This window comes from Triplophysa rosa, linkage group LG4, assembly GCF_024868665.1.
Source record: "Triplophysa rosa linkage group LG4, Trosa_1v2, whole genome shotgun sequence".
NCBI classification, from domain to species: domain Eukaryota; kingdom Metazoa; phylum Chordata; class Actinopteri; order Cypriniformes; family Nemacheilidae; genus Triplophysa; species Triplophysa rosa.
In genome coordinates this window covers 13149588-13265001 of record NC_079893.1, presented here as the reverse complement: position 1 = coordinate 13265001, position 115414 = coordinate 13149588, and the positions used below count along the sequence as shown (strand labels likewise).

At 37.9% G+C, this 115414-nt stretch overlaps 2 protein-coding genes across 7 annotated transcripts; both read right to left on the bottom strand.

Moving 5' to 3' along the window:
- Positions 1-19546: 19546 nt before the first annotated feature.
- Positions 19547-91875, bottom strand: tmem131l (transmembrane 131 like). 4 transcript variants are annotated; one of them, XM_057331096.1, is made up of 34 exons: positions 91713-91875; positions 90939-91009; positions 85449-85492; positions 54927-54998; positions 46359-46482; positions 46113-46229; positions 44430-44534; positions 41318-41395; positions 40784-40937; positions 38063-38121; positions 37858-37963; positions 37666-37768; positions 37223-37373; positions 36137-36307; positions 35219-35288; positions 35002-35122; positions 33252-33321; positions 31508-31617; positions 31231-31300; positions 30975-31090; positions 30587-30729; positions 29345-29531; positions 28677-28862; positions 28418-28564; positions 27828-28326; positions 27601-27731; positions 27327-27460; positions 21208-21418; positions 21044-21139; positions 20825-20934; positions 20634-20730; positions 20437-20513; positions 20228-20352; positions 19547-20046 (listed from the first exon to the last, which is right to left on the bottom strand). In XM_057331096.1, exons 1-34 carry the CDS (start codon positions 91819-91821, stop codon positions 19741-19743), a joined length of 4470 nt encoding a protein of 1489 aa, XP_057187079.1. In that variant the 5' UTR covers positions 91822-91875; the 3' UTR covers positions 19547-19740. The 4 variants fall into 4 exon arrangements, with proteins under 4 accessions (XP_057187079.1, XP_057187082.1, XP_057187080.1 ...); XM_057331099.1 differs by having other exon boundaries at positions 21044-21122; positions 21239-21418; XM_057331097.1 differs by having other exon boundaries at positions 35219-35285.
- An 827-nt stretch (positions 91876-92702) lies between these two features.
- Positions 92703-113387, bottom strand: mnd1 (meiotic nuclear divisions 1 homolog (S. cerevisiae)). 3 transcript variants are annotated; one of them, XR_008962773.1, is made up of 9 exons: positions 113328-113387; positions 111391-111456; positions 111133-111190; positions 108758-108906; positions 108532-108606; positions 108287-108401; positions 107373-107464; positions 98213-107272; positions 93361-93435 (listed from the first exon to the last, which is right to left on the bottom strand). XR_008962773.1 is itself a non-coding variant. In XM_057331103.1 (8 exons), the coding sequence occupies exons 1-8, from the start codon at positions 113328-113330 to the stop codon at positions 93329-93331; spliced, it is 618 nt and encodes a 205-aa protein (XP_057187086.1). In that variant the 5' UTR covers positions 113331-113387; the 3' UTR covers positions 92703-93328. The 3 variants fall into 3 exon arrangements, 1 of the variants encoding a protein (XP_057187086.1); XM_057331103.1 differs by lacking the exon at positions 107373-107464 and having other exon boundaries at positions 92703-93435; positions 98213-98257; XR_008962772.1 differs by having other exon boundaries at positions 98213-107464.
- Between the last annotated feature and the right edge of the window lie 2027 nt (positions 113388-115414).

The following is a 115414-nucleotide window of genomic DNA, read 5'->3' as shown; positions in this document are numbered from 1 at the left end:
TAAGAGCACATTTAAGTGAACCCGAAGAATAGTACTTACCTTGAAATAAAAGTGTTTGAAAATTGTGGAGACAACCGTGGAGTGGAGACAACAGTGGAGGACAGTGAAAATCTAAAAAATAAAAGAGTCGATAAAATATTAAATGCAATTGTTAACATTACAGTACAGTCTTTGGCAAATGTTGCATTTGTGCTGCAAATTATAATATGATTTTTTTTATGTAATATGTGATAAAATTAAGCATTAATCTAAATGAACTAAATTTAAACGGATGTGTCTGACAGCTAGATAAGTCTGTAAAATTGAGATGTGAGCTTTAGAGGCATTCAAAATTATTATTGACATATTGTTATGAATATGCAACAGCTAAACACAATATGACACAGTTTATGATTGGCAAGGTAAAAAGCTGGCATTGTTATCCAGAATCACATCAAGATCAGAAACGAATAGGGTGTTTGCAGTTGCACATGACATCACGTGACTGAGTTTCTGTAGCGTGAAATGCAGAAGGAGGGCAGGAAGGGCTTTTCCGCATAATTCAAAATCAAAAACTCAAAATGTTGATGTAGAATGTTTAAATATAAAGAATTATGTCTATATCACTGATGACTAACAGGCTTTATAACATTGAACCCAAATACAGAGGAGGTATCTGACAGTCAAAATGTGTACTTACAAAGCCAAAGATGCTCTGGAAAGGGCTCTTAAAAGAGCCTTTGGGTCTTGTTTAGCTGCTGTTGATACAAAATAGGCAGAAAAAGAGCAAACATGACTGGGTTTGAACAGACATATCACATTTATATAGATATGTAGCAATACATCCTAAAACATGCCCTAATACATGCCCCGGAAAAATGGGATGTGAGGGCACGGTCAAAAGTTCAACGCGACGTGGGCGGTACCACACTAAGGGGCGGATACGGTCAAAGGTCAACGCAAAGTGGGCAGTCCCTCGCAACGTGGGTGGTCCGGAAGTAATTCAACACCACCAACCCCCCTCCGCAAAGGTCAATGACCCCATCAATCATACCTGTCAATCATTTTGACACTATGACCCGCATATATACTACTTTCCTCCACCTGCTCCCTGCTCTCACTACAGATCACAATATTATCCGCAAACATCATAGTCCATGGAGATTCCTGTCTGACCTCATCTGTCAGCCTGTCCATCACCACCGCAAACAAGAAATGATGAACGAGGCAAATATTAAATGCACATTGACATTTGTATTTATCACTTACAGTACAACAATCTGACACCAAGTGATGCTGGAAAAGAAGATTATAATTATTTTAACAGTATAAATTTAATAAAGGCTCCGGTTTAGTTTTTTGTTGTATTTTGCTCCAAACACTGGGTTAGTGTTAAAAACTGAAACGGGAAGTTCTTCTGGACCCGGGTTGGTTACATTTTCCAAAGTGGTCTATAGATCCCAATGAAGGATTTTTTTAGACCAGTGTGTTAAATATTTTACAGGTCTTTTAAATGATAAATATTCATATGGGGCTGTTTTCAGCAACAAACAAAAAAAGACACGTTCAGTATACACAGTGCCTGTTTGGTTTCTTAAGTTTAAACAGCATAGTTAAATGTCTATGATCTGCGTGATACACAGAAGTCTTTTTTTAAGTAAATATATGACGAAGTTATCAGTAAATCTCGCAACATATAAATATGCTTATACAGTGCTATGAAAACTGCGAAAAAACATTCTAGCCTCGAGGTGGTCATTACTTGGATGTGGCCAAATATAGACGAGTCGTGGGCGAAGAGGCACCCCCTTGTCTCGTCCGTCCTTCCGCCTGGTGCCAGTGAAGGGCCACTGAGGGATTTGCACACACACAGAACGCGGTCTGAGCGCACTCGAATATTTTAAGCGAAAATGTAATGGTTCATAATGGTATTTTGAACGGTATTCATAATTGAATTATGTTATGGTTTGTATTGTTTTTTTTCAGCAGGGGTGTGAGAAAGCAAATTAATACTGCGTGCTCACGCATTATTATAATGTAGTAATATTACCACTACACTACACTACTACTACAAAATAACCGGTTACCGAATTCATTGTTTCTTTATGGGCACACAGCTTAATGAGTTTATTCTGTCTTTCTTTCTAGGTGCACTCGTCAACGTGTCTGAGGGAGGCAGCTCGCGCGCTCATAGCCAAGTCTGTGAGTCCACCCTTTTACCAACAAAACGAGAATAATATTTATACAAAAAATATTTAAGTAACGTTAACATGTCAGGCAACACTTTGAAACAAAACGGCTTCTCGCGATCCAAGCTGACTATTTTTACTTTATTCATAATGTTAAATGTCAAATATAGCGGGCTTAAGTATTAATGAATTAAAACTTGCCGATTTTACCTCAGGATAAAGTTTGATGAGTCAGATTCCTTATGCTTTAAACATCAGTTTATGCCCTCAGTCAGGACAGGTTTCATGGGCTTGGCACTCGAGTAACGTTGAGAATTTGACTCCTCTGACAGGAGTTTAACGTTGTGTATTTTCGTTTTTTAATCAATTTACATTCATATAATGATGCCTTGTATCACTGTGTCATTACCCTTACGGCATTAAAAAATGAAAGGTGATTAAAATAATAATTGTACATCATTGGTGTATCCACTTCAAAACTTGAAAAATAACTTATTTCTCTGACTGTGTTCTTAAAGACCAACTAGATTTAAACTACTTTCTTCAAGTAAATACTTTATTTTATTTACTTTCTATTCACATTATTTTATTTACTTTCCATTCACATTCGTAGTTGGCTTTTACGTTAAGTAATTTAATGACTGGTTAAGTAAAAATTACCTCAGGAAAACTGACAGTACGCGGTCCGTCCACTCAGAATGGAATCCGGCTGTGCGCATGCAGGGCACAGACCTCAGCTTATATGACCGCAGTCAGGCTCGCGGGCCTGGCGCGCGACTATGTAACTCTTCTATATACAGTAGTCTATTTTTTTTTCTTTCAGTTTTTAAAAAAATCTATGTACATTTATATAATAAATGCCTTCGATCACCGTGTCATTAAATGCCAAAAAGTGATTAAAATAATGATTAAAATAAATTGCATTATTGGGGAACTTGTCTTGAACTGCTTCCTCTAATGTGCCCTTGTAAAATAACTAGATTTTATTAATAGTTTGAAATGACATTTACATATATCCAGTCCGCTTATAATTTAAGTAATTTACATCAGAAAAATGACAGTATGGTGTCACATCAGAATGGAATTGTTAAAATAGCAATACAAAAATTATTAAGTGTGCAGTACTGAGAGTACCTGTAAAAAGACTGGGAAACATTTTTGTGTGTGGGAGTAGGATTGTTAACACATTTTTATTGTTTTTCCTTCTTTTTTCAGAAAAGTGGATGCATGTCTCTTTGTTCAACAAGTAGTAGGCGATTCATGTGAGTCACCTAAGCCAGATGAAAGAGAAGCGCTGCACACAAATCTGTTCAATGTGTATGACAACATCTGGTATTTTGAGAGGTACGAATGACATGTTTTTATTTGTGGAAATTGTTGGTTTTATTGTAGTGTATATACACACTCACATACTTGCATATGTGGTCTCTTCATAGACATTATGATTTTTTACTGTACAAACTGTATATTCTATGTCTTAACCCTACTCCTAAACCTAACATCACAGAAAACCGTAGGCATTTTTTCTTTTAAAAAATGATCATTTAGTATGTTTTTTAAGCAATTAAGTTTGCGAGGACACAGAAACCATGTTTACGTTGTTATACACATGTCATTACACAGATATGTGTCCTCGTAAATCATGTATACAAGCACACACACATAGTTTACATACACTATATGGACAAAAGTATTAGGACAGCCCCTTCTCATGAACAGGTTTGACTGCTTTAGTCATTTCCGTGACAACAATTTTAAAGCAGCATTTTGGGATGGGTCTAGTAATGCATAGTTTAAAAAGACATCGTTCATTGAGTCAGTGTGGAACATCTTGACTGGTCTGCATAAAGCACATTTGTGTGACTTTTAATGCAACTTTGATCCAAAAACTCGTCACCCAACACCAATGACTTGTGCACAGTCAGTAGTTATTTTTGGACAGAAAAGGCTCTGAAACTTTTCAATGTGGCATTTCTACAAAAGCCATTGTATATAATTTTGTTTCCATCTCTTTTGCAACAGTTTTAGAAGCATCTTTTTCTGGTCCAAAATGGCTGTACCTTTGTGTACAAGTGACTGATGTCAAGTGATGAGTTTTTGGCTCAAAGTCTGCATTTAAAGTCACACCAAATGTGTTCAGCTGGGTTCAGGACTTGGCTTTATGCAGACCAGTCAAGTTCTTCTTCGCTGACTAAATTAATAATTTCTTTCTGAACCTTGTCTTTTATATAGGATGAATGTCATGTGGGAATAGAAAAGGCCCTTCCCAAACTGTTGTTAAAAAAATTAGAGGCACACAATTCTCTACAATATCATTATATGCTGCAGCATTAAGATTTGAAGTCACAGAAATGAAACTGTTCATTAAAAAGAAGCATCTCAATACTTTTGTTGATATAGTGAATGTTTATTAGGTTCATATGAACCTTTGAATAAAGCTCTTAGTTTAGTACTGAACATCCATGACATTCAAAATGAAATTATAATTTTGCATGTGCAAAATCACTCATATTTGCCCTGTCGTATAACTATAGTAGTATTTATATATTTATTCATTTTTAAATGTATTACCTGAAATTGTTCAATATTTTAATATATGAGATTGTAAACGTCTTACCTGTTTCCCCATTTTCTTTTCTAGTCGAATGACTCGTCCAGCTCAGCCTTCTCTTCAACAGCCTCACAACATTTTCTTGCCCAAAAATGCTGACCGACCTGTAGCACTGACCTCTACCATTCTGACAAGCAGACCCTAAGTGGTAAGAATTGGTAACCATCTCCTGCACAGCGACTGTGTCCCGGTTTCTCCCCGTGTTTGCCCCAGGACTCCATTACTCACGCTCCTCCACGCTCCCGCATCTGTTTCGTGTCTGCAATCCCCACACCTGTCAACGGTCCCCTCAACACCCATGGACTATATATATTCTGTACCTGTGTCTTCTTTCGGTGTAGCCTTTCACCTGTCAGTGACACCTCAAATTTTAGAAGAGTATTTGTGAATAGCCATGATGATAATGTTTTGGGAATTAAATGCAGCTGCCTAAAATGTCGACATTTTCATATGAATCACTGGGATGTCGGATTAATGTTAGAACATCAGTTTCATGGGGTTATTTTTAAAAGAATCGGTTCAAAAAAAATATTTGACTCATTTAAGCAATCCCTGTATGTCTTAACCCTATATTTTTGTAATTGTATACAAAATATTAAATTTAATACAGAAATCTGTGTTATTATTTGTAGCTTGACCAGCCAAAGTGCATATAATACATACAGTATATGATTTGGCTTTTGTCTTTGGCTTTTTTGTCTACCAGCTGCTGCATGTAGGGTGGGCAATCTTCCAAAAAAAGCATATCACAATCTTTATTAAAGACCATATACAATCTGTTGCTTCTTTCTGAATCTAAAATTTAGACATATCTACAGTATCTGCACAATTCATGACATTGACATTTAACCATTGTGACACTGCAAGAACATGCAGAATGCAATATTTATTTAAATATTACCTTTTATTATTACAGTATTATAGTTTTTGCATTGTTATAAAAAAAATGTCTCTTTTTCCTGGGTCAAGACAGTGGCACACAAAGTTTCACACAAAACAAAGACACATAACACTCAGTAACAAAAACTAATAACAAGTAAATCAAGATAAACACTTAAGACTTGGTTTTAAAGGAATCTTTTAAAACATGATACAAAATACATTTAAAAGTGCATGACGATAGAAAGGACACCAATTTAAATACCCTTTGCAAATCATTACATGCCCAAGGGGCATAGAACGAAAAAGCACATTTACCAAATTCTGAGGACACTTGGAAATTTTAAGTGTAAATACGATTGAGCTGGTGCAATAACTATTTATGTACAAGGTTAAAAGATTAGAAAAATAAGAGGGTTATTTGCCCAGTAGTGTCTAAGAAATAAATATATATGAACTTTCCTCCTAAAATGTAAAGATGAACATGAAACAGATTCATATAATTTACATTTACGCATTTGGCAGACGATTTTATCCAAAGCGACTTACATTGCTTTATCCTATACATTTATACATAGGCAATCCCTGGGATCGAACCCACAACCATAAGTTGTTAACGAAATGCTCTTACCACTTGAGCTACAGGAAAGATATAATACACAATGATGAGCGTGAATCTGCACCACGCAAAAAGTAATGCTGCATGGTTGATAAAATCCAATTTCCTTAATACAGAAGAGGCTGCATACATATAAACAATGTCCCCATAATCAATAGATAGGGCTGCAACGACGCGTCGACTACGTCGACTACTAAAATACGTCGACGTGCGTGAAATGCGTCGACGCTTCGTATTATTTACGTTTATCTGCTGTAATAGCAGTTTCTGTTCCCGGGCGTGTGTAAGTTAATCAGCAGAACAAGAGAAAGTATAATTCACCCGACAAAAAGCGATCGAGAGCCTCGGACGCAGTAAGTTAGTGAATGGACGGAGGAATTCCCCCTAACGTTACCCCCGGAATGCGATCATCACAGCATGGACACGCAATCACAAACGGACGGGGAGGGGAACGTAGATGTAGACTTTCATAATAAATTACTTTTTGTAATTTACTTTTTTGTAATGTAAAACTACGCTTTACATTAATGATTTACATTAACGCTATTGTACTAGTGTAAGTTAGTGTATGTGAACCTTTGCAGATTGTGACCCTGATTAAATTACTCTTAAGCTTCAAAAAGGACTGACTATCATGAAACCACCAATGCACTTTTTATGTCATTCGATAGCTTTTTATGCAAGGAATAAACCAATATAGCATCATTAAGAAACTCTGACCTCCGCTGGTGCTGTCTGTCAATCTCCAGTCAGCATGCGTGTGTACGGTGACGGTCAGGACGCTACTCTTTCCAAGATGTTCCAATGTTTTCATTATTCTTCATAATGACACGATGATAGTCTATGGCTTAGTTTAAAATGTATTTTGCTAGAGACTGTGAGTTAACGTTACTCGCTGAGTATAGCTTAGTTTATTAGAAGCACTGGAAGCGGTCTGAATATGTTGCGTCTTCATACGAAATAACTCTTTTTAAACCTCTGATTTAACTGTAAAATGTCGGATTGATGCAACGCACTATGTGTTAAACATGTAACATATCATCTCTTCTCGTTGTGTTCTAACTATTATTTACTTTGGGGAGCAAAATGATCCCCGGGACTTCAGAAGGAGTATGTGCTTTAAGCGCATCATTGTGCGTCCGGGATGCGCATAACTGTAAATAACGAAGCGAATGCATTAAGCGCATCATTCTGAGTTCCGCGTGCGCGGGCTCGCTTTAACGCCACTCTGCATTAGAGTCTTTTATACGGTGATAGTTTTGTACAATAAACAGAGACAGATAGCAGTATTTTACTTTTACTCAATTATATTATGAGACTGAAAATAGAGTCGGATATTACTTTGAGGAAAAAAATACAGAGCATATATCATGCTCTAGTATTTCATATACACATTTTTTAAAGTATTTACATTTAGTCATTTAGCAGACGCTTTTATCCAAAGTGACCTACAGATGAGGGAAACAATGGAAGCAATTGGAACAACATAAGGACAACAAAAAGCATAAGTGCAATAAAACATTTTTTTACCTTTAATACAGTACTTAAGTACATAAAAAATCAGTATTTTTTTACTTTTAAAATTAAAACTACTTAATTAAAAGAAGATGGTGATTTTAATGTAAACACGGATTAAAATGTTAAAACAACAATATTTATTTATAAAATGTAGTGGAGTAAAAGTATGATTTGCTTTATAATGTAAGAAAATACTAGAACTTATTGTTTATGTGCAAAGTTTGCCAAAGGATTAATAAAGTAATCCAAAAAATCTTTATTAGATTAATAAAAAATAATAATCGTTAGATTAGTCGACTAATCGAAAAAATAATCGTTAGATTAGTCGACAATTAAATAATCGTAAATTGCAGCCCTACAATAGACAAAAATGTACTTTCTATAAATGTCTTTCTCTCCTCATAATTAAAGCAGCTTTTCAAACGATAAAGAAACCTCAGTTTTGGTTTGAGTTTTCTCAACAAATTATCAATGTGGACATTAAAAGCCAGTTTCTTGTCCATCCATATACCTAAATATTTATAGGAGCCAACTCTTTCAATTTGGGTACCATCTAGAGTTGAGGTTACCACATCTGGTTCCTTATAGTTAGTATGGCTAAAGATCATATATTTTGTATTTTTTTAGTTTAAAACCAACTTCATCTGTAACAGTGAGCGTTGAATTACATAAAATGCATTTTGTAATTTCATTAATGCTTGGTTTACAGAAGATGCTGCTGTGTATATAACTGTATCATCAGCGTATAAATGTATATTAGCTGAATCCACTCCAAAGTCTAACACAGACATGAGATACAAATATGAGACAGACGGGTGTTTTCCCATATGTCTTGCCTGACTGCCTAATGTTTCTTTTTCAGTGAGGAGAATACAGAAATGTTCTGCCTCTTTTCCTGTGACATAGCTATTCAACTATTCTGCTGTCCAGAAATTCATGCTGTCTCATCCCGATCTGTGTACATCATACAAATGGATATTATACAGTATATTGTTTGGTCCCCACTGTGCATTACAGAGACAGGGCAGTATTTGGTACAATGTATGTACTGTTACATTTTATTCCACTCATGTTACAATCATTTGATTTAAAGGAATTTGATTCAGCACTGTAACTTTCTCAATTATTGGTAAAAACAATAAACATGTTATGCTTGCACATGTGGGTAATAAATCTTTGTGAAGTGATTTCTGTTTAAGTCCTATCCTATTTATAGTGCATGTACCTGTTTGAAACTGATTACATTCTACACATTACCTGATGATTGAGTTGGCTTCCTGAATTCAGTGTTGGATGCTTTCCAGAAAAATGGTACGTGCTCAAACAAACATTGTGTGTGAGCGCCCCCTACTGTCTGAAAACGGTAATTTGATATATTTCTCAAGTCTTGTGTAACAACGGTTCACTGTTACGGTGAATTAAAAGTAACACCATTTAAATCTTAACGCTGTACAAACACTTTATATGTGTGTGGGATAATGTGTGCACATCAAAGTCACATCAATAGATGGGTTTATTTTTGGCTGTTCCGAACTGCAACATTTGATCTGTACTGTGGCCATAGTTTTATTTCAAATTGCATAATTTTTTTTCATTAATTGCATTAATATTGAATTCCTGTATCAGCCCATGATGGTAGAGTTTTTATTATAACTACACAATTTCAAAGCAGCATACAAAAAATCATAGTGTTATGCTTTAATGCTTTTGACGTTCCCATTAGGTTCTTTTTAGGTTATTTTTATGTAACCAAAGGAGAACCTGTAGAGAACGTTCCCATTAGGTTCTTTGTAGGTTATTTTTATGTAACCAAAGGAGAACCTGTAGAGAACGTTCCCATTAGGTTCTTTGTAGGTTATTTTTATGTAACCAGAAGAGAACCTGTAGAGAACGTTCTCATTAGGTTCTTTGTATGTTATTTTTATGTAACCAAAAGAGAACCTGTAGAGAACGTTCCCATTAGATTCTTTTTAGGTTATTTTTATGTAACCAAAGGAGAACCTGTAGAGAACGTTCCCATTAGGTTCTTTGTAGGTTATTTTTATGTAACCAAAAGAGAACCTGTAGAGTTTATGTAACCAGAAGAGAACCTGTAGAGAACGTTCCCATTAGGTTCTTTTTAGGTTATTTAAATTAAACCAAAAAATAACTTGTAGGGGACGTTCTCTAAAGGTTCTCGTTCGGTTACATAAAAATAACCAAAACCATATGGGAACGTTAGGGGAACGTTCTGTGTTTGCTGGGTTACTGGGTAGGGGACTTCAGTGGAGTCTGCATCAATGCGGGCTTCGCCGAAGACCGCATCGAGGGCACAAAGGAGGCGCTCGCGAGCAGACTTCTGAGCTCTAAAATGACAAATGGGACACCCTACGGACTCGTAGACATGGTAGACATTTAAGTCCACGAGACCGCAAGTGCGGCATTTGGGACAGGGCCATAGACAAGCTCAATGAAGATGGAGACACAGATGATCACAGCATAACTAAATCTAGTAGCAGAGTTATCGCAAGGTATTTTCAATGCATATAATATATAAATACCAAATATCCTTTGTTTGTACCTCCTCGTCTCAACGGCTATCGTGGCCCATGGTTGCTTAGCAACGGCAGACGCTCTGCGTGCGCAACTGCCGGAGCGCTTTGAAAAAAAGGAGAAAGCAGCGCGTCTCGCGTTTTGCGCGCGGTTTTAGACGCAAAATGTGAATCAAGCCTAACACTGTTATCCGCTTAAATGTTACGGTTCCTACACATAATGAACACATGTGAAATCGAAAACACAGATATATACTAGACCAATGCAAAAATTTCCTCGTTTGATGTTTGTAGACTCCCCGACTTAATGTGCAGTGAAGTCACCGTGCCTCTCTCTCTCTCTCTCTCTCTCTCTCTCACTCTCTCTCTCTCTTTCTCTCTCGTGCAATAACATGGCGGATGTTGTATCTCCAATACAATTGAATAACTCCAAGAGAACGGAATTTCTTGATGGTCTCTCTTTATTTAGGATCCATCTGGGCAGCAAACAATACACATACAAGCGCCTCTACAATGAGTTCTTCTCTGCTTTTAACAGTGATTACAACCCACCACCCAATGCATCACCTCCCCCTATTGGACAAACTCCACACTTCCTTTAACATACAACATTCCTTCCCACTTAACTCAGAGGAAATTCTTCCCCCCAAAAACCCTTTAATTATTAAAATACTCTAATTTTATGTCACAAAGTCTTTAAGGTATGCTGGTGGTTTCCTCTCTCTAAAAGAAAAGTTTATGGAAATATTGATCTAATAATATTAACGCTGCAGTTTTTTGCAGCTCAGAGGTAAAATTGTGCTGTAGCAATAAAGCTCCGCGACTCACAGCCCGGAGCGGCTGTGAAGCACAGACCATTGCTCCTTCAAGTTTAAATATAGGCTAACTATACATTTTGGTGGATCATATTCTGGGTTATAGCCTATATGAATAGTCTGACTGAACACACGCACAACACATTGGAAGGATGTCTCGCGTCTTTACGTAATTTAGCCTGACACCCATATCATACGCACGCGTAAAACAGAGCGTAGGCGTATGGCAAGCCGGATAGGGTTTGGTTCAGAAATTACGCCATAGATTAAACGCGTTTATATCCGAACGCCGTTTTTGACGGCGTTTTAAACAGTATTTGCGCCGCAAAATACGGCGTCGCGATTCCAAACGCCGTAAAAAACACGCGAAAAGTCGTCCATAACGCCGTATTTAACGGCGTTCTAAGGGGCTTGAAAAGCGCTGCCTTTTGCGCCGCTGTCTTGCCATATGACGGCGTAAAAATGCCGTTTTGGTTGCACAGAGCGCACGTTATTTACGGCCTTTTGTGTGTTGTATAATGAGCCCCTCCCGCTGATTTCCGCAGCCAGTCAATTCGAACTGTTCTCACCCAATCACTGATGAACTGAGCCAGACCAGAGCAATTTACCACTGATCATTTTACAGGATTTTATTATGTGCGCAGTGTTACCTTTGCTAACATTAAACAAACCATTGCTTGCTTTCCGAAGAAGCGACTTCTCTTTGGAAATGTAAAGTTACACAACGTGGTCAGAAATTGTATAAAGGCCAACCAATCCCTTAGTAATGTATCCTGCTTATTACATATAGCGCATGGCCTATACGTATGGCCTACGTGAAAAGCAAAAAAGCAATCGGTTGAAATATTATATTAGCTAATTTACAACACCAGAAATCACTCCTGGTATAAGCGAGGTCAGCCAGAGTAAAAAGTAAACTGCATTCCCTTTAAGCAAATGCTGAGCAATGAGAGTGGTAGTTTGCTGGTTAGCGTGATAGACTCGCAATCGCTGACAGCATCAAGCGCCGGTTCGAGACCCGCTTGATCCATTAGTCAATTTTTACCTAGTTGGTCTTGTTCTGTTTATCTGTATCGCTTGGTCGTTTTTAGATTTATATTTCAGTACTTAATGCGTGGTCAGTATGAAAAGAAAGTCTGGAATGAGAGATCTTTATATAAACCGTATCTGCACTTGATTTTTGCTGCTGAACTCACACATCAGTGGACTTTCGTGCTATAAACAGGACGAACGAACAGTAATAGATTTTACATTTACGCATTTAGCAGACACTTTTATCCAAAGCGACTTACAGTGGCCTTTTAGTCTATGCATGTCTCTTATCAGTAGCCCATGTGATTTTAGTTTCCATATTACAAAAATTGATTCACTATAAGGAGACGCAATAATGTTGCGCAATGATTGTAATGTAACAAACATGAACTTATTAACTAAAATATAACACAGCCCAAGTCAATGCCAAACGCCTTGCCATTTACCTCCGTGAAGAGACTGATGCTATCGTGCGTGGTACTGCAAAGAAACTTACAATGAAATGGAAAAAAATATTATTCAGCACATAGAAATAAGTGCTGGATTCAGGCCCGGCAACCCACTCATGCAGCCTAGCCTGGCGAGAACATGGCAAAATGAGTCGGGATGCGGGCATGCTACTTATAAGCTACAGGAAAAAACTATTTTAAAAAGTTGGTTTGCACAAAGATGGTGGTTAAGCCTACTGATCCCATTGCTCCGAATAGTAGGCCTAATTAAACATAATTACATGCACTGTAAAAAAATCCAGTTAAAACAGATAAAGTACTGGCAGAAAATTACCAGTACATTTTCCTTTATTTTACGGACATTTCCGTTAATGCTAAAATGTAATTTAATTCAGTGCAAAATGTAAAATGGAGAACATGCATACTCGAGTGAGTCATGGTCATTATTTATCGTTGTTTCATATGCTTTGTCGAGTAAAATCAATCATATCTAAATGCTTGGGTGAACGTCCGTTTGCAGGCTGTTGAGGCCGGCTGCGGAGAACGCGCTCCTCCACGGCATGGGGCAGATAAATAATACAGTTTAAGGTTGCTAAGCAATCAAGCTTATTATTTTTTTAATTTTTGTAATGATTATTTTGATTAAAGTAATTTTCAACCTTTAATCTGCATTTAGACGTATGACGCCACATTCTCTCATATAATTTAATTTATATGGGATGATATCTCAGTTTCAGTTTGGGTGGAGTTTCTGATTTATGCAAAACTGCATTATAGGTAAATACTGTTTTCTGTTACGAATAAATTACTCTTCTAACTCTTGTTCTCTTACCTATTTATGTTACCTTTATTATAGGTAATAAATTAATAAAATAAAATTATATATTATGTTATTAGATTAAGGTTCGGTAAATTCCGTTAACATAGCTTAATTAGAATGACCTTGCTTGTCCTACAAACACCATGCACTGTGTTTTACCTTAAGTGTTTTTCTGTTTGTTTGTTTTTTATAGATTTTCTTCCGTAAAGCTGCTTTTGAACAATGCACATTGCGAAAAGCGCTATATAAATAAATATTTTTTTTATGCATGCAGGAAGAAAAAAGCAAAATGGTTGAGAATTACGCAACGCGTTTACATCCAAACGCCGTAAAAACCGCGCGAAATATCGAAAGCCAACAGATTCACAATTCACGTGCTTTTGGTCGCCGTATTAATATTAAAACGCCAATTTCTTAACGCCGCCAGTATATCACTATTTTCGCGTATTTCTTAGTATATCACGCATTTTAGACCGCCACTAGCCGCCATGTTAGCTCCCTGAATCTTAGTGCAGAACAAAACGTGATTGGCTGAAGTTAGAACGTGCCCTATTGGACAATGAAAGCGGAAGTTACCCGATTGGCTTGCGTAGATAGTGGGCGGAGTCCACCTATTTGTGGATTGTGTGCGCGTTTTGACGTTAGAAATGTTTCAAAATCCACAAAGAGAGCCATCCACAAATGCGTGCACTGATCCACAAATGCGCGCAGTGATTCACAAATGCACAGAAAGCGATCCACGAATGTGCAGAAAGTGATCTACAAATAAATGCAATTGAAATAAATTTGTAAATATTTTTTATTTGCAAATCTCATTGTATTTATTTGTGAATTCCATTTCTTTTTGTGGAACGTCTAACATATATTTATGGTTCGCTTTTTGTTCATATGTGGATTTAAAAAATGTTTGTGAAACTCTCTATATTTATTTGCGGATCATAGTTTATTTATTCAGAATATTGCAACAATTCTGATCCCATAAAAGCCGTCCATAACGCCGTATTTAACGGCGTTTAAGGCGCCCCGAAAAGCGCTGCCTTTTGCGCCGCTGTCTGGCCATATGACGGCGTAAAAAACGCAGTTTTGGTTGCACAGAGCGGGCGTCTTTTACTGCGTTTTGTCTGTTGTATAATGAGCCCCTCCCGCTGATTTCCACAGCCAATAAGTTTGAACTGCTCTCACCCAATCACTGATGAGCTGAGCCAGGATCTAATTCACCATGGCCTTGGTACTAAATCCTTGTAGTGGCCATTGATATTACTATGTTTTGATTAGTGGAATAAAGATTTTTATGAAAATCCTTTTTTCAAGTGAATTTTATGTAAAAAATTACTGCATCCAAGTCCAGGTAATTTGGCACACACCAACTCAAAAACCCCTATCTATAGGTAAAGTCTATGTTTTTTATTTATGTTTATCTTATTTTATTTATTTGATTGACATCGAGAGTTAAGGCCTTAAGACCTGGACGGATCAAATATTTCCCCCGGCAGTTCACCAAGCATTCACTTTAGACATAATTATGTTTGCGAGACACATACATTCTGATGTGCGCACTTTGGATGTTTCAGTCAGAGTAAGATCATTGTTGTGTCTTAACATCTTTGAATAACCCTTAACATCAATCAAGTCCTGCACTTTATTACAGTATGTTAATTCCTTTAATGCAATAGTCAGACTCGCTCTGCTTGATATGCAGATTTTGCAGTAATAATGAATGCACTTTATTTAGCTTACAATAAAGCTGTGCGTTAACATGTATATGCTTTTTAATTATGTTTTTTAAAAGTCTATTCTTTTTTTAAATGCGTCATGCAGAATCGTTCTCATCAGCAGGTGCATCAAACATCGCCTACACTAAAAAAATCCGTAAAAACAAGGCACAATATACTGTATTAATATGAAGGAATTTTCCGTATTCATTTTTTACAGTTGTTTCACTTGTATTTTACATTTTGCAACTGAATTAAATTACATTTTAGCATTAACGGAAATGTCTGTAAAATAAAGGAAAATGTACTGGTAATTTTCTGCCAGTACTTCATCTGTTTTAACAGGATTTTTTTACAGTGTATGTACAGTGGCAAGAAAAAGTATGTGAACCATTTGGAATTTCATGGTTTTCTGAATAAATTTGTCATAAAATGTGATCTGATTTTCATCTAAGTCAAGGGTATTGACAAACATAATGTGTCTAAAATAATAACACAACATTTTTTTGATCTTTCATGTCTTTATTGAGAACAACCAAAAAACCTTGTAGTGCTTGTGGAAAAAGTATGTGAAGCCTTGAGTTAATGACCTCAAAAAAGCTAATTGGAGTCAGGTTTTAGCACACCTGGATGTCTCCTCGAGACATGCATAGACTAAAAGGCCGCTGTAAGTCGCTTTGGATAAAAGTGTCTGCTAAATGCGTAAATGTAAAATCTATTACTGTTCGTTCGTCCTGTTTATAGCACGAAAGTCCACTGATGTGTGAGTTCAGCAGCAAAAATCAAGTGCAGATGTGTTGGTGTTGGAAATGAGCTAATACAATATTTCAACCGATTGCTTTTTTGCTTTTCACGTAGGCAATATGCGCTATATGTAATACGCAGGATACATTACAATGGGATTGGTTGGCCTTTATACAATTGCTGACCACGTTGTGTAACTATACATTTCCAAAGAGAAGAAGTCGCTTCTTCGGAAAGCAAGCAATGGTTTGTTTAATGTTAGCAAAGGTAACACTGCGCACATAATAAAATCCTGTAAAATGATCAGTGGTAAATTGCTCTGGTCTGGCTCAGTTCATCAGTGATTGGGTGAGAACAGTTCGAATTGACTGGCTGCGGAAATCAGCGGGAGGGGCTCATTATACAACACACAAAAGGCCGTAAATAACGTGCGCTCTGTGCAACCAAAACGGCATTTTTACTCCGTCATATGGCAAGACAGCGGTGCAAAAGGCTGCGCTTTTCAAGCTCCTTAGAACGCCGTTAAATACGGCGTTATGGACGACTTTTCGCGTGTTTTTTACGGCGTTTGGAATCGCGACGCCGTATTTTGCGGCGCAAATACTGTTTAAAACGCCGTCAAAAACGGCGTTCGGATATAAACGTGTTTAATCTATGGCGTAATTCTGACACCATCGGCTTGCCATATAGGCGGAGCGGCAGCAGCGCGTGCTCATTGTCCTTTCATACCGGCAGCGTATGCACCGTGCACCGCGCTGCCTGGGTAACTGTTACCACAGTACAACAATGCAATTTCACATTACGTTATTTACATACATCAATGAGCAAAATATCTTCCAGAACTTCATCAAAGCGCTTTTAAGTAGATTGCATAACTATGATTTGCTATATCCGCCTGTTTCATGCTCTTTTAGATCTATGTAGTACAAGTTATAAATAAAAACCCATCGTGCTTTTAAGAATACGAAGTCACTTAAGGGTTAACTCACCATAGGAGAGAGTGACTGACTTGTGATGCGATCGCTTTTCTCTCACACATACGCAGTATAAGCATATAACACGATGTCTATGTAGTTTTATCTGTTTTTTCAGAAGGTTATGATGACAGTGGGTTTCAGACAGTACACTGACAGCTCAATGCGATCGTTTCCCACTCCTTCATTTGCAATATAAGCATAACATCTAAGATATACTTGTATTATAAATCCTTTAAATGTGCTGTTGTGGTTTTGGCCAAAAAAACTCCTGGCAAAAGTCTTTTTGAAACTCATGGCGACTGTTAAAAACACATTAGACACCACTTACATGCTTTAAAGGTAAAAGTGTTACTTTTCCCTATCAATCCATGTGGATTTTGTCCGTAAAGAATGTCGCTTTAATTGAGCGTTAGCAGTGCAGCAAAAATAGACTCGGCGCCGAAACGATCGCTGCACTGCTGCTTACGCGCCGCTTCTGTTCCGCGAGCACGCGCTGCTTACGCGTGCGGTATGAATGCTCTCATCTGTTAACATGTGCGCCGAAAAAAATACGCGCTGCTCACGCTCTGCTTACGCGTGCGGTATGACGCCGGCGCGTATTTTTTTCGGCGCACATGTTAACAGATGAGAGCATTCATACAGCACGTGTAAGCAGTGCGTGCTCGCGGAGCAGAAGCGGCGCGTAAGCAGCAGTGCAGCGATCGTTTCGGCGCCGAGTCTAATATTCTGAGAAAAATTAATGTCACAAGCAAACTGCTTCAATCTGCTACCATGCAGCTCGATGTTGCTGTAGATCTCATCCATCAGACAAAAGCTTCTCTCGTGAGCTACAGATCTACTGGCTTTAATGATGCAGTCAAGAAAGCAACTGAAAGGTGTGAGGAAATGAATGTTCAAGCATTGCTTAAGGAGAAGAGGCTAAGAACCATGAAGAGACACTTCAGTTATGAAGCAGCTGATGAGCCAGAGTCCAGTGCCCTAAAAAACATGGAAGTTTCATTCTTCAATGTTGTGGTGGATTTTGCTATCCAAACACTGGAAGACCGTTTCAGCTCCATGGGTAAGGTGGACAACTTTGGAGTGTTAAATAACTTTCAAAATCTTGATACCCAGACAATAAGGTATCAATGTGAGCAGCTTGGAAGAACACTGAGCACTGGAAATTAGTCTGATCTTGATTGGAAAGACATTGTCATGGAATTAGAAAGCCTCCCAACTCTCCCTAAAGACAAAATGACAGCACTGGATCTACTTGCATTCCTGCATGATAAAGATATATGTGAGTTGTACCCAAATCTTTGGGTAGCTCTACGCATTTCATGTACTCTCCCAGTGACAGTGGCATCAGCGGAGCGAAGCTGCTCAAAACTTAAGATAATAAAAACCTACCTCAGATCCTCAATGGCACAAGAACGTTTAAATGCACTTGCCATTATTAGCATCAATCATGAGGTTGGCAGCCAGCTATCCTATGATGATGTAATAAATGACTATGCAAGCAAAAAAACAAGACGGGCAAGGATTTAGGGCTTGGCAGCAGTAGGAGCTGCCTTGATGGCAAAATTCACTTTACTCGTTTACAGTATCGGGTTAATTTGCGCTATTGTGAGATGTTGTTTTGTAAAGGTACTTAATATTTTTTTGTTAATCAGTAATTGGAATGCTGGTGTCCTTAGAATTTTATTTTAAATATTCATTTATTAATTCACGAATACAGTAAAAACTTACTGTAGTGCATGCTATTACTTTGATGTTCTGCTTGTAAGCTCTTTCTTTTGAATAAACTGATTGCACACTTTAAGCTTTCTAAATTATGTTGTATGTATTTGCAAATCAGAATTTACATTTATGCATTTGGCAGATGCTTTTATCCAAAGCGACTTAGATTAATTGCATTATACTATACATTCTGTGTATGTGCAATCCCTGGGCTCGAACTCATGATCTCAGCATTGCTAGAACCATGCTCTAACCACTGAGCTACAGGAAAACTTTAAAGGGATTATATTGTGTTGTTAATTTGACATTGTCAGATTGTCAATGTGATATAATCTGTGTAAAATTAGTATGTTGTGTACATTAGATGATGGGGGGCCTCATTTTGAAATCAGTTTAGGTCCCCCAAATGCTAGGGCCGGCCCTGAGTGTAACCACAAAACGTTTTTAGACTCACCTTTTTCTCTCGCATCACGTTTCTTAGATCATTCATTACACAGTATCATGGCAAGGATGTGCAGAGCAAGTCGGGGCTCATCATTGTGTGGGTTCATGTGTAAAACCACAGTTGAATTTATAAACGGGCAACAGTAAGCGGCTAGTCAGAGTAAGGATGATGTGAAGCGAAGGAAATCTCCTTAGACAAAGTAATCTCTGAATTGCATGAATTTAAATAGGTAACAGTTATAATATACTATAATATAAATGTGGGTGTCACAATATACTGGTATTGTCAATAACCATGATATTTTAAAAAATGATTATTTGGTCCATATTTGATTTTTACAGTCATTTTGCTATGCTGCTAAAAAAAGGCTAAATTTAAACTAATTATTGTGTTATGTTGTTTTGCAAAAAAAATTATCTTCAGCTATTTTCCAGTTATTACATTCGTGTTCCAGAATTTAAATGTATAAAGTAACAAACTAATTAGCGTGTAATTCACTACACCAAATCAAGTACAAAAACTTTTTTTTTTATTTTCAATGGTCAAACCTGCAAAACATCTAGAAAAATATACAACAAAATGCGGAACCTTACCACAACAACAAACATAAAAAAAAGAATATTCACATTTCCCCAACAGAGATAAAAGCACATTCTTTTGTTTGCCTAATTTTTTGAAAGCACCACTTCTGATCGGTTCCCTCACATATCACCACAGTAGCCGGAATCGTTGGAGAGCTGGGAGTTGGAGCTACGGTTTGAAGAGGAGTTCCATATGTCCAAATTCATGTGAGGTCCAAAGGGATTGAAGCTGGAGAACTGCTTGCCTGGGCAGGCGCCGCCTGGCTCGCGGCTGAAGGGTGTGATGGGTGACACTGGTGAGTGGGGTGAGACAGGTGCTGAACGTTCTTGGTGGAAGTGGCTTTGGTAAGGTTCACTTTGAGGTGTCCAGATAGAGCCAAATAGACTGGACATGGGTGAGAGACTTCTGGTTCCTGGGAAGTATGTCTGGAAGAAAAAACAAGTAAAAAATGGTAAACATAGCCCTAACCACATTATATTCCACTGTTAACAAAGCATCTGAACAAAATCACTAACTATTGCGGTACTGAACATTGAACAGACACACGTCACAAACAAATTGTTTCGCATAAATGTTTTCCGAAAATAAAACTAATGTAATTCTCACCTTGCTGCCAGTGTCCCAAGTGGAGTTTACGTCATGGGCTCCATTATCACCCCAGACAGGTTGGTGTCTGTGTGTCACAGTTTGGCTTTCATGGCACAAGAATGTGTTTTGGCAGTTACCGTTACCTTAAATTGCCAAAACAAAGGAAACAGTCAAGCATAATTACAAATTCTAGAAATACATTTAATTTAAAGTGACAGAAACCTCACCAGGTGGCATGTAGTTTGTCTGATCACTATAGGGATACTGGCTGGTACACTGGCTGTTCATGTTGTTCCAAGGAAAGCTTCACAGTAACAAAATAGAAGGCATTTTTAGTTTTACAGAGTTTTTAGGTGCTGGCTCATTAGTTGTATTTTGTTAAATTGTAATGGAAAAAATAAATGAAGAAGTCTAAAAAACATACCTATTATATCCAGGGACGAATGGGTATCTGAATTCATTGGTCAGAGGAACTGAGGGGGCAGACCATGTCTCTTCTATTACGTTAGAGCTCACAATGTCTGCAGAGACCAGGATGCATATTTGTTAAAAAAAAAGGCAAAGTCGACTCACAAGGCAACATGAATTATTATTCTAAAGATTTTAATCCCTCACCATGGTCCTTGTCCACACCGGCGGCTACATCAGCAAAGCTTTGGGTAAGTGAGGGGGCAGGACAGACCTCTGGGCTTTGGCATGTTTCCCTGACATATAGATTGTTCATGCTGTAGACATAAACCAACCACCGTTAACCTTCAAGACGTCTCGGTATCATTTGACTACCTTCTACTTCACAGGTCAAAACAAACCCATCTGAACTTTTGGTCATTTTACCTTTGAGTTTTGAAGGTATAATTCATGTTCAGGTAACATTCACGGTCTGTTGGATATGGGTTGTACTGGATGTTGTCTCCTAAAATAACACCACCACTATATTGATTATATATTGATATACTGAAATTGTTATATTTGGTATGATTCAAGTTTTTTTTCCATACAAGTGTGTGTGTGAGAGAGAGAAAGACATACGTTTCCTGCCAGTATGTCTATTTGGATCCTTCTCTCCCTCTATGCTGCTGGCACTGCTCCAGCTGCCCCAGGACCCTCGGCTAGCTCTCACACTGCCAGATGAACTGCTTGAATCAGAGCTGGACTCCCATTGCAGACGTCGCTCTGGACACTTACGTCTGGCTCTGACTAAACATGTACCTGAGGATAAAATATTACAAAAAGTGATTATCAGCTTTGTGATGTCTGGATGTTTTACTTTATGTTGTGGCCACATACACACTGTTGTAATGTCACTTCACCTTTTAGTGCTTAAAGGGATAGTTTACCCAAAAATAAACATTTATCATCATTAATAATTTACTCATATTCAAGTTTAAATCTGTATACATGTCTTTGTTCTGATTAATTTCTTTGTTCTTATGAGAAAGATATATTGGGAACAATGCTTATAACCAAACAGTTCTTGGACTCGATTGACTACCATAGCAGGAAAAATTACTTTATAATTTTTTTTTTCTGTTGAACACAAAGAAGATATTTTGAAGAATTTGAAGGACTGCAAACAGTTCTGGGGCACTTTTGACTACCATTGGTATTTTTCCTATTATGGTAGTCAATGGGGTCCAAGAACTGTTTGGTTACAAGCATTCATCCAAATATCTTTCTCTGTGTTCAACCAAACAAAGAAATTCATACAGATTTGGAGGAACACCTAGAGAGTGAGTAATTCATGACAAAATTTTCATTTTTGGGTGAACTATCCCTTTAATCTTGCTCTGTACATGGTAGAGACAATCACGTTCTCATGAATTAACTCCCGAAAAATACTTGTAGTGACAAACTTACAAATATGCTTCACAGTATGTAAGGAATCAAACCCAACAACTGGTTGTTTATGACGAATTAATATGCACATCCAAGATGCGTCTTCATCTGTATGTGAGGTGCAAGAAAGAAGTCTTGACTTTCGCACATTTTGAACAAGACCAAAAAAAGTCTAATATCTTAAATGACCACTATATTAACTCCTAAAGTGGCTAGCTTTATGAGCTAAAGACCAAACAAGCATAAGGCGCATTTAAATAAGTGGACATGGCAACACCACAAGAGAGCACGCTTTTAAAAGCATAAGCAAAACAGATCAGCAGCAGTTCAGTTAAAATTGTTGGACAAAACGAGTCTTTAGCTGAAAAAGAAATGCTAAACATGTTAATTTCTTATTCCCAAGACGCAAAACATTGCTGTGGTTATTCCTGTCAATCATCACAAATGCATGAGTGTTTTGCAAATAATAAAATATGTACAATTAAGATATAGCAAGAAATCGAAATAAAATTCTATTTGTTTTAATTCAAATCTGAAAGTATAAATATTTACAAAATGTGCGTGTGGAAACAGAGATCAGAATTAAGAGCAATCTGAATGAAAAAACTGAATTGAATAACATAAGTGATGGAAGTATAGGCAAGGTAAACAGAGTGTAGAAAAGTATATAGACAGAATGTTATCCTGGTTGCCCTGCATAGATTGTAACTTTTTGTGTTCCTTTTTAAAATAATATGTTTTAGAAGCACGTCAATTAAACCTGGAACATTTTGTTGCCTTAAGTCCATTGCACATCGAGTCTGAAATTTGTGTCCGAAATTTCCACACGTTAAAAAATAAATACGACTTCACGTTGTGTCAGTCACATTTACACACTGCCTCCGATATTTTCGTCCATCACAAAAAAATTCGGACTGGGTTCGATTTTCTGCATTTTTCGCATCCATAGCAAGCATTTTGAGAGGCGTTTTGACAATTCAGAGACACCGTACAAACAAGCGCCAAATACGAAAAAACGCATACGAAAATTTCGGACTGTATGTGCAAAGACCTTTAGAATGATAAGGTTCTATCTGCATTCTGAGTAGTTTTGAGATATTAAGCTTTAAAGTTTCGGCATTTCATTTAACAAAAGTGATATGGGGAACAAATCTCTTTCATACATGAGAAAGACAGAGACCCTACATGTACAATATCAACATTTTCTGAAATTTGTAAATGGGGATTTTTGGAACAGGTCAAATGCAGATAGAACCTTCTGATTATGAAAAATCAATTTCTGTTTAGAATTATAAGGTTCTATCTGCAAAACATTCATTAAAGCAATACATTTACAAGCAACACAAACAATTTACTGTTTGTTATAGAAAAGTTACATTTTCATGCTTTTATGAGATGTATTTAATATTTTAGGACGCATAACTTTTTGTTCAAGTTAAGCATAAAAGGCAGTGCTTTTAATGTTTTATCTATAGTGCAGATGGTAATTTTAGTTAGGTATATGGTGGGTTATTCAACACATTATTGCAGGAACCATTAATTTTCTGTTGGTTTAGACAGAAAGCAGCTATGGTAATCTGACCTAGACTTTATTCTACAGAAGGGTAAAATTAATTCTAGAGAGGAGTATGGCTGAAATAACATGATAATGTTTATTGTTGTAATTAAGACTGTTGACATTGTTGACTATTTGGCCGTTAGGGCTTTATATTGTAAAATTGAAGGCATTAATCGCATTATGGGGGTTCATGTAAATATAGGAATAAGGAAGCTAACAGCTAGCGCTGCTGGCTAGTGTTGTGTCTATAGCTAAATATAAAAATAATCTCCTCCTCAAAACCTAAAACAAAACAAAAAAATGAAAATAGTTTGGCCTGCTCTCCTCGACAAGAGTATCAACAAAACAGTCAACCTTGAGGTTTCTTTTAAACATTGTTTTGGGTTGCACTGTTTCTAAGATATTTACCACTGTCACTGAGGAGTCCGGTCACATGACAAAGAAAGATGATCTTGATTGGTTGTCTTTTGTGCATTCAAAGTGATGATTGGCTCGCAGATAGAACCTATTCTATTTTGTATATAGAACCTTTTTTTCCCTTAAAAAAAGTCCCAAAATGTACACATTTAAAAAACAAACATGACATAATGTAAATAAGTTGTCACAGAATAAGAATATGTGAATAACTTGACAAATTTTGCCGCCTTATAATTCTAAGGCGGCGAATTTTATGGAGTACATAAAAATGTTGAAAATTTAATGAGTAGCAAATTAGCACTGGCATACACGTTACTCACAGGCCACATACATGCTGCAAAGTTTCGGGAGTAACAACAACAGTGTTGGGGAAAGTTACTTTTAAAAGAAACTAGTTACAATATTGGGTTACTCTATAAAAAAGTAACTAAATACGTTACTTGGGTACGTTTTTGTGAAAGTAACTGAAAGTCCTTTTGCATTACTTTTTCCTCACCTAAATGATGCTCATGCTTTTCCAGACTTTGCTGTTCTTTAGTGTTTAACACTGTAATGCATTTAACAATCCTATATAGCCTATAACACACCTTTATTTTCTTTAAAAAACACATCTCAAATATTTCCTGACCAGTAGTCCTCCACTGCTAACTTCAGTGTCACTCTCCATATTTATTGTGTTTGACAGCGCGGCTAGTTGCACAAGATGGCGCCGGTGAGCTTTTGGGATGGCAAAGTAGTTTCCAGTCATATAACACTGTGTGGGAAAAGGAGGATTTTTGGCCGGCAAATATGGGTGTTTTTATTTTATTTAAAAAAGTAATATATAATCGATATGACAAATCCTCTTTGCATTGCTGAGCACTTCGTTGAGCCAAAACAACTCGATAGTGTTATACGAAATTATGATTAATCTAACATATAATATATTACTGATATTATATAATATTATTTTGAGGGGAATATGACATTTAACATACAGGTGCTGGTCATATAATTAGAATATCATCAAAAAGTTGATTTATTTCACTAATTCCATTCAAAAAGTGAAACTTGTATATTATATTCATTCATTACACACAGACTGATATATTTCAAATGTTTATTTCTTTTAATTTGATGATTATAACTGACAACTAATGAAAATCCCAAATTCGGTATCTCAGAAAATTAGAATATTACTTAAGACCAATACAAAGAAAGGATTTTTAGAAATCTTGGCCAACTGAAAAGTATGAACATGAAAAGTATGAGCATGTACAGCACTCAATACTTAGTTGGGGCTCCTTTTGCCTGAATTACTGCAGCAATGCGGCGTGGCATGGAGTCGATCAGTCTGTGGCACTGCTCAGGTGTTATGAGAGCCCAGGTTGCTCTGATAGTGGCCTTCAGCTCTTCTGCATTGTTGGGTCTGGCATATCGCATCTTCCTCTTCACAATACCCCATAGATTTTCTATGGGGTTAAGGTCAGGCGAGTTTGCTGGCCAATTAAGAACAGGGATACCATGGTCCTTAAACCAGGTACTGGTAGCTTTGGCACTGTGTGCAGGTGCCAAGTCCTGTTGGAAAATGAAATCTGCATCTCCATAAAGTTGGTCAGCAGCAGGAAGCATGAAGTGCTCTAAAACTTCCTGGTATACGGCTGCGTTGACCTTGGACCTCAGAAAACACAGTGGACCAACACCAGCAGATGACATGGCACCCCAAACCATCACTGACTGTGGAAACTTTACACTGGACCTCAAGCAACGTGGATTCTGTGCCTCTCCTCTCTTCCTCCAGACTCTGGGACCCTGATTTCCAAAGGAAATGCAAAATTTACTTTCATCAGAGAACATAACTTTGGACCACTCAGCAGCAGTCCAGTCCTTTTTGTCTTTAGCCCAGGCGAGACGCTTCTGATGCTGTCTGCTGCTGACCAACTTTATGGAGATGCAGATTTCATTTTCCAACAGGACTTGGCACCTGCACACAGTGCCAAAGCTACCAGTACCTGGTTTAAGGACCATGGTATCCCTGTTCTTAATTGGCCAGCAAACTCGCCTGACCTTAACCCCATAGAAAATCTATGGGGTATTGTGAAGAGGAAGATGCGATATGCCAGACCCAACAATGCAGAAGAGCTGAAGGCCACTATCAGAGCAACCTGGGCTCTCATAACACCTGAGCAGTGCCACAGACTGATCGACTCCATGCCACGCCGCATTGCTGCAGTAATTCAGGCAAAAGGAGCCCCAACTAAGTATTGAGTGCTGTACATGCTCATACTTTTCATGTTCATACTTTTCAGTTGGCCAAGATTTCTAAAAATCCTTTCTTTGTATTGGTCTTAAGTAATATTCTAATTTTCTGAGATACTGAATTTGGGATTTTCATTAGTTGTCAGTTATAATAATCAAATTAAAAGAAATAAACATTTGAAATATATCAGTCTGTGTGTAATGAATGAATATAATATACAAGTTTCACTTTTTGAATGGAATTAGTGAAATAAATCAACTTTTTGATGATATTCTAATTATATGACCAGCACCTGTATGTTGTATATATGCTGGTATTTGGTGAGGAGACTAACAGATGACAGTTGTTTCCTCTCTTTCTCCCGTGCTCCGCCCACTCCCCAACCCTTCTTCTAACAGTGACTATGCCCATTTAAATCTGCAGATCTGTCTGTGCGTGCAGCGCCACAAACAGTCGAACTAGAGCTTATGTTTACATTCACGAGGCATGAGACAATTGATTGCTGTTGCGACTCGTGACTCGCGCTAATGTCACGATCTGAAAGTTATCTGTTGAGCATGACCGGCATTTGCAGGCATTTTGTCCATGGTGGCGAGCGCGGCCACACTATAGCTCCGCATCTGAGCTCTGGCCTCCCATCGCTGTGTCAACGGTTGCCAGATTTGCGTAACAAAAACGAAGCCGGAACACTGCAGCACTGCAGACATGGCAACACTGCCTATGTCCGACTAGCGACTGTTTCTGCGCAAGCATGAGCGATCATGTCTACACTACTTTTAATTCAGAATTTCACTTCTGCAGTTAAAAAATGTTCATATAAATCAATGATTAGACTTAAAAGTAACTCGAGTTACTTGAAAAACAAAGTAACTTGAGTATTGATATGTACAGTACATTTATAAAGTAACTGCATTACATTACTCGTTACTTAAAAAGTACTCTTATTACGTAACGCATGTTACTTGTAACGTGTTACCACCAACACTGAACAAAAACATATAGGACACATTAAATTCTACAAACACACAGACACATGAAACAAAAACTGTTTTACATCATTTCCTCACCACTGTGTTTTGGAGGGCTGTCTGGATTGGGTCCGGTTTTGGGTAGTTCAGGTTTTGGGATACGGTTTCTAGCTACATTACGTGGAGGTTCTCTCTCACTCTCTGTAACCATGTCAATGCTGTTTTCCGGAAGTCTGTTGAAAAAAATAAAAAATGATACAGACCACTAATAGATTTGTAAGGTTTTCCAAAAAACAAGGCATGATAATGAAAGTGCACTGCATTTAAAAGCTTTTCAACATTCTTCTTTTTCCAGCACAGGTATTGTACTCACTCAGGCACGAGTTCAGCAGCCTTCCTGCGACTCCTGCCTGTGTTTTTCTTTCCTTTGGTATTAGTGGCAGACACTCCAAGTTCTGCATCTTTCTCTGGTCTTTTTTTCTGACTGCCGTCTCTCTCTGTTTTCTATGACAAACAGATCATTCATTCACATTATTACCTTTAATGGAAAACTTCATGGTATTTTAATGAAATTCAAAAAGACAAAGAGACAGCTGTTACCTCTTCTTCTGCATTTTCCCTTTTTCCAATGGTTTTTCTGTTGCACTCCTCATTCTGTATGATTTCAGCAGCAGGCTGAGGGACTTTGTTTGGTACATTTTCAGGTAATCCAGAAAGCGTTTCCATGGGAAACATATCAGATGGCAATGCATCCTCCTCCCTGGATTCTCTAAAGTGCTCTTTTTTGTCGGGAGGAAGCAGGACTGCATCTAATAGGTCGTTGTTGTTATTCCAAACCTCCGGATCCAACTCTCTCTCGGTGGGAGGACTGCAAAATGTAGCAGGAGCACTGGGGGTAGTAGGACTGCTTTTGTATCTACCGTAGAGAAACGACACTTTAGTTTGCTTTTTCGGAGGCTGAGACGATCCCCCAGAATTTTTCTTCGATGAGGACTGAGACCGAATCGTTCCATTGGCCACAGCTGGAGAGCCCCGCCCTTTGCCTTTGTCAGAGGGGTGGTTTGTGTCGGTGTAGTTCTTACAACTGCCTTTTCCTCTACTAAATAAAAGAAACAAATACTCAAGTGCATAACTATACATTTGTAACATCGACCTTCCAGGTTTATTCATCAAGATTGGTAATGTCTCACCTGACACCGTTTGAGGAGCTGTGGTTTATGCTAATATTTTCACGAGGTACAGAGTTGTGATTGGTACGGAAACTGGGTGTGGAGAAGTCGCTCAAAATGTGCTGAGCTTGATGAAAAGCCAGCAGACACACACCAGCTAAAGAGGAACTACAAAACACAACAGGATCTGTTAATTCATATAACCGCATTTGATCTATTTCAGGTTTTATGCACAGACATGCACCACTTTGTGGTGTGTGTATTTTAAAAGCTTGCTAACCAGGTAAAGACCAATGTGATGACCCAGAAGGACTCCTCCCAGCTGGGACCCGGTACCACTTGTGCACACAGGGGCAGCATGTGGTGAGGCAGCGTCACATTGAGCGTGAAGTGAAAGGAGGAGCCACGTTCTGTCACCAGAGTCAGATCTCTGATCACCCATGAAGATGTGAAATCTGGAGTAAATCTGGAGAGACAAAGAGAACAATGGTTGAGAACATAAAAAGAAGACAAAAGAAGCATGATGGGAAATGTAGTAAAATAACAGGCATGGAATAACAAGTAGTAAACATGCATTAAGAAATATAAAAGCAAAATGATAAAAGGCAGGGAGAGCAAAGATAGTCTAAAAGACTAAATATTACAAGACACTGAAATCAAATGCAAAGATGCTTTTACTATGAGTTAATGCAACATTTTTAGATGGATTAAATAACCGAAATGACTTGGAAAGAAATAACTAGAAAGAATAGGAAACCAAAATAGCTCAGAAATGGTTTTACTTGGTTTAGTGAACTGACTATATTAAAATATAAAAAAAACGGAGGGAAGAAACATGTCCTCACCCAAAAAAAAGACAATTAAAAAGGACAGACGTTGTACAGAATGCAAAGTATGGAAAATGTAGGCTGCAGGCACACATGCTGTCAAATCAGCAAACACACTTACATAATAGTGATTTCTGAGGAGGAGTTGTAATCCAGTTTGAAGGATCTGCAGTGCTGGACCTCAAAGCCATATCCCTGACATTTATAACCATTAATGTTCATTGATACTACAGTCAATGGCAACTCGCCTGCGTTCTCCACTTTAAAACTCTTTTGGATGGCAAACAAGGGCCTACTCGACCGCAAGCCTGTGACAAAAAATGCTTTTAGACTGGTATTCCCCAATGTATTCTTGATTCTTCTTTTCATAATTTTACAAATTCTATACATTTTTTTATTATATTTTTTGTTATTAACTATTTACAGTTAGGTCCATAAATATTTGGACAGAAACACATTTTTTGTTATTTTAGCTGTGTATCAAAGTGTATTTGAGTTACAGTTTTATAATGGATATTGTCTTAAAGTGCACACTCAGTTTTATTTAGAGTGTATTCACATCCAGATTATCTGAAGGCTTTAGGAATTATAGCTCTTTAATATGAAGCTCTCCCATTTTCCAAAGTTCCAAATTACCAAAAGTAATTGGACAGTTGAATCAAAAGCTGTTTTATTCACAGGTATGGGCTTTTCCTTAAAGGGGTCATATGACAGCTTTTTTATATCATATGGACGCCCAGGATTTTTATGTTGCTGAGCTCAGCTGTGTTTTTTTTTTTCTCAGAATGTACCAAATTGTTGATTTGGCTGCTCTTAATGTTCCTGGCATCTTTCTGACGGATTTGTTGTGTTTTTTAAATCTAACTATGGTCTGTTTCACTTGCATGGAGATCTCCCTGAACCCTATGATGTGGGTTCACAGCAACAGCTTCCAAATGCAAACACCTCACGTAGAATCAACTCCAAACCTTTAACATGCTTCATTTATGAAGAAATTATTTAAGGAACAGCCCATAACTGTGAATAAAACAGCTTTTGATTAAACAGTCCAATTACTTTTGGTCCCTTGAAAAAGGGGGGCGCTTCATATTAAAGAGCTATAATTCCTAAAGCCTTCAGATAATCTGGATGTGAATACACTCTAAATAAAGCTGAGTGTGCACTTTAAGACAATATCCATTATAAACTGTAACTCGAATACACTTTGATACACAGCTAAAATAACAAAAAATGTGCCTCTGTCCCTTTAATATATGGCTATTTACAAACACGATATAACATGGTTTGTGTTTATATTGTACAGATTAAAGATTCAAAAACAAGATAATCTCAAATTTGTGGGGTCGATCAGAAGCTCTCTTACCATCTCTGCACTCCATGAGGGTGGACTGGGGCACATTAAAGCGCAGTGAGGCTGCAGGCCCGGGGAGTTTTCCTCCCACCCTCAGGAGCTCTTTGGCTCCAAACCCTTTAACCAGAACCATGTCAAACACTGTCAGGTTGTTCCTGTTAAAGAACATACAGGCAGAATTACTACAGTATATGTTAAGAACTGGAACATGATACAATTTGGCAAAAAGTAAAAGCACAAAGCTTTAATAGCACAGAGGTATTTTCTTTTCACATTTCAAGTTGTGTGACATCACTAATTACATACAACATATACCTGTACTGTCACACATTTGAACCAATCACCGTAGTACTGCCTTTAGATCCAACAATAAGTAAGAGGATCCAGGTTATTAAAATACCTGATCAGAAGCAGTGAGGTAACAGGTTTGTGTTCCGTGGGTCGAAAAGCCACTGAAACTGTTCTCGACTCCCATGGTTGAAGGAGGAACCTCAGCACGCTGCCTCTCTCACTCTCCTGTTTCATACAGTACCAGAGTAACTACACATCACATTTACAATACACTATACAACACACCAGTGATCGTGCAGCTCCTATTACAGGCACAAAATCATAATTAACACATTAATAGTGTTATTCACAGTACGTGACCTCACCTTATGGTTACCAGCCAACAGAGAAAATTCTGCTGTAGTGATATTTACAGCCAGTGGGCTAATATTAAACCTGGAACAGATATGTTAGATCACATTAACCATGGGAACAAATACATGTCTAGGTATTAATGCACACTTTTATTCCACACATAACCTTATAAGTATTAATTCAAGGTGTTCATATTGTATTAGGTTTTTAATAATAAAAGGCTATGGTGACTCAAGATTACAGCATAATAAGTCTATATCATTCTAGCTAGTGAGAGTGTGTGTTTACCATTTGGTTAACATGTCGAGAGCTTCAAGTGAAGCTGGATATGAAGAGAGGGTTCTGATCTCCACAGACACCACTGAACCCGTTGGGTTTTTCAGAGTGAAATTCTTAACCTGTGCACAACAATAACTTTAGGGTATGCACAATATATCGCTATAATACAGTATATATGTGACCCTGGATCACAAAACCAGTCTTAAGTAGCACGGGAACATTTTTAGTAAAAGACAAAAATACATTGTGTTGGTCAAATTTATCGATTTTTCTTTTATGCCAAAAATCATTAGGATATTAATTAAAGATCATGTTCCATGAAGATATTTTGTAAATTTCCAACCTTAAATATATAAAAACTTTATTTTTGTGAGTGGATGGCCTGCCACAGTGCCCCTGATTAACAACTTCAAAGGCGATTTTCTCAATATTTAGATTTGTTTGCGCTCTCAGATTCCAGAGATTTAAACGGTTGTATCTCAGCCAGATATTGTCCTATTCTAACAACTCATACATCAATAGAACGTTTATTTATTCATCTTTCAGATTATGTAAAAATCTCAATTTTGAAAAATTGACCCATAAGACTGGTTATGTTGTCCAGGGTCACATATGTGCTATGTAGTAAGGTAAATACTCTAGCTTAAAACTAGCATTATATCTGTCTGACATGATTTTTTTCCAGAATTGTGCTGCCCTTAATATCATAGTACAAATAATAACAGCCCCACTTCATAAACATCTTAATTCTAAGTTTCAGTAAGTGCTTGACACAATGAAACAAGTAACAGATAAAACACCCAAACATCAAATTATCATTATTTATTCACCCTTTCATTGCTAAATTACTTGACTGGCTTTAGAGAATCTGAATTTAGGTCACAAGCAGGGTGGGCAGGGCTAAAAACTTCAGACCTTTAGCCGCGAGCGCAAAATCAAGATCCGTTTCCACTGTCACGCCAGTAACGCAGAAGTGTTACAATGAAAACACGCCTTAAATACAACTTTGAATTAAACAACACACAACCCCACCCATTTCGTGGAAAGAAGTATGTTGAGACAAGAAACTAGACTAGATCAATCCGTAATTTTTGCCTCTCTATCACCATCTTGGTTTAAAACATGCCTGTGAAAGTTTGAAACACTGATTGTTTATGTACAGTACTTGTTCAATAACTAAGTCATGAGTTGCAGCTTCAAATAATGCATCAAATCAATAAACAGTTTATTACTAAAGTTTTGACAACAATGTTTATTTATTGATGCATTAGTCATTGTCAGTCAGTCAGGGACCTTTTGTTATCAGTGAAGTCAACCTATTTACATTTTCTGAGATGCAAATAAGGACCTATTCATCAATCAGGAAGTTATTGGTTTAGACTCTAAACCTGAATAGGACCTTATTTGCATATCAGAAACAAAAGGTTTATGTCATAAAATCATTACAGAATGTGCCCATCAAGCATCAAGTTTTTTTTCTGTTGAACACCCAACAGGCATGATCAATCCCTGAAAGTGACAGTGCAAACACAAATGGTCCTGGCACACACTAGCATGCTTACTTTTTGCCCGGCAGTGGAAACGTGGCTAATTGTACAGCCTGCACAGGTGAGAATGGGCCAAGCCAAAACAAAAATGTATACGACCCCATAAAACTGTCCTCATATAAACTACTTTCATGGGGCTTTTTTATGAACAGTATGAACTACAACTTTCATCATTCATTAACAAAGATCACCTGCAACTGACATACCTTACTATCATTGACAGGTGTGGCCTCAAAGTCTAGAGGTGAAGAGTGGTCTGCAGGGAATCTGGGCCAACTGAACAAACCAAACACGCAGAAGCATAACGTAAGCTGATTTGCATATACCTGCATGTTTGACAGTATCTCTATTAGGGATGGGCATTTTTCAATAATTTCTTATTCGAATATTTGAGCTCATAAAAAACGAATATTGGTTTATTTTAATTAAGTTAATAATGACGTAATTTGTTACGTTTTTATTTAGTCACAATTTCACATCAAGCTTATAATTATCATTAAATATTCATAATGAATTAATATTATATCCTGTATATCGTTTTTTTATGTTGAAAAAATAGAAAAATACATAAAAACTGCATTTAAACCTGCGCGGAACGGTATAATACAAAAAGAAAACAGACAAAACAAAGCGAACAAAACGCAATGTATATTGACAGTCTGTGATATATGGTTATCTTGTTTATTTTGTTTTACATGTTCTTGATAAGAAAAACAAGCATATAGGTCTATTTTACTCTGGTGAAAGTCTGTTCAACAAGCCGACGGTTAACAAGCCGACAGCATAGAAAATGCGCTGCTCTTCTCTAACTCCCAGTAACAAAACCCAGATCTGACAAGAATACCTGGCTTTATTGTTTATAATGTTGATAACAAATAAAGTAAACGGGTTTGATACCTCATGCCGACTGTTAAGATCCTAAAAAATACCCCGCAACAAAGACAGAGCCATAGTGCTTGATTCCCTGATTACGTGACCGTCATCTGAGGAAGATATTCTGCTGATCAGCACGCATAAATATTGTTTTCTTTGTCGTTCACGGTCAGTGTCTGTCTTGTTTAGCTTTGCATGGATTTGCATCAATAAATAAGATAGGCCTATTTATTTCAACTAAGGTAAAGAATTACAGGTCGTTTTAAAACAAACAAAAAAAGCATCCGTGCAAATTTATTTACAGGCTGTAACTTGAAGGCAACGACCCTATTTGTACTTCTAGAAGGAAAATTCTTGCTTTTAGGTATGGAAAAATGTGCCAGTCTTATGTTAAGGCCAAATTCATTAACATTTGTTGCAGTGAAATGTACATTTTCATGTTTCAAGTTGTTGAAATTAGCATTACTTAATATATTTTTAACGAACGAATATGAATTTACTAAGAACAACCGCTGCAAACAAGTAATGGTAATAATGAATTATTGTTGTTAATCATTTAATATTACGTTGATATTTTTATACCTAATGTAAGTAATGTTAACGAATTCTGTGGCTCACCAGTTTTGAAACATTTTAATATGGTGATGTGAGCCGAGCATAAAACGCGATCCGGGCATCCAGTGTGTAAACTTAAAATATTTAAACTAGCTTGCAATCTGAGTGAACAAAGATTTAGGAACACGTACAAATTATTTTTTACATTTTCTGTACATTAAAAAATCATTACAGAAGAAGTGAAGAAGCCTTAAATAAGACCCGACTCTAAGGTCTTCTGTAACGGTAACTTAACCTTGTGGTGACGCAGTTTTATTCTTATGAAAAATATGAATATTCGAATAGCATTTTTAATATTCGAATAGTTATTGCGGATCGAATATTCGTGCACATCCCTAATCTCTCTATATAAAGACCTTCAGATTTACATTCTCTACATATTCAGCTATGCTTGAATACCGCAAACAAAATCAGTATGATGTTTACAGGTTCATGTCTACAGTTTAAATGTGTTTGTTGCATGTTTACCTGCAGGAGAGCTCTTTGCTACAGTGCCAACGGCTACACAGTGCAGAGGCCAGGCTGCTGTCCACACGCCAGAGAGAAGAGGAGGATTCTGGGAGAAGAGATTGCTGCCACTCTGCAAGTCCTACACATATGATAACTTCAACTGTGAGCAAACTCATGTAGTTGTAATGTGCAGTGTAGAACAATGCTTAAATCTGTTTGGCTGTGTGCGTCACACCTGCTCTGGACATGCGTAGAGGACAGATCCGCTCACACTCCTGGTTTGATTCAAAAATAATATCTCCCTGCTGAGAAAAGAAATAATTACGATGCAATCTCAGGTAATGTCACAATGGGAATCTTGCCTTGGATTTATTTTTAAAGTATGTTCGAAAGCCCTTTTAAAGGAGTAGTTCACCTTCAAAATGAAAATTCTGTCATCATTTACACACCCTCTTGTCATTTTAAACCTGTAGGACTTTCTTTCTTCCGCAGAACACAAAAGAAGATATTTTGAAAAATGTTGGTAACAGAACAGCACAGTCCCACGTTCACTTCTATTGTAACCAATGCAAGTGAATAGGGGGCTGTTACCAGCATTCTTCAAAATATCATCTTTTGTGTTCTGTGAAAGAAAGAAAGTCATACATTTTTCAAATGACAAGAGGGTGAATAAATGATGACCGAATTTTCATTTTGAAGGTGAACTACTCCTTTAAGGTATTTTAATGCTAAAATATGAAAAATAAAAAGATTAAGTGGAAGCTGGTCTAAAAAACAAACAGCTTTAACTACAACTTTATCATCACGTTTGAGCGAGCTGTGCAACTTATCTCTGCATTTACAAGCTATTTGTATCTTATTGCACCTGTTCTCATTGAACACAAATGGCTGTTTAAATTGTAAACCTACAATATAAACAGTTGTAAAATCTAGACTGTATACACACTGCATAATGATAAAAATGAAAAAAAAAAGGTTTTATAATGCAAAAGTAGTTCTTCCACAAGTAATATGGCTTGGTACAAAAGGTTAATGCAGTCAATGGACGTAACTTTGCACATGACATGCTTTCATTCTGTTCATTAATAAGACTAATTTCTTGATGGTTGAAGACATTTTGTCACTCATCCGATGTGGTCTAAGAGAGCATCACCTTTGCAGCAGCGGGGAGCGTCTGGAGGTGAAGCTCCAGTGGGAGCCCCACACTTGTTGTCAGGGTAACTGTGGTCCTGACGTTGATGGGTAAAGATTTGTTGAGCAGCTGAAGAGACAGAAGCTTCCAGCAACCAGACCTAATGTCCAAGGACTCTGTAAAATTTACCATCTAAAAAGAAATATAAATATACATTTCATTAAATGTAATGAAAAACCAAGTGCTCAGCTGTAAAACACTACTGTTAAAAGTATTGTTGAAGCATAACACCCCTTGGAAAGAATTTTTCCGATTTTCCTTGGAAGTTTTTGTTTCTGTGTTTCTGTGTATTTTTTGAATGGATGACTGGTGTGTACTTTAGAAATCTGAACTGAATAATGATGGAGTTCTGCCACTAGGTGGTGCAGTAGCTCAGCTCTGTGTCAACTAGTTGCAAATGGTACAGTAAGACAATCCCTGCACTCCTATACTGTACATACTGACAAAAAAAAAGAGAAACACTTCTCTATCCAGTCTGTGTCCCAGTGTTCCTATGTGTTATTAGTGTTGTATAATGACATTTCTTGCTAAAATCAAAGGTAGGAAAACCACATAGTATTTATTAAAGCACAATATGTAAGATGGGCATTTAAATATCCCCAAAACCACCAGCACAGTGTTTCATAATTTCAACCAATGGAACGCCCGATTTTGTCGCCTGTTTATTCCGCAACCTGTCAAAAGCATCTGTGTTATCTTCGGTTTCCACTTTTACTGACAGAAATCACAGAGCCTTTTGCAGTCGAACACACCTCATGGCAAAACTGTGAGTCTCATGAATGAATGCAAAGTAGTAGTTGTAGCATCTAGCACGCCACTCTGTTTCAATCATGCCGCTCATCAGGCCTACATTACAACAGACATCCATGACCATGATTCATGAGTCCCATGACTTCCATTGGCAACAACAAGAATCTCTAAACTGCTAAACAGCACTAACTTAAAACTTGACATTCCTAATTCAATCACTGACCATTCTGCAACCCATTACCCTGCTCAACAGACAAGTGATCGCCATTTCAAGACTGAATGTCAGGTGAGAATTACCTTGAAGAGTTTGCGCTTGTGCTGGGAGAGGGAGATGTTAGTGATTCTGAAGGTGATGGGAAGAGGGTTGGACAACCACAGCTCCACATACTCTGAACCTCTCTGCTTCTGTCTGACCTGAACCAAAATGCTCAGCTCATAGTCCCACCATCTAAATCACACAATGAAAGAAAAAACAAGGTAAAAAGACAGTCTAAAAAGCTTCTGGATTGCAAAAAAGGTTTAAATAAATCAGGCACGCAGCTTTCGAGAACTCGCACTCCCTGGCAATTCATGTATTATTTATTTACTTTACCCTCAACCTTGGCAATGTTAGCACTGCACTCACCTTGTTGAACTAATGGGTTAAGCGTAATATTACTTTTTTGGTTACCCAAAAGCTATTCACTTTTTTTGTCTTCAGCTATGAATGCTAATTTATCCGTTTATACAGAAATCTTTACCTGCGTGTGACATCCAACAGTGGATACACATTCACTGTTCTGTCTGCTAATATCTGCAAGCCGTAGTGACCGGAACACCTTTTATTTTTAGCTGACAAAGGCCCTGAAACATAAGAAAATATGCATATAATAAAAGAAAGCTTGATATTTAAATTACACATCAGAATGATAAGCTGACAAAAACGCACTGACTTCTACAGAAGAGCGAGGCCACTTGTGTGAAGTTAGCAGCGGACGGCTGGAGCAGCTTCTCATTTAGTGCTACACTGCTGTCTGTTCTGGACAGGAGCTGGATTTCCTTAGAAACAAAACACAAGACATGTCATGCAAGATCGGTGGGCCTCTAAAGCAAACAACATACAGAAAAAAATCATAAGGATCATGTGTGACGACATACCTTAACAAAGAGCTTTTTGACCCCTGAGTTCAACATGTACACTCCTATTCTGGGATCTGCTGTGGGATAAAAATAAAAAAAGAGGAATGGGTCCATGTTTTTAAGGCAATACAAACACACTCGGAAAGAAAAACGCAGTAATGCCAAGAAAAACATGACGTGATGGGGCGGTGGTGACTCAGGAGCTGCTTACAAACAGTTTCAAATCCACATTAGTGCAACCAAAGAACTGGGAAGTGACAGTTCCTTGGTGACATATTTTTATAGCAGAAATGATTAGGTGTAATTTAACAAACGGTAGCACAAAGCTGGTATGATGGTTTTCGGACGTTTAAAAAAGGTTGATTTTGAAAGCAAAGCTGATATCAAAATCTAGGTTATAAACGGTATGCAAAAGTGTTTATATTCATAAAGCATTAATAAATTCACTGCATTCAGATGAACTCCAGTGGATCTTATCTTACCAAAGACATTAACGCCCAGTTTTACATACAAGGCTTGAGGCCAGACTAAAATGAATGTTTGAGCTGTCTTAACTGAAAATAACTTGCCCTGGCATATCTAAAAACGTCATATCTAAATATGGCAGTCCCATTGTTTTGTGTCAGGAGGCACAACAGTCATGTTTTTTTTCTAAGGCATTTTATAAAACAGACTTAACCTGTCTCATCCTTAAACAATTTGTAGAAATTTTTAAGAACAGTCTCCTTGTACTTGGGATTCTGTGAGCTCAATTTAACCGACTTAGTGTGTAATAAGATCAGAGGTTAATCGGCTCACCATTTATGACAAATATGGTAAGTTAAAAGTGCACTCTAGAATTTTCATTAAAAGGTTATTAAATAATAAACAGTACTTCTTACAAACATATTTCAAACTACTACTACTATAATAATTAACACAACTTTTGGTACGCTTGAATGTTTAAAGCAATTGTGCAGAATACACCCCCCAAAAGTCTTAAGAATCATTTAAATTCAGAGAAAAGCATGGGAGGAGATTTCATACCCTGACAACAGAGACTTGGTAAGTTATACAAAGTGAAATTATGAATAATTACTACTCTAAAACAATTCTATAACAAGTCTTTAATATTTGCTACTTTTGCACCATTTGGGTTCATTTACACAATCTCAACGGGCACCACAAACCCATTGGTTTGGCCTGAATGGGTGCCATGAATCAATCCAAACAGAATGTGTGCAGGTGGAAAAATGTCCAAAAGAGTAGTCTCACGATGTTTTACTGGAGCCACAGTACAAACAGAGCCATGGTGGACCACACCACCAAACACGCTGGTGCACTGCAGCAAACCACTACATATCATACCAGCAACAACATATCAACATTTGTCAGCATTGAATCTAAGAATAATCATTTTTATGTTTATTTGTAGTATGAGATGGAGAAAAGTAACAAAAGAAAAACAAACAATCAGCTTTGGCAACTTTGTGCATCCATGCTATAGACAGGGCTGTCAAGTCTCACGCATTCACACGTATTTCAGCCTGTTCACACGCTCACACGCTACACCTTGTATTTCTCACGCTGAGAAATAAGGGATAACTCGTCCCGCTTTATACAATTAATGGATGAGACAAATTAAATGTGAAAATGAATGAAACGTTTCCGTTACAGCACGATCACGTCCGATGACGGTCGGTGCATCAAAGGTTTTTCCGTGTCAACTCGCAGCGCTGAGCATCACAATCAATCATAGACAGCGCATAATTATAATGACCAATCAGAAGTTTAGATGAGTCACCTGCGTAGAATAGTTTTGTTGCGGCCCGCTCACAGAGAGCAGATACGATCAGTCAGACTCGTTTACTGTATTATAAAGGGAGTTTCATGCAGTCGATTTCATCTTTTATAACGCAAGATTATAACTAAAGTTAATGACTGTTTTTCGCTTGCTTTCTGTTTATTCCCAGATTAAATAAACTTTTCTTTTTCATGCTGCTAAAAGACAATTTGAAGATTTACTAATGCAAAAACTGCAATATAATCACTCATTAACAGTTTGTCTGCCTTACCTATAAGAATATGACATGCAAAAGATTTTAATGTATAATCATAATTACAATACCAATAACATCAAAAATGTTTCAAATCATATGCTCCTCAGTCACAAAGACACCAGCATCAACCTATAGTTTGTCATTATTCTTATTGGTTGAAATAACTGATTAAATATAAATAAGTATTTGAAGACAATGCATATAAAAGACAATGCACATTTAATGCTTTACCTTAGCTTTGGCTACCTAAAACTAAGAAAAGTACTAGAGATGCATTTTATTATTCTAAATTCTCCTGTATTAACGTATTTTTTTAGCTATGCTAAGACTACATCTCTTAAAGCAGAGCACTCAGGTTAACATTTCAGTAATGTTTTACACACACAGCTTGACATAAATTCTGCAATACTACTTTTAGAGAATTGGGTGGGACTGAGGGGCCGCTGCTGAAACTTTGAGTGGCTCCTCTCCTAACAGATGTGATCTCACTCCAAACTTTTGATAAACCTTGAGAGCCCTGGCTATAGATGTCAGTATAAAGTTACCACTGGGATGAATATGAACCAGCAAAGCAAGTAAATTAATGGAAGTTTGGAGTTTAAACCTACGTGAATCACTTTGGGTATTTCTGGCACAAATCATTATTAGAATACTTTTTTAAAATGAAATGTATACTGGTAAATGTACAAAATGCACTTACAAACAGCATCTCCTGGTGGCGGGAGGACTAGCAGCACCAATATATTCTCCAACACGTACGGTTTGAGTTTATCAAGGTGGGTAGGCATTTTCCCTTTCTCAGATAGACTGATCTGAAGTGCGATTCTGCCCTCCTCAGATACTAAACACCAACCCTACAAGAAGAGAGAGAGAGAGAGAGAGAGAGAGAGAGAGAGAGAGAGAGAGAGAGAGAGAGAGAGAGAGAGAGAGAGAGAGAGAGAGAGAGAGAGAGAGAGAGAGAGAGAGAGAGAGAGAGAGAGAGAGAGAGAGAGAGAGAGAGAGAGAGAGAGTAGTGTAAAAAAACTAAGCAAAAAATATCATCAGCATGCAACACACCCATCCACACAATTCAAAGGAATGCAAAACAAGACCTGCCAGCTGTCTCACTCTTAAATCATCAGCTAACCTTTATACCTGTGACTAGATTCCAAGACAGATAATAATACAAGAATGAACAATGTCAAAGTACCATATGACATATGTACGGAAGAAGTGTTATGAATTTCAGTCATACCTGGGGCTGATTGTAGAACATTTTTGGTAAACTGCAGTCAAGCAGCAGACCTAAAATGGTTATATTAGAAGCATCTTCCTGAAGAGACGAGAGAAAAATAATATTCAAACTCATCGGCTGTGAGGACCAATGCAGATCACAAAGAGATGTGAAGTCACACAAAGAAAACATGACATTTACATTTATTGAGCAGATTCTTCAGGCAACATCAATGATTCAATACATTCCAAAAGCCCTCTGAGTCTCTGAGATGGGACCTTTTAAAAACAAAAGTAACCATTTCCTAATGCCTGGAATACACTATACCAGGGGTTCCCAAAGTTTTTTCCAGAAATCTTTTTTTATTATTAGGAATAGCGTATTTAATCAATAAGTGTAACAAAATATAAAAATATTAGTTAAAGTCACAGTTTTTGATTAACAGCGGCCACTAGCGTTGTATTATAGATTTGCCACGAATCGCTCAGTCCAAACACGACGGTGGCCACCACAGTACAAAAAGATGTCGTTCTCATGTTGACGCAGGGAAGAGATTTTGCGGGCATTAGAAAGACTGTAGAAAGAGCAATGACTTATGTATTACATAAAATAAAAGGTTCGCGGATTTAAATTTAAAAAGAAGGATAAAAGTCAGGCAGGAGCTAGGACCTGCGCTAATATTATGAAAACTTTACAGCAGAGACGCGTTAAGACCCGTGGTACTAAGGCTTTTAGCAGATATACTCACAGATATCTATGGAGATACTTTCCAGCAGAGAGAGACGTTGGAGAGAAAGATCGTCTAAAAATCACCCCCGATGAGGTTGCTTTGATTCGGATCAGTATGTGAGTAACATACTAACATACCAAGATATGTTGTTGTTGTAATGTTAGCTGTGTGACGGAGCAGTTTTGGGCGTCATTGTTTATCTGGAACCGCTTTAATATTGTACTCATCCAGATACTTGAGAGAGCGAGTATTACTCTTTTACTCAATGATGAATAACTTCAGTTAATCCGCGGGTCACATGCGTTCCGAACATCCCGTGATGCGTTTCACCACTATACCGCAGGGGAGAGGAAACGTGCGTTGTAGAGTTGCTTGTCTGTTTAGGGCTGCTGTACAAAACATGGCGGCGAATTCAATGTATGTAGGCCCGCTCTGTATGTAGATATAAATATCTTATTCTAAGGTATTACAAACATAACGGTTCATTACATAAGGTCTTTATACACCTCTGAAGAAATAGTTTTGTATATTATATTGCATTTCCGTCAATAGATCCTGCTAAAAACGCCGTATTGTTCCTTTAAATTAAAAATAAAACCATGCAAATAAAAAGCCATCAGCCTTTGGAATTTCCTCCCTCTCGATTGTGACCCGAGGTGATTACGTCACATTAGCAACCGCTTTAGGTTAGGTGCAGCAAGTCAATCTACAGCACCACATTAAACATTCCCATACGTTAAACAGTCATATGTGCATGCAGATTATTTTTCAGGCTTTAAGTTTAGGATATTTTTATTTGTCGAAATGAAACGTTGGTTAATATCGACCAAAGACACCGCAGAAAGGCCAGCGGAAGAGGGTGGTGAAAAGCGCTGCAGTCAGTAAGGCCATTGTCCTCAGGTACGAAAAGAGGCCGGCGTTTGCATAAAGAGGACATCGATAAGCACTTGAATCAGTTTGATGAAATTTGACCATCTGTAGTAATAGTTCATGGTTTATGTATAACAACAAGTAAAATAAATGGGCACTATACACTAAACGACTGAGGATCACACAAATCACTGGCCCTTGACACTTCAGCAGTTTTAGGATAAATATAGTATGAAATAGATAAATAGCATTAATAAAAAAATAATAATAAATAGTTTGAAATAAGGTGATGCTGTAAACAATAAGGGTAGAAAAACGGAATGGGTCATAAGGGTGGTCTAGTCATTGTAGACTGGTTTATCTTAGATTTTTACATTTTTTTTAGATTTTGTTTAGATTTGATTACTGATATCTCAGCTGCAGTCTCTAATATTCTTCCCTACAGCACAGCAACTACAGCTACTGTATACATATTCAGACAGACATCTTTGACCACGTTTCTACGTCTCGCACTGTAAGCTCCTATTAGTTTATCAGTCCAGGTTTCAAATATAAATTGATATAAATATTTCTCTATTGTTTAAATATCGCTGCGAATGTGAGAGAGCTTGAAGAACAGAAGAGAGAGAGATACACACACACCCTGAAGTTCATTGCAGTGGCTTCATCCAAACAGTTCAGAGCTCAATTTGAATGTGGACGCTAAAACTGAACAACATCTATATTTAAACTTGTTTATGGAAGACAAGACCCAGCAGAACATCCATTTGAGATCAAACAGACTACATCACCTACTAAATTTCTGAGACAGGCCTCATCCCCACTAATAGAGTAAAGAGATTAAACATACAGTGGGTCTGAGATGTTACTCTCTATAGTTTTACATGATCCGATGCTCAAGTGCTCTGTATGCATTTTTGTCACTTTTGCATTCTTATCTCATTTTACTATTCACACATAAAGATTACTGTTTAACATACAAATGGACAGTTTAACATACAAATTGAGCAATGTTTTCATGCAGGCAATAAAAAAATATAAAAAAATAATACAGCAGTGAGTGTTGTCAGTTGCATTCCTGTCATTATTTCTTGTATGCATACCTCTCCCTGTGTGTGTGTGTGTGTGTGTGTGGGAAGGGTAAACCCTATGGTATGGGGACAAAATGTCCTTGTCCTTGTGGGGACATTTTTTGTCCCCATGAGGAAACAAGCTTATAAATCATACAGAATTAACTTTTTTGAAAATCTAAAAGAGCAGAAAGTTTTGTGTGATTTTTAGGTTTAGGGGGTGGGTTAGGGAATATGATATACAGTTTATACAGTATAAAAACCATTGCGTCTATGGAATGTCCCCATAAAACATGGAAACCCAACATGTGTGTGCGCGTGTGTGTAATAGCTATGGCAGTAAGAGTAGAGTGAATCACTCAGCTGTTGCTGGATCTCATATGTCATGTAGCACAAAGGATGGTAAACTAATACCGAGAGTGCATTATAAAAAATAACATGACATGCATGATGCAGACAGTACCTGAGTTTGTGTTAGCTTAATGCTTTGTATGTGAGGAAATATTAGAATGCTGTCTTTTTTGTGGACGTCCTTGACAGATCCATCATGGACTCCAAGCCCAAAAACCTGAAAGACAATGTACATTTAGTCAAAAATACATACAATACTGTAAGATTACTTACATCTATTTGTAGTTTTCTATGTATTGGTTGTGAAGTAAGTGTGTTCAAAGTAACTTGTTGTATACATATAATGTACATTTCTTTAAATTATAATAAATTTAATTAATTTACACTACACAACGGGATCCAGCACACGTTTCAATAGGTCACCAGGGATTTTAGATAAAACATCATCAGTATGAAAGACATTTGCTATGTGACCTGCTTGCTTAACCTAAATGTTCCTATGATGCCAGAGTGCAGATTGCTCAGCTGGTCATTTTACTATGGTGAATATGTTTGATGACACAGTACCACATTAATATGTAAGATCAGATTGTCATTCTGGCCAGACCAGAACGTTCTGTATCATGAAACTATTTTTCAGCATTGTGTAATATGTAATATTCATCATAACTGGCCTACTGTACATTTCGGACATGGCTCAATTTGGCATGTTTGGGCGGGTGGTTGATTCAATTAAATTTGTTATTATAAGCAATTTGTTGTTATAACACACATTAACAATCCTATTAGCCTCTATAAATATACGTCACTGCACTGGATTGTTTTAACCAGTGGTTGGGTAAATATGAACAAACCCGACGGCTGGGTTTAAATTAACCTATGCTGTTTCAACTCATGGTTGGGTCAAATAGACATATTTAGGTTAACTTGAATCAACCGTGTAGTAGCCAAATATAACATGCCAACAGAAAGTTTAACAACAAATCATAAGCCACTTCAGAAATTCTGTCATTCAATATAATAATTAGGTCTTAAACCTTTTATTGCAACAATTAGAAACATTAGAATTCATTTTTGTCAGACCTTTTTGTCTATTGTTCGCATCATCTCAGGCAGTTGACTTTGACTTCTGTTCACAAACTGTTCCCTTAATGATTTGGGTCATGAGTATTAATTTCTTTCACATTAACTGCATGTTACGCTCTATGTCATAATAAAATTGCCTTGGTAGCATACAGCAAGTAAGTGCTAGTCATCAGATGCTATGCCATGATCAATTTGTAAGTGAAAGTATCAGAAAGTATCATGTGATCTTAGCATGACAGCTCACTTGAGGGTAAAATAAAACAAGAATTTTTTGACAATTTATACGACTGGAGTTTTCAAGTGATTCTAAATGACTTTTTTGCTTAAAAGTATTTCATAAGAAATTTTCATAAAAATAATTTATAAAGAAAAAAATAAACAATGCACTGAAACAACCTCTTAAAGGTCAAGTAATTTCTGCTCCACATGCAGCACCAAACTAATTGCAAAAAAAAGATTCTTAACAAACACCCCCCACTCGCTAGAATTCATTTGGCAATAAATATTTAAAGGGCAATCATATGCGCCTTCATCAGGGCAGACTGCCTCCAGCTGCAATTAGTTGGGTACAGATAGTTCCATTCCAAACTCGCATCATTGTTGAAGCCAATGTTTTATGGTGCAGCTCAAACAGACTGCAAATCCATTTACTGCTGCCAGTGTCACAAAAATTACACACTTCACCTTTAAACAGCGTTATAGAACTTGCCTGGTATGATATCACCCCATGGGTTGATGTGTTAATAAATAATGAGATTTCTTCATTGCCCTCCACTGTGGGGAGGAAAACGATTTTAAAAGATGTTCTCCCTCTGGGTGGAATCACCTGTAATGAGAAAGACAAGAAACTCTTACCACAACAGGAAAGTCATTTAACTCCCACAGATGCAGCATTACATTTATGTGCGTGTATATGTAAAAAGTACACCAAATGTTAAATGAGGCACGCACATACCCTTCTGTGGAAGGCAGGCATGTGAAAATGTCTGCTGGATGTAAACACAGAGAGCAGAGAGACAGGGAGCTCCTGGCTGGGATTGTAGATGTATACCGTTTCAGCTCTTGGCAGCCCCACAGGCCTGCAAAAAAAACAGATTTGCAGTTAGAAATGAAAAACAACTGAGCTTTTGAGGTTAAAATCACCTTTGTTTGAATGTTCCTATTGAAGCATGTAACAATGAACTTTACCACTGAACAGTGTGTGAAAGGGAATACCAGCTTTAAATGACCGGTATCCTGTAGAATGTTGTGCTTATATTAACATACAGTATCTGCATTGAAATATAAGCATGTTCAAAATGAGACAATTTATGTATGTCTCCTGACACAAACAGCAAACAATAAAAGACCATCTATCTTCTACAGCGCACACTTCTCCGGTACTCACGCAGTCACACCACTTGTGCTAAGATGAAAGTAAATGTCATTCAAAGCCACACAGGGCTGCAGCTCATTCGTCTATTAAAAGACTTCAGTTGACCTTTCAAAGCCGATTCTAACCACAGAAAGCTTAGCAGCTTGGCTCTTTACATCGCAATGTTCCTGTGGCCAGCATGAAAAGATATGTGTGAATTTTACCATGGAGGCCAATGAAAACAACTCCATATAAGCTATTGGTTTAAACTTACAACTGTGGACACAGATGATGTAACAGTTTTCACATTTTTTTAATATGTGCAGTTGCAGAAACTTTCACGCGCTGTTCAGTTTCACCATCTGAAAAACAAGGGTCATAAACCCTGAGCCCTGAACCAAAGTGCAAAAAAAGGAACAAAAATGCTTCAGATATGTTTTCTGTGTTTTTTAACCCACTACATAACATATTCTAGGCTTTAAGAAAGCACACATGTTGTGTGTTATATGGCCACATAAAGGTGAAAAAAAAAAAATCCAGATAGTAAAATGTTCATTTCTGGCACTCAAACGCATGACATCAAATGCAAGAAATGGAGTGAGAAAGAAACAATATTATTTGTTTTACCCTTCTACATTGCAGGAGCCTTAAAACAGCCAAAGTGGATTTACATGGTGACATTTTTACAGATGTATCAGCAATTAAAACGGATCACTTGCCCGTCACCAACTGTATCCATCCAATACTGACCTCATAAATATGCAAATTAGTACAACAAATAAAATGCCATTGTAACCTTTATTTATTTATTCTGTTTTAAAGAATACAATCCTAACCACTGGAGAGCAAATTTCCGCAGTGACTCAATGTATTAGAAAATACATATTTCAAAATATCTTCTTTTGTGTTAATCAGGAAAGACAAGTCATATGGGTTTGGAATGGCATAAAATTGATCACTCATTTTATGGGCAAAATACTTCTTGAACAAGTTTAAATGTGAAAAATGCATGTGTGTTGAAGCAGTGACAGTCTGCAGCAGGGCTCCAGGCAACAGAGGAAAAACACAGGCGCAATTTTTTTTTTTTTAAGAGCCACATAACATGAACTTACATTTTTAAATGAAGTACTTTTAGTTATCCTGTTGTGTGTACATCTTCCCTCACATAAAGTTGTTTTTCCTCATAATCAAGGCCATACGGAATCTGCAGACTTTTCATGTTAATTATGCACAAAAATTTGGGAAAAATGTGAAGAATTCCGAGAATAGTATTAAATGTGTTTACATTTGTCCACAGATATAAATGTGTATAAATGTGTTCAAATAGTCTTAAAATGCTGCCTTGTCTATACTGTCTATTTTAATGCAGTTGATAGCAGATTTGGTTCTACTTATTTAAAAAGAGGCAGAGAAGCTTTGTTATAGATTGATGCTAAGACGACTGTTTAAACTCTGAACACACCTGACCAAATTTGTACTCTCAATTCATTTGAACTAACAGAAAAGGTGCATGTCAAGACCATATTTATATATTATATAGGGCTGCAACTAACGATTATTTTGATAATCGATTAGTTGGCCGATTATTATTTTTCCGATTAATCGATTAATCGGATAAAATGTAATTACATCTTTTGCTTATAATAAGTAAATCAGATATGGGAAAAGTATACACAACTGAACTCATTTGCCTTCTCCCACAATGTTGTGAATGTCTACATAATTAACACACCTGGTGTGTTGATTCATGCGTGTCATATTAGAAGCAACTGACAATAGTCTCTCCCAAAAGTGGGAGCGAGGGGAGGGTCGGCCAAGGAAATAATTTTTTTGTGCCATGAAAAGTGAGATATTTGTCATTCAAATGTAGTGAAGTACAGTAAAAAGTAAAAGCAATACTTAAGTATAAATACTCAAAAAGTGTACTTAAGTACAGTACTCAAGTAAATGTACTTCGTTACCCACCTCTGAACTAAATAAACCCCCAAATCAGGGTATTTAGCCTATTATGTACTTTGCAAAGTGCAAACGCCACAAATTGGGTTTTACTAATATAATCTTTAATTTAGTCATTTTAAACACCTCTCCCCTTTAAACTTTAAAACTGCGCAGCTTGAAGAGATGCATGAAGAACACGTCGGACTTTAAAACTGCGCACCTCGCGCTGCATGGAGAGACGCACGCACCGAGAGACACGTCTGACTTTAAAACTGTGCAACATGTGCCGCACGGAGAGACGCGTCTGACTTTAAAACTGCGTACCTCGCGCTGCACAGAGAGACACGTGTGACTTTCAAACTGCGCACCTCGCGCTGCACGGAGAGACGCATGCACCGAGAGACACGTCTGACTTTAAAACTGCGCAACTTGTGCCGCACGGAGACGCATCCACGGAGAGACACGTGTGACTTTCAAACTGCGAACCTCCTGCAGCACGGAGAGACACGTGACTTTAAAACGGTGCATCTTGCGCTGCACGAAGAGACGCATCCACGGAGAACCACGTCTGACATTTAAAACTGCACAGCACAAATTCGTTGACAACGAAATTTAATTATCGATTATTATCGATTTTATCGATTAGTTGTTGCAGCCCTAATATTATACATACTGAACGAAAGCGTAAACATTTTATTGTTTAAAGAGTTTGAAGGCAGGAATAGGGGGTTTCTCTGGATGTTTTGAACATGCTTACATCATCTGGCACCAGTTGCAAATGGCAAAAAAAAGGAGAAGAAAGACCTGCATGTCGTTTTTCTAGATCTTGCCAATGCCTTTGGATCAGTGCCACATGAGCTGCTGTGGACAGCCTTTGACTTCTTCCACGTTCCAGAGCAGGTAACAAAGCTGATTAAGGCATATTTTCAGGATCTCCAATTCTGTATTACCACACAGCACAGTACCACCACTTGGCAACAGCTGGAGGTTGGCATAATGGCAGGTTGCACAATTTCACCACTGGCTTTCACAATGGCAATGGAAATAATAATCCGGGCATCGCGTTGGGTGGTTGGAGGAGAGCGTTTGAAAAATGGGTTGTGCCAACCTCCAATCAGGGCATACATGGATGACATGACAACCATCACGACAACCAAAGCATGTACAAAGCGGCTGCTGGATAAGCTTCAGGAGAACATTAGTTGGGCACAAATGGAGGTCAAACCCAGCAAATCCCTCAGCATTTCTATTGTCAAGGGCCATCTTACCAATGACAGGTTCTGTATAAAGGGTGAGCCCATACCAACGGTCACGGAAAATCCTATCAAAAGCCTTGGATGGTGGTACACCGCAGACCTTAAAGACGGGAAGCTGAAACTCTGGTGCTTTCAATTTGGCTTGTTGCCAAATTTAAATGTATGAGCTCACGGTGTCTCACGCCAAGAACCTGGAGAGATTGGTGAGTACACAAGTGAGGAAATGGCTTGGGCTACCAAGATGCCTTAGCAACTTAGGTCTGTATGTGAATGGAGCTCTCTCTCTTCCCATTTCAAGCCTTGTGGAGGAATATAAATGCACCAAAACAAGGTTAGAGATGACGCTCAAAGAATCCTGTGATCCCTGTGCAAGAGATGCTGCTCCAACAGTAGCGACAGCTAGGAAATGGAACCCAACAACAGCCATAGGAGATGCAAAGGCTGCCCTCAGACGTAAGGACATCGTGGGACAAGTTCAACATGGCAGAGGGGGACTTGGTTTGGCATCAACCACACCAACGTGGCGAAAAGCGACACCAAAGGAACAGCGTCACCTGGTAGTGGAGGAGGTTCAGTGTCAAGAGGAAGTAAGTAGATGCACCAGAGCGGACTCTCAAGCCCAGCAAGGCCGTTGGATGAGGTGGGAAGGCATTGAACGGCACAAAATCACTTTCAGTGAGCTGTGGAGTATGGAAACAAACAGGCTAAGTTTTATCATAAGAGCTACATATGATGTGCTGCCCTCACCAACAAATCTGCATGTTTGGTGTGGACAGGATCCAGCCTGCCACCTATGTGCAGCTCCAGCAAACCTTAAACATATTCTTGTGGGTTGTAAGAAGAGCTTGATACAGGGGAGATACACATGGCGCCACAATCAAGTATTAAAGTGCTTGGCTGCAGCAGTAGAGACCAAGAGAGTGGCAGCAAATGCCATCCCCCAAAACGCTAAGGCTAACTCGCTAAAAAAGCAACCCTTTATTCGGGAGGGGCAGAAACCGCGGGCCAAGCTCTTAACCCCAGATTCAGGTCTGCTGAGTATAGCAAGGGATTGGGAAATGCGAGTTGATGTAAACCACAGACTTACTTTCCCCTTGGAAATCGCAGCAACCAACCTGCCGGACATGGGTCTGTGGTCCACCTCCAGTAGGACAGTCCTCATAGTTGAGTTGACTGTACACCTTGGGAAGAGGCCATTAATGAAGCATTTGAAAGAAAGAATCTCCGGTATGCCAACTTGGCAGCGGAGGCTGAAGATCGGGGATGGACAGCGAAAGTGTTCCCTGTGGAAGTGGGCTGCAGGGGTTTTGTTTCCAATTCCACTACAAGGCTGCTTAAGAAAGTGGGGATCAGAGGACAGGCCCAACGGATGGTAGTCAAAGAACTTGCCACTGTTGCTGAGAGAAGCAGCCACTAGATGTGGTTGAAACGGAAGGACGCAATATGGGCTGCCAAGTGACCACGTAATAAAATGGTGTTGTGTATTGTATTGTTATGCCATACGGGACCGGGGGCACTGAGCTTGGATTAACGGAGCCAGTGGGGCTATAACAGCCTTAGCCAACGGGTTGGCACGTATGGTTGCGTTGATTTTGGTAATGTGTTGTAATGGTATTACATACGGGGTGGTGCCCCCGGTGTGGGGTGTGGGTAGTCGTGGCCTAATGGTTAGAGAGTCGGACTCGTGACCAGAAGGTTGCCGGTTCGATTCTCCGGCGGGTAACGACTGAGGTGCCTTTGAGCTGCAGTGATAGTGCACTGCTTCTGGTGTATGTGTTCACGACTTGCAGTGCGTGAGTTCACTACTCACTGGACGGGTTAAATGCAGAGGTCACCATACCTGATAAATAGGTCACTCTCAGAGGACAAGTCCAGTGGAGGATAATCAAGAACTGGCCAGTGGTGCAGAAAGAAGAAGCCAATGGCTGTGGTTTAAGCGGATGGACACACAGTGGTACACACAACTCATGAGATGTCTCTCTGATAATGGCAAGGAAAGTTAAGTATGCTATGTATTTCTATAATCATTTATCCCTCAAAAACAGCCTACCCGACGAACCCAGTGAAACCTCAGACCTCCTTTTTCCTCTATTCATATTCTTGACTGCTTCCCCCTGTCATGCATAAGGCGTATGAAATGTCCTATTGTGCAATTCAACTGTGCTGAAATAGTGGGATTATAACACCTAGTCCTATTAAGCGAATCTGAAATATGAAAGAGTAAACATTTTATTGTTTATAGAGTTTAAAGCAACAATAAAAGGGGTTGAGTTAAAGGGGTCAAATGACAGGGTTAAAACAAATATTATCAATATAACAAATATTAACAAAACACAGTGACAAACATAAAGGGAGAATAATAATGATTTATGGCAAAAAAAGAAAAATCAAGAGGTTTCAGAAGGACAACTGGGACATTTAAGTTGCTTTATACAAATGCCTTAGAAAAAAACCTTACTGGTGTGCAATGCGAGACAAAACAATGTCACTGAATTTTAAGGTTTTTTCAGTTAAAGGAAAAGTTCATCTCAAAACCAATTTATGGACCAATTTAACAATGTCTTGAGTACTTTTCTGGACATTGACAACTACTATAACCATGATGTCTATGAGTGAGAAGGCTTGGAAATCTCTTCGATGTCACCTAAATATCTTTATTTGTGTTCCGAAGACGCCGGGAGGTCTTAAAACATGTTGAACGTCATGTGGGTGAGTGTAAAAAATAACACACTTTTGATTTTGAGATGAAATTTTCCTGTAAAACAGCTCAAACATTAATTTTAGTCTGGGACTAGCCTCAAGCCTTGTATGCAAAACCGGGCATAAAAGTCTTTATCGCACCAAGCAAAACCAAATAATCAAACAAAGGTTTGCAACCATTAGTAAACCATATTTCTATCAGCACTGGAACAGACATTCAAACACAATTAGCAGCATTCACATGAAAGAAGTGAAGTAATCTCCAAACTCTGCCACTGTCCTCAAGTCAGAAGAAAACCAAGCCATATTTGGCCATCCTGTCTGCAGAGGAAGCGACCTTTAGCTTTAAAACAAAGCAGACATTCTAAAACCACATAACGATGTTCTTCTATAAGAGGAATATATGCACAATACCTGTGGCATGTGGTTCATTATCACCTCCCCTTGTAAGAACAAACAACAAAAAAGCATCTACGCATGTACAATATAAGCCTATAAGGCAAAAACCCCAAACAAACTAAAAAGTTCCACCAGAGGGCTATTGTGTGCAGGAGTGTATAACATGTAAATGAAAATGAACATTCTGCATCTCTTTTTGTGTTCCACAGAAGACAGACAGGCATCTGGGTTCAAAATAACAAAAGGGTGAGTTTTATTTCGAGCTCAAAGTTGCTGTGTACTTTTGAAGCTTGAGCATCTCCAGTGCATTTATGATTCAGAAGCATGGACTGGATCCACTTCGTTTATGTGCATGCACCAGAAAATTCAGTTTCAGGCCATTTGGATCAATTTAAAGTGATAATTCTATCATCATTTACCTACCCACAGATTGTTCCAAACCTGTATACATTTCTTTATTCTGCTAAAAACAAAGGAAGATATTTGGAAGAAGGTCAGTAATCGAGGAGATCTCGCCCCCAATTAACTGCCATAGTAGGAAAAATAAATACTATGGGAGTCAATGGGGGATATTGACATTCATCCAAATGAATATTTCGCGATGCAAAAATGTTACAATGCGCATCGTAGAGATATGGGGATATTTTACGACATGTTTAATTCTATTCTACATATCGTTCTATATCTACATACAATTCTATTCTATTCTACACATATAATGCATATTACGTACAGAAACAAATATGTACAGTACAGAAATGTCTTAAGTAGCCTATATATTTACATTACAATTTGTACAAATAAAACCAAATTAATGTATCCACAGTGTTACGTTTATTCTTTAGCATTAGCTAACGCTAGCGCTTTCACCAATAGACCATTTGATCTTCAGTAGCTGACGTGCTGTGGCTCAATCACATCTGCACTCTTAAAGTGATGACAACAAACTGTAGTACCAGTTAATGTTTAAATCTTTACGTGTAATAATGTAAATCCATGCTCGGAATATTATTAAATCTCTGTGAAGCTTCATAAAACGGGACACAGCCATGCCTGACGGAACCACAGTCACTTTTGTATTTAAATGCTGCAGGTCATGACTGAACTAAAGTTTTGTATTATAGCATCATTACATGTTTAATATATAGTATTTTAACAATACGATGTATTTCACTAATCTATATTACACGTTAATTCCCCCCAAAACGAGCGCTGGTAAAGCATATTTGCTATGGGTGAATACAACCCGGAAGCTTTCCCGCCCCCTGAGATTTACCGGAAATACGTAGGCAGCACTCCATGCATTGAGTGCATTGTGTACGTTAGTCTGTGTTGGTTTTCATGATCAGATTGTGAGGCAGTGTCGGTCAAGTGTATGCAACGTGGTCCATTATTCTGTTGAAGAGCACATACACACACAGCACGCCGATCATAATGCATATGTGTAATAATGATTTGTATTTGTATTGCGTGTTATTTTGATGATAACTGTCTTGCTGTGCTGTTCGACTACTCAAGTCTGGAGTAGCATTGTAAATGTATCGTGGTAAGTGTGATGGTATAACGAAGTATGCGCACTTCTATAGGAAAGCACAATAAGGTAAAATACCTCAAACGTCACAGTTCGCTACTGATTCCCATTGGGAAGAACTGTGTTCAGAAATGGTTTATGCTGAGATTACTGTAACTTCATGAAAATCTTGGGTTGCTATAACCAGTCTATAATTCTCAGGTGGCTATATTTAGTTAGGCAAGGTAAATCAATGACAGTGTGTGTTTATGTAACAGCTTCGCATGTGGACCCTACACAAATAAGATGCTGGCTTTGGTCTGTGCTGCTGTTTTAGAGTCAAATGTTTAAATGAAGAATTCTTACTGTGTTCCAAACTCCAGTGAGGGCGGCTGAAACAGGAGCTGTCTCCCACTCTCCTGTATGTAAAATGTGGAGCTAAAGAGGAGAAGAAAGAAAAATGATGATGTGAGTACCAACAAGTTTTAAATGTATGCATGTGTGCACATATGTGTATATATACAAACAACAGTATAAAACGTATCCCCATGATTGTGTGTATAAAAGATTATGCAAACCTTGATTAAATCATCATAATGAACTCATTTAGTTTTTCTCAGCTTAGACTTTGACCTAAGAAACAGATTATGCATTTTGCTGATTCAAAGAGGAGATATGGGAATGGCTACCACACATTGTTATCGATTCACATATGTGAATGTTAGACACAAAGGCTGCAGGCTTTGCTGGCATCATTGTTGGGGCATGACTCTAGTCTATGCTGAGTCACACGTCTGCCAAACTACCTTATACAACACAACACTAATGCACAGTGAATCACAGTGAAAGCTAATTTCAGAATTCTCAGGTTCAGGCTGGGATAAAATGTAGGTGATTTAAAAACCCTGTAACACATTTGGTGGGCACTACCATGCTCTTAGGTTGACATCACATCAAAGACTTGCCTTTTCCGTTTGTGTGTCTTTTCAAAACCAAACTATAATGAAATAGACAATACACCATACACTTGGTATGCAATAGTGCAAGAGGAAACAACAAACAACAGGAAGCCAAAGTGAGCAGCAGGTCAGCACTGAGCCACACATCAATGTGTTTATACTTCCCTATTACTTGAATTGACTTGAATTGTCTGTTTTTCTAAATACTTAGACATTTTAGACAAACTATCAGTTTGGCACTTTTAGACAAACTATCTGTTTGTTTTGTGAAGGTTGGTTATAGTATTTAAAAAAAACGTGTGAACCAGTCTGTGAAAACCCAGCTCAAGTAATTTTTTCGTGATTTACTGTTTTCTACAAAAAAATTGTCCTACATAATGTAAACAACATTTTGTAAAAATTAGAGATGCACCAATATATCTGCCGATAATCGGTATCAGTCGATAAAAGTAATTTTACACACTATCGTCTTAAAAACAGACGATGGTCAGGGGCTATAAACCCTGTCAATCAAAAGAGAAAAGGAAATTGAAATGAATTTGTGCTCTGTATATAGAAAATGTTCAGAAACATCACCAGTTTGATGTTCAATATTAATAGTTGTTATATTAATTAATAACATTCAGAAAATTAAGAAATATTAATTTAGTCTTCAATCGGTATCAGCATGAATATCACTATAAATAATCTCGATCTGTATTGGTGGACAAATTAAGTATCTGTGCATCTCTAATAAAATATAACCTTAATATCCTTAACACTGACTAGTAAAAAATTTACAAAAATTGAAATCAAATTGAAAATAATGGTTGAAATCAAACTTTGATGCTCATCTCAATTAGATTTTGAGACCTTGGCCTGGTTTTCACAGAAAGGGTCACATATAGAGGTCGCCCGATATTGGATTTTGCCGATAACTAAGGTGGTCAGTACCTACAGATAACGATTAATTACCGATAGTTTTTTTAATGGTTTATTCCAAATACACACAACACACAAAGTAAATTAGCAATGAAGTGTATATTACATCAATAAACACGTTGCTTGAACCACTAAACTGTATTGTACTTTTAAATAAAACACATAAATATTAACTACATTAATAAATATTAAACTCCAGTGTATGATTTAAACAAAATTATAAGTAGGTAATTTCTAAACTTTTAATAATTTAAAACATTCTTGGCACCAAACTAGCAGAATGACGGATCCATTGTAATATTTAACAATATATACTGTCGTGTTCACATGCGTGTTTGTTTACATTAAAACGAATGTCATTAACATTAGCCGTTCGTGCTGTCTCTGTCATCTGTTTTCTATTTCGGAGGCGGATCTCGCACGCACGCACGCACGCACACACAATACTCACAAATGCCTATCCATAGTTACAATTAGACATGTGCCGATATTCGGTAATGCGATTAACCTCGGTAATGCGATTAACCTCGGTAATGGATTCGCGCTATGTTTTTATCGCGGGCACTTTCAAATACCGCGAAAAAATATAGATCAGCATTTTAATTTTTAGAACGCGTATTTGTTTATTTTTTATCAACCGGATAAAAGTCCACTGCGTGTATGCTGCGTAGGAATGCGCACTCTGATCTAAACAATCCCATTCCCCATGTGGAGATGCCTACGTGTGTGTGTGCGCGCGCTGCTGAGCAAAAGATGCGTGCGCACTCTGATGTAACAGTACCACACGGAGAGGAAGCATGGCGTAAGGAGGAACGCTGCCGACGATTTATCCCCCTTCTAAAAGGGTGAAGTCTGAGGTTTGGAAATATTTTGGGTTAAAAGTAAGCCGAGTATTGAAATTTGACAGTGTGGCAGAATAATTATTTTAATTATACGTTGATGGAACGCAATAAAGTCATACACTGTCACAAAAGTGCGAGTGAATTTGCTGTTTATAAATGTTTAGCTTGCTATACTAGTTAACACACTGGCTTGGCTTATTCAAACAATAATAATAAGAATTGTAGTACTAGCGTTGTACAGACATAAGTATATTTAAAAGCAGTTAACAAAAGTTGTTCTTTTGCAGTTTGCACTGTTTGAATAAACAGTTTTCTGTACAGTATTCTGTTTGAATAAACTCACTTTACACATCATTACTGTGTGTTGTTTTATTTATATTTATTTGTATTAAATGTTTGAGGTTCTCTTTATTATTTAAAATAAAGTTGTTATCAAGAGGAAAACACTGAAGTTGGTTTATATTTTCAACCTGCATTTCTCATAGAATTGAATACTGCGATAATGCCACTTACCGCGGACGAAACCTTAATCAATTAATCGCAGCATGGAAATTTGATACCGGCACATGCCTAGTTACAATAATAAAATTTAAACATTTCTGTGTGTATTTTTGTCACCATGTTATAACTTCTTAAGCTAACGTTAATAGGCTACTAATGTTAGCGCGCTCTCAGCCCTGTCGGCAAAAATACTGCTGTTCCCCATTAAATGCAGCATATAGTTAATAAATTAATTACTTTTTAACATCATGTTTACTGCAACTAGCTCTACCTTGTCATTGTGAAACTTTTAAACCCCCATCTGGTGTATTCCGATCCGTGCAGACTGTGGTATCGCGTCTCCAAACCATAAACTGTATAACTCCAAACTAAACAGACTGTCAGTTTTATTTACACCTCTAGAGGTCGTTGTTTTACACTATACTCGGAACTCTCCACCTGTGTATCACAGTAGAGCTTTCCCTGCTGCGTCTGGATCAAACGCAACCAGGAAAAACTATCGGTGTGGAGTATTGCCGATAGCCGATAGTTCAAATTAGGGCTGCACGATAACAGAAAAAATGTTAATCACGATTATTTTGCTCAACAAAATTAATCTCGATTAATAATAACGATTATTCTTTTAGTTAAGAACTTTTTTATTGCATTTTACAGCCATAAAACATTAGGCTATAAACAGACATGTCAGAACATAATATTGAGGCTTCTAACAGAGATTTTTTAACTCTGGTAAAAATAAAACTGTTCCTCTTTTACATGTCAAATGGAAATTACAAAATAAAATAAAATAAAACTGGAATGTGAATAACAAACAATTCTTGTTTTTACTCTCCTATGATATGCCTACCAGTGCGCATTTATGCATATGTTATAGATTTTTGGCTAAAAACACAAGCCTGTCAACTTGATCAGGCTTTAGGGAAGACCGCAAGCAAGTAACCACATTTCCGCCTGTACTAAAAGCCCTCTCTGAAGGAGAGCTTGTGGCTGGTATGCACAAGTATTTCTTTGCCACTTTTGAAAGCCTTGGGTAGATCTTTTCATGTTCGTTCCACCATTTTAGTGGGTCCCCTTCACTATCCAGGTTGCATGACTGTAAGTAAGACTGCAGCTCACAGGTTACACTGGGTTCCTGGTTGTTAGGTGGCAAGGCTTGTTCAGTGGTTTTAAAGTAGCTTCCTAATGTCATCTTTTTCTTTGGAGCGCATCCAGCTTCAGCATCCTTCTCCTCCTCAGTGTTTCCTTGTGGTGGTTCTCGGTGTGGCACCTAGACACATAAAAAGACAATTAGAACAAATTTTGAGGAGTCTCAAATCACTATATAAATCACAGTGCAGCTCTTTTTATTACCATCATTGCCACAATCTGCATCTCAGCTTTCAGTCTGGTTTGTATTGATGTTTGGTTGTCTTCAGCAACGTAGCTCATCTTAAAACGTGGATCCACAGTCGATGCCATGCCCAACAGAGCCTGGATATGTGGGTTGCTGTATTTTTCATTTAGGTACTCCAGGATTTTAGACTTTATTGCTCTTGACAGGTCAGTATCATCATCCTTAACTTTCAAGATTGATGAGTTGAAAAGATGAAGAACTGGCTTTACAAACGACACGCTCACATACTTCTCGCCCGATAGTGCATCTGTAAACTCAACTAGAGGGTGCAGGGATTTGTTGATCGCCTCTAGCACATCCATGTCCTGCCATGTTGGCATAAGATGTCGAGACTTCTTGTCAGAAGACAGGACATGTGCAATGGCCTTCTGCTGCTCGATGACTCTCTCTATCATGGCCTGACGTGATCCCCACCTTGTTGGACACTCTGTTTTCAGTGAGTGCTCAGGGAGCTTCAGCTCCTTTTGTGCTGCTGAAAACTCCCTCTTACGCTTCCAGCTGTAGGAGAAAGTGCTCACCAACTTTTTGCAGAGGCCCACAGCCCGGTCAATTCTTGAATCCTTCATGGCATTCTCTACAAAAAAACATTATCAAAAAAACATGATCAAGCCAAAGTATAAAAAGACTTTGTTTATTTTGAAACTTTTTGTGAAAAATTGAAATAAATCTGTGGTATTTTGATAATTATGTACACCTAAAACTATTATTATTAAGACTATTATAACTATTTTGTAAGCACTGACTTATTCTTAATTCCTCCGAGACTGGGTCCAAATATAATCACATGTAATAGCATTTGACCAGTCAAATACTGCTTGTTTTTCTATAGCTTTTAAATCTCTATAAATTTTGCAGAATAAATATGCTGATTATACTGTATGATGCTGGGTGTCACTGTAATATCACAAAAATTACTAAATGCATGTGTCTAATAGTTACACTACATCAGGAAAAATGTTAAAAGAACTTACCAATAGCTAAATGCAGTCTATGACCAAAGCAGTGTAACCTCGTCCAGTTATTCACAGATGCGGCCCTAATCATATTTGCAGCGTTGTCCGTTGTAATGCACACAAGTCTTTCCTCCAGCAAACCCCATGCAGAGATCGCTTCTTTGAGGCCAGCTGCAATTAACTCTCCCGTATGGTCTTGTGGGAAAAACGAAGTTTGCAAAAGCTTGCTTTTCATTGCAAAATCACTGTCAATGAAATGAACAGTCAAACTCAAATACGGTTCAGCAGTTCTGCTCGACCATAAGTCGGTCGTGGCAGCAAAATATTCAATGCTGCGAATTTCTCTTTCTATTTCCAGTCGGCATTTCGTATACAGCGAGGGCAGCGCAACTTTTGAAAAATGGTTGCGTGAGGGAATGTTGTATCTTTTGTCAAATCATTTTTTTAAACCCGTCATTGCTCATGGTGGCTAATGGACACATATCCTTGGCTAAATGATACGTGATCGCCTCTGTTATTTCCTTGTGTCTTTGTAAGCATGGCGAATATGGTATTGCGTTTAACAATGTCCCCGTTATTGTTGTCTGTGTCGTGGATGGCTGGGTGTTTAGTGTGCTTGCATGTTGTGTCTTCAGCCTTTGAAATTCTTGATATTGTACTCTGTGGTGGCTTTTAAGGTGGTTAACAAGGTTTGTTGTGTTACCTTGGGACGTTTTGACGGCACAGGAGCACAGTTTGCACAAGACTCGTACCTGATCAACATCACATTCGTCGAACCCGAAATAGTTCCAAGCAGCGGAGTATGACCCCTTTTTGGGAAAAAAGCCTTCTGCACCTTTCTTTTGTTGCTCCACCATCATGTTCATTCTGTCTAACGTATCTGTAAATCCCGCGAAGCCAGCTTCTACAAATATGAGACAGCGCGCTCGCAAACTAAATGCTTTCACGTCAGTTGTGACGCAGTCTATCATCCGTTACTCCGCCAATGAGAATAACAAACAGTTTGCTGATTTCAGACTGTTTGATTTGTGCTTGTTCCTTACACATTAATATCGCAACGATTTAAATTAATTATTCATGCGTCCCACTTATCGTTATCACGATCAAAATACGATTAATCGTGCAGTCCTAGTTCAAATTATCATTATCGGTGCCGATTAATCAGCAAAAATGATGAATCGGTCGACCTCTAGTCACATATGACAATCCGTCCGCGCATAATGACGTAGTAGAAGACGCGTATGCGCAAATGATAATTCTGTTTTGCGACGATTTACGACACTGCACGATCTGTTCCACGCTTGCGCACCTTTGTACCACGACTTTCACTACTTTTCACCTCTGGTCTCATATCACTTCTGCACACTATGCGTTCTTTCAAGTCATTTCCATTGTCAGTTTGAAATACTCTGTAACGTTTCCCCGGTTCTTTCTTCATGTAAGTGCAGATAGTCTAGGCAGAAATGAATATTATGTTCCTTATTGTCTTCTGTAAACACCATTGAAGGGATTATTTTCCTCATTTAGATTATATAGATCGATATACTAGCCTATATAAACCCATACTAATACAAAATTACTCAATTTAAAGTTAACTAATATTAGCAGCTTTTAATAAAAAAACGACACAACCGTCTTTGACAATACTGAACTCAGATCGAAACACAGCAAGTTAAGTAGGCCTAATGACATACAGCAATGAATCGCAAAGGGGAGTATGGAGGAAACTGAAGGTTTGCAGTGACAGACTCTCAAGACTCAGACTTTATTCCACATGTAACCAAAATCGAGTATGTTCATGTAACAACTCCTTTATTATTTTGGAAACTACATTTAAAAACATCAAAATAGACCCGCCGTGACCTGTTAAATGAAAAACACAATGTAGCCTACAAAAATGTGCCGCCTGGCCGTCGAGTGTTTCATCGCATGCGTGATACCAATAGTGTAGGGAAACCGTGACGTTTTCTACTACGTAATTACGCGCATGAGCAGAACGGATTGTGCATGCATCCCGGATCGTGTACTGACAACACATACCCAAAAGAACAAAGTGTGATGATGACACACCCCTTTATGTACAATGAAACACCAGGTGTGTTTACTGTATGTGTGTGTGGTAGAAAACAATCAGACATTGTAGACTTGATGACACACCTGTCCCATTGCTACAATAAATCAACACATCAAAAGTCAATGCCTCAACATAATAATTCCACTTGTGTTATTATGTACTTTAACAATCTGCTCATAAGTTCTGTGATAAGTCACTTGTTTATTAAGTAAATGCCAATCCTCCTTTTTTCAACATAATAAATATAAACTGACCATCTAAGAATTTTAGGAACTGAGCAGAACAGACCATCTGTTGAGTCGTGGGGAATCCTTCCATTCTGCATATTATCAGTGGCTTATCCAGGCTTTCAACAGCTGGGATTCCTGACAGCAAAATGCATATATCAAAAGACCGCATTACTGAACACTAACTGCAAGAGAAGAGGTCACTTTACAAGTGGTAGGAAATAAGATATGAAACATACATGATTATATGAAACTAGCACTTCTTAAACCAGGCATTAGCCAAAGCTTCTGATGACGTGTTTATAGCTGTAACCAGCTTTCAACGTTCTCCACATAAACAAAAAAAATTCCAAGTGAACCTGGAACAGCACCAGACATGGATCCACTTCAAAAACAGGTCACGAGTTCTTGACCCTAATATACCCTGTCTGCCATTATCACAGTGGTAAAACCGCCTTACAGACACGCTCGTACACATTCACATCATTAACAACCTTAACGGCAGCCACCATAATCTAAATGCTGGACTAGACAGAATTCAAGTGCCTCAACTATCGCTGAGTGAGGGTATAAAAAGACACAGGGTAGATCCGATGCCTGGTCAAGCAGAGTTCAACAGCAGCACGTGTTATCAAATGGCAACTGGCGGGTTGTGAGAGCGGCTGTAGGACCTATCAAGATGCTCTACAATCCCATCACGTCAAAGAAACATCAACTCAACTAAAATTATAAAAGAGGAGCTCGATATTTTCATTTAAAATGATCTATTTATTCATCGGATGAGTAAATGTATGCCTCTCATCCTGCAGATGAGTCAGATCATCGCAATTGACTCGCTAAGATGACTCCTGACCCATTTTGCTTCAGTTTTTCCCAGCTGTGCCAGCTCTAAATTCAGTGACCATTTGCAGCCCCCATTAAAAAATAAATTCTGCCCTAGTGTGTAACTTTCGGGTGGCATGGTACCACTTTTTATGTCTGATAGTCTATCATAAGGTAAAAATGCATTCTATTATCGGATCAGCACAACTTTAATATGAATAGTGCTGCAGTATCACTACAGTCCTGTTGACACTATATCTGGAATGGTGATAAATGCACTGATATAGAACCAAATAAACTACTAACTAAACTAAACTGAGAACTTGTGAATCAGCCCCAGCTATAATAACAAAAATGAGTAACCAGCAGCAAGACTAGAGATCAATTTCCAACTACAGTACAGACTTGATTCTACTAAACTCTATAGGTCTATGTTTCACTCTTTCAGTGTGTCTAACCTCCTCTAAGACACACTGGATTTATCTCTGTCATCTCAGTTGTTTTACACCTTCATATGACCCTAGCTAAAGGCTAAAGCGTTGATGCAACACTGTGCACAGGTTCCAAAAGTAAACATTAAAAGAATAGCATGATGACTGTCCTACACTTGTGGGGAGTATTTAAAATCACTGCAGGGCAAATGGTTGCATGAACCGTCAAATGACTGCCAAAACAAGATACATGCACGTCCAGACTGTGCTATAACAGGAAGCATCATATTTTTGGCTTAGTTTTGTGTAAATAAAATGTTTAACCTACTACATTTCGTGACGTCATAGCCTTGCCTAGCGAACCTCTGGCTGTGCTAAATCAAACATGGAGCCTTCCTGGCAGCAAGGACAATTTTTTTCCAAAGTGACAAAAGTGCTTTCAAATAATGTGTGCAGCTCATTTCCTGTCTGACACGGGAAGTTATAGGGAATTTGAATAACACAGGGGAAGCACTGTACAGTAGAAACTACACATGATCTGAGTTCAGCATTGTCTCAGTGTCATTTCAGTAGTTGCAATAGATCTTTAATGGCAATATGACATCACAATTTTATTTTTTCCTGCTATGATATTCTGCCCTGCATCTACCTTAAATTTAAAACAACTTAAAAACAACTTATAAACTATTTCAACCTTTTAACTAGGGCTGTGACGATATATATCGCGATTCACACTAATTATACCTTTCTAGGTCAATTCTGAAATTGCAAAGGCTTCAACTCTGTGTTTTATGCCCAACTCTTCCGTAAACTACGCTCTTTTTTTAAATTATTATTATTTTATTGAAGAACAGAATCCACATACATAAAACTAACACACACACACACCAGGGTTTGCAAACATAAAGAAAAAAAGAAAGAAACACATTTTTAAAAAGGAGAAAATGTTAAGAAGAGAGAAGAAATGCCGAACTAGTAATACATAGTCACCTAGAGGTGGAAATTATTCAACTAAGCACCTTTAGATTCAACTGAAATTATATTAGACTAACTAGTTATTATACGAGAAAGTCTCTCAATAAATTCTGACCATGCCTTAATTGCTCTAGTTTTAGCTCCGTTAATTCTTGCAGTTGAGTGCTCCAACAGTGCAATATTTTTTAATTCTATAAGCCACATTTTGTCAGCCGGGAATGTGGGTTCAAACCAAATCTTGAAAATCACTTTCTTAGCTGCTGTTAGTGCGGAGTACAGTATTCTACGTTGGTCTACATTCAGATTAAGATCATAATCGTCATTGAGAAAGCAAATACAGGGATGCTTAAGAATAACCCTCTCACAAAGTTCTGAAATCATTAAAAAAAACCTTATCCCAGAATTTACTGACAAGAGGGCAGTCAAAAAACATATGCATATACTGTAGGTCCCCACAATATTAGAACTACACATTGTACAAAAAGGAGTAGGCAAGCGCTTCATTCTGTGTAACACATAAGGAGTTGCATAGGCCTTGTGAATCATTTTAAAGTGTATAAATTGATGAGCAGGATTCTTGGACATTGCCGGAATCCCTTCCCATATCCATTCCCAGTTGGGTTTGTAGGGAGCCATAAACTACGCTCTTTGATCAGTAGGAAGTACTACTCTATCTAAAATCACTACGAGATGGAATTTATAACGTGCATTTGAAAAATCAACACTTGTCAGACATCATCATTATAAATATACTTTATTATCATGAAAATACCTGAAAAGGTTTGAAGAACAGCGATAGAATATGACCATTGGCATTTCCTGGAACTACGTCTGTGTCTGAAATCGCCCACTATACCCTGATTCACTATTCCCTACATCAGTTCATAATATAGTCCACTTAAGGAGTGGGTGAAAACGAGTAAATTCAGACACTTGGTGCACTGAAAATGCTATGGGCCCCATCTTCTGCCGAGACTCGGGAATTCATTCAGCGCGAACATCACGATTGATGGCTAGCAGCTAGCCATGAGTGTACATCGGTTGTACACTCGTTATTATGATGCATCATGGGATTGAATGAGTGCACTCAATAATGTCCACTATGAATTCGGACACCACTAAGGGTGTACTCTCACTAGGCAATCTGAACTGTGCCCGAGCACGTTTGACCCCCAAAGCCCGGTTCATTTGACTAGCGTGATCGCTCCGTATCGCGCCCGGGCATGGTTCATTTAGTGGTCCCTGGCTCTGGAAGAGGTGGGCCAGAGCATGGTGCAGTTGGGCTCGGGTGTGGTACACATGTAGTGTGAGTGCAAATCGCGCCGGATCGCAGAACTGAAAGCATGACGTGAATTATGCGACTGTTTAAATTCCTCCCTGAGATTAAGCGGTCCCCGTAAAAAACAGATAAACGGTGCACTTACACATGCAGGCGTGTGTCATCGCAGCCAAAACTACTCCAGGTTTGTCAAACATAATCCAACGTGTGTAACAATAGGCTTTACGATAACTAAGTACGAGAAGGTGATTTATCGTATCGCTCTCGTATGACAATGACATCATTTAAGCAGATTGGTCTGTGCAGTGCGCGCATGAAGTTAAACACCTCTAATAAGCCCCAAACTGAATATTGCTATGGATTCCGTTGTGCTGAGAGGGATCGCTTTGTTTACGTTTACTTCGAAGCAGTCGCATCGTAATGATGAAAGCGTGCCCGGGTGTGGATGGTAAACAGCAATGTGAGCGCAGGCCAGTGGGGGAGTGGGGAGGGGGGACAATCACGCTCTGGCACAGTTGAGAGCAACCGGGACAAGTGAGAGTACACCCTAAAAATGGATGTCCCCTCAAACAGTGCACTATCTGAGTTTCTGCGCAAAAGCGCCCTCTGGCTTTCGGATGTGGCGTCATTTAACCGTAATTCAATGTGAAGCTGAATTTAAAAATTCCACAATATATCGTCCCAGCCCTACTTTTAACAATGTTTACATAAAAGGTATATACAAAGGTACAAAATTTGCTCAGATTTTGCTCAGATTTTCAGAAAGTCTGCGCCAGTCAGCAGATTTTATCGTGTAGTAGTGTGTTATGCCGTTTTTCTCTGCAAACTTTCAAAAAGTCTGCAAGTATGTGCTGTCTAGTTTTTTTGGATTTTATAAAGTTGTGTAGTGTATTCCAACATTAAGACACTTTAAGACTTTAAGAGTCCACAAAAAAAGTTTGATTTTGGAAAACAAAAACAACCCCACAGCATTATAAGCAGTGTGGAATACCCGACCGCAAATAGAAATTGCTTTGGAAGTTTTGCAAGTAAAATGTAGTTTTACTTGGATTTAAATAAGAAGGTACTTGTTATTTCTCATCAAACCCTCCTAATTTCAGCAGCACTGTCCCGCTGCATTATAACTTTTGCAACCACCCTTTTTTGCAAATTATTAATTTAAATACATGTCACAGTCATATGGACAATTCAATATGACAGTATGTGTGGTTGCAGCTCATGGCTGCATTTTTTACTCCAAATCAGATCACACAAATAACCTATTCAGCACAATAATGCCTTGTGCATTAAAGGGAAAATTCACCTAAAAATGAAAATTCTGTCATCATTTATTCACCCTCATATAATGTAAAACCTGTATGACTTTCTTTCTTCTGCAAAACACAAAAGATATTTTGAAAAATGCTGGTAACCAAACAATCGTGTTACTTATTCACTTTTATTGTACAGACACAAAACCAATGCAAGTCTATGGTAACCCCCACTGTTCGGTTAACAACATTCTTCAAAAAAACTTCTTTTGTGTTCTGCAGCAGAAATAAAGTAATACAGGTTTTTGACAAGAGGTTAAAGAGTACATAACTAGGGATTTTTAAGGTCCTACTTTGGTTTATGGAGTGTCCAACAACAAGTTTATGTACATAGAAGGTGTAAAAACAATTATTTCGTAATAATAGGCAGTTATTCTTACTTTACTTCTTGACTCTCAAATGATTCGTTCCGTGATTCATCTGTCTAATCCCTTCCTTTCCGCTAGTCTAGTCTGATGTGATTGGTCAGATGGTCTAGTCTGCTGTGATTGGTCTACCGCGAATGAGGCTCACGAGCTACAGTGTTTGGGGGAGAAGAGTGAAGTTTTCGCGGGCAGTCCAAGCAAAACGTAAAATGGGACTATATGAAGTGATGTAAATCCGCGGCGGTTCCAGACTCGTACTTGGGACGACTCGATTGCATTCAGAGTCGACTCCCTTTTCTCTAAGCCAATAACTTTGTTATTCATTCACCTTCGGATTTACAACTTGGCAGACTGCTTACTGTCAAACACGGCAACATTACACACTGCATGAAATGTAATTTTCATGATCTCATGTTATGTACTCTTTAAGTAAATGATGACAGAATGTTCATTTTTGGGTGAACTATCCCTTTAAGAACCTTTTGAGTGCATCTAGGAACTGATCATTCTTAAGGGCAAGCTTTAAGACTGCAAGCAAAATAATGGAATAATGTTAATTGATCTAAGCATTCCTGCAGTTCTGATAAATCATGGTGCTCCAGAACACCGCATCAGATCCTCGATCAGTACTTCTGCCGATTTTTGAAAATCAAATGCACACACATCAGCACATCTTGGTAATGGATGACCACAGCTACTGGTTGCCAAACAACCAGATCACGTGACAGAAAAAACCCAAAAATGTCAAATATACGACAGCTTACGATTGTTTTGACAATCGCTGCCTTTCCTTAATTTTCAGTTGCAATAACATAAGTAGACAATCCCTGATATCGGTGTTTATGATCGAGAGGAGAAACTGGTTTTGTGGAATATTTTGAGTTAATGGAATGCAGTTGATGCCATAGCTAAAGCTATTTGTGGCCTTGGCAGAAGAAGAGATGAGAGGGCGTAACACAGCTGGAGGTGTGAAAATTAGCACTAGCAACACAAGAGAGAGGGAGAGAGAGAAAGAGAGAGAGAGAACGAGAGAGAGAGAGAGAGAGAGAGAGAGAGAGAGAGAGGAGGGAGAGAGAGAGAGAGAGAGAGAGGGGGGAGAGGGAGAGAGAGAGAGAGAGAGTGGGAGAGGGAGAGAGAGAGAGAGAGAGAGAGAGAGAGAGAGAGAGAGAGAGAGAGAGAGAGAGAGAGAGAGAGAGAGAGAGAGAGAGAGAGTAGCGCCTCGTGGGAGATACACCCAGAGGGAGAAGGAGAGTGAGAGTGAGTGTGGGAGAGGGAGAGGGAGAGGGAGAGGGAGAGGGAGAGGGAGAGGGAGAGGGAGATTTGAGGTCTGCAATTGATAATACCTGTAGAGGAAACTTGGGAAACTAGTGTACTACTCACTATTAACGAAAATAAAAAAGCCAATAAACTCTGTCTGCCGCAAAGCCATATGCTGACAGCTGGACCAATCAAATTTAAAAAACAAAAACATCTCAACCAAGTAAACTGGAATTACGTCTGCTCCTAAACCTAGAATATAAATCGTCTGAATACATTTACATTTATGCATTTGACAGACGCTTGCGTTCAAAAACTTTTTATCAGCATGTGCATTATCTGTGAATCAAACCCGTTACCAGAAACTAACAAAAGAAAACAGCTTTGCCACCACTGGAAACAAAACAAAGTTGAAAACAGAACTGGCAATTTTTCCATCAACATCCCCCAACAATCTCAAACCTGGCTGCAAGGTGTCAAGTCCTATCACAACAACAACAACAACCAGGCAGAAGAGTGCAACAACTGTACAACTATAGAAACATTGTGCAGTATGCATAAAATGTTAACATGGCAAATGCATAGAATACACAACAACACATACACAATGACTACCTTTTGTCTAAAAAACACTTTAGTGAGTGTACTAAAGAAAAATATGAAGAGTGCTCTCTGTTATTAAAAGGTTCAATTCAATTCAATGTTATTTATATAGCGCTTTTCACAATGTGCATTGTTCCAAAGCAGCTTTACAGGAGCAAATAAGAAAAACACAGAAAGGTAAAACACAGCACAGTGCATGGTGTTTATAGACCAAGCAAGATCATTATAATAAATAATATCTAATAAATAAATGAATAAATAAATGCAGTCTCCCAGTGAGCAAGCCAACACTGCACTGCTCTGCTAAAAGGTAATTTCTCTAGAGACATTCCAGTCACAATTTGGGGGTAATATTGTATGGTATTATTATGGATGTGAGATAAACTGTCCCTTTAACTTTATAAAACAAATGCATGGCATTTTCCACACATTACTGTTCTTAGAAATATTTTGAGAAATCGTCACATACCATTCATTTATTCTTAAAGACAAAGACCTCCATGGTATATGTATACATTTCTCATGCATTCATTAACCTTCAGATGTACTACATTTACAATCACACATTTGGCAGATGCTGTTATTCAAGATACATAATTCATCAGTATATGGGTCCCTTTAGATTTGAACCCATGACGTTAGTGTTGCTAGTAGGGATTAGGGCTGCAACTAACGATTATTTTAATTGTCGACTAATCTAACGATTTTTTTTAATCTAATAAAGTTTTTGGATTAATCCTTTGGCAAACTTTGCAAATAAACAATAAGTTCTAGTATTTTCTTACATTATAAAGCATTTTATAAATAAATATTGTCGTTTTAACATTTTAATCCGTGTTTACATTAAAATCACCATCTTCTTTTAATTAAGTAGTTTTAATTTTATAAGTAAAAAAATACTGATTTTTTATGTACTTAAAGGCGCAGTTCTTGAAAATCAGCGGCCACTAGCTTTGTATTATAGTTTTGCAACGAATCTCTGAGTCATTTGCCCACCCCTCCCTTTCGAATTACGACGGAGGCCACAACAGTAAAAAAGGATGTCGTCTATGAGACAGCGGATAGTGGTGATACAAGCAGGTAAGGCAATATATTAACGTAATTAATCATTTAACATGTATTCTATTGCGAAAGTTACTGTTACAATTCTATAATTAGATATATTTCTTGCATGCTATCTAGTACACGCTGAGAGTAGTGAAGTAACTGAAGTTAGCTAATCATAAATAGCAACGCTGTTCAAAGCGTTTGATCTGACAGCGACATAGGCAGTTAGGTGTAAGTTAGTAGACGTTTGTCTCCCCCTTTGTAAAGTCAGGAACAACCGGAGTACGTACCGCAGGGACGGAAAAACATTATTATTCGGAGGTTATGGCCATTTGTATAAAATGCTAACGTTACCGTTTCAACAAAACAGGTGTTTGGTAAACATTGAAAATGTGGAAACATAGAAAATGTTGAATTATCTTACCGGTCTAGCAGAAAACAGGCAACTTCGGCGTCGCCTTGAAAACATTTGTCTTTCAACAGTGCCTTCCATCTGGTAATAGATACACCGATGTTTATCCTGGATTTCTGCCGCCGTTTGTTTCTAATTCGTCTGGCAGCATCACGTTTGTGCTTCTTTGACGACGGAGATTCACGCTCTGTCGGCTCTTGTGCACAATACGCATGGTCCTCCATTTTATCAAAACTTCTAAGACAGAACAATCAATTGCTTCAGCTAGACGACGACTACTCCTCCACCTCTCCGTACTACGACTTACTACTTTGTGCGTCTTCAACTCAGTGATGACGCAAGCTGCGTCTAAAAACACACACGAAGACCAACATATACGAAATGCGCTCTGTAGAGCTGCTTGTCCGTTAGAGCTTACTGTACAAAACATGGCTGCGCAACATAACAAATTCCATGTAGATAGGCCCTATGTAGATACAACTGGTTTATTCTAAGGTAATAAAAACATAACTTTTCATTACGTAAGGTTTTTATACACATCTAAAGACACAGTTTTGTATGTTATATTGCATTTCTGTTAATAGATCATACAAAACATCCCGCACTGTACCTTTAAGTACTGTATTAAAGGTAAAAAAATGTTTTATTGCACTTATGCTTTTTGTTGTCCTTATGTTGTTCCAATTGCTTCCATTGTTTCCCTCATCTGTAGGTCACTTTGGATAAAAGCGTCTGCTAAATGACTAAATGTAAATGTAAAAACTTTAAAAAATGTGTATATGAAATACTAGAGCATGATATATGCTCTGTATTTTTTTCCTCAAAGTAATATCCGACTCGATTTTCAGTCTCATAATATAATTGAGTAAAAGTAAAATACTACTATCTGTCTCTGTTTATTGTACAAAACTATCACTGTATAAAAGACTCTAATGCAGAGTGGCGTTAAAGCGAGCCCGCGCACCCGGAACTCAGAATGATGCGCTTAATGCATTCACTTCGTTATTTACAGTTATGCGCATCCTGGACGCACAATGATGCGCTTAAAGCATATATGAAGAATAATGAAAACATTGGAACATGTTGGAAAGAGTAGCGTCCTGACCGTCACCGTACACACGCATGCTGACAGTGGAGATTGACAGACAGCACCAGCGGAGGTCAGAGTTTCTTTATTATGCTATATGGGTTTATTCCTTGCATAAAGCTATCGAATGACATAAAAAGTGCATTGGTGGTTTCATGACAGTCAGTCCTTTTTGAAGCTTAAGAGTAATTTATGCAGGGTCACAATCTGCAAAGGTTCACATACACTAACTTACACTAGTACAATAGCGTTAATGTAAATCATTCATGTAAAGCGTAGTTTTACATTACAAAAAAGTAAATTACAAAAAAGTAATTTATTATGAAAGTCTACATCTACGTTCCCCTCTCCGCCCGTTTGTGATTGCGTGTCCATGCTAGGGCTGTGTGATTTGGGGAAAATATCTAATTGCGATTTTTTTGACAGACATTGTGATTGCGATTTGATTTGCGATTTTAACTTTTCTAATTCAAGCTTCAGCTCAATATTGTTGTGTGGAGCACAGTATGGGTATAATTACCCTGCTGAAAGAAAACAACAAAAAAAACATTACAGAAATTCTAATTGTTTCCATTAAAACCATTACAAAATTCATTTTTGTAGTGTGTTTTGGGCATTATTCAAATCGGGCTTACTGTTGTTCAATTGGTTCCCAGCTTCAAGATTACATGACACCAATAGAATCCAAATACCAGTGTACACTATTATAGTTTCCATTAAAACAAATACAACTCCCATTGTAACCCTTAGTGAATTATTAAAATATAAAAGTGAATTATTAAAATAGTTCATAGGTTACATAGGCTGATTTATTATTTTTTAAGTATGTGGGATTTTTTAAAACAAGTAGAAAATGTGCTGAATGTTTAATTTCATCCAAGTGAAATTAGCAAAACAGTTAGATAGAATTTACATTTGTTTGAAACGCGGAGCTAGGCGTGAGTTGACACAGGGTGCGCGTGTGCGTCAAGGCAACAGGCTGTGTGTGCTCATCAAGTTTAAACGGCTCGTCCGCGAGACGCGCAACGTGGGGCAGAGACGTGCGAGTATGAAACAGGCTATGTGTGCGCATCAAGTTTAAACGGCTCGTCTGCGAGACGCGCAACGCGGGGCAGAGACGTGCGAGTATGAAACAGGCTATGTGTGCGCATCAAGTTTAAACGGCTCGTCTGCGAGACGCGCAAGGCGGGGCAGAGACGTGCGAGTATGAAACAGGCTATGTGTGCGCATCAAGTTTAAACGGCTTGTCCACGAGACGCGCAACGCGGGGAAGAGTCGCGCGAGTATGAAACAGGCTATGTGTGCACATCAAGTTTAAACGGCACGTCCGCAAGACGCGCAACGCGGGGAAGACAGCGAGTATAACACAGGCTGTGTGTGCGGTCTTCTGAATTGGATGGTTCTTTAGTATTTATTTGCCTAATATGATCGATCTGACTCTGCAGATGCCATAATAACACACTCTCTCTCTCTCTCTCCCGCTTTCTGTTTTTTTTTTTTTTTGATTAGGCATAAAAGAGGTGTGCTCACTCTGTTGGTTAGCAAGAATGCCACTCAAAGCGGGCTTGGAACAGACGCGTTTCCTATATTTCACATCGTTTCCACATCGCAGCCTCTTGCGATTAGCAAATCGCAACGTCTCACATCGCGATTGCGAACCGATTTCGATTAATCGTTCAGCCCTAGTCCATGCTGTGATGATCGCATTCCGGGGGTAACGTTAGGGGGAATTCCTCTGTCCATTCACTAACTTACTGCGTCCGAGGCTCTCGATCGCTTTTTGTCGGGTGAATTATACTTTCTTTTGTTCTGCTGATTAATTTACACACGCCCGGGAACAGAAACTGCTATTACAGCAGATAAACGTAAATAATACGAAGCGTCGACGCATTTCACGCACGATGTCAACGCGTCGTTGCAGCACTAGTAGGGATGTAACAATATCAAAATCTCACTGTACGATACTACGACCTGTATAAAGTCCACTGTACGATATTTATTGCAATATTTAAAATGACAAATGATGACATAAAAACGTTCTTTATCCTCCAATCATAACTGTTGCTTAGAGGTATGAGTTATAGTATGAGATGGGTCAAATGCCCTAAAAATCCCTTTTATAAAATAAAATAATTGCACCAGATGGACCTTGCCAAAGGTAACATCTATTCTTTTTTTCTAACATTTTCTATGTTAGGCCCGGAAGACCTATCTTTTCATACAGTCATGTGACCACGATAATATTGAGACAATTTTGCTATTGCGATAACACGATATCGATAATATTGTTACATCCCTAGTTACTAGGGCCAATGCTTTATCAAATGAATTACAGGAAAATGGTCTGTTTAATCGCTCCATAGAGACTATTCAGAATATTTCTGTACAAGTTGTTATTCCCAATAGAAAAAGTACAACATGCTTGTTTTTTCTCGTGTTTTAATGGGGAATTTCAGTAAATGTTTTGCTTTATTTTTTTCATTCTACATGGAAGTTGACCTTTACATTTTAAATCATGCCAGTTCTAGGGGTGTGACGAGATCTTGTAGCTGATGAGATCTGATGAACACAATATCCTCACGCAATTGGCATGATGGCGTGCTGGGCTCGAAATTGCGACCATTTTAGTCCCATATTCTCCCTATATTTAACCTGTGTGACCTCAAAATACATTTGGGGGAATTTGTGTGAGTGCACAGTTTGTTGTGGTGCAACCTGTTTTCATTACTGTACAGAACACACTAATAACTGCACAAAGTATGTGCGTGCTGTGAGCTACAGTTACCAGCCCGGCCATTCATAAAGACAACGTGATTTTCCATCCCGCAGCGCTACTTTACCACCGTTACTCTATGTAAACACGTGCTAGACAGTAGGTGTATCGATAATGATACCTCTACTATCAATATTTTTTTTAAATCATGTCATAAACATACGGCCAAAAGTAAGTGGAAGCGAGCATGGTGAAAAATATAAGAACGCTTGGAGCTCTCAGAGCTGATCTGTGGGTGTGCTTTGGTTTTCAAAATAAGTAATGGAGTAATGAGTTAATACAAAATAATGCTGTTTGTAAGCTTCGCAAGTCATGACACAAGTCACTTGGCTACTGCAGTGCATTACACAAAAAGTTTATTAAAGAGTACATTCCTCGAGATCATAAAAAATACATTTCATGAAGTGTTTAATTTTGCCGTGTTTGAATGTAAGCAATCTGCCAAGTTGTAAATCCGAAGGTGAACGAATAACAAAGTTATTAGCTTATAAAAAAGGTAATCGACTCTGAATCACGCGAACAAGCCATGACCTGTCCGAATCTTTAACCACAATGTACCTACGTCACTAGAAAAATCCCCGCCTACTGACTGCGAAAACTTAACTCTCTCCTCCCCAAACACTGTACTAGCTCGTTCGTGTCGTGACGTGTGCATCATGTCTAAGAGAAGCTGTGTTCTATGTAGTGAAACTAAGTCAGTCTTATTTTCACTACCAAAGGAAGAACTTCTGAGGAAAAAATGGTTACTATTTATTTTTCAAACGACACCAAAGGAGTATAAACCGAACGTTTTACTTTGCGCGCGTCATTTTACCGAAGATTGCTTCATCAATCTTGGCGCCTTTACTGCAGGATACATTAAACGTCTTTCCTTAAAAGATGTTGCAATACCAACTTTATTTGGACCTGTAAGCTCCACCGAATCACAACCTGTAAGTGTGACTCTTTATTTTTGTCTTTACTTAAAATTAAATTTGTGTGACGTTATCTCATGTCTGTGTTTAGCTAACGTTACCGTTATTTTTGGGGTTGTTACTGTTTGTTTACCTAACGTTAGCTATAAACTCGTTGCGCTAATGTAAGTGTTCAACCATATTAACTCGCAAAGTCTTTATTTCAAGAACTGCGTGGTGTACTATAGTTATAATAACATCTGAAGATACGAACACCGTACACTGTATGCCGTGATAACTAACTGTTACAAGAGAAGTGTCTAAAACAGTCCTTTTTCTTACTGGCATCTGTATAAGGATTAAAGAATGATTCGTCAGACTCGGGCTCGAACTGGTAAGGTAAAATCGACGCCATCTCTCTCTATACACTGTTAATATCCAACCACCTGCAAACCGTAATACAGCAGTAATGATAGGCGGTCCATTTGCGACACATGCTGAACGCGTTTGACCAATCACAGCAGACTAGACCATTTGACCAATCACAGCAGACTAGACCATCTGACCAATCACAGCAGACTACACTATCTGACCAATCAGATCAGACTACGCTGGCGGAAAGGCGGAGATTACACAGATGAATCGCGGAATGAATCATTTGAGAGTCAGTCAAGAAGTAAGGTAATAAAAACTGCTTATTATTACGAAATAATAGTATTTTTACATCATGTATGTACATAAACTTGTTGTCGGACACTCCATAAACCAAAATAAGCCCTTAAAAATATTGAGGAATGTACTCTTTAAGCAAAGTAACAATGACATTTATTGTGCTTTCACGGATGTGACACCAGCGCATTTACAGCACGGATGAACCAGAGGTTTTATACTGCCCATGTTCATTGTTTTAACTGTAAATGCACCACAACAGCCAAGTGACTTGCGTGAGCCACCTTATTCCCCTGTGCTACCCACTTGAGGGGCGCAATCCACAGTTTGAGAACCCAAACCTCTGATCTAAAGGTCCATGCATCGCACATCATGGCCACTCTGCAGAGGTAAGGGATGTTTTTACACTTATCCTTACAGAAACCCCCCGGTGGTGCACAGCAAGTTGTATTTCTAGCTCTACTTTTTACATTTCCTATTTAAAGTATTGTAATATATCGCAAATGAGTATCGTATCGAAATACATAGCAATATATTGTATCGTGACCCATCTATCAGGATATGTATCGTATCGGGAGGCACTTGCCAATACACAGCCCTACTAGACAGACGGTTTCAACATTCGCGCGAGTCTTTCGTGTCCGCAGCACCTCTCACGTTAAGCACTAGTGTTTACAGCAGTTCAAGCTGCCAGCAGCGCTTTTGGAGCGCGCAGCGGACTGTACCACAAGTAGAGTATAGCAATTGCAAGTTCAAATTTCTTTATTTTAAATACATTCACAGGCAAACCTCTTCAAAAACGGATCATCTGTCTCTTAAATATGTGCAATGTTAGCATAAAACATGATGCGTTTATGTAGTTTTAACTGTCAGTGGAGGAAGGAGGATTGACAGTGTGATATGATCGCCACCTCTGCTAACACGAGCACTATACAATAAGCATATAGAGAAAACAACCACAGCTCTTTACTAAAAGCTGCACCTGTTATGAAAACAAAGCATAATTTTTGTGCAATTACTGCCTGTCAGTTGAGTTTGTGCCAAAACATTTAGCAGTGTTTACATATTGTTTATTACTGCATAATATAATTAATTAAAATAGAACTTTAATTTGTTTAATAACAGTGTTTCCCATACAATGCATTTACTTGGGTGGGCCGCCCAGGTATATTAATGGCCGCCCAGGTATATTAATGGCTGCCCAAGTATATTTGGTGTCACATTTTGTCATTTTTCATCCATCCTTGATAGTGACTGTATCTGTGATCGATTAACTAGAAGATAAAAAGCGTTTCCGCATCTTCTATCTTTCCTGACTTGTTTGATGCGAGTTTGCGCGTCCGCTCACCAGTGTTCGCATCCACTCTCTTTCTCGATGAGTTCCGTGTGTGCGAGTCCTCGGCCCCTACCAATGAGTTTGGTGCGGTGTTTGCGCGCTTGTAGTTAGCTCCGTGTAACATTCTCCACACTCCATAGATCACACAGTCAGACCCGCCTGACTTTATAACTGCATAGGAAGACGCATGTCTCTGCAGCCCGCGTTGTATAAAGAAGACGCGCCTCACTTTATAACTCTTTTAGTAAATATCACATTAAAATAACAATACAATCAAGCCTCACTTTACACAAACACAACGTGATGACGTCACAAATATGCTAATCAGTGAACATATCGTGATGACGTCACACATATCGTCACCAGCACCACAAGTCTCTCAAAATCCTGTGGGACACTGAATAAAATACATTCTGGGCTCCAGACTGCGACTAAATGTGATCAAGATGAAAAAATCTCAACTTTTCAGAAAGTCGCAAGTGTACCGCAGGTCATGTGACAAGAACCAACCAGCCAATATAGACAAGCAACCAAGAATGAATGACAGGCGAATGCTCTTGTTAAGTTTATGTGAAGTTATCTTTAGGCCTACATTGTGTTGTGAACATGATGAAATGTGTCCTTAATACACAATAAAATCATCATAAGAATGTATTAAGACGAGCCCTTTCGTTTTGCTTTAACACTATAAACAATAAAATATATACTTTTTCATTCAAAATGACAAGCACATTTTCTGTTGGTTCAAATGAATTCAGTACTAATTTGGTCTGGTGTATTCAGAGTTTAAACAGTCTCTTTACTTGGCACTTAAGGCCCGATTCACATTTTGCGTCTTTTCCGCACGCATATTCGTTATTTTAAATGTAGACGCACAGCAGGTGTGCAGAAACAGGGTGCGTGCATGCGGTGCGACGCGCTCTTTTTTTCAGGCGCGGCATCAAGATGAAAAAATCTCAACTTTACAGAAAGCCGCAAGCGCACCACAGGTCATGTGACAAGAACCAACCAGCCAATATAGACAAGCTCAATGAAGATGGAGACACAGATGATCATAGCATAACTAAATCTAGTAGCAGAGTTATTGCAAGGTATTTTCAGTGCATATAATCCATATATCCTTTGTTTAAACCTCCTCGTCTCAATGGCTATCGTGGCCCATGGTTGCTGAGCGACGACAGACACCAGGAGAGCGCAAAGTACAGGTGCTTTGGAAAAATGGAGAACGCAGTGTAGCTCACGTGCGGTTTTAGACGCGAAATGTGAATCAGGCCAAAAGCTTCTCTGTAAGCTCTGCCACTTTTTAAATGATGAGCAGAACCAAACCAGTAACCACATAACCTAAAGACAGGTAGTATTTTAAAACTATTTCAACACATATTTGCATTTCTGTACAAATGTAAACGCATTTAAAACTGTTCCACAGAATTCTGCAGTTTTTTGCACAGAATTAACAAAAAAGTCTGCAGATACCGTAGGTCCCTGGTATTGAGTAATGTCATATCCTTCTGAAATGAAAATAAAACTGCACATTGTAATTTCTGTGAGTTGAGTCTATTTATTATAAAAGTATTTGTCAGTAGTAATGCAGCTATTTTGGGGGAAAATGTCATTAATTGCATTGCAGACTGATTTAAGGTGTGCCCCTAAATTTTCAGTCAGGGGCTACAGTGCTGCTAGTAAAAAAAAGCTAGTCTGGAGCCCTGACATTGCATTTTGTGTTTTTAAGGTGAATAAGAGACTATTTTCCCCTATAGATTTCATCATTGAGGATTTCTTTAAAAAAGTCTAAAAGTCTCGTCTCTCGTCTCGTGGGATAAGTGTATCATCACACCCCTAGCGTGTACAATACATATATCAGCCATTTTCTCATTTTTGTGTGCATTGATTGTGTAGCACTAAACCCTAACCATGAATACGATCAAAATGCCGTCTTTGGTGTCAATACCTACCAGTACTGCTTCCTGTCTTATACTGATTTAAGTACAATACAGCAACCACACAATGGGACCAACGAATAACATGTGATACTAAGCATTTATGGTGACACGTTTGTCCTTAAATGTTGCCAAACACAAAGCACAAACCTCAGACATCATTACAGTTGATCATTTCTGAAAAATCACTCAAAGTTCTAATGAGAATGATCAGTACAATTGAATCGCAAGGTCTCTGTATTTCATTTCCTCCTTGTGACATCATATCCCTCCAAGTGTTATGCAATAGAGAAACGTTTTCACATGAGCTGGACTTGTGTAACGGGCTGCAACTCATCATGAAAGCAATTTAAAGGGAAGACATTGCAGTTGCACGTGTTAAATTTTCCTAAGATTTGAAATGGTGGACAATAGGGGTGGAATGGTTCACAAAATTCACGGTTCGGTTCATATTAATGGTCCTGTGGTCACGGTTTTCGGTCTGATTCGGTATACAGAGTTAATGTTTTTTCTCTTTTAAAACTCCAGAAATATCATACATCAGCACAAAATAACAACAACAGCCTTATAATCCACCATTTACAGTAATTAAAAAATAGGTTATTCTTAAAGGAAAAGCTCATCTCAAAATCATTTTTTTTTAATTTTTTACTCGCCCACATGACGTTCAACATGTTTAAGACCTCCCGGTGTCTTCGGAACACAAATAAAGATATTTTAGGTGACATCCGAGAGATTTACAGGCCTCCTCATAGACATCATGGTTATAGTTGTTGTCAAGGTCCAGAAATGTACTAAAGACATAGTTAAATTGGTCCATCTGCTCATAGTGGCTCAATTGAATTTTTTTGAAGCGACGACAATACTTTATGTGTGAAAAAAATAAAAATAATAACAACTTTAATCGATATATTATCCTCTGTCTCGTAAGTCTATGGTGCGTGTTCACGAGAGCACTTTGACGCATGCTCATTCGATTTGTACAGTTGGGCAAAAAGTGCAAAGTCTTCCTCAATATCGAAATCATCAGACATTTTGCGAAGATCAGCTTATATACAGCATGTGTCTGCTTGTAAACACAGAGTAGCGCTTCCGGGTTGTCAGTCAGAACACCGGTGTCTGCCCACACCGAATGCGCATGCGTAGAAGTGCTCTCGTGAACGTGCACCGTAGACTGACAAGACAGAGGAGAATATATCGATTAAAGTCATTATTTTGGTTCGTTTTATTTTATTTTATGTCGTCGCTTCAAAAAATTTCAATTGAGCCACTATGAGCACATGGACCAATTTAACGATGTCTTTAGTACTTTTCTGGACCTTCAGAACTAGGGCTGTCACGATTATTAAATAATTGTCTCATCGCGATTGTTTGACCTCATCACGATCATTTCAGATCATCGCAATTATTGCACATCTCTATAGAAGACACTAGGGGGAGCTGTAGTGCATCTGCATATTTTATTGTATATATTGTAACTAAAGCATGGTAATACTTGTAAAATGTACCACCACAACACAATCACTTAAAAAAAAACTAAAGCATATACCATAAAAATAACCTGCAGCACAGTTTAATATTATTTCAGTGTGAAAACCAGTCTACCAAAATCTCATTAACATAGAAGTCAACTTTTATTGTAGTCTTGCAAGTGAGAAAAAAACAGACTAGAAGCTTTTCTATGACTGATAGCATTTTAATGATGGCTTCAATTCACTCCTGATCAATTTACTTAATTTACAAGTATTTGGCGGTTGTATTATTGACAGGTAAAAGCCTAAAAAAATTATGATGACCCAATTGTTTCCTATGTATTTCCAAGAAAAAGAATATAGTCTTTATATTCAGAACAATATGGTCTTTTCAAAGCTGTATGTATGTATGAGAATTAAAAGCCAAAGCTCTAAAACAGACAATTAATCGTCATAATCGCAATGATTTATTAGACAATTAATCGTCAGCCAAATTTAATAATCGTGACAGCCCTATTCACAACAGCTAGTTTTCGTACAACAGATTGTGCTTTGGCTATAGGCATACATATAACATACATGCGTTTATATGTTTGTTTTTATGCTGCATCCTATAATCACACTGGGATCTTCTTTATTCTCGGCAGCAACTAATTTTTGCCTCCGTTATTTATTAACATTAAACTTAAGCGGCTCGCCCATGGCACAGTCATAAAAAAAATCACAGCACCCTCTGCTCAAAATACGTTCACGCGGCTATGTATATAGCACCTCAGTCATCCCAAAGAACCGCTGAAGAACCACTGAATATGGTTCTATATAGCACTAAAAGTGTTTCCCCTATGATTACGAGCAAAGAGCCGCTTTTAGTGCAATATATCACTATTTTTTTTAGAGTGTAGTCAATAAACTCCAATAAACTGCGTCAGATGCTATTACAGCCAACCCTGTCGACACTCACAACACAGGGCCAAAGTACAAAGAACAAACCTAGAACACCACCAGTAGTATTAACAGTATTATACACTATCGCACACAAAGAGATGTGACAAATTTATAAACATAGCCCATCCAGGGCTCCAGACTGTGCCTAAAACGGTCGCATTTGCGACCAAAAACATTAGTTTGCTTGTTATGTTTTTGCGGAGGTCGCCACTGGCGACCGTGCAAATTTACTCGTTTTTAAAGTTTTTCCAATGGAAGCACCACACTTTTTAAAAAATGCCAGGCTAGCGAGAGAGAGAGCTGTGCATGTATGAATTCGTTCCTGACCCGCCAAGTGCACGCACGCAGGTTTGTTTGTTTGGCACTTGGTGGGTCCGGAACGAATTCCCTCCCGGTCCGTATCCGCAAAGTTGCATGATTTCAAACACACCTCATATTATCGGACATTGCGATGATTTTAAAGGGGTGATATGACGAATATTATCGTTTGTTTTAGATGTAAAGCAATGTGTATGCACGATTTAAGGTTCAAAAACGCTGTATTTTCCACATACCGTGCATGTTTGTATCTCCTCTTTGCCCTGCCTCTCTAAAACGCGCAGATTTTTTACAAAGCTCATCGTTCTGAAAACCGAGGTGTGCTATGATTGGGCAGTTAACCAGTGCGGGGTGATTGGTGGAATACTGCAAGCGTGTGATGGAAATGTAACGCCTCTTACCATATTTAGAACATCAGGTTCCAAAGCAATTGTACTGACAGGTGCGCCCACATTAGTTGCATATACATTTGGACGGTCTTAGTCAACTCATACCATGAACTGACGTAGATTTGTGGGGGTATGGTTACATGAGGCATTTCAGGCAGGTCTGGGTTAACATTCGCTTTTAGATAGAATGCATCTTTTGTTCCGACACTTTAATTTTGGCAATTTGACGTGGGCATAATAATACATGCATGGGCAACTTATAAGACACCAAAGAAACAGAAAAACACGTATTTGCGCCATATGACCCCTTTAAAATCGATTATCGATATTTTTTTAAAACTTCGCCCAGCCCTAATACATTGAATCCTCTGAAATGATTTTTCAAAATCTTCAATCTTTTATCTAACAAACTGAACTCCACCTCTCCGTTTTAAAGCCCACACGCACCTCAACAAAGTTCTGTTTGAAAAAATGTTTCCATATACAGTACACGTATAATGTCGTATATACACACTGTGTACATTAAAAAAAATCGTCCACATTACTGATTTTAGAAAAATCTGTATCATAAAAACTCTTTCTGATCATAAGAAAGCATTTAGTTCCAACTGAATGTTTCACAGCATTTTCAACAGCATGTATGTAAAAGCATTTTCCTGTTGATACAGGAAGTGAACGTTATTGTTGACACTGCCATGTTAAAAGAAGTCATTGTGCACGCTGGTGATAGTCCCTGAGTAAAACAGCCACAGAGCATGCTGCTAACACAAGTCATGTCAAAACAATGAAAAGACAATGTGAACTGTGAACCATCTGCTACGGGCAGATAGCAGAGTTGGGGACGGATAGCACGAGAGGATGTGGCAAAGACACATGAAGAAAAAGTTAAGTGCTCTGCAGTGTTAATTTTGACAGCAAATTTTGATTTAGTTTTAGTCATAGTCTTTTGACGAAAATGCAATTTAGTTTTAGTCACATTTTAGTCAACCCCATCATTTTAGTTTTAGTCTAGTTTTAGTCGACGAAATATGAAAAACATTTTAGTCGAATAAATATACATTATATTTAGTCTACTAAAATCTAAATGGTTTAAATCATTTACTTGGTGTAATTAAATGTTCCATACAAAGATTCAGCTGTTTTGACATAATTTACTTCACCTTAGAATGAAATTAAACCAGGTCATTACCTTTATTTTTCAGAAAAGTTCAGTAACTAGATTTGCATTGTTGGAACACAGAATATTAGACCATGAACGACATGTTCCAGTTCATTCAATCCCATTTGACTCAAATTACTCGTTAAGTAGGGCGTGTTCATTCAACCAATGAAACGCTCTGACACGGCTCACACTCAAAGGCTATTGGCTCATGGCATGTCTCTTCGAAGAAAGAGCTGCACTGTCTTTGATTGAGACAGCAATGAATGAGAAATAGCTTTCAAAAAGACATATTATATAAATTGCATTACATTTCTTTAGTCATGCAAACATGTTACATATTTGGTTGGAATGTACAGTTTGACTCACTTCATCACTTCTATAATCAGTAGAGGACAGCGCTGGTTTCTTTTGGCTGACTTTATGTTGCATTTCACGTTATGCAGCAGCTCGTGTTAAGTTAACATAGGCATATAAAACCTTTGAGCTCCTTCGTCATGTGTTTCGGGGTGACTCGCCTGCAGTCGCGCTTCAAGTTTGCGGCGTTTTACTGGCGATCGTGAAGGAAAATAAGACGCTTTGTAAACCGCGTGGAGACACAGAATACATGTGCGTGCTTCCGCTTCTCCCAGAGACTTCTCTGTACCGTTTATATGAGATAAGCAGCACGTGCGCGCAAACTGATGTCCGCCAGGTGGGACAAGAATATTTTCGTCTCGTTTTTATTAGTTGACGAAAATGTCAGTATTTTTTTTTTATTTTTCGTTATAATGCATTCATTTTTATTTAGTTATCGTCTCGTTTTCGTCAGTGAAAACATGTCGTTAACGAATACTTTTCGTCATAGTTTTCGTTAACGAAATTAACACTGGTGCTCTGTTACTTAAAGTGTGAACAAACTTGCATGCAGAGGGGATATCAAAGGTGTCAGCCACAGATGCTTTCAGTCACAAATTATGACTGCAAAAAGTCCCTCAAAAAAGATAAACACTGTGGAAACATTTATGTTAAAAATTAACAATGAATAAAGGTTTTATGTCCATGTTTTCAGACGCAGCCCTAAGAAAACAATTCCAACAACCAATAATCATCTTAATTGCTTTCATTGAGCTTGAATAGACCAATAAAAAGCTGACACTAACAGCAAGGTTTTGTGAAAATGATATTATGTTCTCAGTTTATAATTCCTAGTAATAGTGGCGACAATAAATGCCACTCCATTTGTTCTGCACTGAACAGACAGAACAAAATGTGTCAATGTATGCCTGATCTGCTGTGTATTTTCAAGAATTTTATAGTAAATAGTATGGCTAATAGTTGTTGTTAGCTGTCAGGTCAACCAAAACTGGCTGTAATAAAAAAGTTTAAACTGAGAAGATAACAATAAAACAATTGATTGTGGGAGGAGTGCAAAAAAGAACAAGGTATTTGCAGGCGTACTTATGTATGAAGTAACTGTATTAAACAAAGACCGCATTTGTGCTTTCAAATATGCCAGTAAAGTCTCAAAGGAATTGTGGTTTGATGGGAAACTCTCACCTCTCCTCTCGAGGCACATTTTCATTACTGTGCTGCTCCTCTGCCTAAAGAAAGTAAAAACAAAGATATTTTTAATAATAATATAATACATGCGAATGTAAACATTTATTAGTTATGACACAAAGAATAGAAAACTGGTAACAAAACAAAACAAATAGATAAAACTAGTGTTGTCAAAAGTACCGGTACTTCGGGTCCAAGTCGGTACCTAAAAATAAAAAAGTTGTCGGTACCTAATTTTCATAAGACCCGGTACCACCGACGTACCGGGTCAACCGGGTACTGATGCTCTGTCTGACAGGTTGTCAGTCGGAAACTTTTTATAGACGCAATAAGACGTGATGAGCGGATAAGCGCGGCTCCGATCCACAAGAGATGCGCACAGAAATACTTCAGATTAAAGTCATATCATGAAGAAAACGAACAGAGTTTTGTGGTGAAACGAGGAAGCGTCCGGATTTAAGTTAACAAGTTCAAGCGGTAAGTTTCAAATTCTGTTCGCGTTTGCATTATGAATGTTGTAGCATATGTTAAGTTAAAGGTTACGTTAAAACAAACGTCCCTGTTTGCGTGTTAATTTGTTAGCGCCAATGCTAATCCAGTCAAGTGTCCTTATTAACCATTTAATGCTTTTATAACTGTAATGGGGTAAAATAAGTGGGAGGACAGGATGGGGTTTACAGTACCTATTTTATATAGGCCTATCTGAAATCTATGTGCTAGAAAACTATCATACTAACTGTATGACTAGCAATGTGTATGTCTTGGATAGATAACTATTAGGTTTAAAAAAACACATTTAAACTAAATAAAAATCTATCTGTTGCATTTATTATTTTAATATACATCTACCTTAATGTAAGTAATCTTGTGTAAATGCAGTATAAAAACTGAGGTTTGTTCTAATATTGCATATGCATGTTTGTTCAGTCAGTTGACTTACTGAAGTTTATTCTATTTGTCTTCTACAGCAGCAGACTGAGGAGGATGTTCATCAGCATGAAAGACCCCAGTGAGCACACAACAGTTTCAGCAACAATTAACTTATACGTCATGTATACAAAATGGCATTGCTTTCTATACATTTATATTAACAATGAGCTTTATTAATAAAATTGTGTTTCAATTAGCATGTACTGGTGTTTTGCTTTGGTACCGAAATTGGTACCGAGAACCGTGGAATTTTACTGGTATTGGTACCGACTACTGAAATTTTGGTACCGTGACAACACTAGATAAAACAATATATTAATTGACACTATGAAGTTTGTTTTGACTGTGATGTAAAGGAAAGAATGTACTATTTTAACATTTATTACCACAGTACTCTGAAAAATGCCTGTAACACATAACATGCCATTAAAGAAGAGCTGAAATGATTCCTCGAGTAATTCGAATACAAAAAATCAGAGGCAATTTTTGTTGCCTCGAAGCTTTGTTTAATCCATTTAACTACAGTACACACGGAACGCCGCGTTTCCCCACGGACCGTTATTACTGACGCACAGCCCGCTAAACTCTATTCATGTTACAGGGCTCTCAAGTCTCACACATTCACCGTGAGACACACGCATTTTAGTCTGTTCACACGCTCACACGTATTTCTCATTTCTCATGCTGATAAATAAGTGATAGCTTATTGAAATGGTGAACTGCTATTTGACTTATTTTTAGTCTATTTTGCGAGTGAAACTTGTTTTACAGCTGCATTGAGTCCATAAAACTAGACTAGTGGATGCCAAATCCTGTTATTTACACATGCCATCTTGCTGTTCTGCGTGTCTGAGTGAATGAACTGCACAGTTTAACGTGCTACAAGCGTGATCATGCACATGAATTTGTCTGCGTCTGCGATTTATGAGGACATGAACACATGAACTTCATCTCCAGAGTTGCTCTGAGAGTTTATTTCACAAACATTTTATTGTTTGAGTGAAGAAACAGACATACTAAAAAATAAGCGTCTTCCGACAACCTGCCAAAATAAAAGTCTGGTTAACTCGGTATTTTATGTGGACAATTATATTACTATATAATAGTAACTAAAACTAATTTAGATAAACTAAATGCATCATGCATAAGCTGAAGTTATTTGTTTACCTTTGAAATTATTCTTTCTATTTTTATTAATGTTTCTTATTTATACATTTGTATTGTATTGCATTTTGAATGTAATTTGGCTATGTAATGTATTAAATGGGTTAACTTTTCACAGATATTAATGTATGAAATTTCAGCAATAAAGATTTTATTTTTTCTAAAAAGGAAACAAATTAGTTGTTCATTTTAAGAGACCTGTCTTATTTTCTCTTGTATATTTAGTATTGTCCTTTAACAAAGAATAAGTATTTATTATCCGAATACCCGATTAATCGATGGAAAATCAGTAGAATACTCGATTACTAATATAATCGATAGCTGCAGCCCTACAGTAAGTAGTACCATCCCAGATGTATATGACTTTTTTATTGAGCGTTAAAGCAACGAGTTTAAAACCATGACCCGATGACCGTCTCAGTGCTCTTTTAAAACCAGGTTTCCAAGTGAACTAAATATAGTCCTCCAGCCATACAATGAATGCATATAGAGGCCACTTACAGGTGACTGTTAGATACACATTCTACAGTGATTGGATGACTACGCTGACCCAAGAACTGACAAGAGGTTTCAAATATAATCTTTAAACTGACAAATCTACTCATTTCCAGTTTAGCATTTATAACTATTATTAGAAAGCATTCTGTAAATGCAGCACCCATCTATCAAAATATGAGGGAGGTTCTCTTTAAAGAAAATGCTGCAGGTCTCCTCCATCACTCCTGACATCTATATTGACTACAAATGAATCAAAGTCTATTTATGGGTCTGCCCTCAACACTGTTGTGAAGCTAATAACTTTTGACTGGCACCTGCAAATTTGATCATATCTCCCCCATATTATGCTCTTTGCACTGGTTACCAGTCTGTTACAGAATCGACTTTAAGATTTTATTGTTTATTTTTAAATTTCTTAGTGGAACAGCTCCTGAATATCTCTGTGAGCTTTTAAACCCAAATACATCGGTTAGATCGTTGAGCTCTTCTGAGCAAAGACTGTTGACGGTACCGAGATCTAGGTTGAAGCTGAGAGGTGACCGTGCCTTTTCAATTGCAGGGCCGAAACTTTGGAACAGTCTTCCAGTCTCTCTCTCAGATTAGTCTTTTCAGAATCGGAATTTAAATCGAAGCTAAAAACTTACCTTTTTTCCAAGGCTTATGGGACTTTTTATGACTCTCCCTAGAGTATTACGATCTGTCTCTTATCAGCGTTTGTGTTTGCTTTTGATTATCTCTCTTTTAGTGCATTGCGGTCAAAACTGTTTGTAATTTATTCTTGTCCTTTTAGTAATGTTGTACAGCACAGTGGTCAACTACTGTTGTTTTTATTGTGCTTTATAAATAAATTTTGATTGATTGATAATAAAAGAGTCTGCATAGAAATCTGTTTGTGCATATGACGCAAACATTTCATTTTCTCTCATCCACTTTTATTTGTTTAAGTTTGCAGAGAGAATGTTAAATATAAATATGACAATATTCAATTTAAATCAATGACTGATAGAAAAGTTATGTTCAAATAAAAAGGATTTAATCTGTTTTCTGGTTTAGAGAATATGGAAGGTAAATCATCAGACCTGTTGAACTAATTCAGTTACACGATAAGGGAGAATAACCTAATTTCCTATGACTATCCCTGTAACTCTCCATTTATGTAATGAAGCCCAGCAGTGTTCACTGACAGGCGCTCAACAGCAAGTGTAAAGAAGGCCAGATAATGTGTGAAAGATCTGCAGTAAACCTCCCTACCCAATCTCAAGAGGTGCTCTAGCTACAGTCGCTACAGGTCGTGGCTTTGGTTCAGGCCCCCCTCAGTGCGGGTTCGAGGAGGAGTTTCATAAGTCCACCCAAAAACTAATATTCTCAATTTACTCGCCCTAATGCCATCCCAGATGTATATGACTGGAACAGAAACAAATCATTTTAATATAACATGACGTCATGTCGTCTTACTTAAATTGAGACTCGAAATATTAAAGCTTGAAAAAGCACATACATCCATCAAAGAGAGTAATCCAAACAATTCCACGGAGTTACTACATACCTTCTGAAGCAAAACAATAAATGATTTGATCTTATTTAGCAATATGGAAACCAAAACAAGCACATCCTAGCCAGCACCAATTTCATATAACATCTGGGTGGAATGGTGAACTAGCCCTTTAAATATTCCCCTTACGCCGACTACGGAAACATTCCCCATTATACAGTCAGCATCATCAAAAATGCATTAATATATATGCAATGCCCATATTGCATTTTGTTCTATGTATTTAAATGGACCAATGGTTACAATGCCTCATTTGAGCTAATGGTTACATTTCAGTAAATCATGTGGCACACAACATATAGGCCCGCCTAATATAATGTTAAATGTTATTTTATATAATGTGAAATGTTAAACTAACACTAATAATAGTACATCATTTCCACTTTTGTCAACCAACCAAACTAAAACAAATGTTGAACTATAAATGGAACTTTCCATCCCCTTTGACTGTGGTCCTTCTCAAGCCATAACATAAATACCCCCATCAAAAACAGGTCGCTTACGCAACAGTCAAGTGGCAAATTGTCTGTCAACCTCGGAAACAGCAACCACATGTCTGTGTACCTGCTCTGAAAAAAACAACAACTTTACAGTCACATTACAAGCAAAATTTACATCCACAACAACTTGTGTCAGCTGCTGAGTAAACGTCTAAGACATCACTGCATTGCTCTAATCAAGTTGAAAGATAGGAATAATCTGTGCTTTACTGTATATCATCATGTAGGATTAGCATCCCACAGCAAACATATCAAATGCAGCAAACATGAGGCCAAACAAAGGTCAGGATAAGGCAGCAACAAGACAATAATAAACTTTACATCGGACTCAAAGAAGCACTTAACCAGTTATTTACAAGATTACATATACTGAGGCATGACGTTAGAGAAGATAGAAGATGTGCATGCACATTATGACCTTAAAGCATATTTATAGTAGAGGTAGGCCAAACGTGAAAACATCTAATGACATATTTGACTGAAAGCGTGATGGGACTGTATGAAACAACTCTGAAATTATTATTCATTAGGTCCATTCTGAAATCCCACACTCCTCATGGAAAGATGCCTCGCTCTTCCCGCCTCCAAATGGAAACACATTTTCACCGTCCTAAACAAGTTATCGCCCTTCCCTTGAGCGCTGAATAAACAACATATGCGGAACCACATTCAGAATGACAAAATGTAAGCCCCGTTTTCATTTTAGCTGCGTTTAAAGATGCAACAATTTAACAAAGTAACAATAGCAGTGCGCTCGCACGTGCTCTCGGCTCACAGCGAAGCAAAGTTACAGTGTAATAAAACGTTTGTCTAATGACGTCATATTGTATGCAGTTTACATACCTGCGACGGCATGAAGAAGTCTGTGTCCTCTGCCTGCCAAACTTCAACCACGCTGGACATCTGAGTCAGAACTTGAAAAGAAAATCAAAGACATAAACATACAGAAAATCGTGCAAACACACAGACCAACAACAAATCCCCGCACTGACCGTTGTCTGTAAACAAAATCGCAAAAATGCAGATACTACACTAAAATAACCACAGTTTGCATGTTTGGCATCGTATGCGTTAACTGATATGTTTGCAGTAGTTTAACAGTGAGCACTAGAGGCTGGATGACAAAGGCGGAAAATTAAACGGACAAGCTATTTTATTTAGTCCTGAGCTCGCACCATGTCAACAATCCGAATACATGCAGCTGGAAACGCATCTAAATGTGCATTAATGTCGCGCTTTCTTCGTGATTATCGCGCACAAATGTTTTGTGAGTTTCCACAGGGTTGCGATGAATAACAGCTAACGTTATAAGCGCTGAGCTTTGTAGCATATCGCACAGACACAGGAAATCGCACAAAACCGTAACTGCTCAGTAAGGTCGAGCTGCATTTCCTTTTATTCGATTTTAATCGAAATATAAATCGTACAAATGCACATAGACGGATTAAAACCCAGTGTCAGATCAGAGATGACGTCAAGGTATTGATCATTATACTGCTTTAGTACAACGACTGCACTTGAATACTTGTCAAATCAGCCTTCGGCAGTTCTTCCGACATTTTCAGTCTCCGCTTGCATTCGTCAACTAAATAAATACGACAAATATGCCTCCCAGACCTTGAAACTGAGCTCCTCCGTGTTGAATGTAGGGCAATAAGAGCTGTAGGAGTCGCAGAAGGACATTAATCCACGTTTTTCTGTGCGTGAAGTCCCTTTGGCTCGCCATGCTGGCTGTGTTGAGCTCACTGGCTTCACTTCTTTCTCTTTCTCACACCCTCCCTCCTCTCTCAAACAGTATGTGTGAGTGTGCGCCCACTAGAGACAGAAACATAATCTACACCATGTATGATCTACAACACTGCATGACGCGACGCGTCAACCGAAAATGCTGTACTTGCAAACGCATCAAGCGCAGTCTCCGCGTCATTGCTCGCGACGCTAGCAGTGTGGATTGAGATAATTCACACATATGAAACGCCGTTTAGATAGTTATGATATAATTTCTTTCAAGTAACTGAAAGATAACAACGAATCAGATTGCCAATGAAATCCAAATATCATAATAATGACGTCAAAGCTGCAACAAAAAGATTATGATTACAAAATAAATATGTCATATATGATTTTTTACAAAAAGCTTTTCAAAAGGTCAATACTAAAAAATCAGAAACGCCCACTGCTGGTGTGGCAAATCTACGCCCACTGTGTAGCCATGCTATATACATTACTTTAAATGCACTAGAGTAACAAAACTTCTTTAAAATAATTACAATTACTCAGGGATTGCAGAAAAAATGCAATACAACAAAGGGCTCTCAGGTTTAATACAAATCTGTAAAATAGCACTGCTCCTGCATGCAAAAAAAAGAGATGAGGCATTGCTTTGAGAGCCTAAACAGGTTGATGCACGTCAATAACAAGAGATGTCGCAACATGCACAAGGTATTATTCGTCTTTAACAAACCTTTAGTAATCAAAAACATATTTAAAAATATATAGATTTTTCACAAATATGAAGACCCAGTAAGTGGGCAAATCTACAGGACGTTTGGCCGAAATAATTTCTCAAATAAAAAACAGTAAGGAAAAGACAAGATAAAAAACAGATGGCGTGATAACTGTTTATTTATTAAATCAGATTACACATAGCCATTGAAAATCATTTTTCATATTTACAACATATATACAAAATGTGCAATTTGAAAAACATGTCCAAAAATGAAAAAGATTTGAATAACAGATACAAACAGTAACTTTTTTCCTTCTTTTAACTTAACCGTGGTTAATCACTTTAAATTGGCCACATGCACCTTAATTCAATCCTCTGTGCCTAGCTCAGTTTCTCTATCAACAGGTGTCCAAACAGTCTGTCCAGGCTATAGGGTGCCTCAGAGCAGTCAAGGGTTAACATATCATCTCAATTTACACACCAGGAACATTTCCACTGTCGCTTACCCGTTCATGCTGACAAATCTATCTTGAAGTTTGCCTTGGACTAGACAAGGTTAAGATTTCAAGGGTGGGGGGTTGAGGGAATCCCTGAGAATTTTCACCCCTTTTCACAATGTACCAAACCTCTGACAAACCAGTCAAAGCTTTTAGTTGAACACAGAACTGATATTTGAATTCTAAAATTAACTTGTGTAGTACAAAAGCGCCTTTTGATTGTGTAGTGGTGAAACGATGGGGTCAATCAATTATCAATCAATATATCCAGGAGAGGCTTTTGGTAGTTAGTTGATATAGTCAAAGTCCTCTGGTATTCCAAAAGCTTTGTCTAAACGGCTGTTCTCAAAGCCAAACTTCCTCTTCGCCCAGGATTTGATTGCAAAAACATTATCTGAAAAAGAAAGAATGCAGAAAATTACACATTTAGGATGCAAAAAAGTGACAACTTATCAGTTATGAAAACTAACCAACTTAAGAGCAAGTTATAGTCGTGCGTAGGACCTACGCCTGTGCGTAGCCTGACATTAGGGGTGGGCGGATCGATCCTGAAGTATCGATACTTCCAATACTGAGGTTGTATCAAAAAAGATCGATCCTACCATTAAAAATTCGATACTAATGTGTTTTTAGTTTTTACTACTGATTTTATTTATTTACTAATGTAGCTAATAATTTTATAATGAAGAAAAACTATTTCCCATACACCTAGTTTTGCACACGTTGCTCCTCCCTGCCCTGTGTTTTGTAGTCCACTATCACGTGACTCAGCAGCGCCAAGCGCAAACACGCAGATGCCGCTGCAGCCAGCGAATAGAAGAGCAGCATCGTGTGGAGTTTTATCACCTCGGTGAATAAAAACACTGCGAACTGCGATGTATGGCAGTGGGCATTTGGGGGTAAAAAGCCAAAGATTGAAAGTACTTTATTATTTAAGCACTTTATTTACTGTTTCTCAAACAATTGTGTGCACTTTGTTTATAAATTCACTTAAAAAAGTGTAATGAAAGGGAAATATGTTAATTTGTTCTATTATTTTGTCTAAACACAACACTGAACCAAAAAGGAAAAGCAGTTTTAAAATCTTCGTTCTTCAGTAATAATTTTGTCTACTTTATTTTTTTTTTAAAGCTAGATAAGTAGTACTGGGATAACGAGAATTTGTTTTGTTATATATCGTTTTTCAGTTCTATTAATATGTTAATGTTACTATTTTAATAATTTGGTGCAAAGTTCATGTTTGCAAATTCGATTACAGGAATAAATAACTAAATAAATAGATTTATTTGGTTTAAATTATGTCCCTTGTTTTAACATGCACATGATTAATTAGCTTACAGGCACATTAAGAGCACAAATCACAAAATATTTTAGTGGTCATGAAAATGTATTCAGATTTAGCATATTAATGATGCATTCATCTGATAAATCATGACATTTCATCAACAGGAAAGTAAATGTAAGTTCAAGTGAATGCTTTTTAAAAGTAAAAAGTATTTGTATCGGTATCGATGTCGGCAATACTGGCCCTGCATTTACTTGGTATCGGATCGATACCAAATTTTACAGTATCGCCCACCACTACCTGACATGCACCTCTCCAAAAATGTAACAATGCGCCAACTCAATGCGGACCCTACGCAGACCGCAAGTGCTGTGATTGGTCTGTTTGAATCCTTCCCTCAGGTAAAAAAACTTCCACGATAACGTCATGTTTACTCAAACACATTTCCGAATGAATTATCTAAGTAAATTATTTGTTCTTCTGTATTTAACATATCAAGCTGCAACAAAAGTGACTGTTTACTTGCCATTATCACTGCTAATGCTTCTCAAAGGAGCTGCTGCTTCTTCGGCTCTTGTCTTGGTTACACAAGCAACACACGCGTGGACACTGACGCCTAGTGGTCATTGCCTGTCGACGCAGGCAACGACGCAGAAGTATAAAGGAAAACCAGTGTGTTGCCTATGGTGTAGCCTTGCATGACAATAACTTATGCTTTAAGGGGGATTTTTACTTCCGCGTCGAACCTACGCCATAGCCTCTACATCGTAGTCAACGTGCCAGTTTTTGTTTACACTTGTGCGTTGACAGGCAATGGCCCCTAGGCGTCAGTGTCCACAAGAGTGTTGCTTGTGTAACCAAGACAAGAGCCGAAGAAGAAGTATTGTCCATAATTCTGATCATTTTGTTGATTGTTGTATTTGCACATTGCACTTTTGGGCTCTGTTGTACACCCCACTTATAAGAAGTATTCATAGGAATGATATGACCATAGATGTGTTAATAATCAGACCAATGATTGAGTGTTACAACTGAATATATGAAGATGATTTAATGATTTAATGACATAATCAGTATACTTAAGCATTGATTGAGTGTTGTTTGAACTATAAGTATATTTTTAATCATTTTAACCAAGTATAGAACAGATTTCAGCAATACAAAATTCAGTGATGTCTTTGAGATCTGTTTAAGGCCTGACCTAGATAAAGTTCAGAAGGTTGAACATGTAGTTCACTTTGTGGCCTGAAAACTGGTACCAACAGGAAAACTTATTTTTAAAAACCAAGTAAAGGTCGACATTCCACTATTAGATACAAACCTTGTTGCCTAGAAAATAATAGTGGCAGACAAGAATGATTGGATAATAAAAAATAAAGGGAATTTACCTGATTGGTTTAGGAAAGAACCTCCTTTCCTAAGTTTCACTATAACTTTAGGCTGGAAAACACTTGGTTTTCAGATGACTTGGGACATCTCACTTTGTTTGGCCTGATCAAATAAAGTTAACTCCTTGACACCTGAACCTTCTTTGTCTGAGAGATTTTTTGAACTTCAAGATCGACATTTACCACATCAGAAGCGATTCGTTGTGTACGCTGTCTGAAGCATTTAGCAGTGATAGCGGCAAGTAAACGGTCTCTTTTGCAGCTTGAGTTGTTAAATACTGAAAAATGCGTAATTTATTTATATAATTCGTTCGGAAATGCATGAGTAACCCGACGCTATCACAGAGTTTTTTGACCTGAAGAGAGGGGGTTCAAGCAGACCAATCACAGCGCTTGCGGTCTGCGTCACATTGACAAGCGGTTACAGCGCGTCAGGCTTTATACGGCGGAGTGTACGTGTCTCTGCAGAAGTAAAAATCCCCCTTTAGTGTTGTGTAATTACTCAGAAATGCCATTTAGAATCTGTGTAGATAATTACAGAGTAATACATTATTACATTACAGAAAAACAGAGGCATTTTACATTCAAATAAGATATTAAACTCCGCAAGACTGAGCAACTAAAAAAGGCTGTATTTGTTTTACTGGATTTAATTCAAAACAGACACACTCAGTTTTTGGTGCATTCTAAATGTCACGCATAAAGAAAGCACTCTAGAAACCTCCACAAATTTGAGCAGAATTGTGTTTTTTACCATCAGCTTTATTTAAGATATCTTTCTATGAGCATATCCATTCCAAACTAATTCTGCATATTTCTCACCGAACACCAGCCTGGAAAAATAGAGATTTCCTCTGGGACTGCATTTTATCCAGTACAACACAAAAACAATGAACCCTTAATTGGATATTATTTTAACTTTAAAGAACAATCCAACAATGACACAACCTGTTTTATATACAGTAAACAGGACTATCAACACCAATGAAAACAACCAAAGGAACGTAACAACATAAGCCCCCGGGCCTCCACAGATGTTGACCAGTTAGACTCCTGAGAGAAAAGCCTGAGATCGAGGCAGATAATTGAACTAAAGCTAAACTCCATTTACAAAGGCATTGCATATCACCAAGTATGCGTGCGTGCATGCACTCTTTCTTAGTGCAGGATGTAAGTTGTGTTTGGCTCTGGGCTGAAATCTGATCTGTTGAATGTAAACCGAACATTGACTCAACCCTAAACCCTCCCCATCCAGCATGACTGCTGTGTTCCCAAACATAACTACCAAACTTCCAGATGAAGAGTGTACAAAAGAGTGTACAAAAACATTTGTACTGTTAAGTAAATAAAGGAATTTCCATCCTGAAATGTAAGTGAAATAAAAGTCTGTGTCTGCAGCATTCCGCAAAAATCATGCTTAAAATATCAAATCATAAACAAAATAGTAACTTAACCTATAGTTAGGGCTGTCACGATTATGAAATTTGGCTGACGATTAATTGTCTAGTAAATCATTGCGATTATGACGATTAATTGTCTCTTTTAGGGCTTTGGCGATTATGGCGGTTAATTGTCTGTTTTAGAGCTTTGACATTTAATTCTCATACATTTTTTATTCAGCTTTGAAACGACCATATTGTTCTGAATATAAAAAATATGTTTTTTTTTCTTGGAAATACATCGGAAAATATTGGTTTATCATATATTTTAGGTTTAGGCTTTTAACTGTCAATAATACAACTGCCATATACTTGTAAATTAAGTAAATTGATCAGGAGTGAAGCCACCATTGATATGCTATCAGTCATAGAATTGCTTCTAGTCTGTTTTTTTCTCACTTACAAGATACAATAAAATTTTACTTCTATGTTACTGAAATTTTGGTAGACTGGTTTTCACACTGAGATTATCTTAAATAATATTAAATTGTACTGCAGGTTATTTTTATGGTATATGCTTTAGTTTTTATTGTGTTGTGGTGGTACAGTATCACAATGCTTTATTTACAATCAATACACTAAAATATGTAATATGCAGATGCACTACAGCTCCCCCTAGTGTCTTCTATAGAGATGTGAAATAATTGCGATGATCTGAAACCATCGCGATGAGGCCAAACAATCGCGATGAGACGATTATTTAATAATCGTGACAGCCCTACCTATAGTGCAAACAACAAAAAAGTCAACAAATGAATAGCGAAGCAGTATTTAAGAAGGTTTAACAGCAATCACACCTGCAAGCATCTTTTTGACCGACAACAAAGCAGTTGTACTTTAAAACAATGCGGAATTTTTCGTCTGTTAAAAACGCTTACATGCTAGAATATTTATTAATTGATGGGAAAATAAAATAGACAAAATTTTTGCTAAACCGAAGTATTAGTACATGCAAAACTAGACTGTCAGGGCCTTCTATAGATCTTTCACATGACTTTCATTAGCAAAGAGATTTACTGGCTTGCTTTATTTTTAGTTTTGTGTATGCAAAAGACTTACCTGTCCACCTAGACACTGCCTCCTTTGCTGCAATGTTGGTTTTACCTAGATAAAGCATGGGTATGTTAGCAAAGTCAGGCTTGTTGGGTTGCGTATACACTAAGTTTTTAGCAAAGTTACTTACATTGCATCAGATGCTTAGTTTCTATAAATTTGCTTCATGGTAATCGAACCCATGATTGCTTTTGCATTGCTAATGTCAAGCAGTTGCTAAACCTGTTAAACTACAGGATCATGCTTTAAGTCTTACATAGCTTGTCAATGTTTGCTGAATGCAGCTGGTCCTTTGGTAAAACTCAGCTGTGCAGATCCATATGATTTGTGTGCAACCTAAAAGCTCTGCAGATGGTTATAAATCACACAAGCTGGTCCCTTTTTTCATTGAGTCCATTGATTTACGTCTTAGACAGTTAGCGGACACACTGATATATAATCCATCATTTTGAATGTCTTGCCCAGACCACTTCAATTTCAGAGCTAGATTAACAAATGCTCAAAAACCATTCCAAGGTTTTGGATTATATTCTGTCACGATCAGCAGGGGAAGAACCCAATTGCAGGCAGCCAGGGATTAAGGGGTTAACATAAAAGACTTTATTTTAACAAACACAAAACAAGGACCCGCGATGGGGTAAAAACAGCAACATAAAAGTAATAAACAAGCACAGAACGAAGACTGACTAAACACTAGACTGAATAAACACTTGACAAACTAAACTAAACTAAACACTTGACAAACTAAACTAAACTCTTACTAAGACGATGACACAGCAACAACAGGAACAGGCAATAACGGCTAACGCTGGACGAGAACAAGACAACTGAATACAGCACATAGCACACACAATGACTGAACACAGGACAATGAAACATGAGGGTATTATATAGGGAGACAGACAAAGGATAATTAGCAAGGGGCAGGTGTGGGTAATAACACACTCAGGGAAAGTTAACGAGGAAACGAGATGGCGGGAACAGGGATGTGGACCGGCGAGAGAGAGTATGGAAGGCCGAAAGGTCAACAATCTCTCTCTCCACATAAAACCTAAGGCTTTGCCATGACTCTGCTACAAGACCAAGAATAGACATGACATGATGAAGCAGAGTCATGACAATATTCAATCTGAAAAAAGCACATTAATCTGCCCAGTCGTATTGAAAATGCATTGTGTCCTCTCTGTGCACCCTACATTTACATTTACATTTAGTCATTTAGCAGACGCTTTAATCCAAAGCGATTTACAAATGAGGTAAACAATGACATAAGAGTAGCAGATGCATGCAGTCCAAAGCATTGCGCACTTGACTGAGAAGTCAACAAATACAGCATGTCTTTAAAAATCGCAACACTGTGGGTGGAATTTGATATGAAGGTTCAATTTAGTCACATGAACACTGCAATTTAATTGCACTTTAAACTCTTTTAAAACCACATCCACAAAGTGTGATGAAAACATTGATATGTTTAGCGCCCCAGGGTTATGTGTACTGCTCAAATGCATCATTAGCCCTCGTACTGATTCAACATCCCCTGGGTGCCGACTGGGACTCGTACCAGCAACCTTGTGATAAGTGGTTTGGAGCCCTTGGTCATTAAAGTGGAAAAAAAAACAATCAAAACAAATCAGGTTGCCCTAGAAATATAAACTTAAGCTTCATGAACACTGATAATAAAGAGCCGCGACATCTTTAAGTGGATCTCTCTTATCCATCTTTCTTAGAACAGCTGAACCCCCTGGGTGTTACAGACACATCTTTGTTTATGTTTACTCTATCATTTCATCATCACCTCTAATAATGATGTAATGAGCAGTACTGCACCCAACACATATCGAAAACAAAAAGCAATTTAAGACAAGCTATGACTGCATAGACGAAAAAAGTCCAACACTCAAAGTGCAGAGCCACCTTGCTCTTTATTTTCCTATAGGGCACAATACGAATTTCTTTGCAAGTTTTCAGAACTAGTCTGTAAATAAAAGTGTTTTTTAGCTGCAAAGGCGAGTAAGCTACATTGTTATACAAAAAAAATGAAAATAGTTTAATGTTCACAAACTTTATTTATAGTAAGTATGCCAGTGTACTTATAGTTAAAGCAGTGAAATTAATCATAATTGATTTATTTTAGTTTTGGCTTACAACATTACAAAAAAACTACATAATCAAGGTTAAATGATTATTGTCACATTCCGTTTTGCAAGCATTGTCTCATATCTTGTGTATCCTGTACAGCACACATCTTTCCTTTCCACAGCAGTGCACTTTCGCCCCTCCCAAAAGCTTAAGTTTAGTCAGACGTGTTAAATGTAGATCAACATTCATCTACATATTTTAACATATTTGATCTAATTTGTTTTGATGTTATTGATTATATTCATCATTTAACTCTACGTTACTTATTTTAATCCATGCATTTATTACTTTGTTGTATCTATAGTTAACATTTATTTTTTATTTGTTTTTCAAGCTTATTTTCTAGTCAATGCGTAATTGTGTTAAATAATCGTGATCTCAATATTGACCAAACTAATAGTGATTAGGATTTTTTTTTATCAAGCAGTCCTACAAATAGGAATTTATGAAGTGGACTCACACAGACCAAATCACTGGAAAAAATTCAGAAATGTATGCTTATAACAAAATAAAGGATGAAGTCATATTCCTACTAGCCACTGCTATCGTATTTATCATTGTTCACAATACACCCCAAAGGCCAATTTAAACATGACTAAAATAATAATAATTTGCCATAATGACAAATCCCTAGAGGCAAAGGAAGCGTGAAATATTTTAGCAGGACCTACTGACATTGCCATGTTTTAAAATGTAGAGCGGTCGTTAGAAAGACAGAACTGCAAGCATGGGGTGACAAATGATGTAAAGCGAGGTTACAAATGTTATTTTCTCTAAAGAGACATGAGTCATTATCTTCACCAGCGCCTGTGTTGAGATGATTATTCACGACTGATCAGAGGATTGACTGGAGTGAATCGAGAAATATTCAAAGCTGAATCTACTCGGAAGTGTGAAACAGGCCAGGAAAGACACAATAACTGCAGTTGTATGTTGGTGTGTTTGCCTCTGTGTAATGAAAAGATGCTAAATATAAAATGTATTATGAAGGCTTGTTGAAGCCCTTCAGGATTTAACCAAGCCGAATTATGGCACAACACAGCAGTACAGCTTCTAGCTGGTTCTGCTTCAGGGGTTACAGTAAAAAATGTTGCAAACTGTCAGGTGTTAAATACAACATTTGCCAGGACTATTGTGACATATGAGGCAGAAATGATCAAATCACGCTTTTAAGAAGTGATGATCTTATGAGAAATCATGAGTGTCAGGAAGATCCCATTGCGAAATCAATTAAAGATACATTTTTAAGAAATCACAGTCAAAGCACTACGAAAGAAAAATGCTGTCCAACAGAAGACACAAGTCTAATTTGTCAGGAGGTGAAGGTATACTCAAGACACTCAGAGTACGTTTACACTAGGGATGTCCCAAGCCATTCGCAAAGACCGGGATCGGGGGGGGCCGATCAAGGCATTTTTAACCTGATCGGGATCGGCTATATTTTGCTCGATCATTTCCGATCACCTCTGCCATCACGCAAGTTTCGTAAATGAGATCGCGAGCTGTGACAGCTGTGTCTGCAGTGTGGAAATGTGCTTGTAATGTCAGCAGCACAACGGAGCTTCGTTCAATAATAAAAATATAATACCACACCCTCAAAAAAGTGGACGGATTACAGCGAGTTCACTCAGTTTTGTGACGCTGTGATAGAGAACACAGGTTAGTGTCTGATTTCTTCCTTCATACAGCGCTTTCCCTGAGCTTTACAAGAAACTTAATGACACAGCTGAGAAGCATATTTGCGGCTGTCCGCTAACACTACAGAGATGCTGTTTTCCCTTTATTTCAAAGTGAAAGTTCAAAGATATACAGCATCTCACAGAAGTGAGTACACCCCTCACATTTTTGTAAATATTTTATTACTATTTAATTTATTATTATTAATTGGACCCAATTAGCCATTTTTCCTCCCCGGTGTCATGTGATTCTTTAGTGTTACAAGGTCTCAGGTGTGAATGGGGAGCAGGTGTTAAATTTGATGTTATCGCTCTTACTCTCCCACTGACTTTTGTAAATAAAATATTTACAAATGTGAGGGGACCGCTCACATTTTTGTAAATATTTTATTATATCTTTTCATGTGACAACACTGAAGAAATGACACTTTGCTACAATGTAAAGTAGTGAGTGTACAGCTTGTATAACAGTGTAAATTTGCTGTCCCCTCAAAATAACTCAACACACAGCTAGGGATGGGTACCAAAACCCGGTATTAAATGGGCCCCGGGGCAAAATTCTGAAAGACCGGAGAATCGATAAGCTTCGCCCTTATCGGTTCTGCTTTCGGTCCTCAGGGAAAAAAAATCTTATGTTATTGCTACATTAACGTTATCTTGAACATTTTATCTCAACAATAGTTTCTAATTTTCAATAACACCAAGAATTTAGTCTTTGGCGCATGCATATTCATTATTCCCAGCAGAGAGCGCGAAGCGGCATGTCACGTGTCTCCCGCGCAGTTTGTGTCTACACTGCGCGCACACACACAAACAGCCGCACAGAAGAAAGACGCTCTTAATTCGCGACGATGGCAGAGAGAACTAAACGTTCAAAAGTGTGGTTACACTTCACCAAAGTTGATGCTGACAGTGACAATGCTCGTTGCCACAAGTGCAACAAAACTTTTGCTTGTAAGGGTGGAAACACAAGTAATCCGTCAAAGCACCTGTCAAAAGAGCATCATGTACAGACAGAGAGATGCACTTAGCCCAATCTAGTTCATCTCTTGATGCCCCATCTACGTCAGGTATGTATGCTGAATGCTAACAGATGTTACTTGAACTCTGACATTCTATGCTAATGCCATTCACCCCATTTAAAACAACTGTAAATTCAATCTAACTGGTTTCCATAACCTTAAAACTATGCTAATTCCACATGGGTGAAAGGAAATTACACAAGTAATCCATTTTCTATTAGTTAACTGTTTAAAAAAATTAATCAGCCTATATGTGTAATCATTTATTATTACACTCAGAACTGAAATAATTCAGTGCAGTATACACAAAATAAATGTGCATACAGTAATACATAGAGTAACTATTTAGAGTAAAATTCAATTACCCTTATAAAGATTTTGAAATGTTTTTTAAGATGTACCAACCCACTCCTTCTGATTCCACTGCTCCATCCCCAAGAAGAAATATCTTTATATCCAAAAGTACCGGACCGATAAGCAGTATCGATAAGAGTAGTAATACCGTTAAAATCTTAACGATACCCATCCCTACACAATAATGTCCAGCTGCGGAACCGCAGCAACAGATTCTGAACAGCAGTTTCTGAACAGCAGCCACAGAAAGGAGGGGCGGAGCTTGCGTTCTTACACGAAGTAAGTTTCAACCTAGAGTCTTGGAGTGTGATTTCCTATTGTTACACGCGAAAACGTCATAAGGCTACTTTTCAGGTCTTACATGTGTAAGTTATAATAATACATTAAGGTATAGTACAAAAAGCCATTTAAAACGTCAATCTTGTGTAGAATTATTGTATAATGAATGTGTTTCATTGTATTAGCTTATGCGTTCTTGTTGATGGTGTTAGAAAGAATGTTTGGTTCAGAGTCTGTTGCTGCGGTTCCGTAGCTGGACATGTCTCTCCCTACACACAGCCATTAATGTCTAAACCGCTGGCAACCAAAGTGAGTACACCCCTAAGTGAATATGTCCAAATTGGGCCCAATTAAAATATTTACAAAAATGTGAGGAGTGTACTCACTTCTGTGAGATACTGTATATGTGTATACCATAGAGCAAACTTGCAGTATTGTGTTGAGTGTTTTAGTTTTGAGAGAGTGTCAAATGAAGCTTTGTTTTTCTGTCTCATGGGGACAAACTCCTGTCAAGCTGCAATAAAAGCATTTAAACTATACTTCATTGATAAAGAGGGCCATTTTAATGTTAAATCTAATCCTGCTATTTGAATTAGCCAAGTTGAAAAGAAATTTTCAACTGTCACTCTGTCATTATGCCAGGTGCAGAAGGGTGGGCTAGCAGTTATCCTGGGTGGGCATATACCCAACCAGAAAAAAATTAAGAAACCGTTTAAACATTTTTTTTCTTTTTTTCTGATAAGATAAGAATGTGTTTTGGAAAAATTATTGTTTATTTCTGTGAACGTCTGACAACATTTCCCTCAAATGTCATATAAAAATGTTGTTTGGAGTAAACTGAAATATCGCAAAAAAACGTAACAAGTTCATATTTAGTTTTAAACAACACAAAACTATTGTTTGTAGGCCTACATGTATTAGAAAAAGTTAAAAAGATGATTTATGAAATAACCCTGCTTTATTAAAATGAGTTTATTATCATGCTCTCAGTCTTTGATATTGCTGTTGGGTGACTTTTAACAAACACTGCAATATATGACTTCAATACATGCAGGATTTAAATGATTTATGATGTTATAAATATCTAAAACAGACATTCATTACAGAAGACTGCAAGATTAAAACAAAAATAATTATTGTTGATTATTGCCCTTTATATAGTAATTGTGTGCGTTTGATTTTATTGATGTTTTACGCATAAAACGGTTATGTATAATAAATAGAAGCCTATAAAGAAAGCGTGCTAAGAACATTCCCCATCACTGAACGATCACTGACTTCTGTTAAATTTCGCAAAAAAACTCCCGTTTTAATGAATGAATCTGATTACACTGCACAACTTTACATCATATCTGCGGTCTGTGAGCGCGCAGCGCGCCTAAACTAAACTCTTTTTCTCAGTGTTTTGCTACCACCTTCACTATGAATTGGGGTGTTTGAGATGGAGGGAGACAGATTTATTTGTAAAACTGGATCTTTCAGTCATTCCTGACGGTCGATAAGTTAAAATCTAGCCTAAATATTGCAAGCAAATAATAGCTGTTTGTTAATGTTACCGCTCACTTCTCCTTCACAAAATAAGACCGCAAAAACTCCCGTTATAATAAATGAATCTGAATTTACTGCACAATTAATTTTACATGCTGCATGCATAAACTCAAAGCAAGCGTGCAGTGTGCCTAACATTCCTTTGCACATTATTTTGCTTCCACCAGCATCTCTGTTACAAACTAAAGCCGCTCTGTGAGTGAAGAGTGACGTTACTTTCAACCAATAGAAAATACTGCAATTTTTGGTGTTGTTTTTTATTCTCATTGGGTGGGCAAGACAGACGTTTAGGTGGGCTCAGCCCACCCCTGCCCATGCCTGGAGCGGGCCCTGATTTTAATAACCTTAATATACCTGGAGCATGCACCTAGCTCTAGGAAAGTAAAAGTATCGGATCGGGGCTCGGATCGGCAGATACTCAATATAAAATGACTTGGATCGGGAGCACAAAAAGTGTGATCAGGATCCCTAGTTTACAGGATAAAAACGGAAAAGATTTTTTTGCGTTTTAGAAAATTTTCACGTACACACGACAGCGTTATCAAAACTATCTGCATTTACATGGATTATGCATGCCAGGCCAGTGGATGGCAATGTTGTTCTGTAAAGAAATGCTTCGTGCCTGCGCACATACGCATAACCTGTTTTAATCTAAAAGTGTTTTAATACACTTTGTCGGCGTGTGTGTGTTTATAGTAGCATGCATATAAATACTATGTCTCCGCTGGTTGTAGTGGTGCAGTAAATCTACTTTTTGCTGGAGAAATTATAATAAGTATGCGGCACAAACATGCAACATGGAGGCCGCAATTATTGTTTACAGACTGACTGACCTACAGCCTGAACGAGTAAAGGGCCGGGTACACTTGACTTTCCGCATCCGTCTCGCGCACAAACGCGTCCGCACAGCTTCTTGAGCATACTCAATCGCGGATCATGAGTGCGGATCATGATAGACAAGTTCGACACATGCGCACTGTACGTCAACGACTGGACACGGCTGATTAAAAAAATTTGAGCATTCGCTGGTGTACGCATTCCGTCCACACGGTCTCAAAAAATGGGCTGCACGCAGACAGGGTGTGCGGACAACCACAGACCCTCCTGATGACGAAAATTACGTCATGGGGGCTAGGGATGGGCGATATGGCCCTAAAACTCTATCACGATAACTCCTGGTATTTCTTGCGATAACGATAAAAACGACGGTATATCCATAACGCCACCCACTAGGGATGTAACGATTCACCGTGAGCCGGTTGAAAATCGGTTATAATGAGCGACGATTCAAATCGGTTGAGGCTTGAACTGAATCGCAAATTTTTTGAACAGCAGGGGCCGCTATTTTCACTGCAAACCTAAACGTGGACATGCTGATATTTCTTAAATGCAAAAAAATCCAAGAAAAGCTCAGACAGTATTAGTTTGTTTATATTAAAGAGACTTTTTCTATTATTAATTTGTTATAAAATTGCAGTTTAGTTTTGTTATTTGAAATAAAACATTATTTTATTATACAAAGAAACGTGAAGCATTTAAGAAATAATGCAAGGGAAGTTGTTCATTTCTAATTTGTTTCAACTCATTTTTTCAAAATAAATCGTGAGTAAATCGTGAATAAATCGCATCGTGAGATCAGAATCGTTAATCGCATCGCATCATGAGCTGAGTGAATCATTACATCCCTACCACCCACCGCTGTTTTCTGCGCCAAGTGATAGTAGCTGCATGTAGTCTAGACCCTCAGAAAAACAAATATTATCAAAAAGTAAAACTTACCCCAAATCAAACAGCTCCTAAAATGTACCTACAGTATTTTTGTAAATATAAAATATAATAGTGAGATTCGACTTCAAAAGGTTGTAGTAAAGAAAAGTTAAATGAACTAAAGCTCAATAAACACATCATGTCATACCTAAAACTGTATATATTCTATTGTTGGGTGGAAACGATCGATCACATCACGCTGTCAATCACTCTCTCTTGAACTGTGTGAACCTTCTCTTCTCACAGCAACATACACTGAATCTGTGTATGTATGACTCGCGCTACAGAAAGAGAACAGAAAAATGTGGATAAAAAAAATCTAATTAAATAATCCATGCTTTTATACGCTCATAAACGTATTTAAAATAACGTAATACAAACTTGCATTTGTACTGTATGTGAACAGGCAGCAGTGCTGTGTCGCTATGAAAGCACATGTGGGCGCGAGCTGCGCACGGGACGCTCCGTTCATCCTGTATATAACAGGCAAGAAATCATATTAAACAATTTGCGCACGCGCGCATAACATCTAACGCATGTTTAAATAAAGACTTTTAGCCAAACTAAATGTTGTGGTGTAACGTATTATTATGACTATCAACGAATACTTAACAAACTAATGAAATAAAACGAAAGTGAAACTAAACATTAACTCGGATGCATCTACAGTGCCAACCTAAACGAGATTTAGAGCTTTTAGTGCAATCTCTTTCTCAGCTTCACGTCCGCCCTCCGCTATACCCGTTTTCGCTTCACATATGAGCTGTGAATGGGTCTCACAAAGAAATACGTCATCAACTAGAATTTATCGTTTATATCGCGGGAAGACTAATTTCTATCGTATGGGGAATTTCTACCGGTATATCGCAAACGATATAATATTGCCCATCCCTAATGGGGGCGGCGCGCAGACTGCCGGACTATATTTTTGCATTAACACGTATGATGTCATCGTTTTTGGAAAACTTGCACTTTGAGACCCGTTTGCGTTTTCAGTTCCCCAAAATGCAGTTTTTGTGTAAATGAACAGCCAAAACGCATACAAAGTTTTCAGTTTTTCCTTGAAAACGGTCTCGTGTAAACGACCTCTTAAAAAATCTGTAAAATGTGATGCAGTAGGCAAAGATATCCATTTGTGTGACCAATAATCAACATCAATTGTTTTGAGAAAACAGCACCTGCAGGCATCATAGAGTGAGTTCAATGTAAACAGTTCCTCTGTGCTCATTTGTCAGAGTTTAATCTATGCTAAAATACCTTTGAAATGTGGACACAGATCAGAGTGGTTTACTCACGAATCTCCTCCACCACCTCCGGATCACATTCTTTGTACTTCTCAACTTCAGCCTTCATCTGATCTCTTTGGTCTTTCAATGCCCCAAGCTCCTTCAGAAGAGCTTCTCTTTCCTCCTATACATGCACAAACATCAGTCAGAAAAGAACTCTTACACAAAATTCCCCTAGATAGATGTGCTAAGCTTAAAGTAAGTAAATATTACATGGTTCTTGGGTTCAGAGAGACAGAGAAGTCAATACGCACGTTAATTTCACGCCCAACTTTGGCTTTGTCAGCCGCTTGCTGAAGGGCTATTTTGCGCTGCTTTCCTTCCTCACACTACATGCAGAGAAAAGGATTTCTACATTACACTTTATAAAAAAAATCCACTCATCGTAACTGCTGTTACAATAAAAAATAAAGTTCTACAACAACCTGTTTAACAATACACCAATTTGGACAAGTCTAACAATATCAGAGAAAGCTTCACCTGTATCTCCAGCTCTTCCAGTCTACATTTACGGGCATGCAGGGCCTTGCTGGGAAAAGCCCAGTAATAGTTAGAGGTGCCAACTCTTTCTGTGTCTACCATGTTATCATCCACCAGACTCTGCAGCACTTCTTTTACCGACATGGGAGCTGAAAATAAACATGAAATAAAACCTCCTGTAAGGATTCTTCCACTACACACACACACACACACATATATATATATATATATATATATACAGGTGCTGGTCATATAATTAGAATATCATCAAAAAGTTGATTTATTTCACTAATTCCATTCAAAAAGAGAAACTTGTATATTATATTCATTCACTACACACAGACTGGTATATTTCAAATGTTTATTTCTTTTAATTTGATGATTATAACTGACAACTAATGAAAATCCCAAATTCAATATCTCAGAAAATTAGAATATTACTTAAGACCAATACAAAGAAAGGATTTTTAGAAATCTTGGCCAACTGAAAAGTATGAACATGAAAAGTATGAGCATGTACAGCACTCAATACTTAGTTGGGGCTCCTTTTGCCTGAATTACTGCAGCAATGCGGCGTGGCATGGAGTCGATCAGTCTGTGGCACTGCTCAGGTGTTATGAGAGGCCAGGTTGCTCTGATAGTGGCCTTCAGCTCTTCTGCATTGTTGGGTCTGGCATATCGCATCTTCCTCTTCACAATACCCCATAGATTTCCTATGGGGTTAAGGTCAGGCGAGTTTGCTGGCCAATTAAGAACAGGGATACCGTGGTCCTTAAACCAGGTACTGGTAGCTTTGGCACTATGTGCAGGTGCCAAGTCCTGTTGGAAAATGAAATCTGCATCTCCATAAAGTTGGTCATGAATGAATATAATCATTCATGACCAACTGGAATGAATATAATACACAAGTTTCACTTTTTGAATGGAATTAGTGAAATAAATCAACTTTTTGATGATATTCTAATTATATGACCAGCACCTGTATATATATATATATATTTAAGCAGCAACAAAAACTTTTCTTTTTTGAAACTTGTATCAGTCTAACTTCTCAAATATTATTTCCACAAACACAATTATTGTATCACCACTATCTGGTATTTCTAAAGCGAAATGACGCTTATTTCTTTTTAAGTCCATTGCCACATCAACCTTAAAGGAGAAATGTGGAGATTTTATCTAGTGGTGATCTAGTGGTGAGGTTGCAAATTGCAACCAACGGCACACTCCTCCCCTTCCATTTTTCTCATAGACATTTGGAAGATTGTAAAAAATAAGCTCTGTGATTAACAAAAGTTTATGATGTTTACACGTTTTGTCTATCAAGATAATCTTTACAAATTAACACAACATTTGTTACTTTTGAAGCCGAAATACAATCGGCAGAAGTAAAAAGCAAACACGATGCTATAAACAGAATCCACTAAGGTCGCTCGATATCAACGTCACCACCACCTAGCCTCCGACAACTCTTTCAAACTTCACTAAAAATGTGCTCCCTGGTAAGTAATTATTCAATGAATGAATCCGCATTTACGTTTTAAGAGATTTGTGCCCATTGCATTATTTGTGAGCTTTATATGCGCAATGACATCTAATGTCCCTGCCAAAGGAAGTAGTTGCTTTTAGCAACTTGTTAGCAACCGCCGTTTTTAAGACACAATAAGGCTTTAAAAAAATCACAAGCGGGTTATAATTGGCGTGTTTTATGTTATAGAATAAAATGTGAAAATATTTTGAGGTTTTGTTTACCACAGACCTTATTTCAGGCGATTTACCAAAAACCCATTCAAATGATGGAACCAGAAGTCCTAAAATGCTAACTCGCTTCCGGGGTTTGCATACAAAAATATGTAATCTCTGAGGCTCCCTACTGACAGAGGTCATCATGTTTTCGCTTCTTTGCCCAACATTTTTTTTCAAAACACGTCTATAGAGCAGTTTGTCCATTCAGGGCTACTGTAGAAACAACATGGTGAATTCCATGCAAGAGACCCCGCGGTATATGTAGATAGAAATAGCTCATTCTAAGGTAATAAAAATATAACGCATTCATTATGTAAGGTCTTTATACACCTCTGAAGACATAGTTATGTATATTATATTGCATTTCTGTCAATAGATCCTCCAAAAAATTACACACTGGATTTTTAATGTATTGTTAAGGGCAAATACAGTCATTAATCAAACACTTAATGATAACAAAAACAGGCATTGGCCTTGTTTTCTGATTATTAACTAACTATATTACACTTACACAGATCTTTTAAAAAGCATAGCTTCATGTACTGACCTTAAAAACTAGATAATTCAGTGACACTGGATTTAACTTCTCTTGTAAAGAACGAAAATAATCCCAGATTAGTTGTACTTACTGATTCCTTTGGATTTGGGGGCAATTTTTTCAATGTCCTTCAACTGAAACACATCTTTCTGATAGCAAGGAAAAAGAAATGTCATCCCTCCAAGTTTCAGTCCAATTCACAGACTCATTGAAATTATTATGTATTTTAATTACTTTTCACAATACAGTAGTAATTAAGTCATAAAAAATATTGTGAGGTATGAACATATCTCACTCACATATAATCATAAAGCAGGTTATATTGGTATGTTAAATAAAACACACTTACAGTTTCAAAAAATATTTCCATCATACGACTTCTTTTTTCTTCCAAGCTAAGTCCTTTCTTTTTAGACTGTGTGGATTATAAATAAAAACTTTTTATGAGGCACTTTTATATGCACATCAATACAAAAAAAAACCCTCAAAGGTAGGAATTACAACATGTTCAGTGTCCTAAATCATTAAACTATTATAAAAAATTGCCTTTTAATAATGTTCTATTTTTCTGTCTCTACAGCTGTGCTAATACTTCAGATATGAACTTAGCATGCCACTGTTTCATTGTTATTGATTAACTTCTTTGATTTTAAGCAACATATTTTGTTTCAGCAACACTGAAACATGTAATATTTTATTCAGTATACAAAAAAAGCTTCATATGATTATTTATGGAAGTTTAAATTAGCAGAATTTACAACCACATTCAATGCCTCAAACTAAACGTAGGGCATAGAGTATGTGGCAGTAACATGATGGATAATACGAGCATGCATTATTACTAGACTTATTTATATTCTCTACCAAGATATATCCTTTTATGGCATTGAGTACATGTCATCCATGAGAGGGCGGGGCCTTTGCCAGGTGCTTTTGCTCCAGAAGCATGACAAATGTGTGTTTACATACTTTCCTCACAACAATGACAAAGTCAGACCATGGCCTTTAATAACTATGAAGCTTGTGTGCCTTTTAACGAGAGATTTTTAAATGAGCAGGTGACCTGCTATAATGTCATTTGACATAAGACGGTAACGTTATAGTCTTGGTATCACTAAATTATATTTTGAGTGTGGTGCAGCTAACTTTAAGTTAATTTAGACGTGGCTAGACCAAAATGCAAACGTTTTCCTTTCACATTTTCTGGCATTGACAAGAAACTATAACATTGTAATTAGTGGTGTAGTCGAGGGTATCCGCAGGCATACCCACTTTTTTATCAGTCGGCATTCCGTATACCCACTTGTGTAGTGCAGGGTATGCACGGGTATACGGCGAATAATAGGACAAACTGAATGAACTGCTGCCAATATTGTAGAAAACGCCTATGACTGATCTCAGATCTGATCTACCTCAATGTGCGCTCATCAATCTAACTGAGATGGCCAATCAAACGAAGGAAGGAAAACGCTGGCTGCTTTGCTTTCTTCCTCCTTCCACAGCTCTCGGGAGTTTGCGCGCCGTGGTGTCGTTTACTGTGGGCGCGCTTAACATGGTAAACGACCGAATGTAAAATCCAGTCATGTAAACTACAAAACGCTAAAAGCATTTACACGTTTCAGGTAATGTCAGTGTGACAAAAACATGACGAGACCTTCACTAGTTCATGCTAAAGCGCATCTAAAAGTCTTAAAATGCACGTATATAACGTTAGATCAAGGAAGTCGACATTTTTTGGACATTGGTATTTCTAAAATCCTGCATACTGCCCTGGTTGTCTCTTCATATAGCCTGTAGGCCAGGATTGATTGCAGAATCTGCACCTCTTCTGTGGCCATCACTCATTTCTGATACGAAACTTCAAAATGTGCATAAAACCAGGGTGGAAACCTGGCTACATTATAACACCGAGGCGTTCATCCTTTGCTGGGCAGCTTTAAATATGGGAGCATAAATTAACAATATACCCACTTCTCCAGGCACCAATAACGTTACACCACTGATTGTAAGGTAGACTTCTTGGAGTAACGTTACTTCATTCATCTTTAACGCTTTCAGGGTTACGTTAAATTATAAAAAAATTATTTTATTCAGTTTCCTCAAGCTCCCCGGTTAACAAACTGTCATTACTGAATACATTTAACTATAATAATATAACACGAGTTCAGAAATGACAGACGTAACAACCAGTTTAAAAGTATTTTGTGTAGTGCTGTTACACATGTAGGCGACGCTCTCTAAGCAATAATCGAAATGTATAGAACAAAATATTATCTACGTTCTCACCATGTTTGAAGCTTTCAGTCAGTCAGTCTTCAATTTGGCGCGAGCTACAGCCAGTCAGCGCACGCATGCGTGGTGCGGTCGAATGAAATACGCATGCTCATAATTTTATGGTCGGTCTGTGTGCTTTTTGTTTCTTCAACAAGAAATAGAAATACGACACATTTCCAGATTTTGGCTAAATTTCTCATGTTCGTTACAAATCGCTTTATGGCTTCAATATTTCATTTGTACACGTGGGCGGCATTGGAAGCCTCCTTTCTTCTGATTGGTCAAATCGCTCCGTCTTCTGTACGGCCTTCATTCTGCCAGGCACAATAAGAGTCTTTAGTGCCACTGGCAAGTGTTTGCACTGTAATAAAATGAAACAAAAATATGCGTACATAATTCGAAATACATAATTCGTGCCACTGTGACTTGCAAGCGAAGCCTGATGTGGGCTACATTATGCTGACACAGATTATTTTTATGAAGCATTGCATGAATAGTGTAATTCGCGTTGATAAAGTACATAAACACAACATATTCTCTCTTTGGATAAAAGTAAAGTTCACACTACCCTATTTAATTTACATGAAAATTATGTTTTTCTGAGTTTTTTTATGTTTGCTTAAAAAGCCAATGTATATTTGAACATTATTATTATCGTTATTATTATTATTAATAGTTGCTAAATGTAGGGTTGTTACATATAGTGTTGCTATCTTTTTTCTAAATCATTTCTTAATGGTAGGACGATCAAAAAAATCCCAATGACTTGCGTTATCTGAGCAATGAAGACAGTAATAACCAACTCTGTCCACTAGAGGGGGCGGCAGGTTAATAAATTATTTTAGTTTTATTTTACTCTCCGTTTACTGTAGTTTATTAGAAAAAATCATATTAATAGGCCATATCTATGTATGAGAACAAGTTTCACACTTCAAGCTAAAAATTAACATATTAATAATTCACTCCATTCTTTGCTATTTGCATATTTTTTATTATAACTCACTGTGAACAGATGTTTTACACATTAACAATCCCATGTATTACACTTGTAAACTGGACTCCTTATAATGGACTTCTATGGGGGATAAAAGGTTTAACGTGAGGTTATTCACTTTATATCTGAAATAAGAGATCGTTTTCACGGATCGCTCTTGAGTCGTTGAAAAACAGAGTTGAGACACACTGATCTCGCTGCCGCGTGGTCACGTGGTTAATGGGGCTGTCAATAGAGCGTATGGACGTGTCGTCACCTTACCACGTGAACACCACGCGAGCACGCCGGAGCGCGGAGCTTTCAGCAAAATGACTACTTAAATTGTCAGGAAACGCAATTCCGCGCAACATTTTAGTGTCCATGAACACCTGATTCCTTTGTAAGTCATAGTGAAGCCGTAAGGATCACGTCGAGTCCAGCTGCCTGTAAGTTCAGCAAAGAATTGAGTGTTTTAGTCCCGGTTTCTTTGTTTCTCCTATTCTCCTCAGCCATTTTGCTGGGTGTTTTGCTACCCAGGGGAGCGTGTCCCAGGGCGTCTCCCGACATATTCAAGTGGGAAAGTGACGTCAATGCATTCCCTTTATAGACCTATTTCACAGCGTGACGTGAGTAGTATAATCATATACCTTGTGTCACTCAAATGGTGACTTTTATGGCCTGTCAATCTTGTTGTGTGTGTGTGTGTGTGTGTGTGTGTGTGTGTGTGCGCGCGCGCGCGTGTGTGTGTGTGTGTGTGTGCGTGTGTGTGTGTGTGTGTGCGTGTGTGTGTGTGTGTGTGTGTGTGCGCGTGCAGTGGCGTCGCACCCGTGGGGGACTTTTCCCGGTGAGAGGGTTCAACACCCGCACTTTTTCTGCAGTTTTTCCGCAGTTTTGCACAAACGATTTACAGCAGTCGCTCCTCCGTTTCTCTGGCAGCTCTTTGTCTGCGCTCGATGCGGCTGCCTTCTCTCCCCTCCCTCTCAAACATGACACCGGCTTTGAGTGTGACCGGCTGATGATTGGCTGTTCTGCCTTAAGTCCCGCCTCTCTTGGTGTGTTAGATTTATGGTGCTGAGGAGGCGGGAACTTATGGTTATGGTTATTTACATCTCCCCTTTCCAGGTAC

What these genes read in the sequence shown, in the direction of transcription:
- tmem131l (XM_057331096.1), bottom strand. Translation starts at nt 91,821, where the DNA reads ATGGCGAGCCAAAGGGACTTCACGCACAGAAAAACGTGGATTAATGTC. An exon ending in TGTTCTACAATCAGCCCCAG is followed by an intron (nt 40,938 to 41,317) that starts GTATGACTGAAA and finishes CTCTTCTTGTAG; the next exon opens with GGTTGGTGTTTAGTATCTGA. An exon ending in CGGTGTGGACAAGGACCATG is followed by an intron (nt 20,731 to 20,824) that starts GTGAGGGATTAA and finishes TGGTCTCTGCAG; the next exon opens with ACATTGTGAGCTCTAACGTA.
- mnd1 (XM_057331103.1), bottom strand. An exon ending in CCCCAAATCCAAAGGAATCA is followed by an intron (nt 108,907 to 111,132) that starts GTAAGTACAACT and finishes GTTTATTTTCAG; the next exon opens with CTCCCATGTCGGTAAAAGAA. An exon ending in GGCAGTGTCTAGGTGGACAG is followed by an intron (nt 93,436 to 98,212) that starts GTAAGTCTTTTG and finishes TTTCTTTTTCAG; the next exon opens with ATAATGTTTTTGCAATCAAA.